At 32.3% G+C, this 105,895-nt stretch overlaps 6 protein-coding genes across 14 annotated transcripts; 4 read left to right on the forward strand and 2 right to left on the reverse strand.

The window, feature by feature from the left end:
• The first annotated feature begins 12,207 nt into the window (after positions 1-12,207).
• On the forward strand, positions 12,208-14,025 carry LOC117927088. Its single transcript, XM_034846493.1, has 2 exons — positions 12,208-12,280; positions 13,297-14,025. The coding sequence occupies exons 1-2, from the start codon at positions 12,232-12,234 to the stop codon at positions 13,911-13,913; spliced, it is 666 nt and encodes a 221-aa protein (XP_034702384.1). The 5' UTR covers positions 12,208-12,231; the 3' UTR covers positions 13,914-14,025.
• Positions 14,026-32,702: 18,677 nt separating this feature from the next.
• LOC117926981 (leucine-rich repeat receptor-like serine/threonine-protein kinase BAM1) lies at positions 32,703-37,746 on the forward strand. Its single transcript, XM_034846324.1, has 2 exons — positions 32,703-35,690; positions 37,037-37,746. Exons 1-2 carry the CDS (start codon positions 33,116-33,118, stop codon positions 37,390-37,392), a joined length of 2,931 nt encoding a protein of 976 aa, XP_034702215.1. The 5' UTR covers positions 32,703-33,115; the 3' UTR covers positions 37,393-37,746.
• Positions 37,747-47,623: 9,877 nt separating this feature from the next.
• LOC117926695 (YTH domain-containing protein ECT1) lies at positions 47,624-56,079 on the forward strand. The gene is made up of 10 exons (XM_034845917.1): positions 47,624-47,864; positions 49,020-49,073; positions 50,425-50,486; positions 51,237-51,393; positions 52,119-52,183; positions 52,343-52,753; positions 53,066-53,581; positions 54,215-54,427; positions 55,364-55,543; positions 55,640-56,079. Exons 2-10 carry the CDS (start codon positions 49,046-49,048, stop codon positions 55,832-55,834), a joined length of 1,827 nt encoding a protein of 608 aa, XP_034701808.1. The 5' UTR covers positions 47,624-47,864; positions 49,020-49,045; the 3' UTR covers positions 55,835-56,079.
• A 631-nt stretch (positions 56,080-56,710) lies between these two features.
• Positions 56,711-77,151, forward strand: LOC117927078 (tRNA pseudouridine synthase A). 4 transcript variants are annotated; one of them, XM_034846477.1, is made up of 11 exons: positions 56,712-57,136; positions 58,467-58,523; positions 59,769-59,804; positions 69,048-69,125; positions 72,033-72,086; positions 72,901-72,983; positions 73,473-73,572; positions 73,839-73,901; positions 74,902-75,174; positions 76,612-76,672; positions 76,790-77,151. In XM_034846477.1, exons 1-11 carry the CDS (start codon positions 56,861-56,863, stop codon positions 76,885-76,887), a joined length of 1,179 nt encoding a protein of 392 aa, XP_034702368.1. In that variant the 5' UTR covers positions 56,712-56,860; the 3' UTR covers positions 76,888-77,151. The 4 variants fall into 4 exon arrangements, with proteins under 4 accessions (XP_034702370.1, XP_034702368.1, XP_034702371.1 ...); XM_034846479.1 differs by lacking the exon at positions 73,839-73,901 and having other exon boundaries at positions 56,711-57,136; XM_034846478.1 differs by lacking the exon at positions 59,769-59,804 and having other exon boundaries at positions 56,714-57,136.
• A 915-nt stretch (positions 77,152-78,066) lies between these two features.
• LOC117926647 (bromodomain-containing factor 1-like) lies at positions 78,067-87,273 on the reverse strand. Of its 4 annotated transcripts, XM_034845832.1 has the most exons (10): positions 87,181-87,199; positions 85,606-85,676; positions 84,617-85,347; positions 84,437-84,514; positions 83,644-83,887; positions 82,696-82,839; positions 82,275-82,374; positions 80,746-80,875; positions 79,994-80,353; positions 78,067-78,672 (listed from the first exon to the last, which is right to left on the reverse strand). In XM_034845832.1, the coding sequence occupies exons 3-10, from the start codon at positions 85,223-85,225 to the stop codon at positions 78,481-78,483; spliced, it is 1,857 nt and encodes a 618-aa protein (XP_034701723.1). In that variant the 5' UTR covers positions 85,226-85,347; positions 85,606-85,676; positions 87,181-87,199; the 3' UTR covers positions 78,067-78,480. The 4 variants fall into 4 exon arrangements, with proteins under 4 accessions (XP_034701723.1, XP_034701724.1, XP_034701722.1 ...); XM_034845833.1 differs by lacking the exon at positions 85,606-85,676 and having other exon boundaries at positions 87,181-87,273; XM_034845831.1 differs by lacking the exon at positions 87,181-87,199 and having other exon boundaries at positions 85,606-87,155.
• A 1,768-nt stretch (positions 87,274-89,041) lies between these two features.
• Positions 89,042-97,503, reverse strand: LOC117926340. 3 transcript variants are annotated; one of them, XM_034845432.1, is made up of 13 exons: positions 97,413-97,477; positions 97,224-97,272; positions 95,139-95,321; positions 94,947-95,024; positions 94,393-94,636; positions 93,045-93,302; positions 92,021-92,278; positions 91,317-91,352; positions 90,980-91,230; positions 90,162-90,362; positions 89,971-90,063; positions 89,758-89,865; positions 89,042-89,640 (listed from the first exon to the last, which is right to left on the reverse strand). In XM_034845432.1, exons 3-13 carry the CDS (start codon positions 95,316-95,318, stop codon positions 89,320-89,322), a joined length of 2,028 nt encoding a protein of 675 aa, XP_034701323.1. In that variant the 5' UTR covers positions 95,319-95,321; positions 97,224-97,272; positions 97,413-97,477; the 3' UTR covers positions 89,042-89,319. The 3 variants fall into 3 exon arrangements, with proteins under 3 accessions (XP_034701323.1, XP_034701324.1, XP_034701325.1); XM_034845433.1 differs by lacking the exon at positions 97,224-97,272 and having other exon boundaries at positions 97,413-97,503; XM_034845434.1 differs by lacking the exons at positions 94,947-95,024; positions 95,139-95,321; positions 97,224-97,272; positions 97,413-97,477 and adding an exon at positions 94,847-94,908.
• Positions 97,504-105,895: the final 8,392 nt, after the last annotated feature.

Below are 105,895 nucleotides of genomic sequence, written 5' to 3' on the forward strand. Positions count from 1 at the left end.
TGGACTGTATTAAGTGAAAGCAAACCAACAAGTCAAAGAGAGGTGCTACTAGGAGTTCCGCCATATTAGAGATCATACATACTGATATATGTAGTCTTGACATGGACTCTCATGGTTAGAAATACTTCATCTCTTTCATAGATGATTTCTCACGATACATGTATCTCTACATACTTCATAACAAAAATGAAGCATTAGATGTCTTTAAGGTTTTCAAGGCAAAAGTAGAGAAACAATGTGGTAAACAAATTAAGATCGTGAGATCAGATAGAGGTGGAAAATATTATGGTAGATACTTGAAAGATGGACAAGCACCTGGGTCATTTGCGAAGTGTTTTCAAGAGCAAGGGATTGTTGCCTAATACACCATGCTTGGTTCTCCAGACCAAAATGGTGTAGCAGAAAGAAGAAATCGAACTTTATTGGACATGGTGAGGAGTATGCTTAGCAGCTCAAAACTTCCTAAATTCTTGTGGACTGAAGCACTTAAGACAACAGTGTATATATTAAACCGAGTTCCAACCAAGGTTGTCACAAAGACGCCATTTGAGTTATGGAAAGGTTGGAAACCGAGTTTGTGACATATGCGCGTTTGGGGATGCTCATTTGAAGTGAGAATTTATAATCCACAAGAGAAGAAATTAAACCCAATAACTATAAGTAGGTATTTCATTGAATATGTTGAAAAGTCTAAGGGGTACAGATTTTACTATCCATCTCACAGCACTAGGATTGTGGAGTCAAGAAATGCTAAATTTCTTAAATATGACTTGGTCAGTGGGAGCGATCAATTCAGAAACATAGTTTCTAAAATTGATCATACAGAGTCTCAACCTTCCACTTCGAGTGATAGATTTATTGGTCATAACACCCCTCAAGTTCAAATGGGTGTAGAACGAACAATCGCTAAAGTTCAACCAGTCATTGAAGTTTCACAAGCTGTTGACAACATTTTAGTAGATCAAGTTGATCAGGAGTTGCTTGACACTTCTGAACAACAAGTTGAACCTCATGCTTCACTAGAAGATAATAGTGCAACCTTAAGAATGTCTACTCGAACTAAGAGGTTAACAATTCCTAGTGATTATGTAGTGTGTCTACAAAAATCTGAATATAATATAGGAGCCGAAAATGATCCCGAATCATTTTCACAAGCCATGAGTTGCAAAGAATCAGAATTGTGGTACAATGCCATAAAGGATGAGATGAGTTCCATGAGGTGCAATGATGTTTAGGACCTTGTTGAGTTGCCTAATGGTGCAAAAGCCATTGGTTGTAAATGGCTTTTTAAGACAAAGAAAGACTCATTAGGCAACATTGAGAGATACAAGGTCAAACTTGTTACAAAGGGGTTCACTTATAAAGAAGGAATCGATTACACAGAAACTTTTTCTCCTGTATCTAAGAAAGATTCCTTGTGCATTATATCAGCATTAGTAGCCCACTTTGATTTGGAATTGCAACAAATGGATGTGAAAACAACATTTCTTAATAGAGAGCTAAATGAGGAGGTTTACATGAAACAACTTGAAGGATTCCCCTCTAGTGATGGTGAGAAATTGGTTTGTAAACTTAAGAAATCCATATACGGTTTAAAACAAGCATCCCGCCAATCGTATTTAAAATTCCATAACATAATTTTTTCATTTGGTTTTGTAGAAAATGTTATGGATCAATGCATATACCTTAAGGTCAGTGGGAGTAAAGTTTGTTTTCTTGTTTTATACGTGGATGACATTTTACTTGCAACCAATGATAAAGGTTTACTTCATGAGGTGAAACAATTCCTCTCTAAAAATTTTGACATAAAGGATATGGGTGAGGCATCTTATGTCATTGGCATTAAGATCCATAGAGACAGATTTCAAGGTATCTTAGGTCTGTCCCAGGAAACCTATATCAATAAAGTTTTAGAGAGATTTCGGATGAAGGATTGTTCACTTAGTGTTTCCCCTATAGTGAAGGGTGATAGGTTCAATCTAAACCAATGCCCAAAAAACAATCTTGAGATGGAACAAATGAAGAACATTCCATACGCTTCTGCAGTCGGAAATCTGATGTATGCTCATGTCTGTACAAGGCCTGACATTGCATTTGCTGTTGGAATGTTAGGACGATATCAAAGTAACTCAGGTTTGGACCACTGGAAAGCTGCAAAGAAAGTGATTAGATATCTTCAAGGAACCAAATAGTACAAGCTTATGTACAGACGGACAAGCAATTTAAAGGTTGTTGGCTACTCAGATTCAAACTTCACTAGTTGTGTTGATTTGCGTAAATCAACATCTAGATACATTTTTATATTGGCCAGTGGAGCTATATCTTGGAGGAGCGTTAAGTAGACCTTGACTGCTACTTCTACTATGGAAGTTGAGTTCATATCTTGTTTTAAGGCTACTTCACATGGTGTATGGCTTAAGAATTTCATTTCCGAGCTTAGAATTATGGATTCAATTTCTAGGTCATTAAGTATATATTGCGACAATTCAGTTGTAGTCTTTATGGCAAAGAACAATAAAAGTGGAAGTCGAAGCAAGCACATCGCCATTAAGTATCTAGCCATAAGAGAACGTGTTAAAGAAAAGAAAGTGGTTATTAAGCACATTAGCACTGAATTAATGATCGATGATCCTTTAACTAAGGGCATGCCACCATTGAAACTCAAGGATCATGTAGTGAACATGGGATTTAGTTCCCTTATGTAGTTTTTATTGTACAAACTCTTATTATGATATTTTCTTATATTGATGTGCACCTTTATTTAATTTTGAGAAAATACAACTTCATTGGACCAAGAATGAACATAGGGTTTATTCATTAAGTTATATTGCCACATAAAGAATAATGTTAAGAAATGAATACACTATAATACATGGAAAGTAACACTCGTCGTATAGAGGACTTATCGTCATGATTCATGTATTTGTTACTTAATGCAGATAATTGATGGACTAAGATAGGACATTAGGTTAAAGGTGTAGACCAAATGGGAGAATGTTATCTGCTACACGTTCACATCCTCTGAAGTGGTCCAACACCTTGACCACGTCCTCCACCAGATCTGACTTCCCTACAGTTAAGGAGCATGTTCCACAAATTGCTCATAGTGGTGGCAAATCAGATACAACATGGTTTGATAGAAGCCATAATTGATATATATTAGTCTTGGTCCCGAACTCGTCTCTCTCTCTGTTGTTTTTATTCTGTAATACACCATCTAACAAAGAGATGTCAGAATTTGGAAAACACAAGATCTGCATCAACTAGTGAGTATACAATTCAGAAACAATGGCTAGAGGTAAGTAAATAATCCTAAGTCTTTCTCATATTTGATTCATATTGCATGTAAATTTCTTACAAAGGTCTGTACTATCTCTTGAATGATTTGCAAATTTAACAACTACTTATTTTCCTTTTGCACTATCTCTTCATGTACTATCTCTTAAAAAGACAAGTGATGTTTAGGAATAAAGAAAATAGAATGGCTAAATTAACTAGAGGAAGATATCCATTTTCAATTCCAAATTTCATTTGTTGACTCTCATATAGTTCAAGTGTGATGTCCGATATCAAATACAAAGAAAGTTCCTAACACTATATATGTAGAGGTTCTTCTTAATCTTGTAGACGCATTTTAAACCCGTAAGGGTTCCTTTGGGCACTAAGCGAACAATTTCTACACAATTAGGTGCGGGACATTATAAATGGTATCAAGGCCTATCCCCAACCCCAATGTGGGGGTTTATTTGGCCCTGTGAGGGGTGTTTGTTTGTTTAGCCCTGTAATCCCCTGTAAATATTGTCCACTATGGTTCAAAAGGGCCTTTATGGTTTTAAAACGCATCTACATAATTAAGAGGAGTTCATACTTAAATAGCATCAAAAACTTTATCCTCTATCCAACATGGAACATCACAAATACTCTCTCATACAAATACAATGGTCTTATTGTGTCCCACAGGACTGTAGGGTCAAAAAGACAGACACCCCCCCTCACAGGACCAAATAAACTCCCCCAACCAGATATTATGTGATGAATGACGAGTTTGTTCATATTATTTATATATATATATATATATATATAACCCCATTATGTTTCTATGGTTTTTTTTAGAGAGCACAATCAGAAATTGAGAGAAGTTTTTGGGAGCTTTGCCATTGTAACCATTCTTTTCTTTTGATCAGCAGATTGTTGAGTGTTGATGCACTTGGTGGGCATATGGTGTTGGTTGTCAAACCACAATAAAAATCTTGTGTTTTTTTTCTTTCTACTCAGTGTGTATGCATGGTTTTGCTTAACATTATATAATTCAAGTTCCTTTCTATAACTTGATGATCTATGTTATTGAAAATAGAGCTTTATATAACTACTTATATATGATCATGAACCTAGTCTTAATATGGTTACTCTAATCAACTGCCAACAAGATAAAAGGTATTCATAGTACTACAGAACCATGAGTTGTGTCTCCTAACTTTTGGTCCTTGATTTCAATAAATGACTTTCAGACCCTGTCGATGCTTGGCCAGAAATCTGATTCTTGAGTAATTAAAACCACCTTAAATGATGGCCAACTTCACTGGAGTCCTCATCAATACTTTTCTTTTCTTATTTGAATTTTGAATTTTAATAAAATGTTTCCTATATATGCATATGCATGCATGATCTCCCTCTATAAATCTGCAATCTCATTCTCTGCAAAAACCATATAGCAAACATGGTTGGTAACATGAAATTCTCAATGTTGGTTCTTCTCCTTGTTTATGGTTTTTTCTATATACCTAACTAAATACATGGGACGTTGCCTGTGATTGACTTTACTGAATTCATTCTTATGTATTTGACTAAGCTTCATGTAGTGTTACATACTATGTTTTTTTATCTAACTTTGGCTAATGGTGCATGAGCAGGGCTGGCCACTATGGGGGAGAACTACCATTACTATGGTACTAATGCTCTTGCCCAACTATTGATTGTCTGGTGGCTGACAATATGACATGTAACAGGAATGATAACAACCACCGTGAGCCTCCATGCAGCTAGCTAATGCGATGTTACTAATGAGCAGTGCATCTTTCGCACTAGGAGAACGGAGTGTCTGTTGTAAGGACCACCCCTAAGCGCACGTCCTACCCCTATCCGGACATTCACAAGGCAGTACACGTGGCATGTCCTACCCCATGTCCGAACATTCACAAGGCACTCCTCCAATGGACATGTGGCACATACTACCCCTGTCCGGATGCTCAATCCAGACCCAGTAGTTGTCATCCCAAACAGGATCTTTGACCATATTTCACGGGCAATCATTACTCATTCCACCAAAAGCATACTCAACAAGACATTCTCAAGTCTTTTCAGGCGACCTGCTATGACCTGCCCCGTGCCGCCTGCAGAGTGAAAAAACAAGTGGGACGACAAGTCCTTCCCCCAACAATTTCTAACAGCCGCCTGCAGGATAATGATGGCTCTGCCACCCTTTGAGCACCATCATTGTCGCAAAAGTCAAAGAGCCTTCCCATCTTCAAAGTGACGGGGCTCCAGACACTATAAAAGGCCTTCGACGACCTAGTCATGAGGGTTAAGCATTCCTATAAAAAAGGCCCAAGAATATCAATACGCTTGACCGCCAAACTAACAAAAGCTTCAAAGGGTGTGTCCGGACCGCCTGTCCGGACATCTTTTGTAGGACAAAGGAAGGAAGCATCGTTCTCAATTGAGGAGGCGAGAACTTCAGGGAGCTACAACGACTCTGGGTCCCCCCGCCATCAACATCTGTGATTAATGAAGGATTGCAGTCTCTAAAGTCGAATCATGGATTATGCTATGTAACATGACCGAATAATAATGGAAACTAGTTAGGCCCTCTATTGATGGTTTTCTTCCCTATATATCTTTGAATAGCCTTGTTGATGTTTTAATGGTAGTTATGATCGTACTGATTATTAAAAGACATGATGTCAATACTTGGTCACTGGTTTTGACCATTTAGGTTTTGTTAATGATATAGATACTATATTTGACTATCGTAATTGCTATTAGCTTTGACAGGTGAGTGCATAAAATTTAAATTATTTTTAAGGAATTCCTAATTTGTGATTATTTTTACATGAGTGCTTGAAATTTTTTTTTTTTTTCATTTTATTTTCTTTGGACCAAATTCAAACAAAGCATCAATATATATGTATAGAAAAGCATGCTATGACTCTTGACGACTAGTTTTAAAAATTCGTTGGTCCTTACTTTGCACTAAAAGAAAAATATAAGTTATGACACTTGATTCCTTGACACTTAAAGGAAAAATATAAGTTATGACACTTGATTCCTTGATACTTAAAAAATATCATTCTTTTCATTTTTTTTTCATGTAGTATAGTTGATATTTTTTGCTTTCAAAAGTTAAAAGGTATTTTAAAACACTAATCAAACAAAATTGGAGAGCTTTAAAAATAATAAAAGATAAAACTCTCTTTCTCACCCAAAGTAATGTTTTGGACTTTAAGGGTCTATTTATTAACTATTTTCAAAAACAATTCTGAAAAATAGTTTTTGAGAACAATTTTGAAAACCGTTCTCTAATTTTTGTAGAACAAAAGTGTGATTGAAAACTTAAAATGTTTTAAACCTTTTTTAATATTTTAAAATATGTTTTAAAAATAATTTTTATACATGGTATTTTATTTTTAATCATTCAACGTACTTGTATAATTATTTCTTAAAATAGTAATCAAAAAACAAATTAAAATAATAGAAAACAACTAAAAGATATTCTTTGAAAACAACTTATTTTGTTTATATTATTAAGAACATAAAATAGAAAACAATTTTTTGTTATCAAACGTGTTTTCTATATTTTTTGTTATAGAGAATAGAAACCTATTATAAAAAAACAGTACCCAAACAGACCCTAAACCTTCTTGAATTGGATATACATACACCTATCATGCATGTTTTTTTTCTTATAAACATATTATTCAATTTTTTTTTATTAGTGTAATCCTTGTTAATCTGGACAATCTACTCATCTCTTCAAACCATTGCATTCAAATGGAATGTTGATCTAAGTAATTCTAAAATATTCAATTTTTAACTAAATTTAGCTACTTTCTCAATGAGCATGAGTTCTTGAAATTAAGTTAACAACCTCACTATTTCCCTTTTTATAGTAATTTTCAGTTTTTTTATAGTAATTTATTTTTTAATATAATTAATAAGAATTTGAAATTAAGTTCTCTCAATGATCATATTATTCAATTTTTTTTTTCCTTTTTGAGTTCTTGATTACTTATAATATAAATATAGAGGGATAGAAATATAATCAAACTCATATTTTTCTAGTTTCATAATATATAAACTATAAATTATATAAAAGAAATTGTGAAAATCTCAGATTCATCTACAAAATTTAATAATAATATTGCAAAACTTTCGATCTAAAAAGAGAAATTATAAAAATATCAAAACTATAAACAAATTGTGATTTAAAAATATATTGGTTCATAAATTTACATTATAAGCATAATATAATAAGAAAATAAAAAAAATGATTAAAAAAATTACCAATATTTCATTCTTTTTAAAATATGAAAAGTGGAAATAGAAAAATAAAAATAAATTTTCATCAACATCATACCATAAGAAATTATAAAGCCTTTAACAGAAGATCATATAAAATCTTGATATTTGAAGGCTCTATTAATATTATTTTATGATTTTTTTTTCCATAAAAATTAGAATAGAAAGAGAAAATATAAAATATTTATAATTTTTGAAATATTATAATTAAGAAAATCTATGTTTGGTTACAAGTGTTCATTAATATTTCATGATAAAAAAAATTATGAAGATTTTAAAAGAATAATGAAATTTCTATTTTTAAAATATCTGAAATAGGGTTAAAAAAAAAGTATAAATCAAATTCATATGTATTAGTATTATATAGTAAAAAGTTGTGAAAAATAAAACTAAAAATAAAAGAAAAAAAAAAAAGTTATCAAAAATTTTAGAATATTTACTGATTTAGTTCATGACTTTCTATGTGGAAAGAACTATTAAATAAGAAATTATATAAAAATAAACTACGAAAAAATCAAAAGAATTATGAAATTTTTATTTCTTATAATTTATAAAACATAAAGAAATAAATATAAATCAAATATATCTATCAATATGATACAACAATAAATTATTTAGATATGAAAATATTTATGGAATATGTTAATAATATTTTATAATTTCTTTCTACAACATAGTAGTTATAAAAATATTAAAATACTAAAATTTTATGATTAAAAAATATATTCTTTTTTAAATTGATGTACAATAATATTATATGAAAGTGAAAAGAAATCATCATAAAATTGTCTTGTCGTTGGTTACATCACATTTATTATAGAAAAGAATTATCTTGTCATTGGTTAGATCACATTAATTATATAAAAGAATTCATATATATATATATATATATATATTTTGATATTTGCAACAGCTAATATTAATTGTAATAACATTGTTTTGTTGAATAGTAATTTTCATCAAGAAAATTGTTTGTATTAGGTTACTTAATTTTTCCAACTAAACTGCTTTTATGTTGAAGTATATTAATCTCACATAAATAGTTTAAATCCATTGAAATGGTTTTGTAAATTACTTTCTAAAACATAACAGTTATAAAAAAATGAAATATTAAAACATTATGATTAAAAAAATGTATTCTTTTATAAATTGGTATACAATATTACTGTATGAAAGTATAAAAATAAATCATCATAAAATTATCTTGTCATTGGTTAGATCACATTTATTATATAAAAGAAATGTCTTGTCGTTGGTTAGATCATATTTATTAAGTATACAAAATAATTCATATCATGACACATATGTGTTGACATTTGCAATAGCTAATATTCACTATAATTAATAACATTGTTTTGTTGAATAGTAATTTTTGTCAAGAAAATTGTTTGTGAAAGGTTAATTTTTACAGGTGAATTGTTTTTGTGTTGAAGCACGTTGGTCAAGCACTTGAAATGGTTTTATAAATTTTTTTCTAAAATAGAGTAGTTATAAAAATATTGAAATATTAAAATGTTATGATTAAAAAATATATTCTTTTATAAATTGTTGTACAATTATATTGTAAGGAAATGAAAAAAATCATCATAAAATTGTTAAATTACATTTATTATACAAAAGAATTGCATTTTCGTTAGTTAGGTCATATTTATTAATTATACAAAAGAATTCATATCATGATAGGTTAGGGTTGAAGACGGCAGCGCCCTCTAGAAGATTTTTTTTTTTTTTTATGATAATTGACGAGTTTGCTCATATTATATATTTAACCATTTTATGTTTAGGATTCTATTTTTTAGAGAATACGACCACAATTGAGAGAGTTTTTTTAAGAGTTTCACCATTATAACTTTTCTTATTCTTTTTTATTAGTGGATTGTTAAGTGTTGATACATTCCATGGACATAAGGATCATATTGATCATCAAATCACATTAAAAAAATTGTCTTTTTCTATATGTTCTGCTCACATGTGTATATGGTTTGGTTAACAATAGATTCTACTATATTTTCTTCATGAAACTTATAGGACTCTTAAGTCCTTCTTGTTCCATTCTTTTTTCGTAAACCATTTTTTATTTAAAAAAAAAAAAAGTTATTACTAGAATCATTCTCAAACAAACTTTGTGGTGCTGATTTTTTTTTTTTTTTTTTTGCTAAATAGAAAAAGTTAAAATATTTAGCTTTTTTACCTGAATTTAAATAAAATAAATATTTTGGTTGATATCAATAAATTACTTTTACCTTGAAAAAAAAAAACAAAAACTAATATTTTTACTTTTTCTAACAAACACCACCATTTCATAAAATATTATCCTATAATTTTTATCTAACCTTGGCGTATGGGTGTATGAGCATGACAGGCCTTGAATGAGGAGAACTACCATCACTATGGTGTTAATGTCGATCACCCAACTAGTAATTGTTTAGAGACCGACTCCATGACTTGCAAAGGGGATAAGACAAACCACCGTCATTTTATTTTTTCATTCATGTTACAAACTAAATATAAGCATAATATAACATTTCTCATTAAAAATTATATTTTAAAATATATATTTCTTATTTAACGGGATATGATATCATAGGATATACATATCCTATGATATGATATCCCATCAATCAAACATAGCCTGTACGAAAAAGAAACATGCATAAAAAATAGCTCAAAAACAATCCCACTAACTTATTTCAACCCATATCATCTAAAGAGAAAGCTACTTATTACAACAACACATTAGCGGTGCCTTTATAGCTTGTCCTCCATTTCAATCAATGACTTTCAAAACCTGCCCATGGTTGGCCAGAAATCTATTTTATTTTTTTAATGAAACCACAGCTTAAATGATAACCAACTTCTGTGGCATCATCTTTTCTATGTTTCTTTTTATATTTGTATTTTGAATTTCATGATAATTTCCCCATATGCTTTTATTTTCCTCTATATAAATATGCTACCTTCTTCTCTACAAACCATAGCAAAGATGGCTGGAAACATGAAAATCTCTGTGTTGGCTCTTCTCATTGTTTACGGCATTTTATATACTTAGCATCCAAATCTTATTAGTTGACTTCTTGTCCATGGTAGTTATCTAGGAATTGTCAATTATTTTGTGACATTTTAGTAGATACTTCTTCCAAAAATCATTGTTTTTGTAATGTAATGTGTTAAAAAAAAATAGCATTAAAATATTTTTTTTATTTATATCTATGCACTAACTAATTCTTCTATTGAGAAGATAAGGGTTTATGGCTAGTTTATCACTTAGCATGAATATGAAATAGATGTTGGATTGTGAAGCCTAAATTAGTTTTATTGCACTTCGTTCGGGATGTTGGAGGTTAAACTTCCCATTGAGCTCGTGAGGATCGAGTTGTCTAGCCAACTCATAAGGGTTGAACCTCTAAAGGATTTTTATTTTATTTTTTATGATAATTGACGAGTTTGCTCATATTATATATTTAACCATTTTATGTTTAGGATTCTATTTTTTAGATAATGCGACCACAATTGAGAGAGTTTTTTTAAGAGTCTCACCATTGTAACTTTTCTTATTCTTTTTTATTAGTGGATTGTTAAATGTTGATACATTCCATGGACATAAGGATCATATTAATCGTCAAAACACATTAAAAAAATTGTCTTTTTCTTTATGTTCTACTCACGTGTGTATATGGTTTGATTAACAATAGATTCTACTATATTTTCTTCATGAAACTTATAGGACTCTTAAGTCCTTCTTGTTCCATTCTTTTTTCATAAACCATTTTTTTTTTTTTTTTTTTAAAAAAGTTATTATTAGAATCATTCTCAAACAAACTTTGTGGTACTGATTTTTTTTTGTTGAATAGAAAAAGTTAAAATATTTAGCTTTTTTACCTGAATTTAAATAAAATAAAATAAAAAAACAAATATTTTGGTTGATATCAATAAATTACTTTTACCTAAAAAAAAAAAAAACAAAAACGAATATTTTTACTTTTTCTAACAAACACCACCATTTCATAAAATATTGTCCTATAATTTTTATCTAACCTTGGCGTATGGTGTATGAGCAGGACAGGCCTTGAATGGAGAGAACTACCAACATTATGGTGTTAATGCCGATTGCCCAACTAGTAATTGTTCAGAGACCAACTCCATGACTTGCAAAGGGAATAAGACAAACCACCATTATTTTATTTTTTTCATTCATATTACAAACTAAATAGAAGCATAATATAACATATCTTATTAAAAATTATATTTTAAAATATATATTTTTTATTTAATAGGATATAATATCATAGGATACCCATCAATCAAACGTTGCAAAAAGAAACATGCATGAAAAATGCCTCAAAAACAATCCCACTAAGTTCTTTCAGTCCGTATCATCCAAAAAGAAAGCTACTTATTACAACAACACATTAGCGGTGCCTTTATAGCTTGTACTCCATTTCAATCAATGACTTTCAAAACCTGCCGGTGGTTGGCCAGAAATCTATTTTATTTTTTTAGTGAAACCACAGCTTAAATGATAACCAACTTTTGTGGCATCATCTTTTCTATGTTTCTTTTGATATTTGTATTTTGAATTTCATGATAACTGCCCCATATGCTTTTATTTTCCTCTATATAAATATGCTACCTTCTTCTCTACAAACCATAGCAAAGATGGCTGGAAACATGAAAATCTCTGTGTTGGCTCTTCTCATTGTTTACGGTATTTTATATACTTAGCATCCAAATCTTATTAGTTGACTTTTTGTCCATGGTAGTTATCTAGGAATTGTCAATTATTTTGTGACATTTAGTAGATACTTCTTCCAAAAATCATTGTTTTTGTAATGTAATGTGTCAAAAAAAAAAAAAAATAGCATTAAAATATTTTTTTTATTTATATCTATGCACCGAGTAATTCTTCTATTGAGAAGACAAGGGCTTATGGTTAGTTTAGCACTTAGTATGAATATGAAATAGATGTTGGATTGTAAAACCTAAATTAGTTTTGTTGCGCTTCGCTCAGAATGTTTGAGATTAAGCTCCCTGTTGAACTCACGAGGATTGAGTTATCCCATCAACTCATGAGGGTTGAAGAGGGTAACGCCCTCTAGAGGATTTTTTATTTTTTATTTTATGATAATTGACGAGTTTGCCCATATTATATATTTAATAATTTTATGTTTAGGATTCTATTTTTTAGAGAATATGGCCACAATTGAAAGAGTTTTACCATTGTAACTCTTCTCATTCTTTTTTATTAGTGGATTGTTGAGTGTAATGCATTCTATGGACATAAGGATCATATTGATCATCAAACCACATCAAAAAATTTATCTTTTTCTTTATGTTCTGCTCACGTGTGTATATGGTTTGGTTAACAATAGATTCTAATATATTTTCTTCATGAAACTTATTGGACTTTTAAGTTCTTCTTGTTCCATTCTTTTTTCATAAAGCATTTTTTATTTTTATTTTTAAAATTTATTACTAGAATTATTCTCAAACAAACTTTGTGGTGCTGATTCTTTTTTGGTTGAATAGGAAAATGTAAAATATTTGGCTTTTTTACCCGAATAAAAAAAATACACAAAATATTTTGATTGATATCACTAAATTACTTTTACCTAGAAAAAAAAATAAAAACAAATATTTTGACTTTTTCTAACAAACACCACCATTTCATAAAATATTGTCCTATAATTTTGATCTAACCTTGGCGTATGGGTGTATGAGCAGGACTAGCCTTGAATGAGGAGAACTACCATCACTATGGTGTTAATGCCGATTGCCCAACTAGTAATTTGTCGGATGCTGACTCCATGACTTGCAAAGGGGACAAGACAAACCACCACCCGCCTAAGTATAATTGTTGTGATGTTACTAATCAGCATTGCATCTTTCGTAACTCTGCTACTAATGTTTGTTGCCCAACTACAAATTGTGTGGGAGGTTATTACACGATTTATCGATGGGATGAAGAAAGCCACCAAACGTCCAAGTGTAGTGGTTGTGATGTTACTAATCAGCATTGCACCTTTCGTAACTGTGATGCTTATGCCGATTGCCACACTAGTAATTGCATGAAGACCGACTACATGACTTGTAAAGGGGACGAGACAAGTCACTGCCTACGGAAGTGTAGTTGTGATGTTAGTAATCAGCATTGCATCAATTGTCACTATTCTGCGAATGCTTGTTGCCTAACTACCAAATGTGTGGAGGCTTACTATACGACTTGTGGAGGAAATGAAACAAATCAGCCCCCACCTAAGTGCAGTTGTTGTAATGTTATTAATCAGCATTGCAGCTTTTGTAAAAAGGATGGATCTATAGGGGAGGTTTGCAATACCTAAAATGGGATCTTAGATTATGCTATGTACTACAATGTAGCTCTCGTGATTTACAATAATGAAAACCAGTTGGGCCCTCTATAAGCAGGGTCTTTATTGTTTTCTCCCCACTGCAATTATAGCCTTTGATGTTCGATACTGTCCAACTGTGCAAATGTTATCCACTTTGGGTCCAAATGAGCCTTCATGGCTTTAAAATACGTTTACATAGTTAAAAGGAACTTAGCTCATACTTATATAGTGTCAAGAACTTTCTCTCGTATCCAATATGAGATATCATATTTTAAGTCAAATTAAAGGTTAGCATGCATCAAGTATTTTTTTATAGATTATTTGAAAGAAAAATTACTAATTACTATCAAGGGATATTTTATTAAAGGAGTGAAAATAATTCCCAATTTAGAAAAATAACCTCACTTTTTTATAAGAATGAAAATGAATCTTTTTTATTTAACAAAAATATCGTTTATCAAACTTTTTTACATTCATCTCTTTGAAGCATTTATTAAGAAAATAATAATGAATAAATAAATAAATAAATGTTATTTTTTATCTTCAAATATTACATATAACAAAACTGTGAAGTTATGTTTAGTTCTTAGAAAGTTTGAAGGAAAATACGAAGTAAAGAAAATAGAAAAAAAATAGTATAAAGAAAAAACAAATGAAGGAAAATAAATAAATAAATAAATATATATATATATATATATATATATATATATATATATATATATATATATTTGAAGTATTTAATTTATCTAAATAAAGATTAAATAATTCAAAAATGTACAAGTTTTTTAATAATTTTAATTATATTGGATTTTTTTTTTCATATTTTTCATAGTAAAATCAAACATGAAAAAAATATTTTTTTTTTCTATCTCTAGTACTTTTCGAGAACCAAACTTAAGAGAAAAGATTCACGAAGAGTAAAAATGAAAAACCAATGGAGGAAATTCAATAAGAGGAATATAAAATGATAATTTCCTTTATTTATTCTTTTTTATTGTTTTAACATTGGTGGTAGGATCTCTAAGAGGGGCTAGATGAATCCCATTTTGCTCAAATTGAATGAGCCTAATAGGAAGAGAGAACTTGGTAATATTAGTGGTTGCCTTAAGGATAGAGCCATTGAAAAACCACTCTAATGACCACAAATTAGCTAAGTGCTTATCTATTTTGATGAGATTTAAATAGAGTAGATATTGCTTTTCATTTCCTTATTAGACACTATCTTACACCTAAGCATGAAAAAGATTGAACTCAAGAAATACCCCTAACCATCTCCAAGACATTCTAATCCTTTGGTATATTACATTGCTTCACTATCTCTAAATAGGCCACAACTAATTGCTTTTTTTATGATAATTCCGAGCAATACTATTTATTGTAATAAATCATGGTTAAACAATAATAACTAGGGAAAATGAAGAAAAAAACATATAAATCACATATTTTAGGTAATGAAATTGACTTTAAATCTATTTTTTATTTTCTTTTACTTTGTTATTTTCTTCTATTTTTTATTTCTTTTTTTTTTCTTCGCATTTTTCTTTAAACTTTATGGAACTAAACATAACCTTAATCTTTTACTTGTTAAGAGGATGCATGGTTTATATGGTAGGTGTAATTGCATACCTTGTGTGGCTTTGTGGAGAGATAGAGGGAGACTCGTGCACACACTTAGATTTATGAAAAAACTTATAAATGTTTTATTTGATCCATCCATTTTAAGTGTTATCACCTTTAGTTGTGAATTTTAAGTCATTTCCATAAGAAAACAAACCTTTAGTGATATAGGTCTACCCCTCATTATTGACAATTCATTGTTAGAAGGCACTATCATTGTCCTAGACCCTAGGGGTTCCAAAAATTTACTCCATCACACTTCTCCACTATGGTTTGTGCTTCCATTTAGATTTGACTGATTGAGATATGTGAATGTTTTTATCATCGCACAAATGATAACCATCAATAAAACAAAGCTATGAGCAAAGCCTTTATTTTTTGTCCTTCATGGCCACAAATAGGACTTTTGACTAAAACCATTTTAAATGAGAAAGTAATATTTTTTTCTTCTTTAGGTTAATTTCTTTCAGACTCCCAAGTTTAAGTATAAATAGACTAAGTCATTAAATTTCATTAATTAGCATCTCTATAAATATATTTTATTTTTTTGAAAAATAAAATTTAATTTTAAAAGAATTTTTAAACACTCTTTTTTAGATTTTTTTTTTTTATCTAAAATCCTCTAAAAATAAATCTTATAAACAAAATAAATTTATAGTCGGGCTTTACACTGGACCTCAGGGTCTCGATACAATTAATGCTTTTTCCTTTTTCTTTTTTTTTTTTTTGAATTTTGAATTTTGATTAAAATTGGCTTATATACGTTACATCCATCTATAATAAATAAGCAACCTAATTCTTTCCAAACCATAATCAATTTTTCTCCTTGGTTAGTAAATGGCTAGGGTTTTTTAAGATTTTATTTCTACTTTAATTAGTCATGGATGCATATAGGCATGTAAATGGGTTGGGCTCGGTTCGGGCCACTTTTAAATAGGCTTAGTTGTGCTTCAAAGCAGGCTTGGGTTGGGCTAGTCATTTAATTTCAAGCTCAAGCCCGACTATAGGCCACAGGCCAACTTGGGTTTTGGGCCAACCCAGTTTTGTGTTGGTAATTGTTTTCTATTTTGATATACAATAAATGCTTGTTTTTAAAAAATGTTAAAAAAAAATTTAACAATTTCCAAATTCATTATGTTGATTTCAAAAAAGGAATGAAAAAAAAAATTGGAGAAATATCCAAACAAAGTTTTTTGATTTTATAAACGTTGGCGGTGTTTTTTTTTTTTTTTTAATTCTAAATAAAACTTAAAACTAAATAGTATTTAATAGTATTAAATATTAAGTTATTTGTTTTTTGTAATATTTTATTTTTATAAGTATTAAAAAGTAAAGAAAAATCAATATTTTACTTTTTTCATTTAGAAGAAACCGAATATTTTGGTTTTTTTTATTTACCAAAAAAATTATAATAAGTTATGAAAAAAGCATAAAAACAAGCAACTTAAAATCTTGAAAGCAATTTGCTTTCAACAAAAAGTTAAAAAAACCAACACCCTCTTACTCTTGGTTTTCCTTAACTCTTTGTTTTCCTTCCTTTCCTCTTGTAATCCACTTTTTTACAAATCAAACATGGCCTAAAAAGATTGAAAAATAAAAAGATCAAAAAAAAAAATTAAATATATGCTATAAGACCCTGGATTATTTCAAAATCTTATTCCCTCATGTTATATGTATGAATTTAATAGCTAGAGGTTGATTATCTCTTTGTTCTCATGTCATTACTACTTTATTCTCTCTTCTTTCTTTTTTATCTCAATATCCTTCTTGGTTTAATAAAAAAGACAAAAGTATATTTCATATACTCATATAAAAATAATTATAAAATATGAACTCTCTAAAAATAATTCAAATTTCATACATTCATTTATTAAATGTAGTACCTAAGATGGTTAAAGATAGTACATATATCATTAAAACGTAATACTTGAATGGTTAAAAGTATTATATTTGACCAAAAAGTACATAAAATGCTAATTAATTTTAGATAATTGTTCAAAATTTATATTTTATAAATTTGGGTTCTTATTTGATGGTTTTTTTTCATATAAGTGTATGAAAACATACTTTTCCCTATTAAAAAAATTAAATTAAATTAAAAGAAAGAAAAAACCAATACTTCTTGATATGTCATCCAATTATACCAATATTTTTTCTTTAAAAAAAAAATAAACATTTATGTTGTGATTATGAGATTCTATTTCATACAGCTTTCTTATACTTTTAAGGAAGTGTTTAAAAGAAAAGAAGTTTTTAAGAATAGTTAGATAGTGTTGGGAAGTCTCTTAAATGCTCAATTGGAATATATTTCTTTTTATAAAAAAAATTATATAAAATATTTTTTTAAGTTTATATGAGATTATAATAAGATATTCCTTATAAAATAAGAAAAGTTAGGAAAAATATCTCCATAAACATTTAAAGTCATAAGAAGGAAAAACTTAAAAGAGATACAAGATTGTGAAAACTATATGTGATGTAGGAGTGTGAATAAGGTTGATTTAGTCAGTTTTTTAGTGAAAAAAAAAAAAAAAGCAAAACAAAACAAAAAAATGAACCAACCTAATATAGTCGGTATGTGATAGAAGTCGAACTGATCAGATTTTGAGTGAAAAATCGAACTAAACCAAGCCTTTTAAGGTCGGTTTTGTTCGATTTTCATGAATCAGTTTCAACTCAACTTAATAACCTTTTTAATCATCGGTTGAACTGTAAATTTATGTTTGTTTTGAGCTCAAAGCTCAATAATTTGAGTTTATATTAAGCCTTAAATCTAATTTGTTTTTAAAATTAATTAAACCTAACTTAGATTTGATGTTAAAAATAGATTGAATGTATTTAGAAATAATTTTACCATAATCTAAAAACAATGAATTAATTTAATAGAATCTAATAAAAAGCATTTATCAAATATCAATTAATTATATATAAATTTTATAATCTCAATTTTGTTTTTAGTTTTTATTGGTTAGGAAATTAGAAATTTGAAAGCTAAACCCATAAGGTTGATTTTCAAAATTCTCAAACTAAACCAACTTTTTTTATTATTGAAAACCAAATTAATAAGATCGAATTTGGTTGGTTTGGATCGATTCGTTGATCTTTTTTCAATTTTACTTATACCCCCTAGTGTGACGGATAAAAATGTGAAGAAGAGAGCAACAAGGTTTGAGCTTTAGTGGAAGACACTTGGTGGAGTAAAAAGCTTATGGTTTAAAGTGGAAATACAAAGAGTGGGGAAATGAAGGAAACATGGGGTAGAATAAAAGATACAAAAAGTGAAAAAATGGGGAAATATGGGATATTTTGGTTTGTATCTGTTTTTGTTTTTTAATATTCTCTATCGTATGATAAAATGACTCACATCTATTTTTGTCTTGTAATATTCTATATCCTATAATGAAATATTAATCTCAATGAAATGTTATCTCTCACATTTGTTTCTATCTCATAATATTCTCTATCATTTAATAAAATATTATCTCTCATTAGTGGAAGTAGGCATACATGGTTAGCTTAATCACGTTAAAATCTCAGTGTCCACTAGTTCTTTCATCTTATATTTCTAAAACGTTATTTATTCATATAATGTTTTCCTTAAACATGATAAGAAAAACAATATGTATTTAATTAATTTTTTTTTTAAATACCAAAATTATCTTTATCTTTAATAAAAGTATTTTTATTAAACATTATCCCACTAAGAAGGAATAACCATAATCTAGGTAGGAGAAAAATTTTCTACTCTTATCAATGATTAGATATTTTAAAATGAATCTCAACATTTGAATAAATGAAATTTAAAAAATAAAATAAAATATTAGTAACTTTACACCTATCCCATTGTCAATGATGAAAATTGGGAATATGGTGCCAATCCTCTTATATTATCCAAAACCAAGCACATTGAGGAAATGGTATTGACCAAATTAGGGTTTGTAAAATACAAAAGAAAACTTTAGTGGATTCCCCAACTTTAAAAATCTTTCAAAGAAGACATGCGTTTGGACTTTGATGATATACACACACATAGGGAAATAAAGGAGGGAACCTCACAAGTTGGATGGAAGTAATAATTTAGGGGAATGGTGAATATATGCCTTTGAGTGCAAAGGAATTGAGTGGATACCCTAAAAATATAAATATGTTGTGGGGGCAATGAGTGACAATGATACTCATAAAGACAACTAGTAGACAAACCCATTTGAATGTGACTTGGATTTCCACCATTGCCAGGGTGATCAAGCCCCACCAAAAGGAAGGTCAATTCCATTATTTTAAATGGGAATTTTATAGACTTTTTCAATTATATCTATATCTATATGCTTGTAGACCTTGTATGTTAAAGTTGGCTTTTATTTTTTGAAAAGAAAAAAAAAAAACAGTCTAAAATTTTTATCATTATTGTATGATTGAATTCAATTATTTTCAAAAACGGTTTTCAAAATAAAATAAAATAAATTAGAATCAATTATTTTGAAAAATAAAATTTTATTTGTAAATTTAAATATGAAATTTTTTTTTAGCTCATTCTCCATGCTACTTATTACAATGTAAAAATTCCTAAAATATTATTCACTTTTCAATTATTTCTTGAAATATCTTTAAAAAAATCAAATTATTTTTTTTAAAGAAAAAACAAGCTATTTTAGAATAAATTCTCAATAAATTTGTTTTTAGTTTAACGATTGGTGACATGTTTTTCAAGTTTCTATTTATTTAAAAAAAATTATTTTCAAGAACAGTTTGAATCAGTAATTTTCTAAAATATTGTTTAAAAAACAAATACAATACAATACAATTTTTGTGCAAAAAAGAAAAACATAAGATGAGGGTTGTTTTTTCAGAGATATGACATGCAATTTTTTTGGACTGCTTACCTCCTTTTTGGGTAAATTTTCTTTGGATTTCTCTCTCCATCTTTTTGATAAATCCTCTTAGATTCTTGAGTACCTTTTTCATGATGGTAAGTTGGTAACAAAGGAAAATGAAGACCCTTTAATGAGCTGGGGTAAATGTGGTTAAAAACTTAAAATTATGAAATAATACGATAATAATATCTTAATCTTAGTTAGAGAGTGATTAATAGTTATTTTAAAAAATGTTTTATGCTTTTATAACACTAAAATATATATAATTAAGTGTTTGTTAAAATCATTATCAAACACATGGTTACTTAAAATCGGTTTTATAAATTTTGCCAACTTTAGAAAAAATTTATTTCTCTCTATTCAACTTTTATAATTTTTTTTAATTGAAATATCACTCATTTTCTACTCATGTGTGCTTTTTTTTTTCTTTACTCTCTCATTGTAAATTCTAAAATTTATTTATTTTTCTTAAAGCATGCTCACATACAACCCTACTTTTTAATTATTTAATAAGAGTATTTAATTTTGAAAAGTAAGTCCTAAGGATGTTTGGCTCCCAAACCCAATCTACATGTTACCCGCGCCCTCCTCCCCCCATCCCACATGGTTGATCAATGGTTTGAAAAAGTAAAATGATTTTTTTAGAAATAATTGATTAGAAAAAAATGAAAACATCTCATATTTATAAATCTAACTTCTCTTACTTTTTACTTCAAAATAAATCCATTTTTAACATAAATACTTTTTAATATTTCAATTATTTACATATAAGTTTTAACATAAAAGTATATATTTACAAGAAAAAAAATAAGAGCATTTTTATTTTTAAAAAATAGTATTTTTTTTTTTTAATGAGAGTATTTTTATCCAAAAAAAATAGTTTTTTTTAAATGAAAGGTTAGATTTATAAATTAAGGATGATTTCATCCTTTTTATTCAAATAATATTTTTTTTCTTATAAAATAAGAAAATATATTTAAGTTTAATAAACAATTGAGAATTGTCAAAAATTACTTATTTTTTATGAAAATACTATTAAAGTGTGTTTGATAGTGTTTCTACTCAAAGTGTTTTCATTGAAAATGTTTTTTTTAATATTTTTAAGAAAATCAGTTATTAAGAGCTCATTTGACAGTGATTCTAGAAATCGTTTTTAATATTTCTAATACTTGAAAATTTTTATCATTCAAGTATTAGAAATACTAAAAACGCTTTCTAAAATCACTCCAAAATGGACTCTAAGTGTTTCTTTAAAAACCACTATAAGTGATTTTTCAACACTGCAAGTGTTTTTTCAATACTGTAAGTGATTTTTCAATACTGCAAATGATTTTTCATATCTTTAAAGTGTTTCCTAAAATTCGTCAAATGCTTAATTTTTTTTTCAAAAATACTTTTTAGACTAAAAACGCATTCTAGAATCATCGTGAAACGGGTACTTAGTCACATCCTATTTTTATTTTTGCTATTGCTTAATGGCAAAAGCTAAAAACAATTAACCCAAACACTGCCTATAAAACTATATTAAATTATTAAAAATTTAATATATAAAATAATAAAGAAAAAAAAAAATGTAGTAGTAATACTAGCAAATTGGGGATTTGGGAGACAAAGATTTTAAATTATTGTCCCCTCTGCAACAAATAAACTTTTGTGTGCTTAAAGGAAGTGCTTTAACTTGGAAATGCTTCCAAAGTGACGTTGGATTTGGGACTTTTTTTTTTCTCTTTTTAATGAAGCAAAAGTGAATATTTAAAATGATATTTTGAGAAACTTAATGACAAAAATTGTAAAAGATTTGCCCACTTACATGAATTCTTGTCCTCTTATTTACATCTTTGTGGGGTTATACTTTTGAGACATGGAATCCTTGTTACTTTCATGGTTTTGGATACCCAAAATCCTTCACGTATAAAGAGGAAAAGGGTCACACAGCCACCATTTCATGGCCATATATAAAAATTAGGATTTAGCTCATATCTCAATTATAAGGTTAATTTCACTTATTTCTCTTGAGATTTAGAGTAAGTACCGGTATTTTTTTTTTACTTAAATCTAAATAAAATAATTTAATTTAATTTTGAATACAACTTAATAGTATTAAATATTAAGTTAATTTTTTTTTACAATTAGGTGCAAGGGTTGAGGGCTAGAAGTGTGAATTAGTTAACTTTTTAAATTAAGTAAAAAAAAACTCCATATTTTACCCTTTTCTATTCAATTAAAAATATTGGTAAATAAATTAAAAGCTCAAAAAGAATTTAAAAACAAATAGCTGGGGTTTAAAAGAAATTTGCATTTAGTAGTAAGTTGAAAAAACAAATATCACCTTAGAGTGTGTTTGATCATGTTTCTATTTTAAAGTGTTTTTTAAATTTTGTCAAACACCTAATTTTCTTTTAAAATATTTTCTATACCAAAACTATTTTCTAAAAGTAATAACAAATGAATTTTTAGTGATTATCCATTTGAAATCTCATCAAATCTCTCACTTATTTTGAGCTAAAGGGAGGTAAGTAAAATCAAATAAATGAAAAGAGTATAGGATGAATTTAATGGAATTTCAAACTAATGGTGATTAATTACTTAGTCCAAATTTCAAAGGAGGTCAATGAAATCAACCCCACCTATTATAATACTCCGACAAAAATCTCGAAAAAAATATTATTATAATAAATCAAGATATCAAAATATAAAAAACTATTTTCAAGTTAAATTATCATGTTCTTTCACTTCAATACAATGAACTACACCTCGATGACAAGGATCCCTTTTAAACCATGCATCAATGCATAACTTTATATTCCACTCAAATAATAAATTAGCTTTACTTTTTGGGTCCTCGTCATTGTTATTATCCCATTAGGTTAAATCATAAAAGCAAGCACATCCCATCCAAAAAATAAAAAATAAAAATAAAAGTCAAAAATTCATCCAAAATTAAAGTTAATTAATTGAAAAATCTAAAACCCCAACACATTAATTAACAATCACTAAGGGGGGCTTCAACTATTTTTGTGTTTTTTTCTTAATGTAAATTTTCCACGTAGGGTTTGGGATGTTTGGCTAAAGAGAAAACAAGAAAAGGAAAAAGTGGAACTGATGGAAACAGTGGGAAATGTACAACACAAGTGAAATAAAGTCCCAAATTCCAAAGTGATAACAATAAACTTCTAAAGTAGATCATGGAAGTACTGTGACATTCAAAGAAGAACCAAAGTTGGTAGTCTTGGAACTTTTATTTCTTTTAGAGTATGACTCATTGAGAACTACTAGTCACTGCTATCATACTAGGGAGGTGTGCTTCAATTTTATTTTATTTTTTTTACTTTTTTATTTATTTATTTAATTGTTTTAGGAATGTGTTCTTGCATGCTGGTCCCTTCACCCCTCACTTAGGTCCAAAACACTCTAATCAAGGTATCAAGTTTCCCTTATTTTAGAGGGGATTTTTTTTTTCTAGTGAACAAATCTTGAGATTACTATTTATTTTGGGATTAAAGATTTTATGAAAGTAAAAAATACAAATTTTTGTCATAAAATATTATATTGATTAATATGATGACTTCATTTGTTGGTGTTTTTTTATATTATTCGTGTATTTTGATATACTTTCTGTTAAATTCGATTTATAATATGCTTTTTGTTTAAATATCAAAACATTCTAATCAATATATCAAGTTTCCCTTATTTTAGGGGAGATTTTTTTTTATTTCTCTAATGAACAAATCTTGAGATCACTATTTATTTTAGGATTAAAGATTTTATAGGAGTGTAAAATACAAATTTTTGTCACAAAATATCATATTGATTAATACAACAGCTTTGTTTATTGGTGTTTTTTTATATGATCTATGTATTTTGATACTCTTTGCTAAATTCGATTTATAATGTGTTTTCTGTTTAAATATCGATTAAGAAAAAGATACGGTATTTCTTTATATATGATATATTTTTTGATAAATTTGTAAGATGAAGAATGATTATAAAAACAATTTGTGTAATGATATATTGCATGAAAATGGATTAGAAAATTCATACTGATAAAAGATGTAGGCAAATGCTATTTCTCTATCATCACAAATAAACTATTCTTTTCTTTTTTATAATAATCATTCTAAGACTTTTTTTAACTGGAAGTGCATGATAAAGAATGAATTATTATTCCATGGTAATTTTAAAATTTCAAGAAAAATAAAAAGGGCAAGGAGGTTGAGACTTTTGACCTCATAGGTGGAGAGCAAAGTGGGTGGAGCTACCTTGAGCTTTGCTTTATTTTCAAGCATGCATTAGAAGAAGACCCTTTTCCCCTTCTTTTTTCTTGTTTTTTTTTTTTTCAAATTCTTTTGTTTTTCCCACCAAATTCATAAGAAGAGGACCATCTCTCATCTTCCAAAGAAAGATGTTTCCTTTGTCCTTTTCGGTTGTCCACAAACTAGCCATCTTTTGAAGGAAGGTCATTCGATGTTCAAATGTTAATTCCTATTAAATCTCTTTTAACCCCAATAAAATTTATTATATCTCCCAATTATAATTGAAGAAAAAAAAATAAAGGGTTAATTTGGTGATGCTTTTTTTAATTTTCTTTTTAAAATAACTTTGTTTTTAAAAATAATTTGTACAAAAAATTTTAGAAAGAAAATGTTGAAAACTCATATTGTATATAAATTTTAAAGAATTGGTTTTATTATTTTTAGATTTAAAAAATTATTTTTAAATTATAGACTCAAATGTTGGATTGTGAAGTTTGAATCAGTATTGTTACGCTTTACTCATATGTTAGGGGTTGAGTTATCTAGTCAACTCACAGGGTAAAGCTTTTTTATGTTTAGGATTTCGTTTTTTAAAGAATGTAGACATAATTTAGAAGTTTTTTTTTTTTTCAAAAGTTTTACTATTATAACCCTTTTCATTTATTTTGATTAGTAGAGCGTTGAGTATCGGTACACTCTATGGACATAGGGATTGTTAAATCATATTAAAAATCTTTTTTTTTTTTTAATTTTATGCTCATGTATATGCGTGGCTTGCTTAACACCAAACATGTCATAAATTTTTAAATTGATTTATAATAAATTCAACATTATTCATGATGATTTTATTGCATAATATCCTTGATTAATTAAGAGGGCACCACATATTTATTCAACAAGTGGCCCTAGTTATCATCATTTGTTGCCATCTTTGAGGTTTTGACCCTTTCCATTGTGTTCTCTTTTTCTACTTTTTGTCTTTTTCTTTGCAGATAACAAAGCATGGAAATCCAAGGTACTTAGTTTGAATGAATAATGATTATCAATGGACGACCAACTCATAATTAACATGTGGAATTCATTTTTGATAGTGATTATTACATACCCCTTTTTTAAATCTTTGTTCCTTTGTCTTTGAAAAAAAATTAAAAATTATTTCTAATTTTGAGAATCATGCTTGAAGATCAAGGAACTCAAGCTTTTGATAGTTGGAGTTGTTAGGAAGTTCTTCAATGATTAAAGTAAGCAAATATAATTTATTTTAAAAAAAAATAAGGATTCTTTTATGATGTAGGAGGTGATATCATTGGCCAAGATTATATATAACCAAAATTGTCCTTACTCTTACAATTGACCTAATTTTAGCATTTAAATAATACTTTATTTTTTTAAAAGCAGACCAATATCATTTAAAAATAAGTTTCTAAGAATTCCGACATCTTAAATAGGATTTATTATTATTATTTATTTTTTCAAAAAAAATTCAAGAACTTAGGTTCTATTTGACAATTGTTTTTTAGAACAGTTTTCTATTCTCATGAAAAAAAAAACAAAAAAAATCACGTTTGATAACCAGAAATTGTTTTTTATTTTTATTTTTTTAAATAAAAATAAAATATTTTCAGATAATATTTTTTAGTTATTTTCTGTTATTTTTTAAAAGTTATTTTAAAAAATAATTATATAAATATAAAGAATGATTAAAAATGAAACAATAGATATAAAAATTATTTTTAAAATATTAAAAATAAATTAAAATATTTTAAATCCAAATAGACTTTTGTTTTATAAAATATTATAAAACAGTTTTATAAAATATTAGAAAACAGTTTTCAAAAATTATTCTCAAAAACTATTTTTCAAAACTATTTTAAAAAATAGTTACCGAACACACCATTAATAACCTGATCTAATTTAAAAATCATTTATTCAAAATAAAAACTAACTTTATGAGGTTAATTATTGTCCAACATATATATATAAAGCTTTGAGAGAAATGATGAAGGCTATGGAGCCACTAAAAGGGAGGAAGAATACATGTGTCATATGATTTATAGAAACCATATCATAGGATATCTATCTTATTGTATTGTATTAAGGAAATGAGTGTAACGGAGTATATAATATAGTACAAAATTTGAAGGGTGACCTCTGGCCATGGTACCACATGCCCATCCTCTCTTTGCAAGATAAAGGGCATATCATATAAAAGATGTCTGAAAAAGGCAACCTCAGTAGTCCTTCATGCCTCACTCACCTCACCAAACCAATGATGCATTACCTAATGAGAGGTACCACATATAGTGGTGACCAATGATATCATGCATTTATGTCATATCCTTGTCAAATTGATACACTTGTCCTTTTTCGATTGACCGATTATCGATTTAATTTTTAGGATAAATTATACGAATCTCGTCTTATTATTAAAAAACATATGATGTCAATTGTTATCAGGATTATGGGGTTAATGTTGGATTAAGGATGATACTTATGATAGCTTTTAAAAGCATAACGTGTCATCAACTTTATGATTAAGGACAAATAGATGATGCGACATGCAAGATTAATAAAAAGGGGTCGATTGTGAGTATGGTCAATTCATTAAATAGACATGTAATCTCATCCTAATGACTTCATGATGCAGTGTTCATGACGTAGTGGATATGCATGCAGAAGTTCTTCAAAAGAAATCATCCTATACGTCAAGATTTCATCAAACAATTTCCAAGTCTGTCATCTTAGTGATCTTGTTTTAGACTTAGAGCTTTGAACATCATAGTGTTAGTATTATCAACTATGTTGTCAAACTAACCATTATGAAGAATGAATGAACTATTCAATCATTTTAACATGTTTAGGATGGTTTTTAATTAACTTTTATTTTTAGTGGTAAGATAGGTAAATGCAAAAGAAATATTATAGTTGTATATTTGTATTTATGTTCGAAAATTATATTTTAAAAATATTTTTTTATTACAATAAGGATAAGCCAACATTTTTTGAAAAATTTTAATTAAATAAAAACCTAATTTTCTTTTGCAAGAAAAGTATACAGGCATGTTCGATAATTAATTTTTAAAATAGTTTTGAAAAATAGTTTTTGAGAATAGTTTATAAAAACTATTGTTTAATGTTTTATAAAACAAAAGTCTGTTTAGAAATCTAGAATGTTTTTAATATATTTTTAATATTTTGAATATGTTTTAAAAATAATTTTATGTGTACTGTTTTATTTTTAATCATTCTAAATATTTGTATACTTATTTTTTAAAACAACCCTTAAAAAATACGTAAAAATAACATAAAACAACTAAAAATGGTATCTAAAAACACCTTATTTTATGTTTTTAATAACAAAAATATAAAATAGTTTTTGGTTGTTGAGCGAGTTTTCCAGTTTTTTGTTCTGAAGAGCAGAAAACTATTTTAAAAATAGTTGTCAAACAAATCCTAAGTTTCTTAGGATTTTAAAACATACATAATTAACATATGAGCTTATAGTTAACAATTGCATTTGATTTTATATTTTAAAAGTTATTTAAGATCAAATCTAATAATTAAGTGTGCATTTGAATACATTTCTTATTTTAAAAAAATCTAATAATAGTCATAAATTATATGTAAAATATAATAACTCTTAAAATTTTATATTGAAAAAATAATGATTTAAAAAAAAAACTGTTTAAAAATTACAATATTAAAAAAATTACTAATTCAATTTTTTTTAAAATTAAATAATTTTTAAAAATATAAGATAAATTAATACTTTTTTGTATAAAAATTTTACTATATAGAATTTATCTTTATTTTTTAAAAAAATAAAAAATAATTACAAAAACTAACAAAATGATATCAAGAAAAGTATGGTTGTACTTTTAACTTTTCTTCCTTTCTTTTTTTATCCTTTTTTTCTTCTACAATTTCATCAGATCTGGTGGAAGTGATGATCAGACAAATACTGGCAATCAAAAACCAAAAATAAAAGTATGGCTGCAGCCTGTTCTATATGGACAGTACCTCATTGTATCAGACTGTCTTTACTGTCTATATTTAAATTTGAAAAATCAATCACAAAAATCTATCTTCAATAATGTGTACCCTTTGCATGTCTACATACCTTCATCATCACAACATCATCACACCACAGTTGATATAAGCCTGGAGACTTCTTCCAAGGTACTACAAAAAAATGTTAAAAAATTAAAATAAAGATTTAACATGAAATTAAAAAGATGGTAATAATCAATGATTTTTAATCTAGCACTAGATTAGTGTTTGTTAAAAAGTATTTCAAACTTTTTTTTGGTATATATTTCGAGTATTTTACACATTTAAATAGGTTTTCGGGATGAGGAAAGTTGTTATGACTATAAATATCATAGGATATGAGAGAAAAAAGTTATAAGATAAATATGGGTATGTAAAGTTTATGCCGATTAGGTAGAGATGTGAGGAATAGTAGGAGATGTTTGGTGGAGTGATGTCTTAATATAACTTGTTAGTATAAGAATCGTATAAATTTGAGATATTTTAAGACTCAATAGTTGTATATGTTTTTTTTTTTTTTATGCTCTATAATATTCATCATAACTTTGTCAATTATTTTTCTTGTCTTACTAATGAGCAAATTGCTTCTTTGATGAAGCCACCGACTCCTAGGGAAACCACACTTACCTTTAAAGTTGAAATTGAAGGACATTGATTCTCCAACCTAAACCAACTATCCAACCCTAATATCTTCACCTTTATGCCACATCGCAACCTCTGCTAGAAAGAAAGCGGGAACTAGCTCAAGTGAAAGGGTCCACCTCACCACAACTCTCGTCATTATTGATTAGTGCCCCCGGCTCTACCATTTACAACTGCTCACTTTTTAATCACTCCACCATGGCAAAAGTTCAGGAAATACATCTATAGTACAGTAGAATGATTTTATCTCATCCATAAATATAGTCATGTTTGATTGAACTACAATAAAATCTCACGTGCTATTGTGTGAATGATTCATTTTTATGTTCTTACACTAATAAGTTAATATTAAAATTTTCACTTATATAAGAGATGATATCGAAGTTAGATCTCGTATGTCAATAATTTTAGGAAACCTTTCTAATCTTTTTGTATTTGAAAACAACTCTTTTGATTACAAAAAAAAAATAATGCTAAAAAAATTAAAAATGCAGAATCACTTTTATTTTTTTATATCATGAAGTGTTTTTGGTAAAAACATTAAGAATGTGTTTGGTATTAATTCTAAAAAATGTTTATGATGTTCCTAATACTTGAATGTTAAAATTTTTCAAGTGTTAAAAATATTGGAAGCATTTTCTAAAATCATTGTCAAACGAGCTCTAAAAATATTCTCACTGAAATCAACCTCGAACATCCTGATATAAAATTGAAATACAAGTAAATTTGTTCTAAAATAAATCATTTTCTCACTCTTTACACCTTAAAAGAACATTCAAACACAAATGGTTCATAGGACCATACCCCAAAAAGGTGTTAAGGTTAGCCCTTAGTAAGCTATTATTGAGCTAAAGATGAAGCGGAGACCACAAGAGGGAGGTTCACACCCCACTAGACAGTGACCCTTCAAAAGGGCAGACCTGCCCATCAAGAAAACAGACAGAGACACCTCAAAAGAGAAGCACTTTGGGAGGCCAAGGGCAATGAAATAGAGAACCCACCCAACCCACCCCCACATACATGGCCTTGAATTGCCCATTTGAGGGAGAGCCCCCAGGGCAAAGGGGCAATGCATTGAATTAACATGAGTGGAGCCACACCGATGCAGCATTCTATGACAATAGGCCCACAAGAATGTATGAGAGAGAAACACAAGTTAATACAACAGCACTCTTTCCCATGTATGAGGGGTCAAGCGGGGGTTGTTCTGATTGAGTTCAAGTTCATACAAGAGCACTCTTTTCCACGTGAAAGAAGAGAGATAGATCAGAGAGGAGAGAGAGAGAGGTGGGGGGGTCATGGATTTTTCTCTTTGCTTTTTCTTTTTAGGTGGAAGATCAAAAGCAAATACCATCATCTGCTTTTACTTTTCAGCCCTCTCTTTAAGACTATTCCATCTTCTAATAAAGCTCCAAGCCTCCAATACACATTACATAGACTGTTGGTCCCCTTACCTCCCTCCATCTCTCCCTCTCTCTCTCTCTCTCTCTCTCTCTCTCTCTCCCCTTCTATGTATGGATAATCTCTCTCTTTCCCTCTCTCTCTCTCTCTCTATGTTTAGGGCATGGAAGTGGAAGGAATAAAGCACTATAGATCAAAAAAAGCTTACCTGGTTCAGTCTTCCATGCAACCTATCCTTACTACATAATTATATATTGATCATTCAAAAAAACATTGTAATCATATATTAATAATCATTACATCCCTTTTACTTCTTACAGCCACTGATTCTGCAGGCACATGTTTCCAACCCAAGAGAAAAGGATCAAGACCAATAACAAAAATTTTTAAAAATAAGAAAATTACCCTTGTGTAAACCTAGATTATAGACTAAGATATTCATCGATTGCATCATTAGGTTAACATGTTTCATGCGTACAAAGTGTTGAAACCGTATAGAGACAACTAAGACAACATTAGATGTAGTGTGATACTATACTTTTTATGGGTCCTCCATGCATTGGCATCCATCGACAAGGTGCTTATATGCTTTTCTTGTCGCGTTCTTTGTCTATTAAGAGCTTTTTTTTTTCTAATTAAGTCATTGAAATGATCGGTTAATTAAAAAAATGCTTGGTCTTTACTATTTCTATGAAGATACTATGGATATCTTTCTTTTGATTTGTAACTAAAATACCAAACTTATCCATGGTTTACTTCTATCCTTTTCTCATTTTTTTGTTTATTCTTCAAATAACAAAAGCAAAACCCTATTATGAATTTGTAAAATCGGTTAGGAATACATACCCGTAATATGAAGGAAATAAGACTTCAGATTACTTTCTAAAATGCCAAAAATCTAAATTGATTATTTCACTGACAAATTCTCTACCCTAAGTCATGAATAAAACTATACAAAAAAATGATAATCATTTTATGTCCACAACACAAATGTTAACCTTCTTACACTTAAAAAAATAAAAGAAATTTAAGAGAAATGACTTTCTTGTAAGAGCGTGTTCTTTCAGACTTTTCTAAAAAAGAGAGAGTAAGAGATGTTTTTTTTATGATCATACAATGCCAATTTCTAAGCAGTTTTAACTCCCCAAAATGTTCTTCCGATTTCTCATTTTGTTGAATCATGTTAACCCACTTAAACACGCAAACCCAACTCCAACACCATATAATGTTTCAAAGGTTGTAAGATTGTATTCAGTGTCCAAAAAAAAAATTAAGGAAAAGAAAATAAAAAGAAAATATATATTAAAATCATACCACATTGGTGTAATTTTAAACTCTCTTCTCTCTTACATTATTAATCATGTGCCACACTCCAAATATTAATTATAAGCAATGGTTAGTTGATTAATTCTTATAAGCTAAACTTTTAAGTGACTTACAACTTTACACGACATTAGAAATACGAGCTTAGAACATCTCGGTTTACTTTCTTTTGCGATTGCTCATTCCTTTGTTTACTAAGGTATGAATAGAAATCTGTCAGCAAAAAATTTGGACACAAGAAGCCAACAGTGCCATTTTTTGAAATACACTCAGCTTTGAGGCAATGATATACAACATGTACATTAGATACCTTTGTGACAATTGATTAGGAGACAAACATATTTTAAGTCATTCACCAAAAGCACAAGGAGAATTCAGCCATTTTCATTGAATGAAAGTGCAAATTCTCCATAAAGAGTGTTGCTTTGATTAAAGCTAAAGGGCATTTTTGTCACATGAACAGGGAAAGAAAGCAAGAGAAAGAGAGAGAAAGAATCAACTTTACTTTCTTTTTTTTTCTTCTTTTTTTCTTTTTTTTCTTTTTGGGTTGCCTCTCCCTAATCTAAACTTTAAATTTCGGTTATCCAACGGCTTTCTTTAATTTCTTCTTTTTCTCACTCTCTCTCACTCACTCACTCACTCACTCACTCACTCATACTTTGCTTTTCTTTTTCCTCACTCTCTCTTTCTTTCCTTTGCTTTGCTTTGATACTCATTGATATATAGCCATCACCCAAAACCCAGTTTTCTAGCTCAGTTTCATGATCATCAAAGGTTAGAAAAGAAAGGAAAAGAAAGGAAAGCAAAGGAAAGGAAAGGAAAAGAAAAGAAAAGTAGAGGCTTAGCTTCTTCCTTGTATTTCAAGACTGCTTGAGTTGTTGAAGATGTTTGATTCTTCAAGCCTGTGCACACTTGAAGTTTCCCAGATTCCCTTCACTTTCCCCCACTTTTCCCACAATTTTAACCTCACCCAGCACCTTAAATCTCTCAGTATTCTCTTCCAACTCCAATTTCCCTGAAAATCTTTTCCTGGAAAATGGCTTCTTTCATTGCTCTTGCACTAGTCCTTTTCCTCCGGCTGAGTACCCCATCTTTTTCATCTTCTCTGAGCAGTGATTTTCACGCTTTGGTGGCTCTAAAACGGGGATTTGCGTTCTCTGATCCGGGTTTGAGCTCATGGAACGTCTCGACTCTGAGCTCGGTCTGCTGGTGGAGAGGAATTCAATGCGCTCATGGGCGGGTTGTGGCACTGGACTTGACAGATATGAACCTCTGCGGCTCAGTTTCTCCAGACATTTCCCGCCTTGATCAGCTCAGCAACATCTCCATTTCCGGCAACAACTTCACTGGCCCGATAGAGATTGAGAATTTGAGCTCCCTCCGGTGGCTCAACATCTCCAACAACCAGTTCAGCGGCAGCTTGAATTGGAACTTTTCGACAATGGAAGACTTGGAAGTATTAGACGCATACAACAACAACTTCACTGCTCTTCTCCCTCAGGGCGTCTTGAGCTTGAAGAAGCTCAGGTACTTAGACCTTGGGGGCAACTTCTTTTATGGAAAAATCCCAAAAATCTATGGAGGCCTGGCCGCCCTCGAGTACTTATCGCTTGCAGGCAACGATCTTCGCGGAAAAATACCTATTGAGTTGGGGAATCTCACAAGTTTGAAGGAAATTTACTTGGGGTACTACAATTCTTTCACAGACGGTATTCCAAGTGAGTTTGGCAAGCTGATCAACCTGGTTCACATGGATCTTTCGAGCTGTGAGCTAGACGGGCACATCCCGGAAGAGCTCGGGAACTTGAAGTCCCTCAACACCCTCTTTCTCCACATCAATCAGCTGTCTGGTTCGATCCCGAATCGTCTCGGTAATCTAACAAGCTTGGTGAACCTTGATCTCTCCAACAACGCCCTCACAGGTGAAATTCCCTTAGAGTTGAGTAATCTCCTCCAGCTGAGCTTGCTGAACCTGTTCTTGAACCGCCTCCATGGCTCCATTCCGGACTTCGTTGCAGAGCTCCCCAATCTGCAGACACTAGGCCTGTGGATGAATAACTTCACTGGCATCATTCCCGAACGATTAGGCCAGAATGGGAGGCTCCAGGAGCTCGATCTCTCCTCCAACAAGCTCACCGGCGCCATCCCCGGCAACCTTTGCTCGTCCAACCAGCTTCGCATACTAATTCTTCTCAAGAATTTCCTCTTCGGGCCAATTCCGGAGGGGTTGGGGAGGTGTTCTAGTCTCACCAGGGTGAGGCTTGGGCAGAACTATTTGAATGGCAGCATCCCTGGTGGATTCATATACCTGCCTCTGCTCAATCTCATGGAGTTGCAGAACAATTATATATCCGGGACGCTGCCTGAAAACCATAATAGTTCATCCATTCCTGAGAAACTAGGGGAGCTGAATTTGTCAAACAATCTTCTTTCAGGACGGCTGCCATCCTCGCTATCGAATTTCACTTCTCTGCAGATACTTTTGCTGAGTGGGAATCAGTTTTCGGGTCCCATACCTCCCTCCATTGGCGAGCTGAAGCAGGTGCTGAAGCTTGATCTGAGTAGGAACTCGCTTTCCGGTGAAATCCCACTGGAGATTGGGGCTTGTTTTCATCTGACTTACCTTGATATCAGCCAGAACAACCTCTCAGGGCCAATCCCATCTGAGGTTTCCAACATCAAGATCATGAATTACTTGAATTTATCGAGGAATCACTTGAGCGAAGCGATCCCGAAGTCGATTGGATCCATGAAGAGCCTCACTATAGCTGATTTTTCCTTCAATGAATTGTCCGGGAAACTGCCTGAATCAGGCCAATTCGCCTTCTTCAATGCCTCATCATACGCCGGCAATCCTCACCTCTGCGGCTCTCTCCTCAACAATCCATGCAATTTCACCGCCATAAACGGCACGCCTGGAAAACCACCGGCCGACTTCAAGCTCATCTTCGCATTAGGTCTCTTAATCTGCTCACTTGTATTCGCCGCAGCCGCGATAATCAAAGCAAAATCATTCAAAAAAACCGCATCCGATTCATGGCGGATGACAGCATTCCAGAAGGTGGAATTCACCGTTGCCGACGTCCTCGAGTGCGTCAAGGACGGCAACGTCATCGGCCGCGGCGGCGCAGGGATCGTCTACCACGGAAAAATGCCCACCGGCGCCGAAGTCGCAGTCAAAAAACTCCTCGGATTCGGCCCCAACAGCCATGACCACGGCTTTCGGGCTGAGATCCAAACCCTAGGGAACATCCGGCATCGGAACATCGTCCGATTAATCGCATTCTGCTCGAACAAAGAGACGAATCTTCTCGTATACGAGTACATGAAAAATGGGAGTCTAGGAGAGGCACTGCATGGGAAAAAGGGCGGATTCCTGGGGTGGAATCTGAGGTACAAAATCGCGGTCGACGCTGCTAAAGGATTATGCTACCTCCACCATGACTGCTCGCCCTTGATCGTTCATCGGGATGTGAAATCGAACAACATTCTCTTGAATTCCAGTTTCGAAGCGCACGTCGCCGATTTTGGGCTCGCCAAGTTCTTGATCGACGGCGGCGCGTCGGAATGCATGTCTGCAATTGCAGGATCTTATGGCTACATCGCACCAGGTATGTGTTGTTTCTACAATTGACAGTTACTTTGGTAGTTAAGTTAGTTAATTTCTATTTATTTATTTATTTATTATTATTATTATTTGGATGAATATTCCACTGCCAAATTTGTGGGTCATGGCTTGATTGATAGTAGCCGTCTGATTGGTCAAATTTTGAAGGTGACCCACTAGTAGTTTGACATTAATCATCATTGGAAGATTCCATCATGCAAGCCGTCTATTGTCACTTAGATTAATCCGACGGCTATGATTCATAATGTGGTCTATTCTTGCCTAGTAGCATGCATCTTATTATGGTTGACATTTATTTATTTTTTAATCATCACCGCACGTTTATAGCTTGATCGGACGGTTATGATTGCATAATTTCGTTATCATACTCATCAACTGCCAATTAGCCTCGATCAGATGGTTAGGATTGCATAGTAATTTATGTTTTTCTTAAATGTATATGTCACATTATATTTCACCATTGACTTTATTTATCCTCCACGGAACTATCCTAGCCGTTCATTGTCAATTTCAATTAATCCTACGGTCACAATTTACTAGACAAATAATTTATTTTTTTTCTTGTATCATTTTTTAAAAAAGCAATTAAAAAAAAACAATAAATTCTTTTTAAATTTTGTGAAAAATCTTAGAATTAAAAAAAGATATAAAAAAAACATCCCCCTATCCTCCACCACAAAATCAAACCCAAGTGGTCTGAGCAGACGGCGACAAAACACTGTATTCCCTGTACCCGCGCAGCACCCAACTGCAGCCCCTGACTTTGCAACAGTGACAGCTAAAAACACCACCCGTTGATTGTGGTGAGGTAGAATTTTTTCGAAAACCACACTGCAAATAGAATAATACAATGGAGTGGGGTGCACTTAATCAAATTCTGTGCCATTGATATCTGTGGGTTCCACGGAGATCAGAGATCAGAGCTGGTCAATTCTGACTCACTGATCACTGATCACTGATCACTACCGTAACAGGTCGTTGAGTGTCGTGAAAGCTAACCGACATGAACATTATTTTAACTATTTTACGTTTGTATAATTATTTGAAAAATAAATTCCATCCGCATAGAGTCAGCCCCCTTGTTTTTCTTTTCTTTTTTTTTCATTTTTTAAGCAATTGAACATCTGATTTCGATCTTATCTTACGTGTAAAGAGCTCCATCCACTATCACTCTTTTGGCTTTTTTTTTGGCCTTTGTTGGTACCATGAACACTTTGCTCCATTTTGCCACGTCATTGCTTATGTGTAATTCTATATATATATATATACTTTTTATTATTATGCTTGTGTAAGTTGATTTGAGTAATTCTTGTTTTATTCTTGTTACAGAATATGCATACACTCTAAGAGTCGATGAAAAAAGCGATGTATATAGTTTTGGAGTTGTGTTGTTAGAGCTCATCACGGGACGTCGCCCTGTGGGTGATTTTGGAGAAGGTGTGGACATTGTACAATGGGCAAAAAGAACAACTAACTGTTGCAAAGAAAATGTTATTCAAATTGTTGATCCAAGGTTAGCGACAATACCCAGAAATGAAGCGACACATTTATTCTTCATAGCATTGTTATGCATTGAAGAGAACAGTGTTGAGCGGCCAACAATGAGAGAGGTGGTTCAAATGCTATCCGAGTCCCATCGCAACTCCCCCGACAACAAAACTTCATCATCATCAGTTGTTCTTTAGCAACATCAAAATCTTGAGAAAGAGAAAATTATTTTACTTTAAAATAGGAAAAAGGAAAACTTTGAAAGTTAGGGCTTTAATGGTGTCCTAAAATAGATTGATTTTGTGGAAGAGCTAGTGTTATTGATGTGCAAAGTAAATTTTAAATTTTTATTAAATTTTCTTATTGCTTAGGTCCGAGAATAGGAGATTTGGTGGCAAAATAGATAAGAAATAATTGAGGGATATCCACTTCTTTTTTGAGGGGCTCCCTCTAGGGTTTTAATATTTAGGGTTGAGAGCTTGCAAAAATGAAATGGCTCATGCATGCTCTTTGTACTATATATATATTATATATATTTGATATTTCCTCAATCATACTTCACTTCAACTCTCTCTCTCTCTCTCTCTATAGATGGTTAAAATTTCTAGATCAAAGCCTAGAAAATGAAGATATAAGAAATAAATATTTGTGATTTAATGGATTTATTTTATTTATTTATTCTCTCTCCCTTATCATTTATGAGATGCTTAAAACATCTTCATTAATTGAAAATGATATCAAAGCCAAGAAAACGAAGATACAAGAAATAAATATTTGTGATTTAATCTAATCCTCAACTTTTTTTTAACCCTAAAAATTCTATTTTGGACAAAAATATCCTTATTTTTTTTCTTGCAAAATAACCTTTTAAAAAAACACACACATGTAAATAATCAATATATTGAGGGGCATTTATGTCAAAAATAGGATATTTTTTAAGACAAAAAAACGGAGACGACTAGATTTATAATTATGGGAACTTTTTCTCTTTTTATTTTTTTTATTGTGGATCATGACTTTTTTTTAAGATTAATTTAGAAATTCCATAGTATTATGATTGTTCTCATTTTTGTTGTTTTATTTGTCTCTTGAAACAAGACAACATTGTCACACTACCATGGGCTTGGTGGCCCAAGGGTCTTGTGGGTCTAGAGTTTTGCATGGCAAAACCTAGGTGGCTTCTAAGGGGCCAACTAAGGGGAGGATCCCAACTACAATTTCTATCTCAAATACCACCCCTAGGCCCATTTATTTAAGCCCAATTCTTATCTTCAAATTAGGCCCAAACCCAATCTCAAATTCTTTAAAATTCATGTTCCTTTTATTGTGAAAGTTTATAGAACTCTCAAAAGCAAACACGCTACTTTGAAAAGATACAATCAACAATTTTTTATTTCTTTTAGATTTTTTTTAATTTCTAAGTTAAAAAATGTAAGGAAAATTTTCCCCTTTTAAATATTAACCATGAGAGGAGAGATTTTCTTGATTGATGATAGTTGTTTAAATTCAAATTTAATCAAGCAAAGAGGAAAACCAAAATAATGCACATGTTACCCATATTTAAAAAGAAAAAAAATATATCAAAAATAAAAAAGTGAAAAATATATCATTAGTTATAATTTTATGTTGAGGATTTTATCTGTGTTTTGATATAATTTTCTTTTTAGCAATTAAAAAGTGGAAAATATAATGTTCTTTTAATTTTTTAAAATTATTAAGAGTTTGTTTGATAGTGATTTTAGAAAGCGTTTTTATCTTAAAAAGTGTTTTTGAAAAAAACAAAATGAGGTGTTTGATAAATTTAGGAAACATTTTTAAAAGTCTGAAAAATCACTTATAACATTAAAAGTTCACTTATATTGTTTTCTGAAGAACACTCGATAAATGATTCTCTTAAAAACACTTTTAAGATAAAACACTTCCACTAAAAAACACTACTAAACGCATGTTGAAAATACACTTGGTAGTGTTTCTACTCGAAGTGTTTTCAGTGGAAGCATTTTCTCTTATATTTTTAATATAATCACTTATAAGTGTTTCTCCATAAAACACTATAAATTATTTTTATTTTTTTTAACACTATAAATGATTTTTTTAACACTACAAGTGATTTTTCAAAATTTAAAAAATATTTCCTAAAATTTGCTAAACATTTTTTTTTTTCAAAAACATTTTTTAGGCTAAAAGTGCTTCATAGAATCACCATCAAAGCACTCTATTTGATAAAGTTAAAGCTCATTTGACAGTTGATTCTAGAAAATGTTTTTAATCTTTTTAACACTTCAAATTTTTTACCATTTAAGTGTTAAAAAAGCTAAAAATATTTTCTAAAATCACTCTTAAACTTACTCCTAATATTGTTTTTAAGCTAAAAAATGATGTTTACAAATTACACAACAAGAAGTGGTTTTTCAATTTTTTTTTTTTTTTTAAGTTTTGATGATTTTATTCTTTTTTATTTTTATTTTTTTTTGTTTACATATAAGACACCAATGTTTTTTACGTGATAAAAATAAATAAATAAATAAATAAATCTTGTTGAAAAAGATTTTACAATAAAAAGATTTGATACATTTTTTTTTTATCAAATTTTAAAATTAAGAGGTAAAAATATGTTAAAAGACATGATTTCTAAAATTAAATTTTTTTAATTGAAAAAAGGAAAGTGGAAACAAATATATATATGAATTTTATACTTCATCTAGATATGTGTTTAAATCATATGCAAATATATGAACTAAAAATATATCCTAGATAAAATGCACATATGGAAAAAAATTATCTTAAAATAATGGGAAAAAAGTTGTTAATATTTTAAAGTTATAAAGTAGTGATTTTTTAATTTGGGTAGCTATTTATAAAATTTATTTAATTTAAAAATATAAACATGATAAAAATATTTTAAGAAAAATAAAAAAAAACAAATAATTTGAAACAAAATAACTTTAGAATGTCAATAACATGTGATTTTTCAAGGAAATTTTTTATAAAAATAATTAAATAATAAATAAATAAATAATTAATTAAAAAAAAAAAGATGAAAAGGATGATTAGTCTCATTAAGGCTAGTTTGTTATTGTTTTGCCATGCTTGAAGATGTTTGGTCCTAAATAGCCTTGCCCTCTCTCTAAACATGGTTAGGAAATGGGTTCGTGAACCGTGTTCACAAAGAGGTTCGATGGAACAACAATGGATGTTGAGAGTGTGATAGAATTCTCATCAAATTCGATCTTACCCTTCTCAATGAGGTATTTAACAAAATGCTTAAGAGCTATGCATCGGTTAGTACTATGCCCAAGATAACGATGAAATTTGTAATATTTGTTGGAATCATAGCCTAGAGGCTTAGGTTTTGGAGGCGATCGATAGGTAGCATGCCCATCATGTTTAATTTTTTTTAATTGGTCAAACATAATTAATATACTCCAATAATAATAATAATAATAATAATAATAATAATAAATGAGAGAAAAAAATCAAAATAAGAGTATAGTTCACTTGAATAGACTATCAATGAGTGAATGATTGTGGTATATAAAATTTTGGAAAAAATGGAATTTGATTCACTAATATGAATATATATATATATATATATTGGTTTATTTAAAAATAATTTGTAATATATGCACATCCCATTATTCCCAAAAAGACCCCTTTACTAGCTATATTATCCACATCAATTGACAACTAAACTCCTCCATGTAAATATTTCCCTTCATTTTAGATATTATTATTATTATTTTATTATTTTATTATTTTATTATTTGGGAATTTTTTCTCTAGAAACATTATATAATAAGAATTTGAAAAAAAAAGAAGAGTTTATTATAGTATTAATAAGTTAAAAATAAATTCATATTCTTGATGATAAATAAACCAATAATAAATTTATATTTATTATATAATATTAATAATTGTTTGATATAATAGAGAATAAAATTTGTTATAAGAGTTTTTCCGATATCAAATGTTTTACAATATGGTTGTACTTTGATATATAGTATATAAATAAATAAATATTTTATATTAAATAAATTAATCATAGTTAAAATAATTATATATATTATTAAATTTATTATTTAATAAACAACGTTAATACTTTTTGAATTGGTAATTATGATTAAATAAGATTTGTTTGACAACCTTTCCTCTTAAAATTTTAGGAAATAAAAAAATTATTAATCCTATTTAAATATGGTTTTTTTTTGCACGATATTCCTAAACTTTTAAGAAACTAAAATAAAAATCCTACGAGGTGTTTGTTTCTAGAGAAAAAATAAATAAATAATAAAATAATGATAATGATAATAATAATAATAAATATCTAAAAGGAAGCCAAACATCTATGTAGAGGAGTCAAGTTGTTAATTGATTTGAATGATATGATAAGTAAAATGTCATTTTTTGGAATAATTGGATGACTAATTAAAAAGTGCATGTGTTTCAAATTATTTTTAAATAGACGGAGATAATACTAATTTAAAATTTTTTGGGGTTTTTTCCATATATTTTCATATTAGTGAATCATATCCCACTTTTCCCTAAAATTTTCCAATTTATTAATTATTTCCCTCATCCTAAAACAATAAATATGAAAATAAATAGATTAGCGAGAAAGAAAATACATTTAAAAAAAAACAAATAATTATTTTAATTTACAAGAAAAATACTCTAAAATCAACAAGATAATTTAGTGTGAATCTTTCAATAAAAAATATTAAAAATGTTAAAAGTAAAAGAAAAAAAATGGACGAATAGTAAGAAAAATTGTAATTGAAAGTATAATGAAAAGCATAGTCTACTTGCAAGGGATTAATGATGGTATTAGATGAGGTTTTTCAATTTTTTTCTCCCACTTACCCTAAATTGAAAGTGTGAAATAAAGGTTTAGTTAATCTCGATTTTGATGATAACAAAATAAGATTTAGAACTAATGATTATATTTTAAGTGTGATTAGACAAGACGATTTCCAAAGTGACAATCACAAAGACAAATCAAATTAAGGAGAAATCATGAAGAAAAAAACCACCTCAAAGAGAAGTGTTTTTCAAGACCCAAACTTCATAAGATCTCTTTGTAAGGTTGTTGGTGTACTAAGATTTTTATGCATTGCATTATTTACTTATGCACCAAAATCATCTAAGAGTTATTTTGTTTCAAATATTTTAAAATTTGATGATTTCATATTTTCAACTAAAATCTTGTGTCAAATGTTTTTCAAACTTGTTTAAAAGGTTTTAAGTTGAAAAAGTTGGTTGTTGAGCAAAAAACGGCTCAACTGGTTGAACCGGATGAGGAACTAATCGACCCCCAGCTCAACCAGTCTAGGAACAGGTCAACCCCCAGTTCAACCAGTCAAGGGTGAGAACAGTAACCGGTCGACCCCCAGCTTAACCAGTCGAGGGGTGCAAAAAACTTTCTCTCTCTTCCAAAATGGTTGTTCAATCGGATGAGGAACTAGTCGACCCACACCTCAACCGATCGAGGTCTAGTCAAGGTTCGGTCGAGGTCCAATGGTCACCTGGCAAGCATTAAATGCTAATGGCTAGTCAACCGATCGACCCCCAACTTGACCGGTCAAACCCCCAACGACTAGTTTAGTTTTTTTCCTTTATAAAAAGACTCTAAATCTTCATTGTTTATGGGCTCAATCTTCCCAAATCTTTTTTGAATATATTTGAGCCTTGGAATAATGGTTTTTTTTTAGTGCACTATTGTTCTAAAACTTGCATATCTTTAGTGCACCTTTCAATCCTAATTTTCTAGTATCATTTGAGCTTAAAGTTTTTGTACTAGGATTTTGTGAGATCATTTATTTATAAATCTTTCAGAGTAAGTTTCTCAAGTGTGGGGTATCACTTGAGGGGTTGTTCAAGAGTGAGGTATCTCTTGAGAAGTGTAAAGGATACTTGGATCCAAAAGTCCAAGAGGGTGAATTGGAACCATAATCCAATTGTATTGCTTGAAGGCTTGGTTTGGAAACTTTGAATCAGTGGAACCTTAAGTTTAGGATTGAAGTTAGAGGAGATTGGATGTAAGTCGGGTTGCGCTGAACCATTATAAAAATCTTGTGTTTGCATTATCTCTTCCTTACTCCTTTACTTTATATGCAATTGTATTTACATTGTTTTATTATATACTTGCATATATTTGTCTCTTACATTCACATAGTTTAAATTTGCAAAAAGAAACCATTACCCTATTCACCTCCCTCCCCCCCTCCTCTCTAGGGTGATTACCATAGGTTGGATTAACCTACTTTTTTTAACATAAAGTATATCAAATTGAAAAAATGTTGAACAAAATAGGGAATTGAACATTTAAATATTTAAATCAAATCTGAAATTGCATTAATCTAATTAAACAAAATGGTTCAAATGTGCTCTTAAAACAATTCAAGACTAGAAATAAATAAAAAAAATTCCAAAAATAATAACAAACAAAATTAGTTCCTAATATCTTTTCCTTTACATCTTTGATTCTCATTACAACCAGCTTCCGAATGAACCCTCTCAATGGTTACCCATTCTCTCTTTTATATCAAGCCCTAAGTTCCCCACTCCCACACACATGAAAGCATCTTCTCTTTACATGAAAAAAGACCAAGGATGGTTTAGAGTTAGTGAGCCCTTGGTCCTAGCCCATTTTCTTGGTTTAAACATTAGAAAAAGTCATTTATGGGTTATAGTCACGTGCTCCTTAAAATAAGGGGTGACAACTAGGGAGTGGGGCCTTATGGAACCTTTGCTTGTACTTTCTTGAGTTGGAACATCGTTTGTCTTTCTCCAATTTATTCCACAAGGAAACAACCTCCAAAAAATCTAAAATTTGCTCAAATTAAAGTTCATAAAGTGAAAAAGCGAACAAAATTAGTTTTAGCTCAATTATACATGTCTAAACCCTTAAATCCCTTCATTAATGGTTGAACGATGTCAACAACAAAGAATTTTTTGCAAATTCAGTTTTTAGTTCAATTCATCATTTTTCTCGCATTCGAGATGTCCCAAGAAGATGTCAAGGTCATCATTATTCATTAAATATAACTATAAATATAAAAAATTCAAAGAAAACATGAGAAAGTCGAGTATACACAAGATGACATACAATTACCTAGTTGAAAGGTGTTTTTTGTACAAAATATGATATCAATCATGTGTTGACCTCGATATTTATATGGTTACAATTATTACAACTATAACATGTACTTTTATGATAATTATGAGTAAAATTGAAAAGGCATAACATACAACATTTAGATTTTGAGATTGAATCTCCACCGTTCAATTAAAAAAAAATACAATAAAAGGAACCACTAATAAATAAGTAAAAGAACTCTATAATTATAATGAAAAAGAGTTTTGTTGATACATGTAAAATGAAAAACCTATAAACTAATAAATTACTATAAGAAGATTTACATAAACATATATTACTATGAGAAGAATGTTACTTCAACACAAATCTTCTAACACTCTCAACTTAGAAGATTAATCATAATACAAATGATATTATCATAATGTAAACTTTTATTATGACATTTAATATCATCTTGATAGGCCTCATTGGATAGTTATGAGATGAAGCCAATCAACAATCTTTTGAGCATGATGGAAATAATTTGTCAAAAGCATTGCATAATAAAGCATTGTTATTACTTTCACAAGTCATTACTTGTCAAAAGTGCATCGAATGATCAAATGTGTCTCTATCACCATCATATAAAATTTAGGCATTGAAAGTGTCATAATGCCTCTTGCCTTAGGATATGGTGTATGAAAAACTGTACTAATATCATCCAATATGCAAAATGCAGTATTATATGCTTGAATTGCTCAATTCAAGGGATGGATAGGACTGCACTCTATAGCACGCATGACAGTTCATGCCAAACTATCTTCCACCTGCTCAATGCTAGAATATGAATGGCCTTTGCTCTCAGTTAAGGTGTAATGATCATAATTAGATCATCGTTTAGAGGTGTCAATCAACTTTGGAACTTACGTTTGTTCTTCGGCAAGTGTAACTAATTTAAAGGAAGGTTCTAGATCTACTAATTGGATGGGAATTAGTGTATATTGTGGAGTTCATATTGTTTGTGACGACCTTTAATACCTCGTTTTCCTATCTTAAGATTTTAGTGGCAAAATAGGAGTGCCTCCATTTGTTGTCGATGCTCTTCTTGTCATTCTCTTCATCATTTTTCACATTAGATCAACTTTTCTTTTGTAGTATTAGGTACTTCTTTTGGCCCGTTATTGGACATCATGGCATGAACCAAGGTTTTTGTTCTACTTTCCACATATGGCATCAAGTGTCGTGCCACTGATCATCATCGTTTTTTTTTTTTTGTATATTTATATATACCTCTTTTTTACATGTGGCTTACTCTAATTGGCTACTACATAATCAAAGGAATCTAATAGCAGTTTTTTTGTCTTTATTTGTAGATGGAGTTCATGATCTTTGTGATACAAGCTTTTCATTTTTTCACTTGCTTGAATACTACTATGCTTGAAGTGGTTACTACACATCCTTGAGTTCATCCATCTCAATATGTACTAAAGGTACAAAAAAAATGACTTAAGTACTTAGTATGAATAACGTGACCTAGGTATTAAAATGTTAAAAATGATATCGATAGTAAGGTTCAAAAAAATCTTATCTAATTTTTAAAGTATAAAAAAGGTGACTTAAGTACTAAAGTATGAATAATGTGACATAGGTAAAAAAAATGTGACTTAAGTATTAAGGTACAAAGGATGTGACCTAGTTATCAAGATACTAAAAATGTAACCTAGGTATTAGGGTATACATAATATAACTTAAGTACAAAAAATGTAACTTGGGTAATAATTTAAGAAAAATTTGACCTAGGTATTGAGGTATGAAAAGAGAGATTGAGGTATTAAGATATCAATAATGTGACTCATGTCCAAGAGATATGACTTAAATTAAGGCACAAAAAATATGATCAAAATACAAAAAATGAAATAAAATTATATTAATGTATTAAAGAATGAAAAATGTGATTAGGGTTCAAAAATATGACTAAGGTATGATATGTGAAGTACTAAGATAAAAAAAATAATAATAATTAAAGGACAAAAAATATTATCAAGATATGAGGAATATGACTAAGGTATTAAAGTATAAAAAAGTGTGACAAAAATATTTGGTTATAAAAAATATAGTTGATTTTGAGTACAAAAATTGTGACTTATATATAAAAAATATGATAAAAGTACAAAAAAGTGACTATATGTAACTAAGATACGAGGAAAAACGACAATGATACTAAGATATGAAATTTATGATCTAAGTATGAAAATTATAACTAAAATACTAAAAGTATAATCAAATATAGAGATCCAAAAAATGAAAGAATGTTCTTTCAAGATTTTGATAAATTAACTTCTCATTTTCTTTCTTACTTGTGTTCACTCTACTAGATTTTGATAAATGTTAAATAAATATATTTAAATATTTTTATCTGAAATGATTGTTTTATTTATCAGGTTATAAAATTATATAAAAAATCTATTTCAAAATAATAATTGATCAATTAAAGAAGAGTTATTAAGTTTTTATATATTTAAATTTTTTATTTATCCTCCCACGTTCAAAACTCAATGACCCATAAACTTGTTAAACAACGAGACTTTGTCTTAAATTACAAACCTTTATAAATTATAAAATGTTTATTTTATTTTATTTTTTACACTCTGGTTGGAACATTACTTTGAATTTAGAACAACAATTTTTTTTTCTTTGCATTTTTTCACTTAATAAATTATGGGTAAAGTATAGTTTTTAAAAAGTTTCAAAAGGTAAAATGTAATAAAGTTGCGGAAAATATTACATTTTTATAAAAGTAATTTATTTATTTTAAAAAAGTTAATTTGTAAAAGACATATTATTAAAAAAAAGTCAAATGATAGTCAAATTAAGATTTTGGATCAAATCCCAAGTATAACTAAGAGAGAAACAAATCCTTGTACAATTTTTTTAGTTTTTTTAAGACATGTTTGATAAGTGTTTTTGAAAAACAGTTTTCTGTTTTTTTTTTTTTTTTAAAGAAAATACTTTGGATAACAAAAAATTGCTTTTTATTTTTTTTAGAAAAAAAAGGGTATTTTAAAAAAAATATATTTTAATTATTTTTTTAAGATTATTTTAAAAAATAATTATATAAACATATAAGAATATAAAAATTATTTTTTTAAAAATTTTAAAAATATTTCAAATTTTTTACAACAATTCCTTAATTTTTCAAGAAAACAAAGAAAAAAACAACACGAAAGTAAAAATAAAAATAAAAATAAAAACCAGAAAATTTCCAAAAACCCCTCGAAACCCACCAACCTCACACCACTCTCAACTCACACTTTTTCTCCATACCTTTGACCTCCAAAATCCAGCGGCCCACATTCACTCTCACAAAGGTAGGAACCAACTCCAGCCGTCGGATCCCACTCTCGCTTCCCACTTCTTGGTCTCTCCCACTTTTAATAAATACACTCATCACTCGCTCCTCTCTCCCTCTCTTCTTCTCCATCGGAAAACCGCTTCTTCCACTCAAAGGCGGTTTTCCTCGCCGACCGGCCGGTTCAGTAGGTTCACTGCATTCAGAAAGTGCCGGTTCGGAGCGGCTCTTGTGGGTCATCGAAGGTCTGGTTCCCCTGGGGCTGCGATCTCTTCTTCAGTTTACTATTTCAGCTTTTCTTTTTTAGAGTTAGGGTTTTCTTGATGCTTGTTTGGATCGGAAGTTGAGATGCTTAAAGCGATCCTTGCTGTTTTTATAGTAAATTTTTGATGTTTTTTTGCTTGAGATCCAGACGGAGCATTAAGGTTTAGGCCATTGAAAGTGTTTTTCGTTTAAATTTTCTCCTTTCGGAGGATATAATGTAATTAGTCTGTAAATTTGTTGTTTGTTTTAGAAGCTTTAATTGCGTAGAAAACATTTTTTCGAGGTTTTGATGAATTTCATTTCCATGAGAAAAGCTTGCTCTTTTTTTCCCCCTGGAAATTTTTGTTCTTTCTTTGAAAAAAACGTTTCGGTGACCGCGATTTTACCTTTTTAGAGGTTTTTTCTTTTTCTTTTTCTCTTTTTTGCCTTTGGTTCTCTGCTTGGTTACCTAGAAAACATAGTTCTACGAAATTGAAAGCTTGAAATTTTATCACATTATCTTTTCTTTGTATTTTCTCACTATTTCTGTGCTATCAAAAAAGCCAATGTATTCAAGCCCAAAACTTCAATAGTCAGGCTTTCGTGAGCTGTTATTTAATACCAAGAAACCAAAAATTTTCTCAAAATATCTCAAACCATCTCGGTTTTAAAATTTATAAAAGCAAACCAAGGTTTAAAATTTCCCGAGAAATTAGTTTTTTTTTTTTCCTGGTATGGAAAATTTTGATTGTTTTCATTTTTTTATTTCCTCCTATCGCTATCACTAGAAAAGAATCTCATACTTTCCACATATGACAGGAGCATAGGAATCTCCTTTTCTTGAGCGCCTGTGCTAACATGCCCCGAATTACAAAAATAATATTTGTATTTTTTTTCTAAAATAATTACTAAAATATGACTAAAATAATTTTTCTCCAGTGCTAACATGCGCCATTACTAAATACCTTCTTTCTCTATAATTTTTCCTTTTTGAAATTTCAGAAGAAAATAAATCTCGTGGTTTGGTGAATTACCAAGATTGTAAAATTTATTTTAATCCCCTTTTCTGAAAATATCATGTAATAATTTGGGAAGAAAAGTTGGAATTCTACATAGACAGTTGGTTATTAATATTTTTCTGGTTTGTTTGGTTGTAGAGAAAACTGAATTTCTAAGATCGGAAATGGCTGCTGAGAAGACCTTTGAGACATGTATCCTTTCCTACAAGGTTGACGATTTTGTGATACTCTTTGTTGAATTTGTTTGATTTTCCAGGGAATAATGCGTGTATTCCTTTTTAGTACAAAGAATTTATGAGTTTGCATCATCTCACTCGAATCTGTACTGGAAAACAGCTTTTCTTTAAATAAAGCTATATAATCGCCTGTGAATATGTCTTTTGTTTTAAGAAATTTGGGTTTGAATCAATTTATTCAAATTTCTTGCATAAACAGTTTTGTTTGGACTAGTGTATTTCAACACTATGGTTGTGTTTTTGAGTTTAAAGAAATTTCGGGTTTGCAACATGTTTTTTGGTGTGGACCAGAAAGCTGATGAGACTGTGATGGTGTTCAGGTTTTATGGGGTTTGCTTAGTTTTTTCAAACTTACAGAGGAAACCATTTTTATTGCCTTCCTTTTGTATTGCTGTCTTTGATTTGATAGATCAGCGGTTTATGGGGGTTTGGTTAGTTTTTTCAAACTTACAGAGGAAACCATTTTTATTGCCTTCCTTTTGTATCACTGTCTTTGAATTGATATGATCAGTGGTCCTTTGATATTTGAAACCATTTGATTCATGGATTGTAAATTACTGTAAGTTTGTGTTGCTGGGAATCTAATGGGTTTTGTTCTCCCATGTGCATATGTTGAATTAATTTGATTCATCTGCACGGGTGAAACTAATTTGATTCCTTGTGTTTACGTCCAAGCAACAGTGAGTTGTTGAAATTGATGGTACTGAATATTCTTTTTGGATTTAACATCTTTGATTGGCCACAATGAGTTGGTGATAAATTGATGGAGGATCATCATGTTGTTCGTGTGCTTGTAGTTTTTCCTGGTAATTCTGGCAGAAAAGTTTCCTGTGCTGTTACATGAAAACTGTGCAATGCAATAGAAGAATTTGTCTGTATCTTGGTTTATACTTTGCATGAATGAACATGGAAACTGTTCAGTGTAACAGAAGAATTTGTCTGTATACTTATTTGCTTTTTACATTACAGTGAATTATTGAAATTGATGGTTCTGAATATTATTTTCAGATTTGTCATCTTTGTTGGCCATACTGCCATAGGTGGTGCATTGATTTTACTGCCCTAACTGATATATGATAATCATTTGCATGGTTTGCATGTAGTTTTTCATGGTAGTTTGGTCAGAAGAGTTTATGATGTTGATCTGCACAGAACCTGTTTAATTTAGCAGATTAGTTTGTTTGTATCTTTGTTTTAATTTACAGAAAAAGCTCTTTGTTTTGTTTTGTTGAGAAAGTTGGAGTCTTTTGTGTAATGTTTTGTAGCAGACCATTGTGCAGTGTTGTTTCTTTAACTATATGATCCAGCTGAGCAGGTGACTATGGGATTGAAGTCAGACACCTTTACCAAGTTGACCAAGCAAGATGTGGTACGTGTCCTAGAGACTTTCATGCTTGTCTGGAACTAATTTTCTTTGAACATCGTTAAAACAAACATCTTTGTGTTGTGAACCTTAAAACCATTGATCTTTTTCTGTATTTTATAAGGTAAGGCTTGGTTTTTCTTCTTCCTGGTCATTATTTTGCATGCAAGGACTTGTGGTTTGGAGCTCTTAGTATCATAGAATAGTTTAGAAAAACATACAGATAATGCCAGGATTATGAACACCTCCCCATCATTCAGAACCAGGATTATGGAATATTGTTTGGTTTTTTAACTAGCAGATGTGAAATAGTAATTAACATAATAGATAATGCCATATGCTGTATGCATGTGATATAGGTGGGATATTTATAGAAAAGATGAGGTGGAAAAGGAAGTTATTTGTGGGGTCCATTGGTATTCCCTCCTTGCATGATAATAGTGTAGACGTACATGTATTAATAAGCACTCTTTGATAAAACCTGGAGATTTATGCTTCTTATGTTGAATGCATGTTAATTATTCATCTAAAATCGTTCATTGGAGCTTAACATTCTCTGGCTTTACATGTATTAGGCCTACGAAAGAACGAACGCCCTTCAATATGTTGGCTATGGTGATTTCCTTTAATGTGTGATTGGGAATGGTTTTACTTTTAATATGGAATTATTGTTATCACACTTAACCTTTTGCGATGTTATTTTTAATGATTCTCCTTATGTTTTCATTTGGATAATGTTTTAATGTTTTCTGACAGGTTTCCGGAAAAGATGGAATACCATCTGATTCAACGTCTTCCCTGTCCTCTTCTGGGGATGCTACTGCTAGTGTCAAAGGTGAGACTGATCAAGAGTCAGTTGCAGAGCAAGGTGTTTACTATCCACCTACTAGCTGTTACAATTATTACTACCCAGGTTAGATGTTGGATCGGTTCTTTGTCCTTGAGCATGATCTCCATTAATATTGTCAAAGATGGCTGAGTATAAACTCATAAACTAGGTCACAAATGAATCTTCAACACCAAGGTGTTCCTGTTCTCCTATTTCCAATCTTGAGGAGAATTCCTTTCTTGTTTCTCCTTTTCTCTCTCTCTCTCTCTCTCTCACTCTCTCACACACGCAAACACACACACACACACACACACACACACACTCTTCAATGTTGGAAAATTCATAAAATGATAAACTGGTAGAATGTAGAACCTCATGCAATGCTACACTATGATGTAGAATGTGCAACAGGGCAAACTGTTTGTAGATCAACCAGGATGTTACTACATATGACGATCAGTTTCAGATGATAAATTGCCTATCAATGACAACCTGTCTTGCGTCTTGGTCAATTGAGAATGTTTCACACACAATAGGGGGAAACTATGGAGATTATGTTCTCACTTAAATGACATTCAGCGTTCAAAAGTTTCCTGGTCAGTAAACACTTTATGCAGATTGTATACAAAAGGCGTACGAAACTAAATAATTCTGAAATCCTACTAAAACTATTATTATTTCTTGTGATTCTAAATTTTTAATATCCACAGATTTCAAATTATGACTGAAAAAGAAACCATGCAGTATATTTCTGAATCTTCTAATGCTCAAAAAGTTAAGTATTGCTTATGTTTTTGTTCATATTGCAGGATATAATGGGGCCCTGAATCAATCAGATGATCATGGCTACTATAATGCAGATGGTTCTTATACAGTATGTTTCTCCCCATGAACTTTATGTTTAATTAGCTTCTAAAAATTTAATTTGGAACTTTTGTTCATGAAGCTTATATACTCTCTAAATTAAGTGTAAAATTGACATTGATAACTGAATCCAGTGATATTTTGGTCTTCACTCTGATGGCTATTCCAGGGTGTACAATCAGACAATGGAATGGTTTATTATCTGCCTGGCTATAATCCGTATGCTAGTGGGACTCTTATGGGTGTTGATGGGCAATGCGTTAGTCAACCTCCTTACTTTTCATCAGGATATCTTCAGCAGCCTGTTCCTTATGGAACAGAAGCTGTACCGTGTTATTCATGGGATTCGACTTATGTTGGAGATGCTACAAATGGAACCAATGCTAATTTTGGGAATGTAAAATCTGGCTCACGTCCTACTGCTTCAGCAAAGGCAAACAACTTTCCCTCCATGAAGGCAAATGGCACTGTTGCTAATAAATATTCGTTACCTTTTGATTCCAAGTCACGTCAATCTGCTGCTCCATCTAACTTCTCAAAGTCTATCTTCCAAAGTCAACCTCTCAAACCATTGAACAAGGTACATTGAAGCAATCTTCATTAGAAGACTCATAATGGTTTGGCTATGATATTTATTACTAGATGGTTGATGTTATGTTCAACTTACTGTATAAAGGAATGATGTCACATAAATTTCAATGATTTTCTTGAGCACAAATTTGATGACTTCTACCATTTGTACTCAAAGATTGTTATGAGTCATCAAATATTGTGCTGAATTAATGATATGTGACAGTTCTGTTTGAATTGATCTTCGAAGTTAATCATATAGTTGAATCAGCATTCTTTCTGGTTTTAAATGTTTTAATCATGTGGTTGTTTAATGTTACAGGCGTCTCATTTAGGCTCTGATTTCCCAGCAGGCTTTGCAAAAGGGTTCAGTCCAGTCAGCAAGTTCTCATCATTTACCAACCAAAAGCAAGGATTTTTCCCACATAATGGTGTGATGAACTATAGACCAAACAGTCGGGCATGGAATGGAAATGAAAAATATAAGTTGAGAGAGAAATCCAACAGAAATGGACATTTTGAATCCTCAACCGAACTAACTTGTGGTCCTAGGGCTCGCAACAGAAACTCTCCTTTGAACTCAGCGACTGAAAAGGAAGAGCTGGGCCTCATGGTACGAAGAGATCAATATAATCTACAAGATTTCCAGACTGAGTATGAAAATGCGAAGTTCTATGTTATCAAGTCTTTTAGTGAAGATGATATTCATAAATGCATTAAATATGATGTTTGGGCAAGCACTCCAAATGGAAATAAGAAACTGGATGCAGCATTCCATGATGCAGAGGCAAAGGCTAATGAAACAGGCACAAAATTTCCGATCTTCCTCTTCTTCTCTGTAAGTGTTAACATTAACTTTAGGTAAAAAAGAGCAAACAATATTTATACCTGTGGAGTTTTGAAAAATTAAATCTTCAGTTCTGTTTGACAATTTCAAAAACATTTCAAAAAATTCGGTTTTTGAGAACAGATTTTTAAAGGAGTATTTTGTTGCTTTTAGGAATAAAATTTTATTTGAGAACTCGATTTTGGAAACAGTTTTCTTCGTGTATTCTTTGTAAAGGCATTTTGCTCTTATGCATAACATAATGTTACCATTCTATTCTTTTTGTTTTTCAGTTCTTTGTCAAAACACTCTACAAGACACCTGAAAGCATCTCATGTTTCTTGTTAAAGCCCATCATATTTTCATTTGAAATTTTTAAAAAAAGCTGTTTTTCATCTAAAATTTACTCTTATCTATTCTAAAGAACAGAAAACTGTTTTAAAAAATAGTTGCCAATAATAGGCTTTTGAAGATTGGAATACAGGAATTCCATCATTAATTTCTAACCATTTTCTGAATTTGATTGATATGCATTGTTTAGAAGGATATTTCATTTTCTTGTTGATCAACTTCTTGTATGTCTATAATTTTCCAATAATCTGATAAGAATTTCCTTAATGATTCTCCTTTCTATTGCAATTTCAGGTAAATGGAAGTGGACAGTTTGTTGGTGTAGCTGAGATGGTGGGGCAGGTTGATTTCAATAAAGACATGGACTTTTGGCAGCTTGATAAGTGGAATGGGTTTTTCCCAGTAAAGTGGCATATCGTAAAAGACATCCCTAACAGTCAGTTGCGGCACATAACTCTTGAAAGTAATGAAAACCGATCCGTAACCTATACAAGGGACACTCAGGAGGTATTTCCTTTACTTCTCTACTTTCAGGATTAAATTTATGCATCATCTCAACATGTGTTTTCAATAGTTTGGTTGTTGACTGTTAAAAGCAATATGTTTCCCGAAAATTTCCCCTTGCTAATGTTTTTTGCTTTTCAGCTGAGTGGAAAAATTGAAGAAAATTGTATCATCCAAAACCACCTTAAAATTAAAACACCATGCTTAAAATGAACTCACCAGTTCGGTTCCTTGATTGAATTTCAAATTTTGAGTTGAGAATAAAATTTTCCATGACCATTTGTTTTTTTTTCATGAGACTCATTTTCTTGGAGAATTTCAGTTGTTTTTTCCCATAAACGAATACAATCTCTTACCACAAGGTTGGTAGGTCGAAAATCAAAATTTCCCTGTTCTATGCATGCTCCCATAGGTTGCTTGATAGTTGTGTTGTGGTAACTAATGGAGGTTTTTGCTTTCTCAAATAGTTCTTTTTTCTTAGGGTATGTTTGGTTCTAGGAAAATACCAGGAAAGAAAAAAAAATGCTAAGGAACATTTTTTTCCTATGTTCGGATGATTGGAAAATGGGGTGGAAAGAGAATAGGAGGGAAAGTAGTAAAGAAAATGTCAATATTTTCCATAGTATTTCCTCAAAAATAGGTGAGAAAAGTTTGGGGAGAACTCATTCCTGAACAATTTTGTTTCCCTCAAAATTTTTATGGACAACCAAATAAAAATAAAGAATTTTTAAATTTTACCCATCTTTTTTTTCCCTCTGTTTTTGTTTTTTTTTTTTTTGCCTGGCAATCAAACATGATCTTGGTGTTAGGTTACTAAGTAACCAAACAATGGTGTTTCTGCTGGAAGAATTACAATGATTTAATGGCTTGGGCAATATGGAGATCAGTTTGATTATCACTCTGAAATCATTGCTACCATTAATATAATACCATTTGCAGATTGGACTCAAGCAAGGAGTAGAAATGCTGAAAATTTTCAAGAATTACTCAGCAAGAACATCAATGTTTGATGACTTCAACTTCTACGAAAACCGCGAGAAGTCCCTTCATGCCAGAAGGAGCAGTAAGCCTCCACCTCCTTCACAGATGGAAATATATGGGAATGGTGATGATCTTCCAGTAAGTTCTCTCTCACACAGACGATAGAACCCGGGCATACTCTATTATTTGTGATTTATCTCCCTGTAGTAACCCTTCTTAACTAATGTTGAACAGAAGCATTTACACGGAGAGGAAAGAAAAACCGAAGAACCTGCAAGAACCAGCAGAAGCCATGACCCCAAATCTCTCATCAATCTCACCAAAAACCTCTCCCTCAGCACCCCCCACCCGCTGAAGAACAGTTCTGGGTTGAACCCGACAGAGAACCCAAGCTCGAACTCGAACTCAATTCCATCGGTCTCCGGTTAGACTGCTTCACGTTTATTACTGCTGTCACAGTTACCACGCTTCCTTTCTGGTCTGATTCCGTAGTTCACTTCATTAGGGGGTAGGTTTATTTTGTTTGATTTGATCAGGCTTTGTCATTAGATGGTCAGTGTTGAGTTGGAAGGAATTCATTCTTGCTTTCCTTTGATCTGATTTTTGGGATTCCTGTTGCGCTTTGGACGCTGAGTGTTGTCATTTTGATCACAAGAGAAGATCATTATTCTTCATGTTCTTGTTTGCTCAGGTGTGAAAATCACCGCCTATGTTTGGCAAACGGTGTTCTTTTTTGGTTATTTAGAATGTTTTGACAACTCTGGACAAAAAATGATTTTTTTTTTTAGTTTTTAAGCGGCAATTAAATAAATATAGAATATTTTGAAATCTGAATTTGGATAAAAATTAATATAAAATGTTATTTACAATTTTGAAAATAAGTGGTTTTTAAATATTTAGATTATTTTTGGTTCTAAAAAATTTAAGGAAAAATATGGATAAAAAAGAAAAAAAATGGATTTTTAAGGTTAATAAGTTGTTTTTATTTAAAAAATAGATTTAAATTTCATATATTATTATAATTATTTTTTTATAGATAAAATAATTAAAACATATTAATTTTAATTATATTTATTTTTTTAATAATAAAATTAAATATAAGAAAAATCAATTTTTAATCTTTTTTTTATCTTAAAATTTTAAAAATAATTTTTTTAATGAGAATTTTTTTTATATCATAAATATATGCATGATTATGATATTATAATTTTTAGATAAATATGTCATAAAATTTATTGGATTTATCATGTATTTATATTTAAAGGAATTAAATAAAAACTTTTCTTTTATTAATTAAAGGAAAAAGGGAAATTTTTTTGGGATTGTGCCAAACCAGAAAATACCGATATCAACCGAGTAGCCAAACACCACCCAAACCCTTAACCCCGCGCCCCAGGGCTTTGAAAACCCTAGAAAACTGAGAAGACTCCACCGTTGGTGGTTTTCAGAGTATCAATGTCAGATATCAATGCGACGTCTATATGTGAGAGTGCACGATCAGACTCTCCAAAGCACTTGCTCAATCGACGGTCCGAATCTCCGCAACGGCCTTCAAAGATCGCCAGAACGGACGATCTCAGTGACGGCGAGCAGCAGGACTCTGTCGCTTCCAAAACCATGACCCAGAACCCTAGAGTTCAGAGGTACTTGGTTGCGGTTGAGTATATTGGGACTCGGTTCTCCGGCTCTCAACAGCAGCTGAATTGCAGAACAGTGGTTGGTGCTCTTCAGGTGTGTTCTCAGAAATAGTCCTCTGTTTGGTTTCTAGGAAATGAAGGAAAAGAGACACAATTTCGGTTTTGGTTTCGGTTTGTTATACTGCAATGTGGGAGTAACTTAAGTCAGCTGTGCAAAAAATAGGTGCTTGCGGTACAATATTGAATGATTCTTTGTTTGGTCTGCGAAAATGATGGAAAGGATAAGAATTTTTTTTTTAGTCTTATGTTGTTTTGATTTTTAGAATGTTGTTTGGTTGCTGAGAAAATGAAGGAAAAGGGTTTAAAAGTTTTGATTTCTAAATGTTGGAAAAAATCGACTCAAATTGATGAAATATGTGCATTAAGCTTAGTTGACTCACTTTTTGTTTCGTTGCTGAGAAATGAAGGAAGGAAAAGTTTTGGCTTTTGTTTTCTTCTGTTGCTTTTAAAATTTTGGAAAAAGCTTAACTTGACCGTCTAGTGGCATTCGGTTCAGCTCGGTTGACTGACTTTCTGATGGTTGCTGAGAGAATCAAGGAAAAAAGCTCGAAAAGTTCTGGTTTTTTCTTTTATGCAGTTCTGTGTTTTTAAAATGTTGGAAAAAGAAATGCATTAGGCTTAGTTGACTTACTTTCTGTGTATTTGCCATGAAAATAATGGATAGGAAAAAAAAAAATTTCATTTTTGTTTTATGTTGCACCGGTTTCTGAAGTTTTGGAAAGAACTTAGCTGGACATGTAGTTGCATTACACTGAGTTTTAATGAAGGAGCTGAATAGAAAAGTTTTAGTTTTTTGTGTTATGCATTTTAGGTTTGTAAAATGCTGGAAAACATCAGCTCAAATGGGCCAAATAGTCGCATTATTCCAGTTGACTTACCCTCTGCTTGGGTGTTGAGAAAATGAAAGAAAAAATGGGATGTCTTAAGCCAAAAAAGGGAGAAAATTTGAATTGTTGGTTTTATGTTTTATGCTGTTTTGGTTTTATAATGCTGGAAATTCTTAAGTATCAAATGGTTGCACTGGACTCAGTTGACCCACTTTATATTTGGTTACTAAGAAGATGAAGGAAAAGGAATGAAAAGTTTTGATCTTTCATTATATGTTGTTCTAGTTTTTAAAATTTTCAAAAAACCTAACTATGCAAATAGTTGTGTTCAGCTTAGTTGCTTACCTCTCTATTTTAAGGAATAGAAAATTCTGACATTCAAATTTTTATTTTCTCTTCTTCCACATATTCTTGGGTATCAACTATCAATGGAGCTTTAGGTTCATTTTCTAATGTATTTTTGAAAAAGAATTCTTTCTTGTCATTGGACAAAATAATGGCAGTTGGGTTAATTTTGAGCTTTGATGTTTCATGTAGGAAGCTTTTCATAAATTTATTGGACAGCCGGTTTCGATCTTTTGCTCAAGTCGAACTGTAAGTCTCTATTTTTCCGTTTAGTTATGAATTTTCTTCTCTACTCTTCTATTTGATTGAGACTTTAATTTTGACCTCGTTGTTGGAAATGGTGTTCCAAAAAATGGACAAGTGAACCATGGGGCCTACTGTCAGCCCCTTAGCAACTTGATTCAGATCCGGAGAAGGTGGGATGTCGGCCGGACAGAATGACGGCTATGAGACATCCGGATAAGGTCGAACGCTGGCCGGATGTGAGATGTCCGGGTGGAATGAGGTATTCCCGTCCGGGTGGAATGAGGGATTTCCGTCCCCGGGTGGAATGAGGAATTTCCGTCAGGGTGAAATGAGCGATGCCACGTGTCACAAGGGGCCGGATCCACAGAGGGTGGTTATGCAAGCAGTTGAGGGCAGTTCCGGCTAGTTGCATGACCACCTAGTTGGCTCCAAGATTTGAATTGAGGAAATTCAAATGTGTAACTGCAGATGAGTCATTTAAATAGGGCTCCTGCAGCCTTGAAACAGGGGGGGTGAGAATTGGGGGAAAAGGGTTCCTTCTCGTATGCCTTGGGTAAGTGCATTGTACTCTGGTTCAAGAAGCAATTTTGTCTTGTAAGAGTGATTAATACAAGTTGGGAAAAGATTTTCCTGTAACCTCGTGTGTTCCTGTTGCTTTGTGATTTCTGTATTCTACTCTGTTCTTCTAAACATTGGGTAAGGAAAGGTTGGCTAAGGAAAGGTCCTTAGCACCGCACACTCGTGAAAAATTTAAGGTGATTTTCGAGGGTGTGACACCTACCATCATATGCCATGTGATGGAGTTGCATTTTTGGGTGAACCAATTTGATCTAGCCCCCTGGATCTTATGAACTTTCCATATCTGGGTATTCTTGGTAATTTTACAGATTGGAGGGAAAGAGGGTTTGGGAGAGGTCGGATTGTGGTTTTTGGTGTTTATGCTATTAGGTGCTCGGTTATTTGGTGTGTTTGTTTGCCAGGCACTATTAATATATTTAGTGATTGCCTATAAAAAAATTCAAGTAGGTGTTTGGTTATATTGGTTATCAAATTCTTAATTCTTGTTATATTCTACTTGGGCGAGTCTTAATTTCTTTTTGTACAAGATTTTGCGTAGTTATTAAAAATAATTTTCTTTGTTAAGTGTCAAAACCTCAGTATGAATAGGAGTAAGATTTGATATTGGTTTTTAAGAAGTTAAGATGGCAGTATGAACCTAAAGAAAAGGTTTTACATATTTTACTACAGGTTGTCACGATGAATTTCATGTTGCCACATGAAAAGGTTTTCTTTCTTTCTTCTCTTTTATTTATTTATTTTTATTTTTGCTCAAATCACATTCTAAAATGTGGTTTTAGATGAAATTAAAATCATATTCATAGAATGTGGTTTAACATTTAATATGGAATCAAATGTTAGAAACCATGCAGATGTGTTTCAAATGTGTTTCTCTCCACTGAGAAGTGTATGTAAATTTGGAGATCATGAACTAGGTTTCCACTTTCTTCAAGAGCTCTTAGTGGTGGTGCGACCATTTAATGTTGGATGGCTAATAAAGAAACTAAAACTGTATTTTTTTTTATGCAATCTTTGTTCCGTTTAAAACCTTATTCATGAAATGTGTTTTTTTTGTCAGCTTAAAAGAAGGTTACCAAAGAAATTGCATTTTGTGAATATGGTTTTTTTTTCTTTTTTTTATTTCGTAATTTAAATAACCAATCTAAAACTGCATTCTCAAAATGTGATATGTGGTCCTTTTCAATGAGAAGGAAAAATGGCATGAGGTGACATCTAATCCAATATGGCATTGTCCAATCCTTGCAAATGCCTTAAATACTCTTTCTATGTACTTTACAAACTCATCCATGTAGCTAAATGTACCTCATTTTTTCAAATTTATTTTTTAATTTTTTCCACTTTACAACTAACTCATTTGGCAAATTCTTGAGTTTGTGAAGTAGAAAAGAAAAGAAAAGAAAACAAAAAAGAGTGTACATTTAGTAACATAGATATCTGTAAAGTAGATAAAAAACACTTTTAGGAGTTACTATTCATGGGCACTTGAGAGATTATTTTGGGTTTTGGGTTGTTGGGTTGAAAGTGATAAAAGTAGGGCCACCATTTTTTTATTTATTTATTTTTCAAATTTGGGCTTAAAAACATAATTTTCCCTCAAAAAAAATTGGAAAATAGAAACTCACTTATTTGACATGAAATTTATCTTTACAAGTTTTAAAAATTAAAACACTAAATAAAAGTATTTATTTTTTCTTTTCTATATATATTTTAAAGTTTATTTAGTGAATAATTCTATATATTTTAATTTTTATATTTGTTGATTTATAAAAATGGAAGAAATTAACACATTGATTTTATATTCCACATTTTTTTTTATCATGAACACAAATGAAAAAGAACTTAAGTGAAATAAAATTTGTAATGATTTTTTTTTTTAAAGTTCAATTTTGCAGAAAGGATGAGAGGCATGGAGGGTTGGGGTTAAGGTACTTGAAGGATTTTAATCATGCTTTGCTCGGAAAATGGCTATGGAGATTTCCTATAGAAAGGGAGAGTTTTTGGAGAAGTCATTGTTGGTAAATTTGGGGAGGTGCAAGGTGGGTAGACCACTAGAGAGGTGAGAGAGTCTTATGGGACAGGCCTTTGGAAAGACATTAGGAAGGGTTGGGAGGAGTTCTTTCTTAGAACTAGGATTCGTATTGGAAATGGGAGACGAACCAGATTTTGGTGGGACATGTGGGTAGGAGACTCTAAGCTAAAGGATCTCTTCCCTTTGCTGTTTAGAATTGCAGCTAATAATTCTGTAGTAGTGGCTGATCTGTGGGGAAGACAAGAAGGTGGAGGCAGGGGATGGGAGGTGCACTTTAGAAGACCCTTTCAAGATTGGGAGTTGGAGGAGGTGAACCGCTTTTTGGGTTACATTTCTGCAGTAAGGGTGCAAGAAGGGGAGGATTTTCTGGTTTGGAAAATTGAGAGGAAAGGAACGTTTAAGGTAAATTCGTATTATAGGTCTTTGAAGGAAGACAATAGCCCTTTATTTCCAGAAAAGGAGGTTTGGGGTTCGTATGCCCCTTTAAGAACTCGTTTTTTTTGCTTGGGAAGCAGTTTGGGGTAAAATTTCCACTGTAGATATGCTAATGAGGAGGGGTTGGTCTATGGCTAATAGATGCAACCTGTGCAAAGAAAATGAGGAAACGGTGAGCCGCATCCTAATTCATTGTGGTAAGACAAGGGATCTTTGGAATTTGTTGTTTTCTTTGTTTGGGGTGGTGTGGGTGCTCCCGGAATCCGTGAGAAATTTGCTTCTTTAATGGAAAATGAAAGGCATAGGGAAGAAAAGAAGTGTAGTTTGGAAAATGGCGCCTATTTGTCTGTTTTGGTGTATTTGGGGAGAGCGAAATCGAAGAATCTTCCAAGAGGAAGAGATGTCAGATACGAGCTTGAGGAAACTCTTTCTTCGGTCCCTGCTTGAGTGGTCTCAACAATTTGTGGACTTGGACTTGGACTATCTCTCTTTTCGGAATTTGTTGGGTGATAGGTTTGTTGTTTAACTAATTCTTATTAGTCTTTATCTTTCTTTTATTGCCTTGTTTTGGGCTTCTTTGTATACAACCTGTGTTCATAGGGAGCGCCCCCTGTTTTCTGGCGTGTTTTTAATCTAATGGTCCTCTTTGTCTATCAAAAAAAAATTTTGCAGAAAGGATGAAATACAATATAATTAATTTAGAAAAAAATTGATGTGACATTGTTAAATGCATAAATTTAGGAATTTACAACTTCTCTTCACCTTGTAAGAAGATATAAGATCGTATCCTCTTTGTGCGAAAGACGATCGTGAGCTGAATGAATGCGAGAGAATGAAAATTACTTTGAAATTGTTCTCATTGAAGCATAATTTGAGAATGCATGAACTTCTAAATATTTCAAAATCAGTGAAGAGATTTAATTTTAAATTAGTAGGTTTCTATTTTCATTTTTTTGAGAAATTTTAAGCATATTCATCTCATCTCTCTATAAATCCACTCATTTTTATATATAAAAGTTATATGTAAAATGATCAAAATGCCCTCTTCTTCAACCTCCCAACACCCACATATCCCAAATCCTAATCCCCTTTTCTCATCTTTTCTTTCCTTTCCTTCCCTTCCATTCCCTTTCATCTTCTCCTTCAATATATATGTATTTTTTTTAAATTGAAATAAAAAAGGGAAATGTTACGGGGTGCTCGACCAGGTTGTTGGCAATGACCAACGACAATCTAGATCTTGGTTGGCACCTCAACATTGGTTTTTTTACTTTTTTATTTTTGTGTTTAAAAAAATAAAAGGAAGGGAAGAAGAAAAGAGGGAAAGGAAAGAAAAGTGGAAAAACTAGAGAAGATATGGAGGTTTAGGATTTGAGATGGGTAGGTGTTGGGAGGTTGAAAAGAGGATATTTTAGTTATTTCACTTATGTAATTTATTTAAAAAATATAAAAAGTGAATGCATGGAGAAATAAGGTGGATGTGTTTAACAATGTTTTTTTTTTTTTTTTCCCTTCAAATTGGGGTACCAAAACATACTTTTTCTCATATTTTAGTATTTGTCTTTTTTTTTTTTTTTTTAGCTAAAAGAGGAGCATAAGTCTTAGTGTCCTTTGGAGGCAAATTTTTGGCTCATTGAACTATAATTAATAAATCTTTGATTTGTTCCTAGATTTATTATTATTATGTTTATAGGAAAGCAAAAGTATATTAAAAGCACCTTACAAAACATGTAACAAAGTACATAGATTGTATATAAAGTATACCAAGAGGCAAAGTAAAGAAGCAAAGGGCTTAGAAAGCAAAAGTCCATAACAAAGTCCCTAACTAATCAATAAAATCTATCATGGTTAGAGGAATCCTCGCTATATACATTCTCACCTGAAACATAAGGTTGTCAGTGGAACAAGATTTATAGGGTTGATTGGACATTTTTTTTGTTTTGAATGTTCTTTGGTTCCTCTCCTTCCACCAATGCCAAAATAAGCACAACGGTATAATCACCCATATTGACATACCCACTTTCTCTTTTTTCTACAAAAGAACCATGTCATCCCAGGGAACTCTTTTATTAAACTTGACATCACCTAAGAAATCCGAAACAAGGAAAACACTAAATTGCTTAACACTTTAGCTCTAGCACAATATAGAAGGATGTGATCACATACGGGAAGACCCAAATATGTGGTGGGAGATCTCCCTTCCTACAACCCCACTCAACCACCAATTCTTCTATAATAGGGACACCCATAGGAAGTAACTCACTCTTCTCCAAATTGATCTTCAAACTCGAAATGGCTTAAACCACATGAAGATCCAAATTAGATATAACATTTGCTTATGATTGGCTTCATAGAAAGTAAGTGTCTCATTTACAAATAAGAGATGAGACACCTCCACACCTTTGCTTCCTCTTTTGCTTATGTTAATGGTCCAAACACAATTTAACACCAAGATACATATTGTTGGCTCTTGTTGGCTCCGATAATGATGGGGAATATTTCAATGGAAGACTTGACAATTTTTTCTTGGAAAAGAGTGTTATTCATCAATCAAGTTGTGTAGGTACTCCCTAATAGAATGGAGTGATGGAACATAAGAACGAACATCTCATTGAGGTAGCTCGAACCTTAATGTTTTCCAAAAATGTTCCAAAACATTTCTAGGGAGATGCAATCTTGACAACAACCTACCTTATTAATAAGATGCCTTTAAAGGTACTCAATTTTAAAACTCTCATTAGAACATTGAAAGAATGTATACTCATCTATCTATATTCAGTTCTTTACCACTGGAAATCTTTGGAAGCAATGTTCATGCCTTTAACAAAGACAAACCTAAACTTACTCGAAGGCCACTAAGTGCATTTTCCTTGGATATTCTTCAACCTAGAAGAGGTCCAAGTGTTACCATTCACCCATCAAAAGGAAATTTGTTACAATAGGTGTAAGTAAACAACAACCGTATTATACAAAGACTATCTTCAAGGAGAGCACAAATGGGAGCTAAAGATCATTCACAAACTAGTAAGTCCCATTACCAACATTGATTTGGAGTAATCAAGAAAAGGGGGAGAACTTGGAGACCACTCACAATGATAGTACGATAGGGTAGATATAATTGTATACAAGAAAACCTTGGGATCAATCTAGATTAGTGGTCCTCTATCAAACTTTGTTTCTTGTCACAAGATTGCAAGGACATATAAGGTGTTTACCTTCCATATAAATTTGGAGTCAATTCTAAAGAATGTTGAAGAAGCTCCTATTGGCTTGAAGTGGAAGAAAGCTATAGACGAGGAAATCAATGCTATAAAGAAGAATTTGGGGATATTGTGGATTTACCCAAAGAAAAGCTCTCGATGAGATGCAATGAGTTTTTACAACCAAATACAAGGCAAATGGTTCTATAAAGAGATATAAAGTGCAACTTGTGACCCACCAAGGTAGCCTAGTTGGTTAGGGCGAACACTGAGAAGTGTGGTCCCAATAAGTGGCACATGGTCCTATGTTCAAATCCTGCCACTAATGATACTCTAAATGGTGTTGGTTGGTACGGGGCGGTCAACACCCCAAGGTCTGCATCCCCATGGAAAGTCCAAAAGGCTTGGCCATAGAAGGTTCTTGGGTTTTCAAAAAATATAAAATAAAATAAAGCACAACTTGTAGCCAAGGGGTACATGTAGACCTATGGCATAATGTCATAGACTTAGGCTTTTCCTAAGCTCACGTGTGGTACTTAGGCAAGCCAAGACACTTGATCTTGCTAAGCCAGTCTTACCCCCAATGCTTAGCTTGATAGGCTAAGGTGCACACGACTTGGAAGCTAGTAGGCACATGTAGGCAACACCTAAAGAATGGAAGTTTTATTGCTCTCAAAGGATGTTTTACAAGCTCTTGGAAGCTCATTTGCTTGGTGCCTTGGCCAAATGAAGCTTTTACCTATTTATAGGCACCTTAGGAAGTCTTTGGAACCTTGGATGGTTCCTTACAAATCAAGAATACTCTAGAATATTCCTATAAAAAAAAGAATACTTTAGAATATCCTACACAATTCAATGTACAAGGCTATGTACAAGTATAGACAAGAGACCTCTGGAACTCTCTAGAATGCCCTGGACTCATCCCATGCCTTCCACCTTAGTGTAGAGAAGTGTGGGTATCTCTAACCATCTCTAGAACTTTCCACACTCTTCCTACCAATGGCTAAGTGTAGGAATCTCCAGAAGCTTCTTGCCCTCTATATAAACCAATGGGAAGGGTCATTTGGAGCATGTAGTGACAAAAGGCTACCAACAAACCTTTACCCCTTCGGCAAAAATGAATTCTATTAGAATTCTACTCTCTTGCAGCTAATTACAATTGATCACTACAACAATTTGAGATCAAGAATGCTTTTTTACTTGAAAATCTAGATGAAGAGGTCTACATAGGCCTTCTACTCGGTTTTGAAGAAAATATTGAAACGAAATGCTAGTTGAAAAAATTCCTTGTACGACTTGAAACAAATCACCTAGAGTAGGGTTGGAAAGATTTGCTCAATCACTCTTGAAATTTAGTTTTCATAAAAGTCAAGTAGACGATACTTTTTTCTTTAGATGATCACCCATGGGGAAGCTGATTATGCTTAGTGCTTATGTAAATGATGTTATTATAAAGAGTGATGATAGTGAGGAAGTTGAGAAAATGAAGGCCAGGTTGACTAAAGGTTTGAAATCAAGGATCTAAGTGCTCAGCCTTATTTTAGGAATCGAAGTGGCAAAGTCAAGAGAAAGGATTTATAGATCCTAGAGGAAATATGTCTTAGATCCTCTCAAGGAAATTGAAATGCTTGAATGCAAGCCTAAAGAAACTCCTACTGATTTGAACCACAAGTTCGGTGTAGTTTACATATGTTCTCCAATGGATAAAGAAAGGTACCAAAGACTTGTGGGAAGATTAATCCATCTTTCCCCCACCTAATGTTATTAAAGGCAATCGCCTGGGTCGCCTAGGCCATCAGGCCAGGCAAGGCAGATGAAAGTCGCCTCTTAAAGACCCAGCAAGGCGACTTCAAAGAGGCAACCCCTAGGTCGCCTTAGGATAGGGTGCAAGACATAGAGGTGATTGCCTTTGACCATGAGTTAAGATTAAACATACTTAGAGTATAATTTCATTCAATCTAACATTGGATTAAACAAAATATAAGATGAAATATTATTTTATCAATCATAGAGATGATAAGATGGAGGGCTATCAATTTAGTCTTGATGGAAGCGATGACAATTTTAATTTCAATGATGATGCCCAAAACTTTTCTAGGATGGTCATTCTCTTATTTTGTTTTTCATTATGATTTTTAGATGTCTGAAAAATTAGAATATCCATTTAGACAGGATAAATATCTCTAAGATGAAATATTATTTTACCAATCATGGAGATAATGAGATGGAGGGTTATTAATTTAGTCTTGATGGAAGCAATGACAATTTTAATTTTAATGATGACTATGATGATGATGCCTAAAACTTTTGTAGGATGTTCATTCTTTTATTTTGTTATTTATTATGATTTTTAGATGTCTGAAAAATTAGAATATCCATTTAGACAGGATGAATATCTCTAATATGATGTTTTTCTTATCATGTGAGGTATAATATTTAACACTTTGAATAATTATTATTATTTTGTTAATTTTATAAAACACAATAAGGGATGAAAAATAAATAGTAAAGATGGATTGGGTCCCTCCGAAAAGCATTTCAGACATGATGTTCATCAATTATAAAGGTTTTGGCAAATCCAAGAGAGGGTTGGTTTTGTGGCAAAATGCATGCACAACTTTAATTTGGGTTGTGTGGCGGGAAAGGAATGCTAGGATATTTGAGGACAAAGCTAGGAATTCAGAGAATCTTTGGGACTCCATTCATTTCATCGCTTCGTTTTGGGCTTTTTGCTCAACGGGGTTTAAGGGCATTCCCCTTAACGTTTTACAACTAGATTGGCTAGCAGTGTGTAGGTCCAATGAGACGGTGTAGTGTCATGTTATTTTATTGTGTTGTTTAGTTTTAATTCTGGCGGGAGGATTTCTCATCCTCCTTATGTACTATTTTATCTTATCAATATATTCATGCGTGGTTTCCTATCAAAAAATAAATAAATAAATAAATAGTATTGATTGTTGAAGACAACGCTTATATTGGTTAAGTATCGAATAACTAAATATATGTATGTTTTTTATTGTTTTATTATAATCAGGCTATCGCCTTATTTTTCACCTTTTACCCTAGTCTAAAAGGAGTCTTATCGCCTTGACATTGACTTTTGCTTTTGACAACATTGCCCCCACCAGAACCCATATTACTTATTTTGTAAGTGTGGTTAGTTAGTTCATGCACTCTCCTTTAAAACCTCGCATGGAAGCAGTCAAGAGAATATTGCAATACCTAGAAGCGACTCCTTGAAGAGGATTTCTATTTTCTCAAAATGGTTATATGGACGTAGAAGTGTACATGGATGCTAATTGGGGAGGTTCAATTGGCAAGATATCCACTTATGGCTATTGTACTCTTGTTGGAAGTAAGTTAGTAACTTGGAGGAGTAAGAAGCAACTTGTTGTGGCCAGCTTAAGTGTGAAAGCTGAATACAAGGCCATGGCACTTGGAATATGTGAGTTGATATGGATAAAGAACTTATAAGGAGAGCTATAGATGGAATTAAAGGGCCTTATGAAGCTATATGGTGATAACAAGGTAGCCATAAGCATTGCACATGATCTAGCGTAGCATTATGGAACAAAACATGTTGAGGTAGACACTTCATCAAAGAAAAAAAATTGTTGGTAGAATGATATGCACTCCATTCATTTCTTCCAAGTTGTAGCTAGCAAATGTCATCACTAAAGAGGTTCCTAATCCAGGGCTTGGCTTAATGACAGGCTGGGAATGAAGGATATTTTGGAACCAGCTGCTTAGGTAATGTAATTAGTTCTATAATACATATGAGTTCTTTGCATAGTACTCTTCCATGCTGGTTTTCTCATGGTTTATTTAGTGGGCTCTTGTGGTCTTAATTTCCTCAACTAGGTCTTCTTACATGCTCTGAGTATGAAGTGAATGGGGCAAGTGAGACCTACTCATGGTCTTTAACTTTTGATGAGCCACTTGGGCCTCAAACATGGTCTTATCCTTTTACATGGTTTTTGCTTCTTTGAATTTTGTGGGCCTTAGATGCTTGAGGAGAGTTGAAATTCATGTACCATTAGCGTTGGTGGAAAGCGTGTTATACTCTATTGCATGGTATTAAGCTCCAAATACAAATACAAATACTAATGTTTCTTCTACCATAATTTGATTTCTATGTGATTATTGTGTGCATCTCCCTTCAAGAATTATGTGTGTGTGTGTGTGTGTATAGCTGCCAATAACACAATTTTTTTACTATGTCTTGTTATTTTTAGGTTTTTATTTAGAACATAATGTGGATTTTTTAGGTGGTTTGCCATGCAGGATGCAGGAGTGCATGCCTTGTCAAATGTCTGCCATGTAGATGTTGAACGCATAAGCAAAAGGAAGCCTGGTGAAGTGGTAAGTTAGCTGCAAACTCGGTAATATTTTGCTCTTGAAAATGATATTGCGAAGGAGTTTGGTTATTTTTACTATAACTTGGAGCAATGCCTTGGGAAAGTGGAAGCATTTAAAAGCTCTATGAATGATCTGTCCTTTTATTTCTCATCTTTCTGGGAAATTTATGGATTGCATATTGTTTTGATTGTGGTGTAGTTATCGAAACTGCCAAAATCTCATTTATGGTTGCATTATTATTTATTGGAAACCCCCCAAATATGCATAATTTTTATTAGCTTCTAGATTTGGGAGCCCTGCAAATTATGATTTCAAATCAATGACAAGGAAATAAATTTCATCAGAATTGTTGAGGACTGATGCTTTGGATTTGTGGCTGCTATTGAAGAAAATTCAAAATGCTTTTATTAACATGCAGTTTCTTTGACTTATGTTGAAATTGCTAATCCATTCAGGGGAATGATAGTGTGGTTGCTTTCTCATTTCATTCATGTCGGCCTTCAAATGGGTTCTTTTTTAAACTATTCTACATTTTTTCCATTGTGGTATTTAACTTTTAAGAAACATACTGCTGGGGTAAAGTTGGTTGACCTCCTTGTTTAAGTAGAATAGCTTATTAAATATTTTAGCTTTCTAAATTTATATTGCATTGAAATGGGCTTAGTATTGATTGTAGAAAGCACCTTGGTGAGGAACATCTTGATGGGTTTGGTTCCAGCATTGTAATCATTTGGATAAAAAAGGCCTCACTTTCAAAGGGGTATCAAAAAATATTTTCCTATAGGCTGGCAAAAACAGGACTCTCGTTTCTAGTCAATTCTGGTTGGGGATTCATTCCTCCTTGAGTTTTTTTAACTCCTGTGTAATGAAGATAAAGGCTTTCTATTGCTCAAATTTTCGTTTTACTCATTTATACACATACATTTCCTTTTTCTTTTTTTGAAGGATTTTTCTCCCTTCTTTTGTACAAATTCTTAGTTTCAAAACTTTTTTTTAATGAGCAATTAGAGAATATATATTCTCAGTGCTTAAACAAAGACAAAACAAAGTACACACGCTATATACAAAAGTCGCTTAAGCCAAGCAAACAAGAAGGGGAGGTAAAACAAAAAATGCCTCTCCTATCTATGAGCTAAGCCAATCTACAAATCCTATTATAGTCAAAGAATGATCATCTATATACAGTCTGATCCATTCCAAAAATGTGTTTGTAAAAAAGCATATAATTGCTTGTTCAAATTGCTCCAAATCCTCCAAAGCCCTTTGGTTTCTCTCTTTCCAGTCTCCAAAATAGACATAAAGGAGTGGCCCTCCAAGCTTTTTGTCATTTCTTTCCACAAAACATCAGTGCCAACTCAACGAAGTTCCTCTTACTATTGAGTGCATCACCCATACAACCCCGAATAGAGAGAGCACCAATTCTTTGAACAACTCATGTACTCCCTACACAACACCCGTAACCTCTATATCTCTGCAGCTCTCCTTAAGGGCCACCTCCATGATCCATGGCAAGTTCTCCCACCAGATTTGAATGGCGAAAATAGAGGCTCCGACCACAGCGTGCAACATACCCTACACCTTCTTCCATTAGACTTGACAGGAATCCTAGCTTATTGCAAATGAAGCCTCTCCGCCTTCTCCTCATCCATGACTATGAACTCTCTGCAAGCATCGCCCAGCCTTTTGAATAATTTTTTTTCCCCACAAATGCAAAGGCAACCCTATCACTCTCACCTAAACTTCTCTAGCATAGACCCCTTCCCTAAAACAACCAACTTCTAGGCTTCATCAGTCCAAATGCAGTCTTTTTCCCCTAAAAAAAATATTCTCCATATGCCACACCCTTTCAGCTTCATTAAAAATGTGCTCAAATCCAAACAAGGTTAGAGAGCCACCCAACAAATCCAGGTAGGGGTTTCCTTTCAGAGGCCAAAAATACCTTCCCCTAGATTTCAAAGAGCCTAAATCTGGTGCCTGATCCACAAAATCTCCCCATCTCTTTGCAAGGCACTTCCTAAAATGATCCATATTTTTTTTTCACCCTCATTATCTTGCACTAAATCCAAACTGCCTCACCTCACATCCACTCTTCTCCAGTTTGTTGGCTAGGATCCTTCATCCTCTGGAAAACCCCTGCCTTCTGGAAAAACTAGGAGAACCTTTTCTTCTCTGCTGACAGAACTGGACATAGCTGGAATCTGCCGGCATTGTTGCTACATAGCCCCAACTTGTAGCTTCTTCAGCATTCCTTCCACTCCATCTTGAAGGGCTTACAGGATTTCCCTTCATTGTAAGCTTCAACCCCCTCCTGCAACCTAGCTACACCTCTCTCACCAAATCAGATCCAAGAAAAGAACCCTCGTCCCCTCTCCACAATCCTGCCAACCATCTTACCTTTGACCACCTACTGAAATGCCAAAGGATTCCAGTTTTACTTGGAACCAGTATTTTCCCCCTCACTTACTGTATAATGATTTGGTACACTAGGTTTGTTACCTGGACAACTGTAACAACTTACTTTTAAAACTATACTAGGATAATTTCTTATGAAAGAAGATATATTGATAATATGTTGGTTTTACAAGATATCAGCTGAGAAAGTTTTCCTTGAAACCAGATATAAAAGCGATCAATGGGCTGAGACCGTGGGGTTGTTCTTACCCAGGTATAAATACCTTTCTGGTAGTTGATGACTGTTGTAATCAGTTTATTCATCTTCAGGAATCACATTGCAAGCTCATATCTGCTCTGTTAAATGTTAGGTCTACTTGTTATAGTCCAACTTAAATCTTGTTGGTTACACTGTCCAGCAACTAACTTTGCTTATCATTCTAGTGCTTCAAATTGGAAAATGAAAATGTTTCTAGTATCTATTTCTTTGCGATTATTGTGATTATTTTTAAAATGCAGTTACCACCTCATGAACCTGCAGTTGTTCGGAGAGCTGTGAACCATTTCTTACAGGTATGGTGCCTATGATCTACACATCATCTACCTGCTGGTTTGCATCACTTCTTGGATTCTTGATGTTGTGCTTTTTAAATCTCATTCAAATCCAGCAAGGTTACAAGGAGAGTCGGTGATACTCACCTTTGTTTCCATTCTTGAGTTACCTTTTCCTCTGTTTACATTTCTGCTGATGATAATTTAATACACGTCAATGCTCATCTGGAGAAGCTTGCATTCCATTTGTGCCCAAGTTTGATAGGGTTGTTTACTAATGATTGCCTATCGGAAAAAAAAATATTAAGGTTGTCTTTGGTTGTGAAACATGCACCTATTCAACTCCAAGTACTTACGAGCCTAGACATACCCCATGAAAGTTGAGGCCTCATTTCAATAGGCAAGCTAGAGATGTCTTAAACTCTGTCAATATGGTGAAATTATTTTCACAGTTGAATGCCTTTAGAGTTCCTAGATAAATTTAGAGATGGATGCATGTTATGGATGCTGATGTGATTATGGTTGTAAATCTCCATGAGAAGGTCCAAATCTCAGCTTAGATCTCTGCTCGGTTTGCTTTGGGATCTCTCTCAATAGGCTCTCTTTTGATCCTATGTTACTCAGGGATAAGGATTGTTAATTTTGGACTCCCTAGGAATTATGTTGGAAACTGGCTTATACTTCTAATTAGTCAGTAGGCTGTATTTGAACCACATACGATATTTACAAAGTTAAATTATATGGTATTACACCGATCAACGTTCTATATTTGCTCAACATTTTAATCTGCCCTTATTTAGGAGATCCTGAAAATTTCTCATTTTGGTATATGCAGAAGAATGAAGGTGACGTAATGGTGATTGATGTTCGTTGTGTTCCACCTGACTTTCATGCTAGATATAAAGCTCGAGAGCGAACGTAGGTATCAATTAATTTAAACTGTGTTGTTTGGAATTTATGACTGCACACTGAGGCATGCATGCATCTGTACATAAAACTCAATGATATATAATAAGCAGATCTCTACAGTATTACCTTACAGCATTGTACATATAGCCTGCCAGAGGTAAAACTGGACTTTGTTTTGCTGCCATTCTGCTTGGAATGGTGGTGTCCACACGGAATGAATGCTAGTGTGGTAATATTTGGTCTAATGGCCTTCTAAAGGTACAAATTGTATTGATCTAATTGGTAATGAGGCTTTCAATTTACTATCATCAGCTTTCTATCAATGTAAAGCTCAAGGTTATCCCAATTCCCCCCTTTTTCTGCTAAACTGTTACTAGTTCAAGCAGATGACAAGTTTAATATTGGTTTTTATGATTAGGTATGGTAATGCATTATTTTATTATTAACTTAAACTCCAGTGATTCAACGTGTGAACTATGATGCAATTTTTTCCTTCAGGTACTTCTACCGCTTGCTGTCTGGACCAGAGCCTTTGTCAAGCTTTGAGAAAGATCGGGCTTGGCATGTACCTGAGGACCTAGATCTTCTTGCTATGCAGGTTGGCCTACTGGGTTTAAACAAATTTTGTTTTACCTAGTTTGAATTGACCTTTTTTAATCAAAAAAGAAAAAGAACAAGAATGGTGAAGTATTATATTAAAATAGGCATTAGTTCAAAAAAGGTTGAGAGATCCCTCAGTGAAGAGGATATGCTAATATGCATGGAGAATAAGTAAAAGAAAACAAAGAACATACTCCTAGCACACGACTCTTCATTAATTGATTTGTCAAAAATCATTTTATTCATTAATTGGTTTTCATGCAGAAAGCATGCAGGGTTCTTGTTGGATGTCATGATTTTAGTTCCTTCAGGGCAGCTGGTTGTCAGGTTGTTCATCATCTCCTGGATGGTTAGCATTATTTTCTCTTCTTGCTTGTGTTCACAGAGGACCATATTTAAAAAAAAAAAACACATTCATCAAGTTGCTTTGTCGGATTGCTTTTTAATTTTTCCGTATCCTGAGAGATTACCTTGTCAACAAATTTGCATGTGCAATTTCTTGTTAATAGCTATTCACTTCCTCATATTTGGAATCATGCAGTAGATTGATGCATTTGAAGGCATTTTTTGTTCTTAAATCCACCTTGACGGGTTTGAAATCTTTTGAGATTGAGGAATTAACACAATGTCCACAACAGGGTTGGATAAATTTCAGGCTCTATGAAGCCTGAACCTTCAAGATTAAGGAAGTTCTAGCTATGTATGCTACAATGTCTTGTGATCCCCACAAATCACTTAATTCCCTTTAAAGAGCTCATAATTTCAAGAAAGTGCAATTTTGGTATTTGGGTGCATAGTTTGTTACATTTTGGCTTAGGTTTAGTTGATTTCATTAATCTTCATGTGATGAACCATTTTATATTACTTCTTATGTTGCTTTGTCCCAAGGATGGAAATGTTGGAATTTTTAGGCAATATTTTGTCAATAAATCGTGTATCGGCCTGGCCTGACATGATAACCAGCATGGATTTCTCGACTGAGAGAGATATCAGGATATTTTTTTCCTTTTTTCAGCAAAGTTCTGAATCTTTACTTGGAGGTGAAGGGAAACCAACTAGGATGCAGACTTGCCAAATGAAAGAATTTTTCCCAGATCCATCTTCTGTGTCCTTGAGGGGATTTTAATGTTGTGGTTGATTTGTTCGTTTTTTCCTTGTTTCTTTCTTTTGAAGGCTTGATGCCCTTGAAGCTTGAATTTTTTTCCTATTTAGTGAAATTCTCTTGCCTCCCCTTTTAAATTTTTGACAGAATATTGGCTATCTTCTTTAGATTGTTCTTAAATGTTGAATTCTTTGTGATGATTGACAATTAATTAATGATCAACAGGCAAAGTCACCTATCAGAACTTTAGATGAACTCTGTGTTTCTGAGGTACTGCCAACTCCATATTTTCCATCAATCACTGAGAGGGTACAAAATAATTTCACGGAGGAGAATCCCCTTGCTTGCTCCAACAATGCTGAAGTGCCTGATAGCCCTTCTACCGCCAATCATGATAGATTAGATGGCTTCAACGGTGCTGGTCTAGGATTTGGCGTAAGGAGAAGACACCGATGCTTTGTGGTAACTGCACGGGCACGCTCTTTTCTCTATCACCAGGTTGGCCTTGTTTTATTTTTATTTTTTGCACTTAAAAAATTCTTTTATATGTTCCGTTTGTTATTCATTTATTTATTTTTAATAGATTCATTCCCTTTGTTATTTGCATCATGTAGGTTTGGAAAGTCACTCTTTTAGCCAATTTAATTTTCACAATAGGCTCCTAATAAATGATAAATTGATAATCATGTTGGAAACATATTTCTAAAGTACATACCATTTGCTGGCAGATTCTCAAGAATTTGATTGCAATCCTAGTCAATGAAATGATTTTGTATTAATTGTATTTTTTTTTTCCTTTTTTTCCTTTGGTATTTTATTTATTTATTATAGGCAAAAGAGAAAATATTGTTATATTATGCTCATGTTTGGCTTGTAGGAGAAATAACAAATGAAATGAAAAACATATCATATTTCAATGTTTGATATTTGTTTAAAATAAAAATTATATTGCATTCCAATAATTTTTTTTTTTATCAGAAACAGAAATGATTTTATTAGCATAATAAAACAGAGAAGGATGAGAAATCCTTCCCTAATTACAAACCTGATCAAAACAAAGGAAAAGAAAAAAAGAACCAGAAGACAACAAAACATCTCAACGTTATTATTGACTCTTTTGAACTCCATATCGAAATCCAATCGAGTTTAATAAGGTTGAGAGGAATGCCCTTGATAGCATTAGTTGTCAATGCCCAAAATGATGAATAGAAATAGACTAGGCTTCATAACATTTCTATTGTCTTCCACTTGTCCTCAAGGATCCTTACATTTCTTTTCTGCCATACTATCTAAATCAAAGTAAGACCAGCGATTTGCCATAGGACTTTGCCCCTATTTGTGCTTCCCAACCCCTTAAAAGAAATGGTCAACATGTCACACACACTTTTAGGCGGAAGCCAAAACAAGTTGGTCACTCTAAAAAGCTTATGCCGTAACTCCATAGTCATTGGACAAGTGTAAAAAAAGGTGATTTATCCTAGCCTGTCAGAAAATTATCATCCCTCCTATGTTGCCCGTCTCTACATTGAAACCCAGATGGCAAATCGTTTAAGCCATTTTTGGAGATGTTCATAGAAAGGTATGCTTATGGCCAACAAGTTTGTAAATCAAACCATGGCTAGGCCTCATCTGATGTAAGTCTATTCCATTGTAATATCTTTGACTTTTTTCCATTACACCCATGCAGCCTTAGAAGCTTAACAAGTCTTGTAATTATTATAACTAAAATAATTGGTTTCAAGGTTCATAAATTTACTTATTCGGGAGAATGCCCTAAACATGTGTAGGGAGAGCATGGGTGAGCCACACTATTTCTTCTTGTTTTCGCCCTCTCTCTCTTCATCACAAATCTTGGTTGTCTCGGTCATTACCAAACTCTACTTTCAGTCTTTAATGTCCTGCTCATTGTCTGAAACTTAAGTTGAATTTTCCCAGGTTAGACTGCTCGTGGGTGTTATCAAATGTGTTGGCACTGGAGACCTAACAGTTTCCGACGGTATGCTTACCTCTGAATGCCTTTATTTTCTTGCATAACTTCTAAGTTCTAGTAGGAGCTTCTGACCTTGATTGAACACCTATTTTTGGTTTTCTAACTTCATTAACTGAATCTCAGTCGAAAGGATCCTGAACGCAAAGACAGTGACTGCTGCAAGTCCCATGGCCCCTGCTTGCGGTCTTTACCTTGGAAACGTGAATTATGATCTTCCCTGAATTCATGTTTCGGGAAAATCGCTATTTCTTCAGAAACATGCATCACCAGCATTATCCATGGGAAGAACTCGCCCTTGGATGTTGGAACTGCTCGATCAACAAAGTTGTCCGAAGAATAAATAGCAATGAAAAGTATGTGAAAATTTATTTGAAATAAGCAAATTTTTTGGATGTGGAATCAATTGATGCTGGCTTTAACTTCTATAGAGATTGATTTAATTTAAATCCAGAAAAATGGCAAGTAGATGAACGATTTCTAGATTCTATTATTTTTTAAGAAATGGGCGATTAGTTTAATAATGAATTTTTGTACGGATAATAGATCTAACATTTCAAAATCCTACATTGAAAAAATTCTCACTCTTGTAACCTTGTAAGGAGGAGAGGTCAAGTGTGATTGCCTTGAGAATGAAGAGAACTGAACTTTTCAGGGACATTCATTTCTCCAAAAAAAATAAAAATTTAAAGCCACTTTTTTAAGAATAGTTTTTTTTTTTTCTCTAAAATAAAAAATGCAGAAAATACAACTGGCCATCAAAAATTGTTTTTGTAAGAATAAAAAATAAGATGTTTTTTTTTTAAACCTTTTTTTTGTTTTATGTTGTTTTTAATTATTTTCATTTGTTTTCATATTGTTGTTTTAAGAAATAATTATATAAGCATATAGAATAATTAAAAATAAAATACTAAATATAAAAGTTATTTTTAAAACATATTCAAAAATATTAAAAATGGGTTAAAAACATTTTAGATTTTTAAAACATGCAAAAACAAGTGATTAAAAACAATTAAATATATTGTCAAAAGTCTTTTAAAATAGTTTTCAAAAATCCATTTTGATATAATTTATAATAAATGTATTTTTATGTTTTGTTTTTGTTTTGAAAAATGAAAAATTGCATAACCTAAAACTTTCAAAAGTGTACAAATAAACTGCTTATCATTTTATACTTAAAACAGTATTTATTCCAAATAGAAATTGAAGTAGGAATGTAGGATAGAATGGGAATGGAGTTCAATCATGATGTCTTGTAAACCAAAATTCCATAGTAAAGAATTTTGTATGCCTATTTTCATTCTTTTCTACCATTCCAAATATTGTATCAATATACACTTTTTTTTTAATCATTTATTATTTAAAAAAAAGAAAGGTAAAAGAATGGGTAGCTGGGGAAGAAAGAATAAAGGATATAATGCAATTGTGTTCAGACTTCATCCAGCCGTAAAATTATAAGTCTAATTCTTCCTCAACTTGTACATCACACTGATAAATTCACAAATTATGATTCTTCCAGAGTAAAAAGATGAACTTAAAATTAAATTAATGACACTAACCTCTCATCTCACCTGGAAAATAATAGCAACAAACTATAATTTGAATCATCTCACCAGGTCTGCTCTGTGAGAAACACTCTTTTACTCTGAAGAACTAAAACAACCATGGATTCATTTGGTGTTCATGTTAGCTTTTCTCCAATCCACAGCACCTGTGTCTTTATTCGGTTTCTCTCGGGGACCTGAAGACAACTAGCTCAGCTGCAACTCGATTATTCTATGGCAGAATGAGCTCACCCAAGATCCAGACTGAGAATCCTACTTCATCATGAGTGTTGCAATAGCAGAATGAACGGAGCTACTGCGTTCAGAACCTGGATGTTGAACCAGTGAATGAGGCCTGCTCCAGGCAGAGCTGCGATTGTTGGGAAAGAGGGTTCCACATAACTCCAGAAGCATAGGATTTTCGGCTTGGAGGAATTCTTTGTACATTTTAGTTTTTTCATCCATCTGAAGTAAGAGATGAACCATTTAATATACATATTTTCCAATGAAATTTTGATATCTAATAGTTACAAAAAGATGCATCAAGAATATGATTCAGACGATTTAACAATGAGAACCCTTTTGAGCTCTGGTCATAAAAAATTTCGCATTCCAAAGAAGACTTGAACCTCTGACTACCAATTCAGAGCATGTTTAGAACTAAATATTGATGTCTGGCCCATTCCTCAATAACCTACTATGAAATTTTGAATAGCTTACAAGTGGCTTATTACGGATTTAAATCATTAAACCTCACTAAACTAAATAGTAGACACAATCCAGGCAAAGTTAAACCGACCCAATTTTAATCACCCAGAGCAAGCCCAGTTTACAAGGGTAGACTAATTGATTTTGAATATTACATACATAAAAAGAATGACAAAGCATATTAAAATGATGTCATCGTAGCACCTGCTATTCATCAACTCAAACTATGTATAATTTATAGCTAGTTAAATAGTACATAAGTCAACACAAGTGTTAAGAATGGTATCCATCTAGATCTGGACATGACAAATAAAGCAAGTTCTTTGCCTGGTGGCTTTGGCTACCAAATTACCATATGGACACATGTTAATAGATATTTTAAACCACATGTATAATATTATTTTTAGGCAGTGTTCATTGTGCAATTTCTGCAGTAAATTGGTCCCCCGTCCAAGTTTGCATAGTTGCCTTTCTTTTCCAGTCACATTCAAAAATGGCCTTACCTCCTCAACTTACCCATGAGTAATCTTTTAAATTAGTTGCCTAACTTTTGTTCTGGTTTTTGTATATATTAGTTTATCAGTCTCTCTTTTAAGCACTAATTAGTGGGTCATATGTTTCTTTTCCTTCTTTTTCGTCTTTTCATCTTTGCTTTGCTTTGCATTGCTTTTTCTTTTTCTTTTCTTTTGCTGTCTTTTCCCTCATCTCTCCTTCCAATTTGGGCTCTCCATTTGTCAAATATTTGGAATACCAGTAGATCTTTATAACTTTTTTTCTCATGATATATTACAGCCCCAGATGCCAAATCCTAAAAGCGCAGCTGATCTATTAAAGCAACTTCCATATGATATCTTTCTTTCATTCTCCTGTAAGATTGTACTGTTCAGCTCAAGAAAGGCCCATGCCAAGGATAAAGCTCAATTACATCAACCAAATAACAATGAACACCTAAGATGATGGTTATTAAAAAGGGCAAAATAATATAGGAAAGCTAAGATGTCATAGTCTTGTAGAGCATTAGTATAACCAAGCAAATTGTAATGTTTAATATAGTCAGGGAATAGTTAGAAAAAGTTACCTTCCACTTCTGTTGCTCAGCAGCTGCAGCTTCTTCCTCATTCTGCACTGATTTCTCCTCTTTCTTTTTTGGAATTGCACCACTTTCCGCAATTTGTGTCGGAGTCTGTGAATTAGGGTCCTCCCCAGTTCTATCACCAAGTTGTGACTGTTCTGAAGTTTCACCCTCACCATTCTTTCGAATCTCATTCTCGCTCTCATTCTCCTGATTCTCAAGTTGAGAGCTATATTGTTGTTCAGCTGCCTCAGATTTCACCTCTTCTCCTTTTTCTATCAAGTCTGCATCTGCCTCTGGATCTAGAGAATTATCCATATTTGATGATGTATCATCATCACCTGGACTTTCTATGAGGAAGGTTCCCTAAAAAGAAGTAATGCATTTCATAAAGACGTTTTTAAGATCAAATTCACTGGAAAATGGGAACAATCTCATCATATAATAGAAAATTCTCATGATAGTAAGTTAACAAGCCATCTTCTGTTCTCAAGTAAACATAGAAATCACAACCCTGCTTTAATATTTTTTGAACACCATACGAACTGAATAATTAGCAAACAGATAAAGATCAGCAAAAGAAAACTCAAATCAAGAAAGTGCAAGATTTGTCTTATATATGACATAAATAACTCATGATGAAGTGATTCTGCTAGTTCATGGGATCTTTAAATTTCCCACATTAATAGTTTTCATGAATACACATTGAATGAAGAGAAGATTGAAGATATGGTCATGCAAATACTCCAGGCATGTACCTCTTGCTTGAACTCTTGAGACTGATTACCATCACTAGTTCTGATTACTTGAGCCATCTTCAAGCGCTCCCGTTTCCGGCGCTTCATAATACATATAGCACACAGACAGTCGTTTTTATGGCGCTTCACTCTGCATGGAAAGAGAGCTTGAGGTAATGAAAGAAGATGAAATTGTTCTAATGGAACACTTGACTACAAGTACAAGGAATTGTTTCCACTGAATGCTTCAGCTGGAAAAACCTAGACAAACATGATGCTGTCCATGATCTTAGACTCATGGAACTTCTGAGACCTGCTCAGAGCCACCTCCAACCCCAAGACAGCACAGCAGGCAGGCACTCCCTGCTCAGGAACAGGAGGTCCAGGTTCATGTCCCAGTTTACATGATACACAATTCTTGGGCAGAGGAATTGTATATCTATGGTTTTTCCAATCCTGCTGAGCTGGTCCATTGGTTTCCGCATAATCAAAAGAAAAAACAAAAGATAAAAGAAAAAAAAAATCCAATAAAATTTCACAAACTTTAAAAAATTAAATCCATTTCAAATCCCCTATTCTCAACCCCATCCCTCTATGCTTTTCTACCAATATATCATAGATATTATGTGATGTCTCACATCAGATAGGGGAAAAAGTTCCTAATGTTATATATGTAGACGTTCTTCTTAATCTTGTAGACGCGTTTTAAAGCTATGAAGACCCCTTTGGCTTTAGGGTGGACAATATTTACACAGTTGAGTGTGGATTGTTACAAATAGTATCAGAATCGATCCCCGACCTTGATGCGAGGTTTTGTTTGGCCTCATAGGGAGTGTTTGTCTGTTTAGCCTTACAATCCCATGGGATACAACGAAGACATTGTGCCTGCATGGAGGGGTGTTTGTGATGTTCTACATCAAATAAGGGATAAAGTTTTTGACGCTATATATGTAGACTCCTTTTAACCCTGAAAACGTATTTTAAAGTTGTGAGGGCCTCTTTGATCCAGAATAGACAATATCTACATGATTGGATGCAGGTCGTTACAAATATAAAACATGTCTAAGAGTTTAGAAACGGTTGTTCAAAACGTGAGTCTAGTATTTATATTTTAATAATTAAAATACAAATAAAGTAAATAAATAATTAATATTAAAATATAAATACTAGACTCATGTTCTAAACAATCGTTTCTAAACTCTCATACACATTTTAAAGTCGTAAAGACTTCTTTGGGTCCAGAGCAGACAATATCTACACGATTGGATGTGGGTTGTTACATATTAAAACTTCAAACAACCATTATCATAATATCTTTAAGTTGGTCTTTTCACATAGAATGCTTATATCAATCCAAGGGATTATAAGATTAGAGAATTTTAGGCAAATAGAAAGATGAGAGAATCTACCATATTTCTATAATGATATCAAATTCTTTGATACACCGGTTTGAGGGAAAAAAGTGATAAAATTAAAAACCATAAATGAGTATCATAATTGCAACTGCTATGGGGAACCAGAGTGCATAAATGAAATCAGTGAAAACATACCCATGCCGCTTCTGTTTCTTATTTTTCAATTGACTGCTTTTGATATGTATCTTTCCTTGACTGGAAGGCACAAAATCCTCTGCTTGAATGCTTCCAAAACCTACTCAAAGGGAAAATAAATAAATAATACTCACATTCTGTATGAAGAAATACAATAGTAGGATAGAGCATAAGTTGGCCAGCTAACTGGTACAAGAGAAAAACAAAGTTAAGTTGGTTTCAAAACTGCTACAGTTTTGCATGATTTATCACAGAATGAAGACTCGGCAATCATGAATGTCATCTATATCCCCTAAAAGCCATAACTCCAGTCAGACTTTTGGTTTGTCCAAAAATAACCCCTTTGGCAAGCTTTTGAATTCAACTTTCAGCTACTTTTCTAGCAAATGTAAAACATGAATTAATTTCAAATTTCCTGCACCATTTATGCTTGAAGTTTCAACAATTTCCTCCTTTGATGCAAGCATATCAGTCTTTCTTCCAGTTGCTACAATAGCTTTATCCCTTACAGAAGGACCTTCCGGAGGCAAACCTTCCAAAACAGAATCTTGCTCAGGTGCAGCATCTGCAAAATAAAAGTGCTCTTAAATCAAATATGAGAAGATATATTACACATCTTTAAAGCCTAAAGGCGTTGTTATCTGATGAATTAACAAATTAAAACCATAAATACTTCAATAATAACAATTTTACTACTAGGCTATTGTAGTCTACAGGTGTTTCTACAATTGAACATGATCAGACTCATAGGATAGCTTAGAGGTTCCTGGGAAACTGATATCAAATGAGAATTAAGGCAGTGGACAATACCCCATAATGACCACTAATTTCCATTTAGGATCATCCAACTAAGGTCTGCAGTTACCTTAAATACTAAACCAAATGATGTAAATATCCTCTTTGCAGGAAATTTGACACTTTCAAAATCAAATTACTCATTTAGGAAAATTCAGTCTAAATCAAACTTGTTGCATCAATTATGAACTACTGAGTAAATCAATATTTTATCTGCATTCTCAGCAAATCTGACAATAAAAAATAATAACAATACCAGGTTCATAGCAAAATAAATAGAAACAATACACATTTTCCATAATATATGAAAATTCCAAACATGTAAAATATATATATATATAGAACTGTAAAATGTCCTAGAAGGGGAAAAATATTCTCACAATAAGTGTAGGGTTTTTTGTGAAAGGAAAAAAAATGCAGTGGTATTGTACACATGATAAGCAAGAACCCAGACAATCTGTTAGCCCTTGAATAGTTTTCCACAGCTAATGGACAAGTGAATGACAATCTTAATAGCAAAATAAGCATACTGGAGACAATCAAAATGCATTGTCTGATAAAGGGAAACCCTCACCGTTCATTCTCCTTGGTTGTTCACTGTACAACCCAGCTGATGTCCAATACTTTGTGAAGTTCTTTTTTACCCTCTTCATAAGCTCCAAAATATAATCGCCCTTATTGTTATACTTATGACAGTTTTCCCAAATGTATTGCACATCCTTAAACACATCCCCTGAATTCATGTACTTAACACCCTTTTCAAGATTGTCGCATATCGTACCAAAGTCCATTGGTGTATCAATGACATCGAAATAATCCTGGTTTCAGCCACATTAAAAAATATACTTTCCCATGAGAGAGACAAAAAATGATAAAACATTGCAACATTGCTCAACTATCTTAATTTTCTAAGAACAATAGTACAGATATTCTCCAAGTAACACAATATTTCACTTTATGAATTCAGGAAAAACAATGGAATAATGGTAAGGTCCTTGTATAATACACACACAAAGACGGATGATGCAAAACATGAAACCTTTAGTTGTACACAAAAATTGCAATGAGGAACAGACTGGCTGTTATATATATAATAGAAACTGCCCCTAAAACAATTAATGCACTTAAAGGTCTCAAAGATGAAGGGCATCAAATGCAAACCAAAGTACAATTCTTAGTAATCCCATCATAAGAGTTCTTAACAGGCCCTGAAATATCCAAGAAATTCAGGACACTGTCTCTCAAAATAAACAAGCAAAAGCAAAAGTGGTAGATTCAAACTGTTTTGCTCTAAAGGCTAGAATCACAATACCAGTAGCCACTCCTAAAAACACTAATTTAGTATGTAAGCTGCAGTTCATACTCACAGGTATTCCCAATTCAACAGGATTTACAGGAACGTTGAAGGGCTCAGCAGCTTCCATTTTCATAACCTTTTTAATCACCTACAGAGGAAAAAGGAAACAGAAAACAATGATTATGCAAAATAGCACCAAGCATGCTTAAAAAAACTAGAAAGGGAAAAAAATTATAACTTTCCAACATACCACTAGTGCAGCTTTTAATTCTTCCTTATCATATCGAGGACCCTGATGAGGTAGTTTTGGTTCTTTTTGGTGTGACCTCTCACCATGCATAGGCACAGCATTACTACTCTGACTTACACTTGAACCCAGGCCCCTTGACGACTTGATCTTTATGCTTCCAGCTTTCTTTGATGGATTCCCAGAAACAGCTATTTTCACTCCAGGCACTGAATTTGCACTATCTTCCATTTTCTCAGAAACTATTCCTTGTTTCTCTGAACCTACTTGCTGGCTACTCTTATCAGTATCACTTTGTGTTGAAGAAGTAAGTTGAGATCCTAACATTTTTGAAGTCTTAAGCTTTACTTTAACACGCCCATAACCTGATTTCTCCACTGGCTTATCAATTAATCCACCGGGGTTGATATATGCAACTTTATCTGGCTGATCTGTCCCTGTTGAGGAAGGTGTATCAACCTCCATTCCAGAGTCAAACTCAGCATTATCATAATCATCCAAACCAGAATTATCTTCAATATTTAGACTAACAGCATTTTGAAATGTGTCATTGGCACCCATCACAGGAGGCCTTTTTGCCTTGCCTTTCTTGTGCCCACGCTTACGCTTCATATTCTAACTACTAACAAGCATGAAAAAAAATACTTCCTTTCTACCAGAAGCAGATTGGAGCAGCTCAATTTGGAGTCCTTCAACTCTTCCCCTCCACACGCCAACTATAATCAGTTTACAGCCTGCAATTCCATGTAAACAATATCACAATACGATGAGCAAGGATGTTGCATCTTTATGTATGCTTCTACACCACAAGCAACCAAAATTTTAAGGTAAATAAAGTAAAGCAACAGTTAAAATTGTTCCAAGGAAGTATTTCTCTGAATCGACACAATGGGAATTGATTTTGAGAAAACCCCCAACTTTCTAGGAGCCATTTTCCAATTTAAACAAACAGGCTCACTGCTCATGGCAAGGAGATATGGTAAGTATCATACCCTATGGCTATGTCTGAACCACAAGTATCACAGCTTCAGCTCCAGGGAAATCCATTACTTCAAGGGAGCATCTGATGCCATCAGAGGACAAATTTGGGAAACTAAAAATAACATAAGCATAATACTAAGTATTGTTTACACCTGTTTTCCATAGATTTTCTTGGAAACCAAACAGGATTAGGCAACATTGTTGCCACCATTTCACAAAACAAAAGTTGCAATCCGCAAACACAAAACATGTGAGATCAAAAAATTTTAACATCCCTTTTATTTTCTTTCATCTTTATTGGAAATCAAGCTGAGCATTAGGTAATACATTCATGTCTCCATCAGTTTAATAAAACTTTCCCACAAAAATAAAACATCAAATACACATTTCTTGTCTACCATCAGTTCATTGGAATGAAAATCTTCAGCCTCACAAACATAAAACATGTGATTGAAAATTCTAAATTTTCTTGTAAGAATTTTTTATTTTTTAAACATAAATAAAATTAGAATCTTTCGCTTTATGATGCTTCAATTTTTCAAAAGTTAAGTTCAAATTCTCAAATTGTCTTCATCAATTCAAAGAAACAAAAACCATCAATCTCACGAACACAAGACATGCATGATTGCAAATTTTATATTTTGTTCAAACTTCCCTCCATTTTCTAGGCAACCAAACAGGGGATTAGGCAATATCCTCCTGTTCCCGTCAATTCAATGAAACAAAAACTTTCAACATCACAAATAAAAACACCCAAGAATAAAATTTTAGTTTTTCTTCTAAATTTCCGCCATTTTCTGGGCAACCAAATGGAGAATTAGGCCATATTCTCTTTTCTCCTATCATATGGCAAGCACAAAACACTTGAGGTTGAAAATTTTAACTTTCGTTTATTTGTTTTTTCCTTATCCTCCTAAGTCCTCCCAGCATGCAACAGAGCTTTAGAAAATATTCTCATGTATGAAACAAAAATTTTCAATATCACAAACACGCGAAATCCAAAAGTTTTGTTTCTGTTTGGTTTTTTCTTTTTCTTTTTTTCCTAACCATTTCAATTTTCCTCTCCAGTCTCCATTCATGTATGAAACAAAAATTTTCAATATCGCAAACACGTGAAATCGAAAAAAAAATTTCCAACCATGTCAATTTTCCTCTCCATTTTCCATTAATTTTTTCAAGTTACAGACAGAAAAACACGTGAGTGCAAAATTTCAACTTTCCCCCTTTTCTCCGAACCCAAACAAAGGTCCAGCAGCATTCTCACGCCGCCCTATCAGTGAAACAAAAATTTTCAATCTCGCGAACACAAAGCATGGAAGATTGAAATTTTAGACTTCTCGTCCAACATCCCTCCGTTGGATTGGGTCATATTCCCACGCCTTCATCAATTCGCATAAAAAAAAACTTCCAATCTCGCGCAAGACGAAACACGCAAGGCGGCAAAATCTAACTCCTCAAAACATTCCTCCGTTTTCTCGCAAAACAAACAGAGGACTCCAAAACAAACCCTAGGTTTTTGGACTCGAATACGAAGAAAATTGAAGGAGATTACAGAAACAAACTTGACTGAGGTTGCATCTCTTTACCTTTAGCCTTATAAATCCGAAGACGATGAGGACGCTCTCGCTGCGACGACGTTTTGACGGTTTTTCTTTTTTATTTTTATTATTTTTTATTTTATATATAGTGAGAAGGCGATGGTGGGAGGAGAAGATCCGAATGCGAAAATGGGGTATGGGTTGGATCCGAGAGTGGAACGATGATTGATGTATTTATAAGGATATTCAGATGGATTTTGGACTCGGGTCGGTCGGGTCGGGTATCAACGAATTGGCCAATTTTAGATAGATTAGAACATATTAAATCCTAATTTTGTTAACGTAGAAAATTTTTAATATTTTCTTAACAATCAAATATAATTAGAAAGAATAAATAAAATACCTCAAATACGAATTTCTATCTAATTATATAATTACTATTTGTTTGAAATTAGAGAGATATTAAGAGCTTGTTTGGAGAGAGTTTTTTGTTTTTCAAAACAAAAAATAAGAAAGTACATTTTATAATCAAAAACCTATTTTTTGTTTTCTATTTTTAAGAATAGAAAATAGAGTGTTTTTAGAAAATATATTTTTATTTGTTTTTAGGGTTATTTTAAAAAATAATTATACAAATATATAGAATGATTAAATATAAAATAATAAATATAAAAATTATTTTTAAGACATATTTAAAATATTAAAAACCCGGATATGAATTTCTATCTAATTACATAATTAATTACTATAAAATTTGTGCTAATATAATCCATCCTATTTGTTTGAGATTAAAGAGAGATTAAGGATTTACTTTTTGTTTTTCAAAACAAATATAAGAAAACATATTTAAAAACCAAAAAATTATTTTTTGTTTTTAAAAATAGAAAATAGAGTATTTTTAAATAATATCTTTTATTCAATTTTACTTATTTTTTTACACAATTTAAATATTAAAAGCAAATTAAAAATATTTGAAGTTTCAAAACAAACTTTTGTTTTACAAAACATTAGAGAATAATTTTTAAAAATTATTTTTAACCAATAAGGTCTAAATTGTTTTTTTTTTTTCTAAGAAAAGTATATAAAATAACAACAATAACAACGTCTATAATATTTAAAAAAATATATTAAATTACTTCTTCTTTCTTCAAATTCTTAATTGTCAAATATATTACAAAATAAATATTTTTGTAACAAATTCTATTTAGTTAATACATGAATAAAAACAAATAATTTAATATTTAATAGAATTAAAAACAAATAATTTAATATTTAATAGAATTAATTCATATTTAAATTTAAATTAACATCTATAACCTGAGCAAAAACCTTAGATCGAACAAAAATTAAAAAGAAAAAGTGGAAGGAAATAAGAAAAAAAAATTAAAAAAATTAGATTCAAAGTTAATAAATTATTTTTAAATGTTATTTTAAACTCACTTTACTTATTTTCTTAAGTAATTTTAAAATATATAAAATTTTAATTAATTTTAATTATATTTTATTTTCTTTTATATTTTCCATAATAAAATCAAATATATGAAAATTATTTTTCTTAATATTTTTTTCTTTCTTTAAGGTTATGTTTGGTTTCTATAAAATTTGAAAGAAAAAAAAACAATAAAAAAAAATAGAAAGGAAAAATATGATGTAAGAAAAAAGTACAGATAAAATAAATTTAAAATCAATAAATTATTTTATTTATTACGTCCAATTTTTTTCCCTTATTTAACTCTTCTATATAATGATTAAATAATTTTAAACTATACAAATTTCTTAATAATTTTAATTATATTTCACTTGAATTCGCATTTTCCATAGTAAAACCAACCAAACATGAGAAAATCATCTTCCTTATAATTTTTTTTCTTTCTCTAGTACTTTTCGAGAACCAAATAATACCTAATACTTTCCATGAACCAAACATAGCTATAGATTTACCTATATTTGCATATTCAATATAACTTCAATGTAGACATTACTTGGTGGGGGAGCTTGTAGAAATCCAAAAATCTGTCATAAGTCTATATATTCACACAAACTAACTTATGAAACTGAAACCAAAAAACTATACTTATGGTTGGGGGAACTTCTCTACTAATTTACTCACAGAAGGATAGTATAATCATATATACCTTATGCTATATTTCTGAGGCTCAAGACAGTATCTATATGTAAGTCATCAAGCTAAACTGGGCTTTTCTGCAATGCTGACTTCATTTCAGCCATTTGGACCTCCATTTCTGCACATTTACTCTCCACCGCCTCCATCTTCTCCTTAATTTTGGCTACTTCATTCAGTGCCTTCTTAGCTTCCGAGGCGATTGCTATGGCTTCTGCCCGGCTGGGCCTTGGACCCCAGATATCAGATGGGCATGGACCTAAGCCATAAGTTCGGACACGGCCATGGCCATCTTTTCCCATGACTTGGGAGAAGATGTCGTCGTGGAGAACTCTTTCATGTGAAACAGGCTGTGGATTGGTCTGTGCACGTTCCTGAAGCTGTGTCTGCATGGAAGAACAAGAACTGGGTTGTTCAAATCATGCTCTTGGTGAAGTGATAATGGGATATGAATGAGGGGTTGGTGAAGGTTTTTAGCAGAAGATGAGTTTTTGTGAACATACAATAATGTTTGCTGATGTTTCATCAACTGGCGTTCCATCCTTGCGCAGATGGGTTACAATGAAGAGCTCAGCTCTCGTGGGCTCATCCCCATCTGGCCTCTTGTTTCGCTGTCCTCAAGTAATGTCAAAATATTTGAATTATGACAGGAACGTCAAAATACATGCAAATGCAATCTGAGTTTCAGAAACTGCACAGAACTGTAAAAAATTTACCTCCTCCTTCCTGATTCGGGCAAAGCTTTTTGTGCCTGCTGTATGTCCAATGCTTTGTTTCGCACGATTAGCCTTATTCATTGCAGAGCGTTTCTATGATTAAGGAGGCACATTTGAGTGTGAGGTTTGCATTTTTCATGTTATGGTGAAAAATGTAGCAAGTACTTAGAGTATTTAACAAAGTTTTGTACCTGACTCTCTTCAGAGCGCCAATATGCAAGGAGGATAGGCCGCTGCTCTGGGAGAACCCGCTCGTCATCAATCTCGATATGCTCATCATCAGTCTTGTTGTTAAAATATTTGGCCTTTAACTGTGCCTTCCAGTCCTTCCATCTTTTACCCAGGGTCTTGAGCACCCAGTTTTCAAGCCTTGGACTTATCTCAAACTTTGACTGCATTTACATGTAGGAAGAATTTAGTTGTGCAGCAGGATTAAAACAATTTTAACCAATACCAAATCAAATAAATCCTACTTCTGAAAGACAAAGAAGACTAATGTACTTACCTAAAACCCGAAAGAGAAAAAGGAACTCTAGTGGGACAAGCAACAACAAGAAATACCATAGTGTAATACACCTATCAATCCAAGATTCTAAACCAGTGAACATTAAGATGTTAATTTTCAATTTTAGGACTCATCAAATGAATCTTAAATTTAGGAAAAACGCTTTTTCTCTCAAAAATAAAACGTCAAAATTGTATATATCACCTGGTCTATCATGCACAGCACAACCAAAATCGATATAACCACCTAATCTATAAATTGCTTATAACCATGAATCACTATCCCTAGATCACTATCCCTAGAACACTTTCCATCATGTTGACAACATATAGCGATGTCCAAACAAGAAAGAAGTTAAAGTCTAACTTATACTAGCATAGAAACTTCAAGGATAGCGTGTCCAGGATGTGAGACAAGACAAAAACAACAAAACCATGTAAGACCAAAACAAGAAAAGCTTCATTAAGAACAAGTATGCAACATCTAGGTAATGTTTTTTAATACCTTAGCAAGTTGCAACATATTATCCTTGGCTGCTTGAGGCACTGCCCTCCAATCAGCATAGGTAAGGGGTGCTAGGTGTCCATCCCGGGCTATGGTACCCAGAAAGTTACCCAACTTACAGGCAGAATCACCATCAGGCTGCCCTACCTCATTTGTCTCCACAACCACATGCTGACCTTCAGGCATGTTCCACACATCCAAACACAATGTGGGGCCTCGAACTCGGGGCTTTCTCTTTGTGATTGATGAACCTATTTAAATTGAAACCACGTCAGATGAAAAGTAAGAGGGAGAACCATTGCCCTATCCAGTCAAAGAGTGATATATTCTCTGTTACCTTGGCCTGGAGTTTCCCTTCGCCTGCTTGAGGGACCTATGTAAATTGAAAATAAAGAGTAAACAGAATTACTTTAGAAGAAAAAGTAAATTAGATAATCTAAATCATATCCACTCTGTCAACTAACAGACCACAGAGACCTCTTAACACAATTTCCTTTTATATGGTTTAAGGTATAATAAAGCAAGTTGTTCAAATATTGCAGTAATAAAACATAGTGCAACTAGCCAACCTACTAAACCACAGCTCAACTAATCAGCCATGGTTTACTCATTAGACTAACTTATTAGTCAACTCGGTGTTGGCTAGGCTTCACTCACCTAAATCAGCTAAGTCTCGTAATTCAATTTGATGAGTATGCATTTAACACCTTCCCAGCACAAAAATAATAGTGTTACAGCATCTTACCAACATGCAAACCCAAGTTGTATTGAGATTCTACCCATTCATCATCCCGGTCCATTAATTTTACATTCATAATGTATTTTCTCTGTTTTTTTCGTATTATATTTCAACTATATTACCCTACAATGCCCAACAAACAGATAGCAAGCATAAAATGAGTCTAATTTCCTATCATATACAGCAAAAATATAATTTTTCCACAACAGGATAGGTTTACTAGAAACATCAAAAAAGGTAAAGAAAAATAGAAAATGTCTGCAACTTCACAGTGAAGCTGATAAGAGGAAAACATATCGCACCTGAGCCATCAGATTCTTGGTCAGACTGTGAATGGAAGGGCTGGTACTCACTAGAGCTCGACTGCGATGACTGAAGTTGGTGTGGATGATCAGAGTTTGGATGCTCAAAGCTAGAACTCTGGAAGGCCTGCTGGAGATGAGGTTGGATAGAGCCCAATTGATCCTGCTGGTTGTTGGTCATTGGGCCCTCTGGGAGCCCATGCAAACACCTGCTGCTCTGCTTGCCAGTATCTCTAGGAGACAAATTAAGTGTGACTCCTGTGGGGAAATTAAGCAAGTTGATTTGTTAGAACTACTTTAACAATAAGAAAGACGAGGAATAAAAAAGTGTGGCTTCCAAAGAAGTGGAAAGGGAATTAATCTTACAACACAAATAGTGATGGAAAACAGAGATCAACGCATCTTTTTCTGTAATCAAGCTATTGGAAACTGGCAAACAACCAACTTTATGTCACTCGCGTTATGCCTAGTTCTGAGCATATGCTTAGGTATGAAAGGGCACCATCCATTTTTGGAAAATCCATGTAATGTAGGAACCAGTCAAGAAAAAGCTTTAGGCAAGAAAAAGCTTTAGGTTCAGTATGCTTGTTGGATTTCTTCTGTAGCATAACACACATATCATTTTTGTCCAATAGCTGAAATCTATCCTCATCATAAACATTGAAGTAAATGTTCAATATTAATCAGAATACAATGCAAAAGAAATAAAAATATTGAAATAGAAGTTGCAAAATCCAAAACAACCCACAAGAAGTATGAAGGACCTCTTGTTCTTCCTTGTGACTAAACTATTTTATATATAATAGCACTATACTTTCTGATAAATAAAACTAAAAAAATAAAAAAATACCAACAATGGTAATGTGCCAACAGCTTCATATTGGTAACCTTCTTCATAAAATGAGTATGATTCTTCTATAATCTATAATAGAAATGCATGACTAGGCCCAAAATAGAATGTAGTTTGAAATGGTCAATGTTTATAATTTTTTCACAAAACTGATCAACTAGGAGCATGGCATACTTAAACTGTTGGTGGCTGCACCGGTTTGTGAGTGGGAGGATTGAGTCTCATTGGAACTTGGGAGGAGCTGATGTGACTCGCTGGAGCTTGGTTCTGCCAAGTTAAGTCTCTTACAAGACTGGGGCTTGGTATTGGCTTGGGCTTGGCTGTGGCATGATTGATCCTGTTTGCTGCTGGCTATTGAGCCCATTTGGCACCTAGGAGAGCATCTGATCTGCTGCATGCCACTGTCTTTGGAAGGCAGTAAGGGCATGTCCCCTACAGTAAAAATAAGCAGTTAGATTTGAAGAATTTCATGCATGAGTCTTGCAATCATTTTTCTATAGGCAAATAGAAAATACAGGAACAACACCCTGGTACATAGATGATGCAAAGACGCCAAATAAAACAAAAGAAAAGAAAATCGGAAAGGCCCAAATGAAAGGGGATTGGACATCCCTAAACTCAAAGACCTTCCTCCCTAATAACAGTAGCAACGGCACATGTTGTAGTAAGACTCCTTCCAATGCAAGGAATGATCATCAGGGTATTGACCAGGCAATGCCTGTGAATGCTATCCCGCACTTTTGTTGTTGGAAGATTAAGGGCTAAAACTCCAAAATTCAATACTCTTCAGGATTTGTCCTCAGTGGTGACCCATTTTTCATTAAGGAAAGGAAACAATAAAATCTTTAGGCTTTGTTTGGATCACGGAAAGTGATAGTGAAAGGGGCAAAAATATAGGAAGAATCCCAAATTCTATTGTTTGGTTTACTTTGGAAAGTAAAAAGAGGAATATCAGATACATAAAACTTATTCAAATGTTCATACATGTAGGGTCACATGCTGCTGAATTTGATCTTTATTAATTTTTTGGTAGAAATAATCTTTATTATTTACACTTGATCTTCTTCTCCTGCAAGTCTAACTAATAAAAAAATTCATAAAAGATTCATGGCAATATGAACAGAAAAAATACCTTAGTAATAATCCATTTACCTATTCAAAAGACGAGTTATTGAAGAAATATCAATTAAATGAATCATTTGAAAAATTACAGAACACCTATTCTATATTTGCTAAGAGCTTAACACAACAAGAAAAGTATCACCACGAAGTAACAGTAAAAATTCCAAGAGAAGGCAGAGACATTTGTATGAGAGCAGTTCTTTTTCCTTTCTTTCCTGCTTATCCAAAGACCAAGAAAACTTATAGTGTTCTTCACAGTAAAGGGGACTTGAGTTACCTTGTTGACCCTTGAATTTTTCCTATTGTTGGTGAAGAATCCGATCACAAATTTACAAGCTGAATTCAAGAAAAAGATGATATATAAATAAATTATCTGACAATAAAATCAGGAAACACTCACCAGACTCTGTTCTTGGTTCTGCACTGTACAACCCAGCTGCAGTCCAAAGCATCATGAAATTCTCCTTCACTTGTTTCACAAGTTCCAAAATGCGATCACCTGGCTTGTTATATCTATAGCAGTTCTCCCAAATGCATCGTGCATCGTTAAATACATCCTCAGAATTCATATACTTGACCCCATTTTCAAGATTGCAAAGTATTGTCCCAAAATCCATTGGTGTACCAATGACATCAAAGTAATCCTGTGGCCAACCGCAATAATTATATATTAATACATTTAAAAAAAAAACCAAAATTATGATTGAAGCATAAAATCAAGCGAGTGATCATCTAAAGAATAAAAATAACAACAATCTCTATACAATGCAGCTCTTCTGCTTTGCAATCAACTATGCTGTTTCTTATGCATAGTTGTGTTCTTCATTCGTAATAAAATCCCAATCCTAACTCACAAAAATGGTATGACTTTTGTCTTCTGAGTATTAGTTGACGCCCTGTAAAACATCCTTATCACTGCCCCACAATATGTGTAGAATTGCGCTTCATACTCACAGTTACTCCCAGGACAATGGGGTTGACAGGAACATTGAACGGCGCAGTCCCATCCTTACTCATAATCTTCTTAATCACCTACAAAGTAACAAAATAAAGAAACCGATATTTAAGTCCAGCAGCATCAGAACAGAAATCAATAAACCATAAATAGAATTGAAAAAAAAGCTCAGTTCCAAATTTCTAACACACCATCAAGGCAACATTTAATTCTTCCTCGTTGTACCGAGGATCAGGATCAGGAGGTATTGGTTGTTCCTCATAGTTTGTCCTCTGATCTTCTGAAGCAGCATCAGTAGTTTGGTTTACAATTGCACCCATTGAAGGTACATTCGCTGGATTAGCTTTCTTAAGCACACGCTTGCGCTTCATGCTCTAAAAGAAGCCGGGATAAGAAAAACAAGATAGTTAAATATATGACAAGCAAGCCAGCTACAGTAATAAGAGAATGATTCCAAATTAAAAGTTTGAGTTCAATGACATAAAGCAGCATTTCACTTTGTTCCGAGGAAGCCTTATTTTCAATTCATAAGCCATCTCCTTTCCCAAAGGAAAACTGAGAAAAGTTCATCTTTCCTGCTTATTTAAACAGAATGTAATGCAATCTCTTTCTTGGTGGCTTTTCAAATCAACCAAATAACAGCTTATATATAAAGCATTCAACCTGCATAATCCACTCATATTAGCATTCAGTTCCAAACAAAGGCTGCGATTTTTTTTCCAATCCATATAACTTGAAAAACAAAAATAAATAAGGAAAAGGAAAAAGAGAAAAAATATCGCAAGCACAAATTTTTATTGATTCAAGCTCATTGAAGAACAAACTAAAATGGAAGCAGAGAGAGAGACTTCCATGGAAAATTGACTGAGACCAAATTTTTTCTTTCAGTTGGTAAGTATTTTCATTTATTTAATTCACAGAATTCAACTTCTTCCTCATTCAATCCCCAAAAAAAATGAATTTTTCTTTCATTCTATTAGACTCCAAAAAAGAAAATCACTCTTTAAGGCTCCATTTGGATCAGGAAATGACTGGAAAAAATAAGTTGCTAAAAATAGCTTTGAAGTATTTTTCCTTTCTTTCTTTCATATTCCTTTATGATCCAACCATGGCCTAAAGGCACTGGTAGATAAATTTAATTAAAGGAGGTATTTCACATTTATTTTTGGTGATCTCAAACAAAAAACAACATATCATAAAGAAAAAAGTTTTTGAGACTTTTAGGAGTTTGAAAAAAAAAAATAAGGGCTTAGCCATTAAGGGCATGTTTGGCAACAACAATAGTTTTTCAGAATAATGCAAAAGTTTGAAAAGTATTTCATATTTTCAATCATTTTTTTAAAATATCATACCTGAAAACACCTCAAATTTATTCTTAAAAAACTTTTTTTAGTAAAAATTAATCAAACATGTTTTTTGAGTTAGGAAACTGTTTTCGAAAATAGTTTCTAAATAGACACTAAAGTTCATTTTTTATCACCAAACAAATAAAGGAACATTTTGAGGCCAACATACAAAAAAGAATTTCTCTTCTTCTCTTGGTATTTTTAGTATTCAAATGAAGTCTAATCATAAATAATAAATAAATACCCAAGTCATTAAGACTTTGTTTGGATAAGAAAAAAATATTTTTACTTCGAGTTCTCGAAAGTTGATTCGAGAATTTAAAAATAAACGTGAATCCATTTAAATAACGAAGAAATGTCGAAAATAGCATATAATTTTTTTTTCCTAATTGAACAAAAAAATCATACATAAACAATCATTCATTAGGGTTTTAATTTCTATTCAAAACTAAACAACCATTCATTAGGGTTTGATACAATCATTCATTAGGGTTTTTGCTTCAATTAAAACCAAACGGTTTCAAAGAAAATCAAAGAAAATACTTTGAAAGAAAGTCAATAAAACAAACCAAACACATACAACACACTTAAATCTTAATCTTATTAATGAAATTAAGAACATTTAAATATATCAACTAGAAATACTTCAAAGAAGCAATTGATAGTAGATAGTGTCACTATATATACCTTCAATCATAAAGTCTCCTCTTAAACGGTCAAAAATAATTAAAAAATTTCACTTGTCCTTTTCTTCTGACTTCTTGGGAGCCAAACAAAGTCTACTAAAATACAAAAAATCAAAAACCGTTCCTAATTACTTCGTGGTTAAGGCTCTGTTTGGATCAGCGAAAAAAGAATGAAAATGTTGAAGACAGCCTACAAGATATATTTCTAGGAAACAGACCTAAATACAAAGATGAAGGTAATTACCAATTTCTCTCCCGTTCAAGGAAGACGAAAAACAGCAAGCATAAAGAATCTGAACAAAATTTAACAAAGAAATAAAATTAAAAAGAAAAAGGAAACTGAAGCGAAATGGGGAAATGAAAACCCCGCAAAAAGAAGAATTGCTAAAAATGGAGAGAAAATTAGGAATTTAGAGAGAGAAAGGGAGCTTACAGCGAGAGTGAGTGAGTGAGTGAGTGAGTGAGTGAGAGATGAGCGGGAAGGAAGCGTTACTGAGAGTTTGCGCGGCGGTCACATGAAGCGCCAGTGTAAGGCTAAAGGACTCGTAAGAAAAGGACAGGTGTCTTTAGCTGCGGTTACACTTGTCCGCCATGCAAATAGCCTTGTGCGGATGGGTTGGGCCATATGGGATTCAGGCCCAACAAGACCAAAGCCCACTATTCTCCCAAGTCCTCTATAGTCCAAAGCATGATTTTATTTTATTTTTATTTTTTTAATATATTTTAAAGGAGATTTTAACCATTTTTTCTTCTTAATTAATGGTGTTTCTCAAAAAAATATAAACTAAAATTTAAATGAAATTTATAATTTTTTCTTTTTTCTTTTTTCTTTTTTTTTTTAGGTTTTCAAATATGCATATAAAAGTTATTCATATATTAAAAATCAAATACTATATTGGCGATATTTTCATTGACTCACTAAAATAACTTGTAAAAATTAGAAAAATAGATGTTAAATTACACTTTTATCGAATAACAAAAGGGATGAAGAGATTAAGGCTATGTTTGGTTGCTATAAAATTTGAGAGAAAATACAAGGAAAAGAAAATAGAGAGGAAAAGTATAAAGAAATAAAAAGTAAAAGAAAATAAAAAATAAATTTAAAATCAATAAATTATTTGTATTTGTTACTTCTAACTTGTTTATTTATTTTAACCCTTTCATATAAAAATTAAATAATTTTAAAATATATAATTTTTTTACCAGTTTTGATTATATTTGATTTTCTTTTGTATTTTCTATAGGACAATCAAACATAAGGAAATTATTTTCCTTAGTATTTTTTTCTTTCTTTGATACTTTTCAAGAATCAAACATAACCTAAAATTGTTAAAAAAAAAAAAAAAATTTAAAAAGGAAATAGACAATTATACGGTTGTCATTATGATATTTTAAGCAACAATTGCAAAAAAGTCACTATAAGAAAAATGAATCCTAAATACATAGCTGTAGTAACCAAACTTACAGGTGTTTAGTAAACCAACTTAGTAACTTTTTTTTTTTTTTTTTTTGAAATAATGATAGATCTTATTAATGAGAAGAAATAGAAACATTAGAGGCTAAGATAGCTCATAATAGAGGTGAAGCATCCCACCAAAAACTTGGACTAGCAAAAGAGCTTGCTACTTTTGCAAGAGCATCAACAACATTAGCTTGCCTTTTCACATGACATAGAGTAAAACTTTGATCTAGAAATAGAGATCTACAGTCTTGAATAAGCATGCCAAATTCAAACCTATCAAGAGCTTTAGAGTAAAATGCATCATAAACACCTTTAGCATCCAATTCTACTATAACATTTGAAACACGCAGCTCCAATAGCCATCTTGCAGCTTCACGTAACCCCAAAGCTTCAGCCTCCTTAGGAGAACTCACACCATTAACAACCTTAGAGTAGCAACCAACAATAGAGTCGAATTCATTTCGTAGAATCACACCCAGCCCGATGGTTTGATGTTCTGAGAAAATCGTTGCATCCACATTACATTTCAACATTCTTGGGGAAAGTTTACTCCATTTGACCTGAGTGTTGGCATTTCCATTAGAAAGCTTTTGATCAGAACCCAATCTTGCATCTAACCAATCTTTTAGGAACGATAAGCTAGCAGAGACTGTTTGAGTAGGAGATGAGGCACTATTATTCCATAACAAGGAGTTTCTCTACCTCCATATACCCCAAATGATAGACCCAACACGCCCCACCATTTCTTTATCAACATTAGTGAGGAGCATGAAAAACCAGTCAAGAAAAGAAGAGGCACCATTAATTGAGGGAATCAAGTCAACTTGTGACCAACATGAAAGAGCAAACGGACAGGAAAGAAAAAGATGCATTAAATCCTTCTCATGTCACGTATCAGTCACAGGCATACCTCGTGCACAGAGAGCAGACCTAGTAGGTAAACATCCTTTGCAAGCACGCCATAAAAATAATTTTATCTTTGGTGGGATAGACAAATCCCATAGCATATTCCATGCTACAGGCCGTGAAGGCAAATTACCATGCAAGGAAAGCCATCTTGTTATACGATACCCTGATTTCACCGTGTAGTTTCCATGATTGTCCCAATGCCAAATGAGCAAATCAGGTGGAGACTTCGAGCTCAAAGGAATACTAGCAATGGCTTGAGTATCCCTAGGTAAAAATATCTCCCCAAGTAATTCCACATCCCACTCCTTACAGCCGTAGATCCAGAGATCATGAACTTTTAAGTGAGCTAAGTCATGAATAGTTGGAGTTTCAACTTTAAAGTTTTCCGCATCCCTAAGCCAAGGGTTGTTCTACACATCAATACTACAACCATCTCCAATTCTCCACCTACTACCCTTTAAGAGAATAGCTCGAGAACTCCATATCCCTTTCCAAGTAAAACTTGGATTATGGCCCAGACGAGCTGAAAGAAAATCCCCAGAACGGTAATATCTAGCTTTGAGGAATCTAGCAATAAGAGAATCTGGTTTAGTGATCAAGTTCCACCCTTGTTTGCCTAGCATGGCTAGGTTGAAATCACGAAGATTACGAAAACCTAGTCCACCTTCTTCTTTCCAAAGGCATACTTTATCCCAACTGAGCCAATTAATACACCTTCCTCTATTAGACTTCGGGCCCCACCAGAAAGAGTTCATCATTTTTTGTAGCTCTTCACTTAGAGAAATAGGCAATAAAAAAGTGCTCATACAATATGAAGGAATAGCCTAACCAACTACCTTGATCAAGATTTCCTTACCTGCCTGAGAGAGCAACTTACTCTGCCATCCTTGTAAATGCCGCCACAATCTATCACGGAGAAAACCAAACACAGCTCTTTTACTCTTGCCAATCAAAGAGGGAAGCCCAAGATATTTTCCAGTGTTAAGAGGAGTGGAAACACCAAGAATATTAGAATAAAATCTCTATCCAAAGAGGAGACATTTATGCTAAAAAAGATACCTGATTTTTTAAAATTAATAGCTTGCCCCAAATCAAATTCATACTTAGAAAAAATAGTGTGCATGGTTGAACTCTCTACTACATTAGCTCTAAAGAAAAAAAAAACTATCATCGGCAAATAAAAGATGTGAGATCCTAGGAGCACCTGTACAAATCCTTCAACCATGAATAGCACCCCGTCTCTCTACCTGTTTAATAAGGGAAGACAAACCTTCTGCACAAATAATAAATAAATTTGGTGATAGAGGGTCTCCTTGTCTTAGACCGTGCCCAGGAGAAAATGGCCCAACCAGCTCACCATTCACAGAGACAGAATAGGAAACAGTAGAGACACACAACATTATCCACTCCACCCACTTAGAATCAAAGCCCATTCTCAACATGATAGCTTTGAGATAGTCCCAACGTATTCTACTATAAGCCTTGCTGATGTCAATTTTGAGAGCCACATCCCCAACCTTGCCATGAGTTTTTCTTTTCATGTAATGAATAAGCTCAAAGACAACTACCACTTTGTCTGTGATAGCCCTACTAGGAACAAAAGCTAATTAAGATTTATCAATTAAAACAGGAAGGAAAATTTTCAACCGGTTGGCCAGAACCTTTGCTATAATTTTGTAAAGGACATTACAGAGAGCAATAGGCCGAAGATCCCTCATTGAGATAGGATTATCATTTTTTGGAATCAAAACAATGATAGTCTCATTTAAAGAAGCTGGAAACTCATTATTGTTTAACCAAGAAAAGCAAGCATGGAAAATATCATTGCCAATAAGAGGCCAAAAATGCTGAAAGAAAGCAGGATTGAAACCATCCGGTCCTAGTGACTTGTCAAGATGCATTTGTTGAACTGCAATGGAGAATTCTTCAAAAGAAAAATGAGATAGCAAGTTTGCATTATGAGCCGCAGTTACCCTACTGTCCACATAGCTCAAATCCGGCAGAGAAATATTTCTTTCCATAGCAAAAAGAGTTTTAAAATATGATAAGGCCACTCGACACAGATTAGGTTGATCCTCCCACCAAGTCCCCATGTCATCCTGCAGTTTATTAATTTTATTGGCTCTCTTCCTTGCACTAGCCACTACATGAAAATAGCGTGTATTCATGTCTCCCCCCTACAACCAATGACTTTTTGCCCTCTATTTCCAGAAAAAATCTTCTTGCATAAGAACATTAGATAAAGCAGTTTTATAAGCTTTTAAAACTTGACTATCCGTAGGCCCATCCTTGTCCTTATAATGCTCAATACACCTTTTGTAATGGGATATTTTATTCTTGAACTTGAAAGCATGTTCCCAGTCCCACTCTTTTAAAGCAAAAGAGCAAGTATGAATTTTGTCTATCAGGCTCACAACATGAGGAGATCTCCAAGCATTTGACACTACAAAATCCAGTCCATCCTCCTTGAGCCATCCATTCTCAAACCGAAACCTGTGTTTATAAACAAAAGAAAACTTGTCCACTGTAACCAACTCAATTGGGGAGTGATCAGAGATAGGAGCTACTAAATTATTTAGCTTTGCATTAGAAAAAAGATTAAGCCAAGATACATTTACTAAAGCCCGAACAAGACGCTCCTCAACCCAGTGAATTAACCCACGACCTCTTTCCCAAGTGAAAGGATACCGTTTGAGAGAAAAATCTTGAAGTTGACAGTTTGAAAGAGCTTCACAAAAACCTCTAATTAACCATGGAGGATGTGGGACACTGCCCCTTTTTTCTTCATTACAGATAATATCATTAAAGTCACCTAAACAGCACCATGGAAAAGATGAAGCAGAATAGAGAGACCGAAGAAGATTCCAAGACAAATGTCGTTGGCTTCTATTCGGGAAACCATAGAAACCAGTAACTCTCTATCGAAGACCATCCTCCTCTAAGACTTCCATATCTATATGTGATTGAGAGTAACTCAACAAAGAAAACATCCCTGTCTTCCTCCAAAGAAAACCAAACCCCTCCACGTCCCACACGATCAACACAGAAAGCACCTTCAAAACCCAACTTAGACTTCAACTTCTCAACTTGTGTTGAATGTACAAGAGTTTCAATAAGAAAAATAAAACCAGGCTTGCGAGATTTGTTGATCTCACATAGAGCTAGAACTGTTGTTCCAACTAATGCCTATCATGGCTGTTGGCAGGCCTGGTTACCAGGTCCCGCCAATGAAATGTCGGTAGTGGAGCTTGTTTCCAACCCTTGTTAGCAGCCCCTGCAACTTGACTCACAGTGGCCCGTTCTCCAAAATCAATAGCCATGCTATTTAAATGGCTTGAAAAAAATAGCTCAACCCTTCTGCGTTTTTTGTCCTCCACAATCTCCAACCCATTTTCCTTAAAGCCCATGTTATCACCTCCTGAAGTAATCACGTGACCATCTGTATGAGAGGAACCAGTTGGCTTGGTAGTGCACGTGGGAAAAGTTTGTAATCCATGCAATATTTGCGGCAACCTATTAGCAGTTTGAAAATCCTTTATCCCACCAAACTCGGAGCTGATTACTCCTTGAATGGAAAAATCATATCCATATCTTGATCCCATAGTAATATTACTATACCCGGAATCGTCTGCATGCGTAGAATTCTCCATTGTTTCCCGCAACCATCGCTCTCCACCATATTAAAAAAAAACCTCTTCTCACTAGAACACGAAGATCCAGACTCCATTCTCTTTTGATCTCACCATCAGTTATAGAGAAAAGCTTATCACAAAATTTTTCTGAATGCCCTAGCATGCCACACAAATAACAGAAAGTGCTCAGTCGTTCATATTTGAAGTGAACCAAGAACCACTCCTCCTGAGGTTTTCGAATTCTCTTCCACCTTTTTAATGGCTACCTCACATCCAGAAGAACTCTGATACGCATGAAATTTCTCCACAGGCCAGCATTGTTATTTATATCGTAGTCAACAAATTTTCCAATAAAGTTGCCAAGTTGCTTACCAACATTAAGAGACATAAACCCCACTGGAATATCATATACTTGAATCCAAAACAAAACATGAAATAAAGGTACAGCAGTTGGAATTGCACCTTGTTTTAGATGGTGGAGAATCAGTAGGTAGTTGTCAAAAGTCCATGGGCCCCCCTCAAGAACTCTCTTCAAATCAACAATATGGAAAAATTGGAAAAGGAAAAGCTGTTTGTTGATTTCTTTGATACAGATACCTTTTCCGGGTCTCCAAACACTGGCAATGCGATGTTTCATAGCATTAAAATTGATCATCCGATCAGTGAGAAACCTTCCAATGAGACATAGATCAAAAGACTGAGTAGTGCTCTCATCCTCACCCGTATCGAGAATAAATTCCTCCTCCTCATCAACTGAGAGTGAGAGATTTTCCAACCGAGAATCCATAACGGAAGCAAGCACGACCTCACAGAAAGAAACAAATGGTAGGAGAAAAAAATCAGAAACTCTCACAAGAGGAGAGACAAATCGAAAACTCTCACTAGATGAGAGACTTTTTAAATTAATTTCACTCTTCTAAACTTAACAGTATGATTTAAAGTCAAAAACAACTTTAAGTACTAAATAAAAACTATTAACTTATTATTATATTCACATATTTATTTTACTTTTTTACCTTTATTTGTCATAATCATCTTTATAATTTTTTTTACTATTTCATGATTCTCATTGTTATTCGACCTCTTTTACCTTAGTTAAAATTTATTATGATAAATATGTTAATTTGATGATTTATAATAAATTTTAAATTAATTTTATCAAACAATCTTAATAATTAAAGAAAAAATAAGTAATAAGTTTAAAACTAATAACTTAAAAATAATCTAACTTAAATTATTAAGTTTTACCAAACACTTATTTACACTTACAACCTTAATTCAATCTGAATTTAACTTAAATCCTCTTCAATCCCAATTTGAATACTCTTCCTGAATCTAATGTTCAAAGTCTTTAAAGCCTTGAATGTAACCTTAATTCTCTAAACCTAAATCCTTCTTATACTCAAAGTCAATGCATAAAAAATTTTAGAATATAATCATGTTTGTATCGTAATAATACATTGAAGTCCACATTATATAAACTTAAAAGTTAAAACTTCAAAAAAATGAATTATAATAAAATAATCTTATATAACTTAGTGAGTGTTTTGTAAATCAACTTAATAACTTAAAGTGATTTAATAACTTAATGTAAATTATTAAGTAAATTAAGTATATTTAGTAAAATAACTTAATGATATATTTAGTAAAATGATTCTTATTGTTTTTTGAAAAAACACTTCTTATTAAAAACATTTTCAAAAGCACCCAGAGAATAAACACAAAAGTGATGGTGAAACTAATAATTTTCTTTTAGAGAAAAAAAAATATCTAAGTATATTTATGGCTTAAAAACCTTTTAGGCATGATTTTATAAGTTACATCCCATCGTTAATTGATTCTTTTATAATATCCCTTGTATAGTAAAGTGTTTTTACTCTAATTGCTGCCAAAGAGGTACTTAAATTTTCAAACAAGTTTTCTAAATTTAAAAATTGTTTTCAATTCTAAAAATTTTAAAAAAATATATATTTTCAAACATTATTCCCAAACAGCACTAAACTTTTCGAGTGTCATGAACTTATGAGCATTCCGCTTCCACAATCCATCGCCTATGAAAACTAGCATAAATTAACCTCCTATTAATAGATTGATGGTGTCTATCGACTCTTTCTCATATCAATAGAAAAAAAATACACTTTGATACTTTAGAAGAACTCTTTCTCATGATATTGGTTGTGGTTAGAGGTGACCATTCGTATTAATTGGTCGTGTCGTGTCATGTTAAAGTATAGGTATTCTACTACATAACTTAATTTAAACCCGATATGAATGATAATCATGTCAAAAACATAAACTCAGATATCACCTAACCATTAAACAAGTAATAAGTCGTGTAAGTCATATAACTTATTTAACTAATTTAATAATCAGGTCTTCTTATTTAATAATTAAGTTGAATTATATTTTTTATATATCTATATGATTAATGTCTCAATCAAACATATTTATGATACTATTGATCTATTTATTTAAAAACAAATTTAAAATCAGTCAAATATGGGTTAAATGGTTTAAAAATATAATTATGTTAATAACAAAATAATTAAATAGGTCAATTCGAGTTAAATTCATGTTATACATGTTAACCCAAAAATAACTTATTTATTAAATGGGTTATGCGAATTTGACTCAAACTCATTTACATTCAATCCAATCCCACGAAAAAAAACACGTTGGTTTTGTGTCATGTTAACGAATCATATCAAACTTTGTCACTCCTAGTTTTGATTAAAAAATTGTAAAAAAATTAAATCTAAATTTATCTAAAATAAAAAAAGGTGAATTTTTAAATTAAAATAAAACTAAAAAAATTAACCTTTTTAGTTAAAAATATATTATATTAAATGAGTAATTAGTCAAATAACTTGAAAATATGGCAGATCTTATCTTAAAATAACTTAATTTTAAGAC

The sequence above is a fragment of the Vitis riparia genome, chromosome 12 (assembly GCF_004353265.1).
Source record: "Vitis riparia cultivar Riparia Gloire de Montpellier isolate 1030 chromosome 12, EGFV_Vit.rip_1.0, whole genome shotgun sequence".
NCBI classification, from domain to species: domain Eukaryota; kingdom Viridiplantae; phylum Streptophyta; class Magnoliopsida; order Vitales; family Vitaceae; genus Vitis; species Vitis riparia.

What these genes read in the sequence shown, in the direction of transcription:
- LOC117926695 (XM_034845917.1), top strand. Translation starts at nt 49,046, where the DNA reads ATGGCTGCTGAGAAGACCTTTGAGACAT. An exon ending in ATGCAGATGGTTCTTATACA is followed by an intron (nt 52,184 to 52,342) that starts GTATGTTTCTCC and finishes TGGCTATTCCAG; the next exon opens with GGTGTACAATCAGACAATGG. An exon ending in GGAATGGTGATGATCTTCCA is followed by an intron (nt 55,544 to 55,639) that starts GTAAGTTCTCTC and finishes AATGTTGAACAG; the next exon opens with AAGCATTTACACGGAGAGGA.
- LOC117927078 (XM_034846477.1), top strand. Translation starts at nt 56,861, where the DNA reads ATGTCAGATATCAATGCGACGTCTATATGTGAGAGTGCACGATCAGAC. An exon ending in CTGTGAACCATTTCTTACAG is followed by an intron (nt 72,087 to 72,900) that starts GTATGGTGCCTA and finishes TGGTATATGCAG; the next exon opens with AAGAATGAAGGTGACGTAAT. An exon ending in AGACCTAACAGTTTCCGACG is followed by an intron (nt 76,673 to 76,789) that starts GTATGCTTACCT and finishes ACTGAATCTCAG; the next exon opens with TCGAAAGGATCCTGAACGCA.
- LOC117926340 (XM_034845433.1), bottom strand. Translation starts at nt 95,318, where the DNA reads ATGAAGCGCAAGCGTGTGCTTAAGAAAGCTAATCCAGCGAATGTACCT. An exon ending in AAGGGAAACTCCAGGCCAAG is followed by an intron (nt 91,231 to 91,316) that starts GTAACAGAGAAT and finishes CAATTTAAATAG; the next exon opens with GTTCATCAATCACAAAGAGA. An exon ending in GGCGCTCTGAAGAGAGTCAG is followed by an intron (nt 90,064 to 90,161) that starts GTACAAAACTTT and finishes CCTTAATCATAG; the next exon opens with AAACGCTCTGCAATGAATAA.
- LOC117926981 (XM_034846324.1), top strand. Translation starts at nt 33,116, where the DNA reads ATGGCTTCTTTCATTGCTCTTGCACTAGTCCTTTTCCTCCGGCTGAGT. An exon ending in TTATGGCTACATCGCACCAG is followed by an intron (nt 35,691 to 37,036) that starts GTATGTGTTGTT and finishes TTCTTGTTACAG; the next exon opens with AATATGCATACACTCTAAGA.
- LOC117927088 (XM_034846493.1), top strand. Translation starts at nt 12,232, where the DNA reads ATGGCTGGAAACATGAAAATCTCTGTGTTGGCTCTTCTCATTGTTTAC. An exon ending in GGCTCTTCTCATTGTTTACG is followed by an intron (nt 12,281 to 13,296) that starts GTATTTTATATA and finishes GTGTATGAGCAG; the next exon opens with GACTAGCCTTGAATGAGGAG.
- LOC117926647 (XM_034845833.1), bottom strand. Translation starts at nt 85,225, where the DNA reads ATGAAGCGTAAGCGTGGGCACAAGAAAGGCAAGGCAAAAAGGCCTCCT. An exon ending in CTGTTGAATTGGGAATACCT is followed by an intron (nt 83,888 to 84,436) that starts GTGAGTATGAAC and finishes GGCTGAAACCAG; the next exon opens with GATTATTTCGATGTCATTGA. An exon ending in AAGAAACAGAAGCGGCATGG is followed by an intron (nt 80,876 to 82,274) that starts GTATGTTTTCAC and finishes CTTTCCATGCAG; the next exon opens with AGTGAAGCGCCATAAAAACG.